Here is a 121896-nt window from a genome sequence, read left to right as displayed (position 1 = left end):
ATGTGGACCCTTTTTTGTCACCGTCGGAGTCTTTTTTGTCATTCTTGGACGTTTTTCTATAATTTCTCGACGCTTTTCTGTCACCTCCGAGCCCCGCTCGCCGCCCGCCCCCTCAGCGCCCCCTCGCTCACAGCGCCTCCTGCTGGTCGCGCGCGGCACCGCCCTGCTCGGCTCAGCCCGTGCGCGGCCGCGGAGCGCCGGGGATTGGCACCGCGCGCTGCCCGTAGCGCCTGTGGGCGCAGGCGCGGGGCGGCCGCGGAGCGCCGGGGCCGTGAGGGAGCGGGAGCCGTGAGGGGCCGGAGCCGGGATCCGTGCGGGTCTCGGCGGGCGGCGCCGGCGCCATGAAGTCCCGCTTCAGCACCGTCGACATCCGCGCGGTGCTCGCCGAGCTGCGGCAGAGGTACCGGCACTCCCCGCCCGGCTCCGGTGCGGCTCCGGGAGCGGGGCCCGGCCCGGTGGGACCTGATCCTCCTGCCCCGGGTCCCGGTCCCGCTCCTGTCCTGGTTCTCGTTCTGGTTCTGTCCTCGCTCCTCTTTCTGGCCGTGGTCCTCGTCCTGCCCCGGGTCCCGGTCCCTGTCCCGGTTCTGGTTTTGGTTCTGTCCCCTCTCCTCCTTCTGGCCGTGGTCCCGGTCCCGGCCGTAGTTTCAGGGCTGTGGGGGCTCTGCTGCTCCATCGTGTCCCGCTGTCACCGCTCTGTCCCTCAGCACAAACCCCCTCAGCCCCGCCGCCATCCCCTTCCACCCCTCCATGGCAGGGACACCTCCCGCTGTCCCAGGGTGCCCCAGTGCCCAGCCTGGCCTTGGGCACTGCCAGGGATCCAGGGGCAGCCACAGCTGCTCTGGCAATTCCAGCCCAGCCAGGAATTCCCAATTCCCAATCTCCCACCCATCCCTGCCCTCTGGCACTGGGAGCCATTCCCTGGCTCCTGTCCCTCCATCCCTTGTCCCCAGTCCCTCTGCAGCTCTCCTGGAGCCCCTTCAGGCCCTGCCAGGGGCTCTGAGCTCTGCCTGGAGCCTTCTCCTCTCCAGGGAACATTCCCAGTTTTCCCAGCTGGGAAACTCCTGACACATTCCTGGTGTCCATCCCCCTCTGAAGGGCGTCACTGGCACCCCAGGCCAGTTCAGTGCCCACACTGGCATTGCTGGTGCCCTGTGCTGGCCAGGAGCTCCACTCCCACCAGCTCATTTTACATCCACAAAGAGGAGCACGGGCAGGACCTGGCACCTTTCTCCACTTTATCCATTAATATAAATCTCTCAGTCTCATTTTCTCCCTCTCTTAATTGCCGTGTTTTAAGAGCAGTTTCTCCATCTCTCCGTGGTTGTTGCTTCCAACTCATTTCATTAATCTCCCTTTGCTGCCCTTTTGGTTACTCCTGGGTAATTTCTCATAACTTGGTAATTTATTATAACTTGGTAATTTACATAACTTGGTAACTTATCATAACTTGCCCTTCTGTGTACATGAATTCCCACTGGGATTTTTCCCAGCCAGCTGTGTTTTGGGTTCTCCAGAGCATTCCTTGTTTTCCTTTTGGCAGCTTGTTGGGCATGAGAGTGAACAACGTCTATGATGTGGATAACAAGACCTATCTCATCCGCCTGCAAAAGTAAGGGCTTTAAACGGCTTTATTTACAAATTCTTTAGGAATGCTGTGTGAAATCAGATTTTTTACATTGTCTGCTGTAATTTCTGACCTGTTTCCAGTGAAATTCTGCTGGGTTTTGGTAAAATGCAGGAATTTTTACCCAGAAAGTTCTTAGGGAATGGGAAAACCTTTGGTGGGTGGGTGGGTGTTGGGGTGGCTGCTCCTGAGCCTCGTGGGATCCCAGTGTGTTCTCATTTGGAGGGGGTGCTGTGGGTTTTGGGGTGCAGCTGTGGATTTTGGGGTGCAGCTGAGGATTTTGGGGTGCAGTTGAGGGATTTGGGGTGCAGTTGAGGGATTTGGGGTGCAGCTGAGGGTTTTGGGGTGCAGCTGAGGGATTTGGGGTGCAGCTGAGGGTTTTGGGGTGCAGCTGAGGGTTTTGGGGTGCAGCTGAGGATTTTGGGGTGCAGCTGAGGGATTTGGGGTGCAGATGTGGGTTTACAGGGTACCGCTGTGGGATTTGGGGTGCAGCTGAGGATTTTGGGGTGCAGCTGTGGGATTTGGCGTGCAGCTGAGGATTTTGGGGTGCAGCTGAGCATTTTTGGGTGCAGCTGAGGGATTTGGGGTGCAGCTGAGAATTTTGGGGTGCAGCTGAGGGATTTGGGGTGCAGCTGTGGGATTTGGGGTGCAGCTGAGGATTTTGGGGTGCAGCTGAGGGATTTTGGGGTGCAGCTGAGCATTTTGGGGTGCAGCTGAGGATTTTGGGGTGCAGCTGAGGGTTTTGGGGTGCAGCTGGGGATTTTGGGGTGCAGCTGAGGGATTTGGGGTGCAGCTGTGGGATCTGGGGTGCAGCTGAGGGTTTACAGGGTACCGCTGTGGGATTTTGGGGTGCAGCTGGCGATTTTGGGGTGCAGCTGGGGATTTTGGGGTGCAGCTGTGGGATTTGGGGTGCAGCTGAGGGATTTGGGGTGCAGCTGTGGGATTTTGGGGTGCAGCTGAGGGATTTGGGGTGCAGCTGTGGGATTTTGGGGTGCAGCTGCCCTGCTCTCCCCCAGGCCAGAGTGCAAGGCCACGCTGCTGCTGGAGTCGGGGATCCGCATCCACCTGACGGAGTTTGAGTGGCCCAAGAACGTGATGCCCTCCAGCTTTGCCATGAAGGTGAGCTCTGCAGGGTTTCATAAAGTGTCTGCACATCAGGAAGGAGGGGGCACCTTCTGTCCTTGGGGCAGGAAATTAGGGAAGGGTTTTCCCAGTGAATCCTGGTCCTGCAGGTGGCTGAGGACAAGGGGAGAGCAAACGTGGCCTTGGGGTCACGTCGCCGTGTTCAGTGCCTGGAGGAGTGAATATTTAAATTTGTTAAAACTTTTCATAAACTTTATTTATAGTTTTTTTTATAAACTTTATTTATAAATTCCTTCTGGAATGTTGCTCCAGTAAAGTCCTTGTTGTTCCAGTTGGATTGTGGGAATTTTTAGTTGCTGGATGCAGCTCTGGGGTTCAGGCCTTGCTCCAGGCTCCTAGGCTGGGCTCCTGCAGGTCACCCATGGGTGGATCCGTGGGGATCCAGCCTGGGATGCTCCCATGGATCTGTTTTACCTCTGGGTGCAGCCAGAAGTGACTCAGCAGAGATTCCCAGGGTGGCTTTCCACAGCACAGATGGATGCAGGGATAATCCCAATTCTCTTTACAAATAAACTCTTAGAATTTGAACCAGCTGCTCCCTTGAGCTAAACAAACAACATGGAAAAAATGTCTTAATGTTAAGAACTAGGCTCAATTATATTTATAATTATGAAAATGAAGGTGTTACCTTGGTGAGCACCAACATTTTCACTCTTGTGATATTTGAGTTCAGTGGGAAGTGGTTGGTGCCACAGGAGGGCTCTATAGCCAAGCCATTCCCAGGTGTTTTCAGATATTTCCCAGACATTTTCCCCACCCCTCTGATGCCTGGAGAGGCTGCCTGGAGCAGAGGCTGGGCAGAGTTCAAGGATGAAGGTGGGTGTTTATTGAAAGGCCTTCAAAGGGCACACCCTGGGTGTGCAGGAGTCCTGCAAGGCCACACCCAGGTGAGACAGCAATCAGAGTTTTTCAGACTGGTGAAAGTTGGGTCCATTTGCATATCAGGAGTTAATTGTTCAATTATAACTTCAGATAATGAAGTCACTCACTCCAGGTTTGCCCCCTGTCCTGGTGTAGGGCAAATTTGGGAGAGAACCTCCCAATAGGTTTCTGTAGAAAACAGATTCAATTGCAGATTCACAAAGCAGTGGTTCAGGAAAAATCTTCCTTGGAGAAAAGTGGAAAAAGCTGTTTATTTCACAGGCAAAGCATTCACCAGCACAAAAACAACAAAAAAGAACAATATTAAACAACAAAACCCCCTGATTAATTCACTGTTGGTTAATTCCATTCACATTACATTTTTCGGGCCCTGAGCCAGGGAGGCATCCCTGAGTTCCAGGCCTAGAGAGGGACTGTTTTACCTGCATAAAGCAGGGGGGAGCAGCAGCTGGCAGAGCTGAGGGTCCCCCGGGGGCAGCCGTGGTGTGGAATCCAGGGCAGCTCCATGTGAGCCTCCCCGCAGTGCCGGAAGCACCTGAGGACGCGGCGCCTGGTGAGCGTGCGGCAGCTGGGCGTGGATCGCATCGTGGACCTGCAGTTCGGCAGCGAGCAGGCTGCCTACCACCTCATCCTGGAGCTCTATGACAGGGTGAGCAGCCTGCTCGGGGCTCTGTGTGCTCAGCACTCTTCTGGTCTGCTTCCCAAGGTTGTTTGCTGTTGTCTGTCATGTTCTTTCCCTGGCCTGATGAGGTCTGTCCAGCAGGTCAGTAAGTGGCACGCTCCCCGCCTTCAGGGTGGTGTTGTCTTTTTATACAAAAACTACTGAAAACTACTACTTATTATACTAAAACTGCTACCTTTTCTACTAAAACTACTACTTTTTATTCTAAAAACTATGTTACTTTATTTACAATAATTTTCCAATACCATTCACCTATGTTAGACAGTCCGTCTCTACCCTAAACCAATCCAAAAGTGCCACCATCACCCAAAAGATGGAAGAAGGAGAAAGAAGGACAAGGCATGCCCAGATTTCTTCATCTTAGGACCCTGAGCCCCCATTCTAAAAACCCCAGAATTCTACTTTTCACCCTGTGACTAACTATCATTCTACTTAAGCTTTGGTGGCTTGTAAATCCTCATATGAGATTGGTCATTTTTTCCATGGCTCAAAATCCAAGGCACAGGAGTCTGGGTCTGGAGTCCTCCAGAGCAGCCAGAGCAATGTCCTGGCTTCTGACAGGCTGCCAGTGTCCCCTGGGGCAGGGACACCGTGCTGGCCTCACTCAGGGTCCCTGTGCTCCTTGTGCAGGGCAATGTTGTCCTCACTGACCACGAGTACCTGATCCTCAACATCCTGAGGTTCCGCACCGACGGCGCCGACGACGTGCGGTTTGCGGTGAGGGAGCGCTACCCGGTGGAGAGCGCCAAGGCTGCCGTGCCCCTGCCCACCCTGGACAGGTAATGCCCATTTCACAGCTCATATCTGGTGTATTTATTGTGGCCAGTGCCAAGGCTGCCGTGCCCCTGCCCACTTTGGACAGGTAATTCCAGCTTTGAAGCTCATAAATGATGTGTTTATTGTGGCCAGTGCCAAAGCTGCTGTGCCCCTGCCCACCTTGGAGAGACAATTCCAATTTCTGTTGGAATCTGAAATGCAGGGGACTCTCAGAACTTTGGGCCTGTGAGCCAAAGATCAGAATTAAACAGAGGATTTGATCTGAGACCTTGGGAAAGGCTCCCAAACTGAGCAGCCAGAAGTGAGAATGTGGATTTATAGTTTAAAGCAGAGACACAATGAGCTAAGGAAAGCAAAGTTTAGAGTTTAAGATATAGAAATAAAAGTAGTTCCAGAGGCAAACAAGGAGTTTAGAATGCAGCACTGTGGGTTTGTGTGCCGTAACATGAGTGGCTAAGAAAGCTCACACTGTAGCATGGGTCCATAAGATGAAATATTTAAAGATTGGGTTAAAAACATAAATATCCTTGTTGGTGGTGTTTTATTGGTCAATAACTCCTTAAAAGGTGTTGTAACTGAGGGTCTTGTGACCTTCTGAGCCATGCAGTGAAGATGTGAGCTGAACTCACCCTTCCTGTACAAGATAAGAAAATAAATCACACAAACTCTAAAATCTCAGAGGTCCCATCTCTAACTTATTCAAAACTCCTTCAGAAATCCCCGTGAATTTCAGAGCTCATAAATGATGTATTTATTGGGACAACCCCAGATTTGTCAGAGCTGTGAAAATCTTTGGGTATTTTATTCCAGGCCATTTTTAGTTTCATTTTTTTGAGGCTGGAAATGTTTTGTAACTTCTAAGCGATGCAATGTTGTTTTAAACCACGTTATTCTTTGGAATTGCAACTTTTTCTTTTCTCCTTGCTGCAGGTTAACTGAAATCATATCCAGTGCACCCAAAGGGGAGCAGCTGAAGAGGGTTCTCAACCCCCTCCTTCGTGAGTGGCCTTTGGCAGGAGGTGCAGTGGGGTCACTCAGGGCGTGCTCTGTCATGCTGGAAAGCTGGAATAACTGATCACAGAACCCTGCAGGGCTTTGGGTTGGAAGGAACCTTAAATCCATCTCCTTCCTTGGGCAGGGACACCTCCCAGCCCCCAGGCTGCCTGGGAAGCAGGGATTTGGTGATTGCCAGGCATCTGCCCCTGGTGCAGCAGTGATGGGCCCTGGCAGTGGCTCTGCTGGAGCTCTGCCTTGGGCCATTTTGCACCATCCTGCTACCAGATAGGAGCTGCAAGTGTAAAATCAGGTTTTCCTGAGCACAGAACCAAATTTGTCTTGTTTGAGATCATCAGAACAAAATTGGTTTTCCTCCTGACCTGCCAATGCTGCTGAAGCAGAGAATTTCCTGAGCCCAAGCTGAGAATTTCCAGCTCAAATCACACCTGAGCATGACTTTCTTCATCTCTTGATTCTCTTTTTCACCACCCTTTTCTCTCTCCTTCTCTACCCTGCTCTCTTAAATAATTTCTATATAATAATAGTAATATTACTGTACAATTGCTAATTGCTGTCCCCCAGTGATCCCAGCTGTGCTGTGCCATGCTGCAGTTTGGTGTTTCTGATCCTGTCCTGCAGGAAGCCTTGGCCTCACTGGTGTTACTGATGCAGTCACCAGGCACAGCTGCTCCTCTCTGAAATCCCCATCATTTTCCCTTTGTGGCAATTCTGGCTTTTTCTCACCCCCTTTTCCTCACCCACCCATCCATCCCTCCTGCCCCTTCCCTGAGTTTTGGCACTTCTGACTCTTCTCACACTCTTTTCTCCAGTTTTGTTGTGTTTTTTAATTTTTTTTAATGCAAATTGTGAATATTTTCTACAGATGATCCTACACTATTTCTTTTTTTTTTTTTTTTTTTTTTTTTACAGCTTATGGGGCCACTCTCATCGAGCACTGCCTTATAGAAGCTGGATTTTCTGGAGCTGTCAAAATAGATCAACAGCTGGAAAATAAAGGTGTAATATTTTAAAGGCTGGGCCACAAACATGGGGATTTTTATGTCTCTGTAGTGATTTTTTCCCAAAGAGATGAGTGAACCTGTGGATTTATTTTTTAATGTTTTTAGCTTGGGGACTATCCTTGTTTGCATTAAAACTCTTGATTTGTGCATAAATTGGAGATAAAATGTCAGATTGTTCCTGTAGTCTAAATAATTTTATACTGACACCACCTCACCATGGGGTGAGTTCTGGGTGTTTGACAAGAAGAATTAACATCCAAATCTTTATTTGTAACAAACATTGGGGATTTGATAAAGCAGCAGCTTTACATTTATTGGGAAATTAAAGATTTGGGTAATAAAATCAGAAAATATTTTCCTGCAGTCTTATTTTCCTCATGTGTTTTATATTTCCCATAAATCCAGAGGGTTTTTTCTTCCTACTGCATTATGGTGCAGTAAAAAAATAACTTCTCACAGCTTCTGGTTTATGCTTTACCTCTGCAGCTTTAATTTCATAAAGTGCTGATATTTGTGGGGTCTTTTTTCTCCTCCTGAAACTTGAATAATTATGTGCTAAAACCATCTAAATACATTTTTATATTAAAAATTTCCCAGATGTAAACTTAGACTCCTGATGAAAATGAGCAATAATTGCAGGGATGAAATATTTCTGCTGTTTTCTCTTCAGAAAACCTTGAAAAGGTTCTTTCAGCTCTAGAGAAAGCAGAGGAATACATGGCCCTCACTGACAACTTCAGTGGAAAGGTGGGTCTGGGTGGGCTATCAGGGATTTGGAATTGCAGAGTTAAACTGGCAGGCAGGGATTCCTCAGGAATTCCCAATTCCTGCTCCTCCCAGCTCTGGGTTTTATTCCTGGGTCTCAGGTGCTGATGTGGAATAAAAATTGCTTCTTTCCACAGGCTGGGCAGCAATTAAATAATGCACAGGCAGATTGTGTGAATCCTGGGAGATTTGCAGTTGGGATTTAATAGCTTCTGTAATAAATCCTGCACAGAAACTCTGCATTTATGGGATGGTCCTGAGGGCTGGGAGAAGTTCACTTCTTTTTCCAGAAGGAATTGGAGCCAAGCCAGTGGGTCAGGCACAATGTTCCCTGCTGGAATTATTTATTGATACCTAAACCTTTCCACAGACAAATGATATTTTTGTTTTCTTTCAGGGTTATGTTATCCAGAAAAAGGAGAAAAAGCCAAGCCTGGAACCAGACAAACCAGCAGAAGATATCTACACGTAAATATTTGAAGTATTTCTACTAGTGTGCATAACAGAAATTGGTTTTCAGGTGATAATATCAAATGTGTATTTTACAGATATGAGGAATTTCATCCTTTCTTGTTTTCTCAACATTCAAAATGTCCCTACTTGGAATTTGACTCATTCAATAAGGTACAGTGCTTTTGCTGATGCTGTACTTGAGTGCTTGAATTGACTGCTGCTAAAAGGAGTAATTAAAACATGGTGCAGGGGTTGTTAATGAAAGCAGAGACCTTGGAAGGGATGAATCATTTTATGGAGGAATGTTTGGTGAGAAAAAGCCAAAGCAGGGCTGGGGCTGCAGCTGGGCAGTGCTGACTGCTGGGCTCAGTCCTGCAGTGAGGGAGGTGAAGCTCCATCAGAGATCCCAAATGTTTGTTGTGCAGAGCTGGAGTCTGGGTTGTGTGTGGAGTCACAGTTCTGGCAGACAGCACATTTACACTTCTGCTCCTGCTCTGAAAGCCTCAGAGCTCTTGTTTGGTGTTTCCTTGGGCATTGTCCTTTCTGCTCCTCAGCTCATTAACATCTGGAGTTGATAATTGGCCTCTTGTTCTTGATCTTGAGCTCCAGATTTCCCACTCCACGCTCCTGCCCTGTTCCTGCCTCAGTTTCTGTCATTTCCTTCAGTGATCACAGAGCCCCAGAGTGGTTTGGGCTGGAGGGGGCTCAGAGCCCACCCAGTGCCACCCCAGCCATGGCAGGGACACCTCCACTGTCCCAGGTGCTCCAAGCCCAGTGTCCAGCCTGGGATCCAGGGGCAGCCACAGCTGCTCTGGCAATTCCCAATGTCCCACCCATCCCTGCCCTCTGGCACTGGGAGCCATTCCCTGCTCCTGTCCCTCTGTCCTTGTCCCTCTGATGATCTGAACAGCCCCAAACCTTCCTCACCTTGTGCTTTGGACCAGCAGGAGCAGTCTTTGGGCACTCTGGGTTTTTGTGTTTGTTTAAGTGACCCAGTGAAGCAGCAGGGATCCAGGACAGGTAGATCTGGCTTTGCAATCATTTAATCTGAACTAAATCAGCTTCTTTTCCATCATTTCTTAGCAAAGCAGGTGAGCCATTGCTTGGGCACTTTTTCCTTCTGTGTTTGCAGTGACACTCAGCCCTGAGTGTCCTGCTGGACTCCTCCCATGGGAAGGGGAATGGAGAAAGCTCCTGGAGGTTGTCTCAGCCTCTGTCAGCTCTTTTAGTGCTCTGCAGCCCCTCCTGTGCAGGGCCCCTCCTGTCCTGCCCTGAGCCAGGCCAGCCTGGGCATTCTCCAACCCGAGTCTCTCTCCTGCAGGCCACAGATGAGTTCTACTCCAAGCTGGAGGGGCAGAAGATTGATCTGAAGGCCTTGCAGCAGGTGAGTCCTGATCCACGTGGATGCTCCCACATCTCCAGAGGCTTCTCTTGCTTCTTCAGTGATTACCTGATGGCTTTTGGTAAAGGCATCAGATAATCACTGCCATAAATATATATACCTATAAATAATATATAATATACCTGTATAATATACCTGTATAATATACATATATAATATACCTATAAATATTTATAGGTATAAATATACCTATAAATATAAACATTTTTAATATAAATGTTTTTATTTATATTTTTGACATCTTGTACTTAAAAGGAAAAACAAGCATTGAAGAAACTTGAAAATGTCCGTAGGGACCACGAGCACAGACTGGAAGCTCTCCAGCAGGCTCAGGTAAGGCAGATTCTGGGTTTTAATTAAAAAGTGCATAATCACACCACCATGGGATGGTTTGGCTGGGAGGGAGCTTCAATCCCACCCAGCTCCAGGGGCAGGGACACCTTCCACCGGGGTCGGATCTTGTCCCGTGCCACCACTCCAACCCATCCTTGCATTTCTCCACCGCTGCTTCCATTTTCCAACACCTGCTGCTGAGCTGTGCTCGGCTGCACCGCTCCAAGCTGCTCCTTTCCCAAGGAAGCTGATAAGCTGAAGGGGGAGCTGATAGAGATGAACCTGGAGGTGGTGGACAGGGCCATCCAGGTGGTGCGCAGCGCCCTGGCCAACCAGATCGACTGGAGCGAGATCGGCGCCATCGTCAAGGAGGCCCAGGCCCAGGGCGACCCCGTGGCCTCGGCAATCAAAGAGTTAAAGCTGCAGACAAACCACATCACCATGCTGCTGAGGTGAGTGCCCTGCAGCAGGGCCGCAGAGATTTAAAAATACCCCAAAACAGGTTTTTTATACCCAGAAGTTTTGGTGTAAAAGCTGGGACGTGGCAGAGTTAATTTGTGAATTTTTGGTTACCTCGCTTTCAGAAGTGACAGTCTATTCTATAAACTTGTTTTCAGTCAGTTCCTTGGACTGGGAAAATTTGGCTCTTTATCTTCTGCTTTTGTTTTCTTTTTCCTCCCAAATTTGGCTGACTCCAGGACAAAAAAGGGTTGGCACACAAAGCTTCCTGTGTCTCTAATTGTGAATGGTTTAGAGGCTCCTTGGGCCATTTCTAAACCTTTGAGAGAGTTAAATTAAGAGCACATTGCACCAAGGATTAAAAATTAACCAGCTATCTTATCTCAATCTTATGATCTCACATGGTTTTAGGAACCCCTATGTGTTATCTGAAGAGGAAGAGGAGGAGGATGATGCTGATATAGAGAAGGAAGAAACAGAAGAACCAAAAGGAAAAAAGAAAAAGAATAAAACCAAACAGTTGAAGAAACCTCAGAAAAACAAACCCTTATTGATTGATGTTGATCTCAATTTGTCTGCCTATGCCAATGCCAAAAAGTAAGATTTTTCAGTAAAAAAAATCATTGTTTTTTGAAGCAGAAATTTCTCTGGGTGTGCAGTTGTTGGTGATAATATTGCAGGAGGAAGGATTTGAGATACCTTGTTAAAAATAAGAGTTAAAAATTGAAACAGCAGCTTCTCCTGAGCTCTGGGATGGGAATTCCCTGGTGCAGAGCAGCTGCTCTGTGGCTCACACTGAATTTTCCAGCTCTGCCCATGGAACAAAAGGCCTGGGATGAGGGGGCTGAGGGGGATGGGGATGAAGGAGTGGCTCTGCTGGGATTTCAGGACACACACTTGTGTTTCACAGGTACTATGATCACAAAAGACATGCAGCCAAGAAAACTCAGAAGACAGTGGAAGCTGCAGAAAAGGTATTTTTTTGTTCTCTTGGATTTTAGAAGATATTTAAAAGGAAAATCCCTCCCACTGCTCAGGGGGAAATCCTGAGCTGATCTGAGCAGCCCTAACAAAACATAAAAGGGAAAACCATCACCCAGAGTTGTTTTATGCTTGACATTGGGAGCTCATGGAGGATTGCAGATCCCTGATGGATCCTCCTTTTCCAGTAGCACTGGGAATGCTCAGAGCAGGTGGAGGCACTGACAGACCAGGACTGAGAGGGGAAAATCAGTGGAATCCTTCCATCCAAGAGCTGATCATTTCAGGGAGCAGCTCTCCAGGGTGCAGGTTTAAGAGCCTGCACTGTGATCGAGTCCAGGCCATTTCCTTCCAACTTTCCCAGTGTTCAGTGGGGAATTCTGGGATTCTTGCTGGGTGCTGATGGTGCTTTCTGTCCAAACAGGCTTTTAAATCAGCTGAGAAGAAGACAAAGCAAACCCTGAGGGAAGTTCAGACTGTCACCACCATCCAGAAGGCCAGAAAGGTCTATTGGCAAGTACAGCTCCACTGTCCTTCTGCCATGTGCCAGGATGGATCCTCCCTGGTTAGGAGTGCAGCTGTTTGGGATTTCTGAGCTCTGCACTTTGCGTGGAGTCTCCCTAAAGAGTCAGAGGATCCCAGAGTGGTTCCAGGGACAGCAGCACAGAGCAGCTGTGGCTGCCACCTCCCTGGCAGTGTCCCAGGCCAGGCTGGGTGGGGCTGGAGCAGCCTGGGACAGTGGAAGGGGTGCTCCAGGGGGGCTGGATCATCTTCAAGGTCCCTTCCAACCCAAACCCAAACCATTCTGGGCTTCTGTGCTTTAAAATGCAACAAACAAATGAAACAAAACCTCAAAGCTTTTAATTATTAAAATAAAAATAAACGGGAGGACTGTGCTTCTTGTTCCATCTCCAAATCTCCCTGCCAGGGATGCTGTAGTTGTCCCATGCCTTGTTTTTATGTCCCAGGCCTGTGGATGGGAGTAAAAATATTTCCAGTCTCATAAATTGCAGGTGCTGAGGTGGATATTCTGAGTTTGGTATCAAAACCCAGCTGTGCAATGTCCTGTTAGTTCCAGGTGTCACTGACGCTGTGGATCTGCTGCAATTTGGCAGGTTTGAGAAGTTCCTGTGGTTCATCAGCTCTGAGAATTACCTGGTGATTGCTGGCAGGGATCAGCAGCAGAACGAGCTGATCGTGAAGCGCTACCTCAAACCAGGTGAGCCCCGGGAGCCCGCGTGGGGCTTCTCCTCTTCCCCACCCCTGTGGTGTCCAGGAGTGACAGGGGAGGCTCCCTCTGCTTTGTCCTTCAGCTGGGCCTTGGATCCAAGGGAACTGTGGTGGTGGGAGTTCCTCTGGTGCCAGGGAGCGAGAGCAGCTTGGCTGGGCTCCCCTCGGGAGCAGAGGAGCTGATTCTCCCTGGACAGGGATGGGCTGAAAGGCTTCTGTGGGGTGGTGTTCCCAGAACTGGGAAATACAAAATTTACCATTTTTACATTCCTAAAACCATAAAGGAAAGGAGCTTTCAGATCTTCTGTGTGGGGGTGCTCACAGGGGTCCCAGCATGAGGGAAGAGATGAGAATCTTGACTCCGTGTTTCAGAAGGCTGATTTATTATTTTATGATCTATATTATATTAAAAGAAAATGATATACTAAAACTATACTAAAAGATAAAAGAAAGGATTCATCATAAGGCTTGAAAGGAATAGGAAAGGAATGATAATAAAATCTTGTGACTGACCAGAGAGTCTGAGCCAGCTGACTGTGATTGGCCATTAATTAGAAACAACCCCATGAGACCAATCCCAGATGCCCCTGTGGCATCCCACAGCAGCAGATGATCATTGTTTACATATTGTTCCTGAGGCCTCTCAGCTTCTCAGGAGAAAAATCCTGGCAAAAGGATTTTTCAGAAAATATCACGGCTACACTTCTGTGTGCCCAGCCTGCCCCTTGCAGCCAGAGCAGGCATTTCCCTGTGACATGAGGGGTTCCCTGGCTGAGGGGGGTGTGATCTGAGGGGGCTCTCTGTTCCCAGGGGACATCTACGTGCACGCGGATCTGCACGGAGCCACCAGCTGCGTCATCAAGAACCCCTCAGGTACCTGTGGAGCCCCGGGGACAGGAGCTGGCTGATCCCTGGGGTGGGATCAGTCCTGGCTGGGAGGCTGCAGGGCCGGCTCAGGGCAGCTGTGGGCGTTGCAGGGGAGCCCATCCCGCCGCGGACGCTGACGGAGGCGGGGACCATGGCCCTGTGCTACAGCGCCGCCTGGGACGCCCGCGTGGTCACCAGCGCCTGGTGGGTGTCCCACAGCCAGGTGAGCACTCGGGCACACAGCCCAGGGCTGCAGGGCACCCCAGGCACGGCTCCTGGCTGGGGGCACACTTCTGTGTGAGTGAGGCTGGGGACATCACACCAAAGGGGAGGTGCTTTTGCTCATGCCTCAGGTTCAGCTTTTCTATTTTTCACATTCTGTGCTGCTTTAGTGTGATGGTCTGGGCTCCATATCAGGGGATGGTTCTGATGAGGTGCAGTTCTGAGCTCTGTGCACAGAGCAGGGAGACAAAACAATTCCTGCTCCAGCTGGGCACCAAGGACAAATGACCCAAATCTCAGCCCAGGAGCACAAACCCCGTGGGCTGGAGAGAGAAAAACAAGCAGGGTGGGACTGCCTGGGCTAAAGCTGGAATGGGACAATGAACTGCAAGGTGCAAATGGAGCAGAACTGATCCCAGGGACAGAGCCCGTGCCCGGCCGTGCATTTTGGGGCCATTTTGGTTGATCTTGGGTGCAGCCCTGGCTGGGCTCTGGTGCTGCCCAAGGTGGATCCATGGAGGAGATGCTTTGAATAAATCCCTGCTTTATTCTGTGACTCCATCCAGCCTCTGCTCTAGGGCTGCCATCACAACCCTTCACATAATTTCTCCCTGAATGCTCCTGAGTAGATCCTGGGTTACTTCCTGAGTTGCTCACCCAGGACTCCTAAAACTCAGTGCTGGTGGATTGAAACATCCCTTAGGAAAACTCCCTGCTAAGGAGAGGAAGAGCCCCTTGGATATGGAGTCCTGCAGAGCTGTTCCAGGAGTTTATCCCCTTTGAGCCAGTGTTTCTCTTGGTGCTGTTGTCACCTCATGTCTGTCACAGAGATTTTTTACAGTTTCTTGTGGTTTTATTTTAGGTTTCTAAAACTGCCCCCACAGGAGAATATCTCACTACTGGCAGCTTCATGATCCGAGGTGAGGCCCAGGGCAGCAGTGGGATGTTGTTTTGTTTTCCCAAAGGTGCTGGGCTGTCCTGCAGGGGCAGCAGATCCCACTCTTCTCCCAGAGCTCTGTTGGGAATGGCTCATTCTGAGTATCAGGCAGCTGCAGCAGCAGTTTGAGCTGAGCCCTGGGCAGGAGTTCATTAACTCAGCTGCTTTTGAGCTCTCCTGTTCTCATCCCAGAGATAAAAAACCCTCAGTGTAGTTTTTTGGTAGCCTAAAGCCTCTAATAAAAATGAATTTTGGAAGTACATCCTGCAGCATGGCTGCTGAAGCTCCTCATGAGACTCTCCCTTTGTTTTTCAGGGAAGAAGAATTTCCTTCCACCTTCCTATCTGATGATGGGCTTCAGCTTCTTGTTTAAGGTACAGCTTTTCCCAAGCAGCTCCTGCTGGCTTTTGTAATTTGCTTTGAGCTGCAGGAGGTTCATTTTCTGCATCTTGCTTATCAGTGTATTCCCAATTACTTCTTTTCCCACTGGGAAAGATCCCATAAAGAGCTTCTTGCTGATAATGACTCTGGGCTGAGATGGAAATGGAAGCAGTTCTGCATTCCAGACAGACTCTGATTCCTGTCTCTGCCAGGGCTGCTCTGGACTGGCAATCTGAACATTCCCGTGTGCCACCCTGACTTGTGGGCTTGGCACACTTGGGTCTGCTTTCATTTTGCTGCCTTTTGATGGCAAGAAGTGTTAAAAGGGGAAGGAGGAGCTGAGGGAGGCGTTGTGTGAGCATTGCCAGCCGACCCAGAGCTCCTCATGTCCAGGTGGATGAGAGCTGTGTGTGGAGGCACCGCGAGGAGAGGAAGGTCAAGGCCCAGGAGGAGGAGCTGGACACGGTTTCCAGCAGTGCCAGTGAGCTGGTGGCTGAGGACGTGGAGCTCTTAGGTACTGGGGGGCTCTGGGGGCTGCTGGGGGTCCCTCAGATCCCTCAGGCTGAGGACGTGGAGCTCTTGGGTAGAGGGGGACACTGGGGGGTCCCTCAGGCTCGGGGGATTCAGTTTGGACAAAGGGGAATGGTCTCACACTGACACAGGGCAGGGATGGGTGGGATATTGGGAAGGAATTCTGGCTGTGAGGGTGGGCAGGCCCTGGCACAGGTGCCCAGAGCAGCTGTGGCTGCCCCTGGATCCCTGGCAGTGCCCAAGGCCAGGCTGGAGGGGGATTGGAGCACCCTGGGACAGTGGGAGGTGTGGGTGGCACTGGAAGGGCTTTAATGTCCCTTCCAAGCCAAGCCATCCTGGGATGAGGGATCAGTTTGGTGTTCTGTGTTTTCCTGCCCTGGGGGCCCCAGATGGAGGAGACAGCAGTGAGGAGGAAAAAGCTGAGGCTGAGACAGCTCCTGAGGGTGAGGAAGCTCCTGAGGGTGAGGAAGCTCCGGAGGATGTGGAAGCCACAGCTGAGAGCAGCCAGGGTGAGCAGGGAGGAGGGAACACTCCTGCTCCAGAGGCTGACTCCGAGGAGGAGGATGGAGACTCTGAGGAGGAACATCCAGAGCCCCAGAGGGAGGTGAAGGAGGAAGAGGTGAATTATCCAGACACCACCATTGACCTGTCACACCTTCAGCCCCAGAGGTGAGAGAAGCAGCAGCACCTGGGGGTCTCCCAAACACTGCCAGGACAAGGCTGGGATGTGTTGCCATCCCTTCCTTCCATGCTCAGCAGTGGGGATGCTGGGAAGCTGAGCCCTGAGCTGCCTGTGCTCTGCTCAGCCTGTGGGGTGGGCTCAGCTCCCTGCAGCCCCTGGGACTCCTTGGAGGGTGCAGGGAGCAGGGATTGGGTGGGTGCTCGTGGGAAGCTGCACCTTGGGGCTCCCGTGGTGCCCAGGCTGTGTTTGGTGCTTGTGTGTGTGAGAGAGGAGCTGGCAGAGAGTTCAGGTTGTTTTCTAAAGTGAATCCCAGTGTTCCTGCCTTTCCCAGCCAGCAAAGCTGGGGTTGCCAAGCTCTGAAAGCTGAAAGAGCCAGGCTGCTGAAGTCAGGGCTGTGTGTCCACAGTGAGCTGCCCTGCACCTGCTGATGAGCTCCCTTTGCATCTCCCCACAGATCCCTGCAGAAAATCATCCCCAGAGAGGAGGAGCCCAGCTTGGTAAGGTCCCAGCTGCTGTGGGTGGCCCAGAGCAGTGGGAGCTGCTGGGCAGGATCTGCCCTGAGCTGCCTTTGCCTCCCCAGGGTGACAGCAGGGCCCAGGGCCGCAGGCATCTCTCTGCCAAGGAGAGGAGGTGAGAGCCAGGGGCTGTTCCAGGGAATCCCAGCATGGTTGGCTTGGAAGGGACCTTAAATCACATCCCATCCCACCCCTGCCATGGACAGGGACACTTCCACCATCCCAGGCTGCCCCCAGCCCTGTCCAGCCTGGCCTTGGGCACTGCCAGGGATCAGGGGCAGCCACAGCTGCTCTGGGTCGATGCCTCTTCCCCATTCCCTCCCCATGTCCTGGGCACATCTGCACCCACTCCAGTCCCTGCCCATTGCCCATCCTGCATTTGCAGGGGAGCTGCTGCCTGGGAACAGTTTTACTGCTGGGCTGGAGAAGGTTTTCTGAGGAGGGGCTGTGTCCAGTTCCTCTGGGTCCCTGAGGCAGGGAAGGGCTGGGAATGCTCAGGAGAGCAGCAGCCTCTCCTCTCTCCTCACAACACACGAGGGTGTTGGGATTGTTCTCCTCAGGGAAATGAAGAAAAAGAAGCAGCAGAACAACCCTGAGAACCTGGAGCTGTCTGAGGAGAAGCAGAAGGAGGCAGAGACAGAGACCCAGCCTGTGGCTGCTCCCAACTGCCCCAAGGCAGCTCCAGCCCCCCAGCCCATCAAGAGGGGCCAGAAGGTGGGCATGGAAACAGGGACAGCACTGCCAGCTGTCCCAGACACCCATGGCTGCCACCCATGGTGGTGCTTTGAGGGGTCTCAGATGGTGCTGGGGGTTGGCACCAGTGCCTCGGTTACTGGTGACCTGCTCTGAAAGTTTGGGACACTGGGAAGGAAAGAGCATCTGTGCTTGCAGAACTCTGCTAAGATTTGTCCTTTCTGAAGGTGTTGGTGTTTCCTTCTGCAGAGTAAAATGAAGAAGATGAAGGAGAAGTACAGGGACCAGGACGAGGAGGACAGGGAGCTCATCATGAAGCTGCTGGGGGTGAGGGGGGAGCTCTGCCCTCCCCGGGGCGTGGGGGCTCTGTCACCAGCCCTGACCACCTGTGTCACCACAGTCTGCAGGCTCCAACAGGGAGGACAAAGGGAAAAAAGGGAAGAAGGGCAAGACAAAAGAAGAGGCAGCAAAGAAGCAACAGCAGAAACCCAAAGCCCAGCGTCGTGCAGCAGGAGGGGGCAAGGAGAGCCTGCCTGCAGGAATTGTGCTGCACGAGGCACAGGAGGCAGGCCTGGATGAGCTGCAGGAGGACAAGGTGAGGACTGGGATGGGAAATGGGATGGTGGAGCAGGGTGAGAAGGTGAGGAACAGGGTGAGAAGGTGAGGAACAGGGTGAGAAGGTGAGCAGCAGGAGAGGAAGGTGAGCAGAGTGAGAAGGTGAGCAGCAGGAGAGGGGAAGGTGAGCAGAGTGAGAAGGTGAGCAGCTCTCTCCTCTCCTCTCGTGCCCATGTGTCTGTCCTGGCTCTGTGTAGCTCTGACCAGGAGGCTGAGCAGCTCCCTCTGGATTCTGGGCACCGTGGGGAGCTCTGTGTCTGCTGCCACTGATCCCACTGAGTTCCCAGAGCAGCCCAGAGCCTGCAGCCATCCCTGTGCTCATCCTGTTGCCAGCACAGGCAGATCTGGGGCTCGGAGCAGTCCCGAGGCTCGGGTTCACCCAGCAGCTCGCCCTGAGCCGGGTGTGCCCCAGCTCCCTGCCCTGCTGCTGCTGGGATTTGTTATCTCTGAGCAAATCTCCTCGTCCCAGCCCTGCTGCTGCTGGGATTTGTTATCTCTGAGCAAATCTCCTCCTCCCAGCCCTGCTGCTGCTGGGATTTGCTATCTCTGAGCAAATCTCCTCCTCCCAGCTCGGCGTGTGCCAGGCAAATGAGAGGTTGGAAAGAAACTCCACCCTCCCTCCCACCCACGGCAGTGCTGCTCTCACCTGGGTTGTGAAACCAGCTCAGTTCTGTTTGCAGGGACTGTGGGGCTTTCTGGGGCTGCTGATGAAAGAATTTCTTGGGGACAGGGGAGGCAGGAGCTGCTCTGTGGTTTCTGCAGGCCTGACGTGTTCTCTGTTTGTGTGTGCAGGAGGAGCAGGAGCAGGAGCAGCCAGGACTGGAGGTAAAGGCTCAGTTCTGTAAGGGCTGAGGTGGGGCTGTGCTCCTGCTGGGACTGGGGCATGGGGGAACCCTCCAGACTGTTTGAACTCACTTTAATTGTGTTTTAAAAATTAATCTCATTAAAATGAACCTCCATGCCTGCCCTGCTCATCTCCACATCCCCCATAAACCCAGAGCTGGCTCCAGGGATGTTTGCCCTTGGTTTGTGCCTTGGTGGCTCTGGGCTGGAGAATCACACAGTGAACAGTGCAGGTCCTTCTTTAGTTTGAAGTTTATTTACATATCAAATTGCTTCAAACTTTTCTGTAATTACTTTTGTGTAATTACAGGCTGTGGGTGTTGCCCAGGGCTGGGAATAAGTGAATTCCTTTCAATTCCTCCATGGAGGAGGGTAACAGTGTGTGCTGGGGGAGCTTTGGGTGACCCTTGGCCCAAAACCAAGCTCCAGGCAAGGCTGTGATTTTAGTGATGGAGCAGATCAGTCACAAATGCTGGCTGGGGCATTCCCTGGCAGTTCCCTGCTCATGGAGCCATGGGATGGCTTGGTTTGGAAGGGCCCAGTGCAGCTCTCTGTGTCCCAGGAGAGCGAGGCCCTGCTGGACTCCCTGACGGGGCAGCCCCACCCCGAGGACATCCTGCTCTTTGCTGTCCCCATCTGTGCTCCCTACACAGCCATGACCAACTACAAGTGAGTGGGGCCCCTTCCCGGGAGGGCACGTGCTGGGTCCGTGTCCCTGACAGAGCCTTTCCCTCGGGCAGGTACAAGGTCAAGCTCACGCCGGGCACGCAGAAGAAGGGCAAAGGTACGGTGTGAGAGCCCCGAGTGCCCCTGTGCCCCCTGCTCAGGCTGGGTGCTGTCCAGGCTCCTTCACTCTTCCCTGGCTTTTTGCAGCTGCCAAGATTGCCCTGCACAATTTCATGCAGTCCAGAGAGGCCAGTGCCCGAGAGAAGGATCTGTTCCGCAGCGTCAAGGTGAGCCCGGCCTGAGGGGCCACAGGAGCCATTTGGGGGGAAATGCTGCCAAACTGGGGGGGCTGCTGGGGTTCAGCAGGGGCGTTTGTACTCCTGGGGGATGTCAGAGAGCCCTGCAGTGGTTTGGGGTGGAAAGGATCTTAAAAATCCATGGGCAGGGGCATTTCCCATTATCCCAGGCTGCTGCAGGCCCCGTCCAGCCTGGCCTTGGGCACTGCCCAGCTCCTGTGGGAAAGCTCTGCTGCCCGTGAGAAGCTGAGCCCCAGTGGGAGCCCTGGGCCTGGCTTCTGCACTGTGTCCTGTGTGACAACAGCAGCGGCTCCCAGGGACCCCTCTGGGTCTGGGAGTGGGAATTCTGCAGGAGCTGGCACTGGGAGCTGAGGTTGGAGATGTCCTGGTGCTCACCAGGGCCAAGGACAGGATCAGCCCAGAGCTCCACAAAGGTTTTCCTGCTGTGGTCACCTTCTCCTCTCCCCTGTTCCTCAGGACACAGATCTGTCCAGAAATATTCCTGGGAAGGTGAAAGTGTCTGCACCTCACCTCCAGAACATGAAGAGGAAATGATTCCATGCTGGGGGCTGGGACAGACAGACACAGACCCAGCGCCAGGACTGAATCCCTGCACCCAGGGCCTGCATTCCTGCTGCTTTAGCTGGACTCTGATACAAATTGCAGATAAATGTGGAATTAAATTGCTGGCATTTGGTCAGGAACGTCCTTCCCTGCTGCTGCTTCTCTGTTCAAGTGCTCATTCCCCTCTGCTGGGCAAAGGCTCTGGAATTCCAGGGCGTTCAATTCCGGCGCCTCCAGGAGGGCAATGCCAGGGGAGAAAGCTTCCTTGGGAAAGGTGGAATTGTGTTTCCCCCCAGACATTCCCTGGCTGTGGAGAGAGGAAGGTGCAGGCCCAGCTTCCCCCAGCCCAGCTGTGCCAGAACCCTGAGGAGGGGAGGAAGGAAAAACCCCGGGGATCTCTCAGGAATTACAGCACAGGAATTGTTCTACAAGTCAACGTTTTTAATTAGTTTTTGAAGACAGCTTAAAACTTGATTCCCCCCTTCCCCACAGCAGCACAGCCTGGCCCTGTCCCCCATGTCCCCTCTCCATGTCCCCGCAGCCAGGGGGACATCCAGGGGAGCTCCACAGGGCTGGGAACAGGCACAAACACTCCCAGTTACACTCGCAGGGCAGAATATCTGCTACCTAAGGTTCACAACTCAAGTTCCACAACATAAAAATTCAAAAAAAAAAAAAAACCCAAAAAAAAACCAAAACAAAACCAAACTACAGCCAAGCAGAAAGTAGTGGTGCTTTAACATCTCAAGGTTTACGACAGTTTATCGACCGACACTGGGACAACTTCCTGATCCTGCTCCTGACTTCCACATCCTGCTTCTCTGACCTTAAGCACCCGTGAAGCTGCGGGTGAACACGCCCACAGCCTCACTCCAGAGCCGTGCTGAGCATTCCCAGCTCTGCCCCCAAGGACATCCCCCCGCTCTCGGGGTGCACAGCCCCACACCCGGTCACAGCCGAGGCTCAGGCTCATCTCCTCTGGCATCAAATACATTTATTGGAACATCTCACACAAAAATAGGTTCTCTCTAGGCCATTCACATGCACGGGAGGGCGAGAAGCAACTACCTACACACAGAGGGTGGGGCACGGGCGTGCCGGGCTCAGGAGCCCGAGGTGTTGTTGCTGCCGAAGCGTTGGTTGACGCTGTGCAGCAGGTGCTTGGGCAGGCAGTGCCACGAGCTGGCCAACAGCTCCTTGAAGCAGATCACGGCCTCCAGACACAGCCTGCAACACAGGGACAGGCTGCACTGGAGCCCCAACACAACCCAGGCCCTGGCAGCAGGGACAGGCTGCACTGGAGCCCCAGCACAGGGCAGGGACAGGCTGCACTGCAGCCCCAGCACAGGCTCTGGCAGCAGGGACAGGCTGCACTGGAGCCCCAGCACAACCCAGGCCCTGGCAGCAGGGACAGGCTGCACTGGAGCCCAGCACAGGCTCTGGCAGCAGGGACAGGCTGTACTGGGAGCTGGAGCCACAGGTGCTGAAGGAGGGAATGCTCCATGCTCAGCCCTGGCTGCTGCTCTGGCAGTGTTTGGTAGAGGCACAAATGGTTTCCAGTATTTTAGGAACACAAATAGGTCAAATGGTAACCCTGCCCCACCTGTCTTAGAATCCCAAAATGGTTTGGGTTGGAAGGACCTTAGATCCCAACCCATTCCCCCCTTTTTGTATGGGCAGGGCAGGGACACCTTTCACCATCCCAGAGTGCTCCAAACCCTGTCCAGCCTGGCCTTGGGCACATCCAGGGATCCAGAGGCAGCCACAGCCAGTCCCCACCCTGCCAGTTCCAGGCTGAACTCCTGCTCTCTTACCTTACAAGAGATCGTGGCTGGAGGGAGAACACCAGGATTTCATTACTGTGAGCCTGGAGGGGGGCAGAGACAGAGAATTGGTTCTGTGGGATCTCAGCAGGAGCCAGAACAGGGAACATAACCAGGGAATCCCTGGGTTGGAAGGAGCTTAGAGCTCATCCCATTGCAGCCTGCCCTGGGCAGGGACACTGGGGGAAACCTTCAGGCCTCCCAGCCCTGAGGGACTTTGGGCATTTCCCATTTCCCCCTCAGGCTTTGTGTGTGCACCTTTGTGATCCCCACGAGATCAGCACTGCACATCCCACGGCAAGGGGAAGCTCAAAAGCAACTCACAGCTTTGGAATGGGCCAGCAGGTTGTTGGCACAGCCCCCAAAGATGATCACCTCGCCCTCCTCGCTGGCACAGGCCGTGTGCCACAGCCTGGAACAGAGAGCAGCACTCATCAACCCACACCCAGCTCTGGGGACAGCCTTCTCATCCCAGCCTGGCCACAGGGACACAACCAGGAAGCAGCAGAGCTTGAACTGCTTCACCTGGCTCAGGGCACTGCCCCGAGCAGAGGGAGGAAGACTCCTGTGCTTCCCACGCCACACTGCTGCATCCCAGGGGCTTCAAACTGCAGGTCACCAACTCCTGATTCCTCAGGATGAGCCTCTGGCAGGACCTTGGTGACACCAGCCCGTGCCTGGGTGGTGGCAGAGCAAGGACTCTGGTTCCAGTTATCTCTGCTGCTGGCACTCACAGCTCGGAGCCCTCTGCAGCCAGATCAAACCCTAAATCCCGAGATCAAACCCCAAATCCCAGAACCAAACCCCAAATCCTGAGATCAAACCCCAAATCCCAGAACCAAACCCCAAATCCCGAGATCAAACCCCAAATCCCAGAACCAAACCCCAAATCCTGAGATCAAACCCGAAATCCCAGAACCAAACCCTAAATTTCGAGATCAAACCCCAAATCCCAGAACCAAACCCCAAATCCTGAGATCAAACCCCAAATTCTGTGCTTCCTGCTGTTTCACAGGCTGCCTGCCCTGGAATTCTGGGAGCACCCAACCGCTGCCCAGCTCTGGGGAGGAGCCAGGCTCCCCTCTCTGGCAGCCCCCACCAGGTGCTTCCACACCCCTTCTGTCCCCATTTCCAGGGAATTGGCTGCCATACCTTGGTTTTTCAGAGTAGTTGTGCTCAAATTGTACCCACTCGTTCTTGCTGATACAATAAATCCAGGCATCACCTGAAAACAAGCAAAATCCCAGACAAAATCAGGATCCTGTCAGTTCTGGAAGCTGCTGCAAAATATAAACACTCTGGTGTAGCACATCCCATTTCTGTCCTTTGATAAATCAAATATTTTAGGAAAAACCTTATAAAACACTGGCTCCCATTTAACAACAGGTGTTTAATGTAAGAGAGATTTATGGGGGTGAAGGGGGAGAATTGTAAAGCTGTCACCAATTGCAATTTGCACTTTTAGACACATTTTTAGAGCAGATCAATTGCTGAAGTTGTGGTGTCTCCACACCCTCAGCAGCTCCTGCTGTGTGGAATGAGGAGTTGGAGGGATTTAGAAGGAATTCAAGGCAATCATTCCAGCTCCTGTGCAGAGCTGTTCCACCACCAAATCCCTCTGGAATGACTTACTCAGGGGCTGCTTGTTGGTGGTGAAGCCTCCAAAGAGGAAGAGGTGATCCGAGGAGATCGGCGTCAAGGAATGCCACGACCGGCCCACGGGGCAGATGCCTTGGGTGAGTCTGGAGTGCAAGAAAAACACCCAAACCACATCAGGGCCAGCAAAACCCCTCTCTCCCCTGCCCTGATTATTTCTCAGCTGTCTGCAGGACACTGCAGCGACCCAAGGACAATGTGAATTCCTTTAGACACGGGAATTTTAAGCAGATGACGTTGAGCACCCACATTTCGCTCCACTCCCACGTGTCCAGGTTCAGGCAGTAGAAGTCGTTCATCCTGGACTCCTGCAAGAGAGCAGAGCTGGCTCAGCCCCAGCCCGGCTCCCTCTGGGCCCAGCACACGGAGCAGGGCTGCCCTTACCCTGTATCTGCCTCCGAACACGAAGCCCCTGTTCCCCAGCGTGGCGCAGGCGTGGGCGGCGCGGGGCGACGGCGTCTTCCCCTGGGGACAGGGACAGGGACAGGGACAGCACAGGTCAGGTCAGCACCAGGGCACAGCTGAGCCCCAGCCCAACTCACACTCACGGCCAGCAGGATCACAGTGAAAAGCACAGCCAGTAAATCACCCTGTGTGCAGTTTGCTGACGGATGGAAGGTCAGGGAACTCATTAAAAATGGGGTTTTATTTCTTCCCTCTTCAAGTGTATAAATTCTGCTTTTAGCACAGGGTTCAGCCACAGAAGACAGGCTGTAAATGAGGCAGTGACATAATAAATCCTTCAACTCATAAATAATGAAAGTGTCCAAGGCCAGGTTGGACAGTCTGGAGCGAGCTGGGATAGAGGAAGGTGTCCCTGCCATGGCAGGGCTGGGACTGGATGAGATTGAAGGTCCCTTCCCACCCAAACCACTCTGGGATCCCATTAAACACCATTTCCATTTTCCTTGAGTTTCTGAACCACTTGAGACCTGCAGGAAGCAACCAGAGCAATTCTTTGGCAATCTGGAGCTCCTTGTCTCACATTTCACTTCCTCCAACCCTGTGGCAACCCCAGCCCATTTCCCTGTTCCTGCACACTCCCCATGTGTGTGTTTGCAATTAGCAGGGTTTAATTGTCTCCTGAGCACAGCTCAGCCCCCAGGGACAGGAACCCAGCATGCCCTGGCACTGAGGGTGACAGCAAACCCCACTGCCCTGCAGCTGCAGCAGCAACCAAAGCACGAGACAGGAAAAAATGGATGCAGACAGATCTAAAGAAAAAGCAAATTTCCTCTTTTTGCAGAGTGGATCTGTCTAAATGAATGGTTTAAATTCATTGAGACAGATCCACTGTCCAAATGAACACTCCTAAATACCAAGAACACTCCTAAATACCATTACTGAGCTGTGACTTAATTAAATGACAGCAAACCATTAATAATTACCGTGGTTATGGGCTGGCTCCAAGTGAAAGTCTCAAGGTCCAGAACATGCACGTGGTCGTTCCACCCTCTAGGAAGACCTGAATTCTTAAAAAAAAACATAAAGAAGCAACAAGTTTTTACAAGCAGTGCTGAAATATTAAAAGTTGAACATTAAGTTATGTTATATAAATTAGAAGTTGAATATTAAATTATTGAAGAAATGGCATCCAGGGTTACTTACCCAAAAAGAAGTTTCATCAAATTCAAATGTTCCACGTTGCTTCCCTTCGGGAAAATAGCCATAGCCTCCAAAAAATATCAGCCTAGAGGAAAATATGGAGCAAGAGCTGTGAGAAATCTTGTTATTGTAAATATAACTATAAATATAAATGCTGTGCTCAGAAAACCAGGGCAGCTCCTTTGTCTGCTGCCCCAGTGACCCTCCCAGCACACTGGATCCCTCTGGAGCAGTTCCCAGCCCGGGCTCCCAAGCTCTGCTCCACCTGCAGATCTCAGGATGTGCAGCCTGGGCACTGCCCTGTGGCCTCTGCCACGCTGCTCTCCTGCAGCTGAAGTGGGAATTACCCCCAGGTTTCACCTCTGGGCTTCAGGCTGTGTTAGGAACGGGCAGGGCTTTGCCAGAAATTCCTGCAGGATTATGGAGTGCCAGAGAACCTGCAGCAGCTCATTACCCACCCACAGCTGCAGCCTGCACAGATTCACATCTGCCCTGATGCTATCAGTGAGCTCATGAGCAGCTCACTCCCCACATCAAGGAGCTGGAAAAGCAGCACTGAGGGCAATGCCACAGAACCACGGAGCACCCCCAGCTGGGGGGACACACAAGGGGCTCCCACATCTCCTGAGGCTCTGCAGCAAATCCCACAGCAAATCTCCTGAGTGGGAGCTCTCTAATGGAGTGGCCAAGGCAGCACAAGGGTTAAACTCCAAAATCCCAGAATGGTTTGGGTGAAGGGACCCTAAATCCCACCCAGTGCCACCCCTGCCATGGCAGGGACACCTCCCACTGTCCCAGGGTGCCCCAGTGCCCAGCCTGGCCTCGGGCACTGCCAGGGATCCAGGGGCAGCCACAGCTGCTCTGGCAATCCCAGCCCAGCCAGGAATTCCCAATTCCCAATCTCCCACCCATCCCTGCCCTCTGGCAGTGGGAGCCATTCCCTGGCTCCTGTCCCTCCATCCCTTGTCCCCAGTCCCTCTGCAGCTCTCCTGGAGCCCCTTCAGGCCCTGCCAGGGGCTCTGAGCTCTCCCTGGAGCCTTCTCCTCTCCAGGGAACATTCCCAGCCAGCCCCATGGTGAGGAGGAGGAGGAGGGAGAAGCCAAGAAGGAGCCTCTCCTCTCTGGGGTCTCACCTGTTCTTGTGCACCCACACCCCCAGCTTGTCCTTGGACGAGGGGGGCACCCCCTGGCACTCCACTCTCACCCACTGCAGCACTTTGTCCGTGGATCTGGCATTTAACATGTAGAACTGGGAAAAGAAAGAGATTTTTTAAACTCACTTCATCAGCTTAAAACTTGAGTCCACTATTAAAATGGCAACTTTAAATCAACATGTGTTGGTATAAAAATAGTAATAAATGAAAAGTTCTCTTCCTAGCTGAAATGCAGAGCACTGAAAACATTTGCAACAAAAGATGGACTCACAAATCACAAAGTCCTGACCTTTTTCAGACTCAAACACCTTTTCCAGCACTAACAGGGTTCTGGGCACTGAGCTTCAGCATCCAAAAGCTGCTGTGGGATCCAGTGAAGGTGTGTACAGAGCACAATTGTCTTACAGCCAAAAAATGGTTCAGAAGTTTTCCAAGTGGCATTTTTACAGTTCCACCCCTTCTCTGCATTTATATAATTGTACAGGAAGAGAACCAGCTGCTACACTTACACACAAAACTGAAATGAAAGAATGCCATGGCAGGAAGGGAAGAAATCAACCTTACAATGAGGTTTGTTTCAAACTGTCTGCACAAACTCCTTCCAACTCCTTCTAGTTTATATTTACATAGGAAATTCATGATCTTATATTTAAATATATAAACTACATATTTACATAGACCAAAACTATTTAATTGAAGCCACATTGCCACACTATCAGAAAATATCATTAATTCATTCTGTTGAAGGGGTGGGGATGGGTCAGTGATCCTGGAGGACTTTTCCAACCTCAATGATTTTGGGATTCTGGGATTACCACAGACTGCAGGGACCAGAACCACTTCAAGCCACCCCAGATCAGTTCCAGATCAGTTCCTGATATTATTCAGGCAACTCTGGCACCTCCCATCTTTTAAAATGAGCAAACTCAGAGGCAGGGACACCATCCAACTGCTGAGGGAATTGCACAAGGGCAGAAGTGGTGCCAGCTCAGGGTGTTCCTGCAGTGCTGTGAAGCTTCCAGGGCACAACCCCATGGGAAAGGATGATCTTTTATTACATTATTGTTTATTATTCCATAATGGAGGCAGTGCTGACCTTGTTGGTGTTGCCGCGGGCGTGGTGCCCCCCGAAGAGGTAAAGCACTCTGTCCACACACACGGCACAGCTGCCAGACATGGAGGGGGGAACATCTCCCTCAGTCTTGCTCTTCTTCCTGCAAAAGCAGCCTGGGATCTTTCCCTGCTCCCAGCCAGCAGGGATGGGTGGGCTCATCTGCAGGGTTTGATCCCCCACAGTTCCCTGGGGACATTCAAGCCTGTTCTTCCCACCTTTCCAGATGTAACAATTCACAAAATGACTCTGTTGTGATGGAGGGGTGGGGAAGAGGCACTTTAGTTAATCCACGGGTTTTTAGGGGGGAGGAATCCCATCTGCCCAGCTCAGGAGTTTGGAATGCTCAGAATCCTCAGGCAGGGAGGATTCCCCTGTGTAAACTGCAGCTTTGCACTCTGCTCCTGCACTTTTCCTGTTTGTAAACACCATCACCACAGAGAGGAGCCTGCAGCCCGTGCCCCAGGCTGGGCCTGCCCCAGGGAGGGCTGGAGCACACCTGGAATCCCAACTCCTGCACAGCCAGCACCGAGCAGCTCCTTTGGCTGCATCCGCCTTGAAAAACAACTCCTGGCAAGGACAAGAGCTCAGCAGGGATTCCCTGACCACCCCTGGCATCAGGAGTGGCACAAACACAAATTCCAGCTGCTCTGTCCTGTCCCAGGAACCCCAAAATTCCTCACACTGGTGGGCACACACTCTCATCCAGGCTGCCTGCCCCAGCTGCCTCTCCTACTTCATCCTGGAAAAACATTCTGGATCCTTTCACAGGAAGAAAAACCCCAAACCTGAAATATTTGACCCACTTTTGCAACAGTTTGATAGGTGGGAACAAAGAGATCAGGGAATTCTCTCCCTGCTCAGTCCCTTTCCACACCAATTCAAGGATTTATCAGATTTTTCCCCAAATGAATGATTTACTGTACCATCTTCCAGTTTCCATGTTGTAGATCCAGATTTCATCCCTCGGCAGGTAGAAGTCATAAAAGCCCCGGACCTGGGCATTCTGCAGAAGGAGAAGCAGGGACAGAAGGGTTTGAGACAGGAATTTCAGACTCCTGGGAATGTCTGCACCCCCTCTGGGAGCTGATCCCAGCACAGATCCCAGCAGGAGCAGCGCTGTGCTTCCCACACTCCTGTGCCTCCCACCTGCACAATCAGCCCAATTTAGCACCTGCTGGGGACAATCAGCTCCCAGCAGAGCCAGACAGGGCTACATGAAGTTAAACTTTTGTTTTAGAGCCTGAGCCAGGGAGCAGAAATGAGCCAAGAGCTCCTTTTCCCTTCCCCACCCCTCCCTGACAGGAGTTTATTTACTGAGTTCACTCTGTCACTGAAATGATTCTGTGGTGCTGCAGCACACGCACCCGCCAGTGTGACAACAACAAACCTGGCATCCTCACCACCCCAACAAAATTATTACCACCCAAAATTACAAATTACAAAACCTAATTACAAATTACCCCCCAAAAATACAGTTGTGCAAATAAATCACCACTCCCAGGGTGCACAGCTCCAATCAGACAACGCTCCCTCCATCACCTTTTGCCAAAGGCAAACGACACCCCAAAAATCCGTGTTACCTGCCAAGCTTTCACACCTGTGATTTATCCCAGCATTGCAAAACAGCCCTGAGGGCCGAGTTACAAATGTGCTCACTGGAGCTGCTGGGCTCTGGGGGAGGAGTAATCCCCAGAGTCCTGGATGGATGGATGGATGGATGGATGGATGGATGGATGGATGGATGGATGATGGATGGATGGATGGATGGATGGATGGATGGATGGATGGATGGATGGATGGATGATGGATGGATGGATGGATGATGGATGGATGGATGATGGATGGATGGATGATGGATGGATGGATGGATGATGGATGGATGGATGATGGATGATGGATGGATGGATGGATGATGGATGGATGGATGGATGATGGATGGATGGATGGATGATGGATGGATGATGGATGGATGGATGATGGATGGATGGATGATGGATGATGGATGGATGGATGATGGATGGATGATGGATGGATGATGGATGGATGGATGGATGGATGGATGATGGATGGATGGATGGATGGATGGATGGATGGATGGATGATGGATGGATGGATGGATGGATGGATGATGGATGGATGGATGGATGGATGATGGATGGATGGATGGATGGATGATGGATGATGGATGGATGGATGATGGATGGATGGATGATGGATGGATGGATGGATGGATGGATGGATGATGGATGGATGGATGATGGATGGATGGATGGATGATGGATGATGGATGGATGGATGGATGGATGATGGATGATGGATGGATGGATGGATGGATGGATGGATGGATGGATGGATGGATGGATGGATGGATGGATGATGGATGATGGATGGATGGATGGATGATGGATGGATGGATGGATGATGGATGTATGGATGGATGGATGGATGGATGGATGATGGATGGATGATGGATGGATGATGGATGGATGGATGGATGATGGATGGATGGATGGATGGATGATGGATGGATGGATGGATGGATGGATGGATGGATGGATGGATGGATGATGGATGGGTGGATGGATGATGGATGTATGGATGGATGGATGATGGATGGATGGATGTATGGATGGATGGATGATGGATGGATGGATGCATGGATGGATGGATGGATGGATGATGGATGGATGAATGGATGATGGATGTATGGATGATGGATGGATGAATGGATGATGGATGTATGGATGGATGGATGATGGATGGATGGATGCATGGATGGATGCATGGATGGATGGATCTATGGATGCATGGATGGATGCATGGATGGATGGATCTATGGATGCATGGATGGATGCATGGATGGATGGATGGATGCATGGATGGATGCATGGATGGATGGATGGCACACAGTTCCCAGCCTGGGCAGCTGTACCTTGTATCCTCCCCAGACGTACATGCAGCGCCCGTCGGTGACGGCCACGTGCCCGCTGCGCTCGGCGGGGCTGTCGTTCTCCAGCTGCTCAAAGCCCTCCTCGGCCGGCGCCGGCAGCTCCTCGTCCGCCGGCAGCTCCTCGTTCTCATCGGCCATCCTGGACTGCTGCGGGCACAGGGACAGCAATTCCCGCCGCGGGATCAGCCAGGGCCGGCGCAGACCCCCGGCAATCCCACCCCACGCATCCCGAACCCTCCTCAGGGCTCTGCCCCTTCCCTGTGCCAGCACCCTCTTGGAACAGTGGAACCTTTCCCTGAGATCCTGACACAGTGTGGGGCTTGGAAAAGCCAGGATGAGCTGGAGCCAAAAATATTCCAGGTAGGGATTCCTCACTGGTGCACGGTTTGTAATGGTTACAGTTGCCAACATGGCTCAAAGTGTCCGTTTTTAAAAATATGTAAAATCTTATCTATAAATACTTTGATTGGTTTGCCCAGAGAAGCTGTGGCTGCCCCTGGATCCCTGGAAGTGTCCAAGGCCAGCTTGGAGCAGCCTGGGACAGTGGAAGGTGTCCCTGCCCATGGACAAGATGAGCATTAAGGTCCCTTCCAACCCACACCATGTCAAAAAACCCCACGATGTCAGAAAAACCAATCCAAAGAGGAATAAATTTGACAGATTTGCCCACAATAGCAACAAATCCTGGAGCTTTTCAGTGTCTTCCCAAAGGACAATGTCCCACAGAAGCAACGTTCCTGCTCCAAACCCCAGACTGAGCTGGCAAAACACAGACCCAAAGCCCAGGGAAGCCAAAGAGCCCAAATTTGTGCACCCAAATCCAGGGAAAAGGACCTCAGTGGGACACTCACACCCTGCACTCCAGGCTGGATACTCTGCTGTTCCCACACACCGCTCCTGAGGGGTTTTTGCTGTTTAATTTTAATCACTCCCGCCACAGAGACGCTGCACCACCTCCGGGGGGTTATCTGTGAGCTTTAATTGCGATTTCTAATTTAGATTAGCAAGCCCTGCCCACAGCCCCGTGAAACCTGCCTGCTTCGAGCTAGCGGTGTCTTCACCGCCTCGGAGAAATAACAGCGATATCATATTTATCTATAATAGGTATGCACAATATTCTGTTATTCATTTTGCCCCTCAGACACGCTGGGCCGCGTCCCTTCAGCCATTTCCCCCTCAGCTCCCCGCAGCCCCGCGGCTCTGCCCGCCCCCCTCACACACCACAGCCGGGGGCTCCTCACGACACCTTCTCCTGTCGCGACATGCCTGAGCGCAGGGCGGGCCCGGCGGGCTCCTCACGACACGCTCAACTGTCGCGACATCGCGGCCGCCCGAGCGCCGCCCGCCGCCGTTACCGGCCCGGCCCGAGCCCGCCCCGCGTCCCTCAGAGCCCCCCGAGCCCCCCGCGGCCCCGGGCCCGTCCCGCTCCTACCGCGGCCCCGCCGCTGCCGCTCCGCCGGCCCGGCCTCCCTCCCTCCCTCAGCCGCGGCCGCGCCGCAACATCCGCCGGGCGGGCGGCACCTTCCGGCGGCAGCGCGCAGGCTCCGGCACCCCGAACCCGGAGCGGGCACCGGCACCCCGGCATTAACGCTGCCAGTGCCTGAGGTGCCCCACAATTAACACTGGGAGCATCTGAAATACCCCCCGAACCCGGACCGGGGCACCGGCACCCCGGCATTAACGCTGCGAGTGTCTGAACTGCCCCAAAATTAACACTGCGAGTGTCTGAGGTGCCCCCAAATTCACCCTGAGGGCACCGGGCACCTCAGAATTAACACTGCGAGTGTCTGGGGTGCCCCCAAATTAACACTGGGAGCGTCTGAACCACCCCAAAATTAACACTGGAGCACCTGGGCATGCCAAAATTCACCCCAAGGGAACCTGAACCGCCCCAAAATTAACACTGGGAGCATCTGACATACCCCAGAATTCACCCTGGGGGCATCTAGACACCCCAAAATTAATGCTGGGAGCACATGAACCACCTCTAAATTCACCCTGAGGGCACTGGGCACCCCAAAATGAACACCCGGAGCTTCTGAACCGCCCCGACATTAACGCTGGGAGCATCTGAACTGCCCCACAATTCACCCTGAGGGCACCGGCACCCCCCAATTCACCCCAGGGGCACAAGGGCACCTCAAAGTTAACACTGGAGCACCTGGGCACGCCAAAATTCACCCTGGGGGCATCTGAACCACCCAAAAATCACCCTGAGGGCACCTGAACTGCCCCAAAAGTTAACACTGGGATCATCTGAAATACCCCAGAATTCACCCTGAGGGCACCTGAACCACCCCAAATAACACTGGGGCACCTGGCCACTCCAAAAATCACCTTGGGGGCATCCAAACGACCCCAAAATTAACACCAGGAGCATCTGAACAACTCCAAAATTAACACTGGAGCACCCAGGACCCCCTAAATTCACCCTGGTAGCACCTGAACCACCCCAAAAATCACCCTGAGAGCATCTGAATAACCCCAAGATTAACCCTGGGGGCTCCTGAACTATCCCAAATTAACACTGAGGGCACCTGAATAACCCCAAAGTTAACATCACAGCACCCAAACCATCCCAAATTTACACTGGGGACATCTGAACCTCCCAAAATCAACACTGGGAGCAAAAGAACCATGAGGGCACCTGAACAACACCAAAAATTTACCTTGGGCCATCAGAAGCACCCCAAAATTAAACTCAGGGGCACTTGAACCTTGTAAATTCACACTGGGGCTGCTTGAACCCAACAAAATTCCCACTGGGGGCATCTGAAACCCCCAAATTAACCATGGGGGGCACCTCAGCCCTCCCAGAGTTAACCCTGAGGGCACTTGAAGCCAACAAAATGAACCTGGAGGCACCTGGGCCTCTGCAAATTAACCCTGGAGGCAGCTGAATCAACCAAGTCAATCCCAAACCCCCAAAATCAGACCCTGGGGGCACCTGAGCCCCCCAAAATCAAACCTTGGGGCTCAGGGGGGCATCTGAACCCCTCCTAAAAATGAGGGGCAGGGAGTTCAGCACATAAAATGAGGCTGTTAAAATAACAAATCACAAAAATTCCTTTTTGAAACAAATTTGCTCCTCCCAAAGCTCTTTTCCCCAAATAATTAATTTTTACAGACTTTAAAACCATCAAAAACATGTCCAAATGCCTCTTGCTTCAACTCTCTATAAAATTTTAATGACTGTGCTCCTGTTAAGTAAATATTTGAAACAGAAAAATAACCAGTACTACATTTGCTTTTTTTTTTAAACAATAAATAAACAACTTTGTTGTTGTTGTTTTTTTAACAAGAATGAAATATAAACTTTGCACATCCAAAATACAATATACAACTTATTTCCAAAAGGATTTCCTGATGACAGAAACAGTAAAACCAGGTGATGAACTGAAGTTTTCTGATAGAGACCAGGTGGTGTTGCAGCTTTTTCTTCCAAGTTCCACAATTCCCAGATGGATTTTCCTATTTGGAGTGTGAGGTGTGAGGCTCCAGGGTTGGATTTTGGTCAGAGCCTGGTGGAACCAACACCTGGGGGTGGTAAATTTGTTACCTTTAAGATTGAAAAAGTGTGAACATCCCCAAGACACCGAGGTGAATTTATCTTTTTGGGGGTAAGGCCAAGGAGGGTTTTTAAATTCCAACCATATTTTATCCAGCTGAAATGGATCCTTCCAAAAGAACAAAATGTCCCCTTCCAAAAGAACAAAAGCTTGTGAGGGCTGTGTGGCCAAAACCACGAGGGCAGAGGTGAACAATTATTTAGAAATGAAGTTGGATCAGTTTTCCATAACACCGGAAACGAGAGGTTCCCAAGAAAAGGATTTGTTGTCAAAGTTCCCTCAGGAATCCAGCAGAGCTCTGGACAAGCCCTGGAGGTGTCCCACAGCTGCCTGCCCTGCCTCATGTGCTCTGCAGCTGGCTTTGTCTCTCAGTCTCAGCTTTCCTCTCCTGCCTGTGGGTCATGGCTGCCCAAAATGTGATTTTTTTCAGCACTTCCTGCACAAGTTTGGGTGGCAAACAGGGAATTTGCTTCTCCAAGAGAGCTGCGTTCTTCCCAATGCAGTCCAGACAAAGCCTGAGGAAGGGAAATAGAAAAAAAAAAAAGAAAAATTGAAGTAAATTATTTATATTCTACAAATGACACCTGGCAAAAGCTGATGTGCATTAATTACAGGTGTTAATTACAGGTGCAGGAATTACACAGCACCAGTGATTCAGCTGCTGTGCAGCACCACACACTGAAGGGCTCAGGTATTTCCTGAGGAGGAAATTGGGAATTTCACCCCATTTCTGCAGGGGCAGTTGCTGAAACAACACCTGGGGTGGTGGGAGGTGTCCTGCCCATGGAACACGAGGGGATTTCAGCCCAGCCTAAACCAGTCTGGGATTCTGTAACTCCAACTCACCTGAGCAGGGAATAAGGCTGAGTCTGAAATATCAACAAGTCACTGCAGTGACCCTGAGCAAGAGAAGAAAAGAACCATGAGAATGGCAAACAACTTACCCACATTAATGTCACATTTACTATCACATGATTTAGAAATATCCTCCTTGACCACGATTTATAAGGAACCTGAATTACAAATTCCTTTTTATTCTGTCAGTCAAGAAAGCCTCAGGTGGGGATTCCTCAGTAGTGTGTAAATTATAATTAATTTATAATCTGTGGTGTGTAAATTATAATAATTTCCTCAGTGGTGTGTAATTTGGAATGGTTTCAGTTACCAATTTGAGCAAAGCTTTAGAGCCAAACTCAATCTGATTTGGGATTTTTAAAAAATATTAATTAAAATCAATCAATTAATATATTTATATACTGAAGTTTTCCTATAGAGACCAGGTGATGTTGCAGCTTTTTCTTCCTAGTTCAATTAATTTTCTTCAATTAATATATTAATTAATATATAATATTTATTTCTTTATTTGCCCAGAGGTTTTGGACTCCCCATCTGTGGCAGTGTCCAAGGCCAGGCTGGATGATGCTTGCAGCAGCCTGGGATATTGGGAGCTGTCCCTGCCCAGGCAGGGGTGGATTAAATGGACTTTAAAGCCCCTCCCAACTGAAACCACTCCATAATTTGGTATTAATTATAATTATCCCAGTGATGGGATTTGTTGCTCAGGTTACTGACCGTGTCCATGAAGAGCAGATCATCCTTGCTGCCCCCAAACACCATCACTTCTCCCTCCTGCCCCAGGCAGGCTGTGTGCCACAACCTGCAACCAAACACACACAGTCAGTGCCCAAGGAACAAGGGCTTGGGGTTAGCAGCAAGGCAAAACCATTATTTCAGAGGTAAAAAATAACACCTTAAAATTTATTACTTGTTTGTTTAATAATATAAAGTAAGAGAGCAGTGTAACTCCCCAGCAGACCAATATATTTTGTCATTATTTGACTTTTCTGTATTCTGGGCATATCAACTTTGTCTTATTTATCACCACAGTGGAAAATTTTTTGGCAACTCTACAAACCAAGCTTTTGCCAAGCTTTTCCTTTTGCAATTTTCCACTTTCTTTGGTTCAGCAGTACAATTTTCTCGTGGCTTTCAGCCTGGGGGGTGCTCAGTGCTGACACTTGGATCTCCAGTTCTCCTGTTCCAGTCTTGCCCTTCCCCCAGAGAGTCTGGGATCACTTGCTGTGAGTCAGGAACTTCCAGCACACCAAGGGAGTTTGATCATAAAAACCCCACAAAAGCAAATCCTGACTTTAGAACTTGCAGAAAGATCCTGCCCCTTCAGCAGCCACCCCTGGTGGGGAGTTTATTTTTATTTTTCATGATTAGATTTTTCTGCTCTATCACCAGTGCTGATGGACTTTAAAGCCACTGAAGCAAAATCAAACACACCACCAAAGTTTCATGCAAAAATCAACGTTCCCACTTTCTCTCATCAGTCCTTAGCAGGTTCCTCACCTTTTCCCTTCCTCATACCTGTGCCAGATCTGTCTCTGCCTGCTCTGCATTAGGGAAATCTGGGCTTGGTCACGGAGAACACGGGGAAGCCTTTCCTGCCTGGGCTCTGCTGACATCCTAGCTCGAAACCTGAGGCTTTTCCTACTGCCTGAGAGCTCCTGGCCTCCCATGGGCTGCTCTAACTTATCACCTAAACATTCTAACAAAGCACGTTATTCAATCACACAGGGCTGCAGCACAACAGCATCACATGGCAATGACAACATGGGGACCCAGGGGTTGAACACTGGGGGCTCACTGAACCCAGCATGCAGAACTGGAACCCGTGGATGGAGGGAGAACAGGATTTTCTACAGTTATGGAATGAAAATATGGGGAATCCAAAGGTTAAACACTGGGGGCTCACTGAACCCAGCATGCAGAACTGGAACCCGTGGATGGAGGGAGGAACAGGATTTTCTACAGTTATGGAATGAAAATATGGGGAATCCAAAGGTTAAACAGTGGGGGCTCACTGAACCCAGCATGCAGAACTGGAACCCATGGATGGAGGGAGAAACAGGATTTTCTACAGTTATGGAATGAAAACATTGGGAACCCAGGGGTTAAACATTGTGGGCTCTATCCAACCCAGCATGCAGAACTGGAACCCGTGGATGGAGGGAGAACAGGATTTTCTACAGTTATGGAATGAAAATATGGGGAATCCAAAGGTTAAACACTGGGGGCTCACTGAACCCAGCATGCAGAACTGGAACCCATGGGTGGAGGGAGAACAGGATTTTCTACAGTTATGGAATGAAAACATTGGGAACCCAGGGGTTAAACATTGTGGGCTCTATCCAACCCAGCATGCAAAACTAAAATTCATGGCTGGAGGGAGAACAGGATTTTCTACAATTTTGGGAATGAAAACATTGGGAATCCAGGAATTAAGATTTGTATTTTATTTCAACCCAGCATGCAAAACTGAAATTGATGGACAGAGGGAGGAACAGGATTTTCTACAGTGATGGGAATAATAATATGGGGAATCCACAGGTTAAACATTTGGGGCTCTATTCAACCCAGCATGCAAAACTGAAATCAATGGACAGGGAAAAACAGGATTTTCTACCAACTTTGGGAATGAAAACATGGGGAATCCAGGAGTTAAAATTTGTATTTTATTTCAACCCAGCATGCAAAACGTTGGCTGAATAAAACTAATTGACAGGAAAAGGAATAGTGTTTTCTACCAGTTATGGGAATGAAAATAGGAGGAATCCAGGGGTTACAGTTTGTTTTCTATTCAACCCAGCATGCAAAACTAAAATTGATAGAGGGAGGAATAGTATTTTCTACCAATCATGGGAATGAAAACATTGGGAATCCAGGGCTTAAATACATGGTTCTGGAGTTCAACCCAATGCAAAACTAAAACTGATGGACAGAGGGAGGAACAGGATTTTCTACCAATCATGGGAATGAAAACATTGGGAATCTAGGAGTTAAAATTTGTATTTTATTTTAACCCAGCATGCAAAACTAAAATTGATGGACAGAGGGAGAACAGTATTTTCTACCAATTCAGGATCACCTGAGAAGGCAATTCTTTAGAAGTTGCTAAAAGTGGAGGTTGAAGGAAATTATTCTGTACAGAATTTAGGGAGGGAATCAGAGTTGCAGGAACATCAGGAAAAGACACTAATAAATTTCATTACAAAGTAAGAGAAATAAATAAAAGAACTACATACAGATGTATTACTCTGCATTTGAAGAGCAGCTGAACTGATTTAAAACTTTTCCAGCTGCAGAAAATACAAAGTTATGGAACAAATAGCTCACACTTAAGCTTCTGGTGTGGTTCCTTTTATCCCTGGACACATCCCAGTGTCACCTGCTGCAGGTGGCCCTGCCTTGGGGGATCTCCAGAGGTCCCTTCCCACCCTAACAATTCTGGGAATGGAAAAATCTGTGGTTTCCTGGAAAAACCCATGGTTTCCTGGGAAAATCCATGGTTTCCTGGGAAAACCTGTGGTTTCCTGGAAAAACTCATGGCTTCCTGGAAAAATCTGTGGTTTCCTGAGAAAATCCATGGTGTCCTGGAAAAACCCATAGTTTCCTGGGAAAATCTGTGGTTTCCTGGAAAAACCCATGGTTTCCTGGGAAAATCCATGGTTTCCTGGAAAAATCCGTGGTTTCCTGGAAAAATCCATGGTTTCCTGGAAAAATCCATGGTTTCCTGGAAAAATCCATGGTTTCCTGGAAAAATCCATGGTTTCCTGGAAAAATCTGTGGTTTCCTGGAAAAATCCATGGTTTCCTGAGAAAATCTGTGGTTTCCTGGGAAAACCCATGGTTTCCTGGGAAAATCTGTGGTGTCCTGGGAAAATCTGTGGTGTCCTGGGAAAATCCATGGTTTCATGGGGAAATCTCTGGTGTCCTGGGAAAATCCATGGTTTCCTGGGAAAATCTGGGCTTGGAAGAGTTTTTAGGGTAAAAAGCAGGAAAGTTGGTTTAGCTGTGGCTGTTGTGTTTCAGAGACAGCCCAGAAAAGGATAAAACAGGAAGAAAATTAATTTATTATTTCAGTAACAAGGCAGGGAGGAGCAGAGCAGAACTGGACATTTTTGTATCAGAAAAAAAATTGATATATTATGATATAAATATTGTAATTAAAAATACATTGTGCTAGATATTATGATATAAAATTGTGCTGGGAGTTCCTGGGTGAATGCAGGGAATGAATTCAATGAAAATCTGAATATTTACTATCCAGAGCAAATCAGTTCAATAGTTTTTTAACTTAGAAACACAGATCATGATTCAAACACTGGGTTCACACTCAATTTTGCTTTTGAACAATGAAAGAGGAATCAAGTTTTCCATGGTCTCTCCTCCCCTGTTTCTAATAATTTAGAAATATTAATGAGCTTGTATTGTTCTCCTTGGTTATTTATTCCTTCAAATTTTATGGTTTGATTATAGAACAGTAATTTGGTTACAGAGCACCAGGTCAGTTGGACACCCAGATCCTTCACCCAAAAAAAAGAAATCTTTTCATATAAAAAAGTATCAAATACAGAAATTAAAAATGAGGTATGAAGGCAAAAAAAGGTGTTAAAGCAAACTGCATTAATATTCTAAAATATTCTTTAAAAATACAGTTCAGGAATTTAAAACCTGGTTCATTTTGAAAAAGGATTCAATTCCAGCACACAAATTTCTGTTCCTGTACCTGGGCCTGCTCTTGGGCAGATGGGTGAGCTGCTTCCATCCATTTGTTGCAATGCTGTGGATCCAACCATCACCTGCAATGAGAGAATTATTATAATAATAATTATTATAAAGCTCATTAATGGGTTTTGGGATAAAAAATTGGCTTTTTGTTCACACAAGCAGCTCCAAGAGCATCTTTATTTAGGTAGCAGGAACATCAGCACTTTATGAAGCTGCATCCTTCACTCTTTGTGATTTAATGTTGTCCCAGAACCCTCCCTGCACTGAAATCTGGAATTAAAACACACCTAACCCTTTTATTTTGAGTCAATTGAGGAAATAATTTCCTCCCAGTGGGTTTGGCTGTGAAATCACTATTTATCTTCAAACGATTTTTGCCAATTTCAGTTTGTTTCATGGAAACAAGCTGCCTTTTCTACAAAAGCGACTCCTGCCAGCCACCCCAGCCCGTCTGTGTGATCTGAAATGCACAAGAGAATCAGAATTCCATTTTTACTGTCCATTACTCACTCAGAGGAACATTGTCAGAGCTTAGCCCCCCAAAAAGGAAAAGCCTGTCCTCCCCTATGGGGGTCAGCGTGTGCCAGGAGCGGTCCCTGGGCTTCTCTCCACTGATGTTAATCCTGGGGAAACACAGAAACAAACCCCAAATCTGCAGTCAGCGCTGAAATTGTTTCATGGTTTCATTTAAATTCATTTGGCAGGAAATTTCAGTTTGTCCTAGAGCCACCTTGGGTGTTTCCCAGTGCAAAGAGAGATTAAATACAGAAATAATTCCATGTACATGCAGGAAGAGTTAACTGAGATCAAAGGGATGAATCCTGAGGGGCTCCAGGCTCTCCACTCCGAGGGAAAGGATTTTAAATGACACCAGGATTTGTGGTTTTACCTCTGATCCAAAAGCTACCACCTCTCCAAGCTGGGCTCACCCAGACTGTGAAATAAATATCAGCAAAGGGGGGATTCCTAAGTACAGAACAGATGGAGGTTTGTGATTGATAAAATTCATTTGAAATCTATTTCAGCTGAGCTGTATTGAAATTGATTTTATTTTAGTTGGGTTTGCTTGAGAATGTGAACAGCAAAGATCCTGAGATCCCAAAATCCAGTTAATCAGAGATAATTAAACAGGGATTGCACAAGTGCCCTGCTCAATCTGGCACTCAAGGCCAAGCTGCAATTTTGTTTGAATCCAAGTGAAGAAAATAAACTTTTAAAATTGGCCAAGGGACAGCCTGGACTTTGATGGCTAAAAAAAAAAAAATCAAACAGATACTGATAATGGATAAAATTTCAATTTTCATGCACAAGAAATGATCTCAGTACCAGAAATAACCAATTACTGAATGACTTTAGTAGAGCTCAAGGCAGGGAAGGCAACTTGTGGGCAGTGCAGCTGAAATGAATTTTGCAATCTGCTGCTGGATGCTAATCCTGGGTTAGCAATTCCTTCAGAAAGCTGGGCAGAGCTGAGGAAGCAGAAAAACCTCCCCTGTTTAGTAAATAAAATCATTATTTATTAATAAATAATTATGAGATCCTTTTGTGATCAGAGTAATAAATAATAATGAATAAATACAAACACTTTATCTCCTGTGAGGTGCCAACAGCAGCAAACACTGAAAACTCTTTTTTTCCACCAATATCTTAATTTTTTTTCTTTTTTCAGTCTTAAATCTTTTTTTTCAGCCTCTCAAGGACTCTTTGCAGAGGTGCTGCAAGAGCTGAACAGAAGATTCCTAAATTACAGTGATCCAATACATAAATATATAAATAGAAATATTTATATGCAAATTTACAGTTGTTCAATATGTGAGTATATAAATATAAATATTTATATATAAATTTACAGTGATCCAATATAGAAATATATAAATAGAAATATTGATATATAAATTTACAGTGTCCAATATATAAGTATATAAATAGAAATATTGATATATAAATTTACAGTGATCCAATATATAAGTATATAAATAGAAATATTTATATATAAATTTACAATGGTCCAATATGTGAGTATAGAAATACAAATATTTATACATAAATTTACAGTGACCCAATATATAAGCATAGAGGGTTTTATATTTTTAATATATAAATTCACAGTGATCCAATATATAAATAGAAATGTTTATATATAAATTTACAGTGGTTCAATATGTGAGTATATAAATATAAATATTTTATATAAATTTACAGTGATCCAATATATAAATATATAAATAGAAATGTTTATATATAAATTTACAGTGGTTCAATATGTGAGCATATAAATATTTATATATAAATTTACAGTGATCCAATATATAAGCATATAAGTATTTCTATTTTTAATATATAAATTTACAGTGATCCAATATATAAATATGTAAATAGAAATATTGATATATAAATTTACAGTGGTCCAATATGTAAATATATAAATACAAATATTTATATATAAATTTACAGTGATCCAATATATAGAAATGTTTTTATATAAATTTACAGTGGTCCAATATGTAAGTATATAAATATAAATATTTTATATAAATCTACAGTAATCCAATATATAAGCATATAAGTATTTATATTTTTAATATATAAATTTACTGTGATCCAATATATAAATATATATTTTTTAATATATATACTATACTAAATAATGGATAAATCTTCTGAGCTTTTCTTGGATCACAGTATGGAAATAACTTGAATTTTGGAAAAATCTTCATTTTTTAAGGATTTCATGGCCTTTTATGGAAGAGACCTTTCCCAATTTGTGCTGTAACTCCAGCCATCAAACCCAGCATTACAAAAGCCCCAAAAGCTGGAATTCCACCTGGAGGAATGGAGGCAGGCTGCAAACGAGGGCTTAAATCCCTCCCTGCTGGGCGGCAGGAGAAGCTCAGTCTCCACCATCAAAATTCAATTCCATGGAAATCAGAGCCCAGCAGCTGAGGAGTCCCCAGACCCTCATTCTCCTCTTGGAAAAGCTGCAGGAACAGCTCTGGAGCTATTTAACAATATGTTTCCATCTTCTACATTCAGTTTGAAGGGTTACAAAAGCAAACTTACCTTCCAGACCAAGTCCAAGTGTCTAAATTCAGGCAGTGCAAATCATTCATTCTGGTTTGCTAAAACAAAGAAATAAAATCCCACTCGGGTTATTTTAGGCAAACAATAAACCAAATATTTCAGTGAGGCCTTCCTGGGACAGAATATTCCAAGCACCAATAGTTTGAAGAAATCTGTACCCACTTGCCTTAACATAAATCTGAATTATGAGGCAGATGAAAAGCTTTTCTCCTCACAAAAACCATGCAACACTCAGGAAAGTGCCTGGCAGAAATATTTCCAGTCATGCAACAGCACTACGGGGCCAATTTTAGCTTCTAAAAGTGAAGAATTTGTGGGACTTTATCCAGTTCCTGCAAATGTTTTTAATTTCCATCCACAGAACTCCTGGCAGGGCAGTGCAGAAGGTGTTTGACTCTCCTTGGCTCTGTGAGCAGAAGTTTGGATCCTCCTGTCTGGTCACTACTCCTTGGAGTATCCTGGTAGTGCTGTACTCTGGCTATTCCCAGAAATGTCCATCATTTGTGCTTTTCCCTCTTTTCCTTTCACCAAGTGACCACCAGCAAGGTTTATTGAGGACCCTTTAGCATTTGCCATTAAAATCAAATGGGAAATCTTCCCTCCTGCTCATCTGCCTGGGGTTGGAGATGGAGAAGGTGATAAAAGGATTTCTCTGCCTGCCTGGGAGCTGGGATTCCCCTGGGAGCTACAAACACCAGCTGGGAAGTAGGGAAATGGTTCTTGCCTTACCTTCCAACTCCTTTTCTCCCTGGGCAGTCCATAGATCTATTAGAAAAAGGATTTTTCTCCAGGTGCAGATCCTCTGAGGCAGAGCCAGGCTGACAGCAGGGCTGGTACCCAGCAGGGAGCTGAGGGAGCCCAGAGCTGCCCAGCACAGCTCTGGGAGATCTCTCAGGGATTTCAGGAATGCCACAACTCCTCTGCCAAGCACTGCCAACCCTGCTGGGCTGGGAGGGGAATGGGGAGCAGCACTTTGGGGAGGGACACAGCATAAACACAGCAGATTGTGAGGGTTTGGGGCATTGCCTAAAAACAACCTAAAAACAACCTAAACACAACCAAGTGTGGTCCAGCTGCCAGATCTGTCTTCCATGACTCCTCTCTCCACTTCCCTACTCCTTCCTTTGAAATCATGAGGGGTCAAATCATCCAAGCTGAAAGCAAAATGCAGTTGGGATCTTCTGGGGACAAACCCAACTTCCTGGCCTCTACAACTGGGAATAATCATGTTGGAGTAATCCAATTTGATATAAAGGATATCTACCAGAGAGTTGCTGCTATGGTGAAAATTAAGGTTTCAAGAGGATCCTGTTCAAGACCTCCTTGCTGACTTTCCTTTCCTGGGCATTAGGCAGAAGATGGAGAAATTCTCTTTCCTGCTCCCTGGGACATCAGAAAACCTTTGCATTCTCATGGTTCAACAGCTGGGCAGATGCAGAATTACAGCAAGCTCATTTGGGATCCAAAACAGCACCAAGTGTCCAAGACTGAGACTTTAACAAACAAAGCCCCTTCCTGCCCCAGCCCTCTCTGGGAAGCTGGAGCACAGAGTTTTACAGGAGCATCACTTGCACAGCTCCTCATGGATTTATCCTTCCTGCTCTAATTCATCATCCTCTGCCAATCCTAAAATGATTTTTAATTGGTTTAAGAGCACCAAGGCTCCTGAGAGGGCTGGAATTTCCCTGGAGCTCCAAGGGCTCCTGACACTCTGCTTATCTCTGCAAGTTGATTTCTGTGAGCTCAGTGCAGGTCAGCACCAAGAGAGGCTTTAAGGTTGCCCTTATTGCCAGGAATTCTGCAAGAGAGGCTTTAAGGGTGCCCTTATTGCCAGGAATTCTGCAAGAGAGGCTTTAAGGGTGCCCTTATTGCCAGGATTTCTGCAAGAGAGGCTTTAAGGGTGCCCTTATTGCCAGGAATTCTGCAGCTCTCCCTCCTGGATTTCCAAGCAAAAGCTACTCCAGCTCCAAGCTTTGCCAAGAGAAGGACTGCAGCTCCATGGATGCTCTGAGCTTGGCTGACAGCAAATACAAACATGCTGACATTAAGGCACCAGATGTGTGAAGAGCTGCTGCAAAGACTTTGGTTTATTTACCTCATTCTCAACATGAAACTTTTCCACTTCAATCAAACAAAAGACTCACATCAACTTCTGGACTAACTCTCCTTCCTTCCCACTTTCTCCCATTTCTGTTTTTCCAGGGGCTTACCTGAAGGAACTGAGTCCACATAACACTTCTGAGCCTGTTTTCAAATGATTCCTGGTACAACTGATTCTCATCATCATCATCACCATCATCATCATCATCTTCTTTTACCAGTTCTAGCTCCAAGTTTGGAAAAAGGTGCCCTTTCCTCCCAGAAAGATGAATAGGAGAAGCCTCATGACACTTCCTGGCCCTTTCTGGTTCCTTGCAGAGCCTTTTCCCTGGGAAGATTTGTATTATGGTGAACTAGAAGGAGAAGGAGGAGCAGAGCAACCCCATGTTTGCTCCTCAATTTCTGGAGAAAAGCAAAACTTCATCCTTTGGGCAGGAATTATTCCTGGGGTCAGGAAATTGAGTGGTTTCCTGCTGTCTTTAGCTTTTTCTTTTCATGACTTACATGAATTCCTCAAGCCCCACTGAATGTTCCCTCACCTTTTTTATGTTTCCTTCCATTTATTTCTAGGACAGGAAAATGGATCAATAATGAGAATTACACTTGCTGCTCTCCTACAGAATTACACACAGCTTTCCACAATTTCTCTCTTCTCTGACACGGCTTCCCAAGTGCTTTCACTGAAATTTAGCAAGATTTTAAGGAAGCTGAAGAAAAAAAAAAACCTTTTAAGATCAGAATGCTGCAGTCAAACAGAAGCCTGAGGGTAAATGCTGTGAGGGCAGTGCAGGATGAGAGGTGAGCTGCAGCTAAATGAGAATTGCAGTGGCAGAGGCTGCAGGGGAGCCCAGCTGGGGCTGGAGAGCAGCTCAGGGGTGCAGCAAGGCCGGGGTGGGCACAGAGCCCTGGGCATGAGCTCTGTGTGCTCAGGAGGAGCTGCCAGGGCAGCACAAACCACCCCAGGCACCTTTACACCCCCACATTTGGGGATTTTCCTCCCAGCTCCCTGAGGGAGGAGCAGGACTGGGCTGTGAACAGCTGTGAGCACACAGCACAGGGCTCACATAACTCTGATTTTTCACTCTCCTCCAATCTCTTGATTTCCTTCAGTTATCTGCAAACCCACTTTGGCCAAAGCTCTGGGAGGTGCTGAGTGCAGCTCTCTCAGGCTTGAGGAACAATTTCAGGGATCCTGAATCAAAGGTCACATCATGGCAGGAACAAACAGGATCCATTTCAATTCTTTGCTTTTCTGTTTGCTCTGGAAAGGCACTTAAATAAAAACTTCCTGCAGGTGGGAAGTGGCTGGACACGGTGTGGTCACTCTGAGCAGCAGGAGTGCAAGGAGTGCAGATTAGAAAGGAATGTTCCAGCAGGAAAATCAGGGAATGGGGAACAAAGGGCAGTTTTACACTGCCCTGTTTGCCAGGGTTTGGGAATACAGGGCTGAGGCTGTGGCAGCTTTCCAAGGTGGAGCTGGAATATGTTCATTCCCAAACTAATTCCTTCTCTTTTTTAGGGCACAACTACGGGAACACAGCACTGGGGGCTCTCAGAAGCTTCTTCACTGTCAATTTTGGAGATAGAAAACATCCAGGCTCATCCTCTAGCTGAGTAGGATTAAAGGATCTAAATCAGCTGTAGTGAAAAGAGCTGAAAACTTCCATTAAAATAAAACACAAGAGTGCACAGTCACTGAAACTGGGAGGTTTTAACTTGCCTTACAGGATCTGTTTCTCACATCAGTGCTTCAGCAGAGAGGAACTGAGCAGAAAATCTCCTTTAATTAGCACTGGAGAAATTCCAAGTGCTGCTGAGAGGTTTGAGTATCTCCCTGCTTTAATCAGGGGGGTGGTGCCTGTGGCTTGTTTCAGTTAGAAAGTGTCAGGGAGAGTAAAAATTACACAGCCACATCCAAGCCTAAATTATTTATGCACAGATTGCATCCTTTTGTCCATGACCTCTTCCAGACATCTCTATGTCAGTCACTTATGTGCAAAAACTGGCAAAATTCAATTAGAAAGCCAACTCAAATCTGTTATTTACCACACAATCATCTGTGGTTTACCTTTTCTGGGACAATCATTAATATTATAGACTGAAATATTCTTCTTTTTGTAGAGGGTGATGACAAGCAGCATCCTGCATACAGAGCCCTGAACACCCAGGTTAGGCCAAAAGCATTTGGGATTTTTTTTTCTTACTACAAAATGACAAGAAAAAAAGAAAAAAAACAAAAACTTCCAAAAGAATAAGATGACTGCTAAGAAAATATTGAATTACCAGCACTCGTCCTCCAAAGATGTAACCTTTGTTTCCCAGCACAGCACATGTGTGAGCTGCTCGAGGCTGAGGTGGATCTCCACCCTGAAAGAACCAAAATAATCCTTCAGAACACCACAAAACCTCCTGGACAGTTTTATTTGCTGATCTACAAACCATCAGGAAAACCTCTGGAAATCACATCTTAAAATTTGACGTTATATCCACGTGCCAAAAAGTCCTCCCTGTGTAAATCAGAACTGAAGGTGGCAAAACTGAAGGTGGCTTTTACTTTGCAATGGGAATTTCACATTTTGCATTTGGTTTTAGAGGGATTTTAGAACATCCCAAAGATCATAAAAAGCTGCCAGACACTCTTTAAAAGATACAACTTCTGCTGAGTTCTTATATAAACTCAGCTGGGTTTTATGAACTTTGGGGAATATTTTCATCTCAATGAGGCAGAGCTCTGCTGTGAGAGGTTTTCCATGGGGATTGTACAGGGATTCAGATTTGCAGATTTCCCTCTGCTGGGAAAACTGGGAATGTTCCCTGGAGAGGAGAAGGCTCCAGGGAGAGCTCAGAGCCCCTGGCAGGGCCTGAAGGGGCTCCAGGAGAGCTGCAGAGGGACTGGGGACAAGGGATGGAGGGACAGGAGCCAGGGAATGGCTCCCAGTGCCAGAGGGCAGGGATGGGTGGGACATTGGGAATTCCCAGATTTCCTGGGCTGCCCCTGGCAGTGCCCAAGGCCAGGCTGGACACTGGGGCACCCTGGGACAGTGGGAGGTGTCCCCAATTTCTAGAGCACAATCATGATTTAAAACTCAGTAAAATCCAAATTGAGACTAAAAACCACTCACTCGAATTGTTGGCTGAGACCAAGTCTGTGTGGTTGTATCAAAAACATGAACATCATTGTGCCATCCCCAGAATATCTGTCCTTCCTAAAAAAAAAAAAAAAGGAGAAATTTAAAAAAATATATATTTTATTTTAAATATATGTATTTTATTTTAAATATATATATTTTATGTTAAAATCTTGCTGCTTATTGAAGGATACAAACCTGGAAGGGATCTGTCCAAACAGAAATTACACTAAAACAGGCAATTTGATGGAAATGTGTGGTGATATTTTAAGGATGCTGCAGCAGCTCAGATCCACCTGAGGGCCAGCAGCACCCAGGGATGTTCAGGCTGTGACACCTCAAAATTGGCCTTGGGCCCCAACATCAGACACTGCAGCAAATTTCACCTGCTAAATTTCATTGTAACACACTGAGAAATTGTAAAAAACCAATCCTTGGGTAGCAGTCTTTAATATTTGATGTCAGGAGATTTCTGTCAATGCTCTGCTCAGTCATCTTTGTATTAATTTTAAGAAATTACTGTAGGAAAGTTGATAATCCAGGCATCTTTCTGGAAAATAAACTCAATAAATTAACTCAGAGTATTTGTCAGCTAGACTTGGGAAGCTATAAATTCCCTGACGTTACTCCAAAGAAGTAAACTATAAAAATTATTACATTTAATTATACAATTTATTTAAATTTTCTGTGATTTTCAGCTTTAAAATATGCCTTCAGATTAAAATCCAGCATTTAATTCACTGCACTCCAAGGCCAGCACTGGCAGTTTGGAATATGTGGAACAACCACCCCTCCCAACGTGCAGCATCTGGAATTTCAAACCTCAATTTCAAATTTCAATCGGAATTTCAAACCTAAAAAAGATTCCAAATTTGCATTTCTGCTGATGCTATAAATAAAAGAAAAATCAGATTTTCATGCTCATCAGGGATGATAAAAATGATTTTTTTTTAATCAGAAATGAGTGGGAATGGGGGAAAGCTCTTACCCAAAAGGCATCGTGGACATCGAAGCAGTCACTGAGCTCGTTGTGCCTCCTGCAGCCATAACCTCCAAAATAAATCAGCCTGAAACATCAAAACCAGCTCAATCTTTTGGAAACAAGATTAAAATGATGAATATTTTGGGTTATGCTGCACTGGCAGAGATACCAGCAATGAGAATATTTTGTGTTGCAGCTGAAGGTGCAAACCCAAACAAGGGGAAGGGCACAGCCCTCAGCAAACCCGACTGAAAGCACACCAGGAAATGACTGCAGACACCTCAAAGTCTCTGCTCCTTTCTCCAAAAGTTCATTTCCAGTGCTGTTCTCAGGCAAAAATGGAAATAAAACCCAGGACAGTGAAATGCCTCCTCTCCTAGTGAAGTTCCTGTGCTCCTGCTGCATTTTTTATTTTCTGTGTCCAATTTTTGGCAAGAAATGTTCCCCAGGTTTGTCCCACAGGACACAAACAGTTTTTTTTTTGGCTTAAAATTAAATTTTTCAACCAAGCACTACAGAAGGATCCTCACACAGCTCCCAGCCCAATATTCCACCCAGTAAAGGGCCACTCATAAATAATCTTTATTTACATCAAAAGGTTCCACTCTATTATCTGAAGCAGGTGATTTTCTCAGCATGCAGGTGACACAATGCTTTGAATAAATGCATTTAATTTTGAATAATCTTGTGTTAAAGCTAGGGAGTTGTTCAAATATCTGTACTTCCCTAGCTCTGCAGTTAAATTAGAATTACTAAACCAAGATCTGGCACCCAGGGGCATTGCACAGTTATACAAAACCTCTTTAGATGTGGAGTCCAGAAAGAAATAAATCATTTCCATCTGATAATGTGCACTATAAATCACATTCTGACCTGTCTGTAACACATTTAATAATAAATCACTGACAGGGCACCTGCTTGTGATCACTTCTGCCTCATTATCCAGACATTTCCCACAACAAACAGAAAGTCTGGAGTATTTCTGTTTTCTAAACACTCTCAGTCACTTTTCCAACACAAATGTCCAGGCTGACTCAGCCTTGCAAGATAAAGATAATCCCTGAAATGCCTCTGCTGTTAAAATCCTTGGAAATCCACTGAATGGATTTATTGCAGGGAAATGGAATGCTTCAAATAATGAATATTGCAGAGAAAGTAATTTTATACTGTTTTTTAATATACTTTTAAATATACTTTTTAAATAATTATATACCTTTTTAATGTGTTAAAATCATCTAATAGATGCATGATTGCTTTCTAAAGTGTAAAACATTCCACAAATTTGCCCTAAATCTCCCAGCCCTCTCCTAAAATGGGGTTTTATTTACCATTCGTTCAGCTCACCATTTATTTACCATTGGCTCATGTGAGGAAACTCTGCTACAAAGTTATTACAAAATCTCCCAGCAAGTCAAGCTAAAAATCAGAGTTTCCTCCACCCCAACCCTGAGTTCTCTTCACTTTTTAACCCTTTCTCTCTACAATTAAGACAAATCACATATTTTTAATATTTTCAGTATTTTTGTACCTGTTTTTGTACACCCAGCAGGAGAGTTTGTCCCGAGGTGTGGGAGGTTGACCTTTAAAATTTGTGATTTTTTTCCACCTGTAGGTTCCGGTTTTTGTTCTCAAATTGACATAATAGAGCTTGAAAGGAAAGAAAAATGACAATGTTTTCAGAAAAACCACAAATCAGCACCAGAAAAAACAACCCACCACCCCCAGAAGGCTGGAAATAAAAGAGGAACTGGCAGTGGGTTTAAAATGGGAAATACACCACAAAAATAAAGTGGAGAATTGGCAGAAAGTTTCAGCAGAGGCTCCATTTCACTGATTTTCTAGTCAGACTAGAAAATTTCTAACTTTATTTCTATTCAATGATTAAACAACTCATTTAATCTATTTTCTTAATTGTTTTCAGTTACAAGGAAAGCTGGTAGCTCTATTTTAACCTTAATTATTACCTGATTATTTAAAGCAGTGAATTGCTATCAAAGAGCAAAAAGAGATTTTCAGAGATTAGTCCCAATTTAGGTTGTCAGAATATTTTTAAAAAACCAATTGGGAAAGCAGTGGCATAAATATAGAAGGTTTCAATAAATAAAAATTTCTCTTTAATTCAAATAAAAAGACACCAGATGAGCAGTATTAGTACTTATAAAAATACAATGTTATGGAAAAAAAGAATACAATACCCTATTGCTGTATCCTCTGTCATCAAATCCCCCAAAAATGTACAGCTTGCCATTGATACTGGCCCCACAGCTGCCTGACATGGAGGTGGGTAACTCCCCTTCCATCAGGTGCATTGTCCTGCAATTTAAAAAAAAATACATTAAACCCCTTCCAAGCTGGCAAAATGGAACAATCCCAAAGAGATTTATTCAGAATTTTTAGATTTCAAGGTGAAAATCCAGTTTGGGCCATAGGTAGGAGCTGCAGGTGAAGTTGGACTCCTGTGGTGGAAGAGAAATCCCAGGCGGATGTTGGGTGTCTCTAAAGTTTTTTGATTTTTTGGAGGTGAAATTCACATTAGGAAAGCTTCAGTAGAGCTGAAACATTAATTATTCAGAATGTGCAAACATTATTAACTCCAGGAACTCCTGAAATGAGAATCTGGCAGTGCTGGCATGTCAGAAATGGAAAACTGAGGAGAGCTCAGGCAGGCCAGGAGATCCTGGTTAAACAGAACCTGGAAAATTCTGTTTAAGCCTGATCCCTCTGCTGATCCCTGGGAGCACAGAAAGGAAAAGCAAGGAGTGTGAAAGGCTTTGGGCAGCCCTTCCCACAAAAAGGGACAGCAAACTGGGGTCATGGGGGAAAGAAATGGGGGAAAAGGGGCAAGAGAGAAAAAGGGGAAAAAATGGGGCAAGGGAGAGAAAGGGGGAAAATGGGGCAAGGGAGAGAAAGGGGAAAAAAATGGCACAAGAGAGAAAAAGCGGGAAAATGGGGCAAGGGAGAGAAAGGGGAAAATGGGATGAGAGAGAGAAAGGGGAAAAATGGGGCAAGAGAGAAAAAGGGGAAAAATGGGGCAAGAGAATGGAGGGAAATGGGAGGAGAGGAAAGGGGAGAAAAGAAGGGAAGGGAGAAAAGGAGAAGGGGAAGGGAAGGAAAAAGGAAAGGAAAAAGGAAAGGAAAAAGGAAAGGAAAGGAAAGGAAAAAGGAAAGGAAAAAGGAAAGGAAAAAGGAAAGGAAAAAGGAAAGGAAAGGAAAGGAAAGGAAAAAGGAAAGGAAAGGAAAGGAAAGGAAAGGAAAGGAAAGGAAAGGAAAGGAAAGGAAAGGAAAGGAAAGGAAAGGAAAGGAAAGGAAAGGAAAGGAAAGGAAAGGAAAGGAAAGGAAAGGAAAGGAAAGGAAAGGAAAGGAAAGGAAAGGAAAGGAAAGGAAAAAGGAAAAAGGAAAAAGGAAAAGGAAAAAGGAAAAGGAAAATGGAAGACAAAAAAGGGGGAAGAGGGAAACAAAAAAGGCGGGGTGGGGAAAGAAAGTGGAGGGAAAGAGAAAAATGGCAGGAATAGAAGTGGAAGGAAAAAGGGCAAGTTCTGAGTTATTTTTGGGAGGAAAAAAGAAAGTGGAAGGAAAGAGAAAAAGGGGAAGTTATTGTTTGAGTTGCAATGCACATGGAATTAATACCAAAATAATAAACACATAACTGTAAGTGGATCAAGAGCTCAAGCAGCCAGTGTTGAACTGTTCTAACATAAAAGTGAATGTAACAAACCTCAGCCAGAACAAACTGCCAGGTAAAGGCAGCTGTGCTAACAGAGCCTGCAGCCACCCTGCCCTTGCACACAATAATTAATTCACCTTCAGCAGGGTTTGTTTCCTGGGGTTCATTTGCCAGTCCAGCTCTGTCCCTCATGCTGACATTAAACACCTGCTGTTTAACATGCCCAAAGTCCCTGAAGGCTTTTCCTGCAGATCTGTGACAAAAATCAGCTTTAGGTGATAATTTAATATAAATGTGCCACTCACCAGAGCCCGCTGTCCATGTCATAGATCCAGAGCTCATCACTGGGCAGATAAACTTCATTTTCTTCAATGGACTGAAAGGGGAACATTGAAATGTTCAGTCAGTTCTGCTTTTTGTGGTTTTACATGAAATGCCAAGCCAGGTTACTGAGCAACACTGAATGATCTCAAGGAAACCAGAACTCACACCCCAGTGTTACTGCTCTGATCAGAAATTAATTTATTTTAAAATAAACAACTCATTCCTCCTCAGGACTGCTCAATAAAGGCACAGATTGAACAACTTCACATTTTGCCAAGAAAAGATGTGTAACAACATCAACCAGATCTGAAACTCCTGAATTAAAACTCATTTAGGTACTTTTGATCAGGAACTGTTTCCATTGGCATTATGGACAAATAAAAAATAGAACATAAACAGTGGAATGAAAACTCAAAAAGTTACTTGCAGCAGTAACTTGAAAGACCAAGGTGTCAAATATAAAGAAGAAAATGAATTCTTCTGTGGAAAAAAAAGATTTATGAAGAGCCCCGAACAGAGGTCATTAAGAAAGGAAAATAATTTGGGAAATAATGATGAGGGAAAAACAACAAACAGGAGAGGAAGCCCCCAAAAAATGCAGTGAGTAACAAGTACAGCATTAATTACTGCCTTGGCACCAGGAAGAAATGAAAGCCTGGCAGTGAGTAAGCAGCCAGAGTCAGTACACAAATAAAAACTGGCTCAAAACAAAACAAACGTGAGCAAGTTAAACACAAAACTGCAATTTAATTAGTGCCAATCCAGTTACTGCTATTGATGACCTGCCTTCACGTGATGCTTTGTTATGAATTTCTCACTGTGGAAGGTGCCAGGCAGGCAGGTTCATGCTATTTGTGGTGATTTATTCTGCAGGCAGCCCTGCTCGGCTGTCACACACCCTGGCAGGCTCTGCACGGGGCTCAAGCTGTCTCTGTTTAACCCGGAGGTGTCCCAGGCCGAGCACCTGCTCCTGAAGCAGCTCTGAGCAAACACCCCATGCCAAAAATAAACTTGGCTGGGCAGGAGTCCAGCAGCAACACGTGCAAGATGATTTATCTGTGCAAAGGGCTGCCTACAGAGCAACAACCTTCATAACACTTTCAACAGATAAATACGGAAAATTACTAAGAACCCTTGCAAAGTTTATCTGCTGAAGTTCATATACACTGTTTTGAATGTGCCACGAACCCACAATTTTTTATTAGAAAACTTTTAAAAACGTTGTGCTCAGTAGTTCAACCTCTATTTTAAAGACCAGAGCATAAAAACAACTAAAGATTACCAGCGATTATGGGGATATTTATTTCTACAGAGTATTGTGGAGTTGAAATCCAGGAGTTTCTCACTAGAGTTCTTGGCTTGAGTACAGAAAGACAAGTTTTGAACACTTTAAAGTTACCTTAGACCATAAGAAATATATAGAGAATATTTTATATAGAATAGATATATAAAGGATTATAGAACATATATACATAGAATATGAAGTATTCTGCACATATATATTCTATATATATAGAATATGAACTATCTTTATAGAAATAACAGTTTGCACCTGCTCAAGACCAGGAATTACACCAAGCACAGGTATTTGCAATTTTATGGCCAATGTGCACAGACAGACAAGATGAACAGAAACAGAAAAATAACAGGTAAAACGAAGTGGATGTATTTGATGTAGTTGGGTTGTATTCATAGAGTTAAAAGACACAAGGATTTACTTATGACAGAAGCATAAGCTTCTTTTTATGAAAAAAAAAATAAATTAAATTGTGGGTGGGTTTCAGCCTGCCACCAGTTTGTTTTGGAGGTGACAGCAGCGCTTTCTACGGGAGGAAAACGCGCTGTAAGCACCGCACAACAACTACCAAACAAAAAACACAGGGACTCAGCAGCGAGAACACGAATGACACCCTGGAAAAGCTGAGCCACAAATTACAGCGTCAAGGTTTGAAGGGAGACGCGCTGAGGAGCGAAGGACGGGCGGCTTGGAAGGAGCGAACCGGCTCCACCAGCCCTGCCCCACACGGGCGAGCGGGGCAGGAGGAGGGCGCTGATCGCGCGGGGAAAGGCTGGAGGGACGAGGCGACCGGAGCGGCACCGCCGTCCCCTCAGAGCCGGCACCGCCGTGCCCTCAGAGCCGTCCCTTCAGCGTCTCCCGCCCGTCCCCTCAGCGCCGTCCCCGCCGTCCCCTCAGCGCCTCCCGCCGCCATTCGAACGGCGCGCGGCCGCCGCAGCCAATCAGCGCCCGCGCCACAGCCCCGGGCACCCGCCGTGGGCTGAGGGCCGCCGGGGGGACCCCCCTGCCCTGCCCGGGGCTGCTCCGCTCCCCGCGCCCCGAGCCCGCTCCCGCCGCTCCTCGCCGGCTCCCCTGCCCGCCTTACCACGTATCCTCCCCACACGTAGAGAAAGTTGCCGTCCACCACGGCGCAGTGGCCGCTGCGCTCCTCGGCCACGCAGAACTGATCCGCGGGGTCCGCCGCCATCTTGGGGGGGAGGAAGAGGAGGAGGAGGAGGGAGGAGGAGGAAGCGGCTCGGCCGCCTCAGGGCTCGCGTCCCGCCACCGCCTCCTCCGGGTGAAGCTGCGGCTCCGCCGCCGGTCGCTCCCCTGGGGCGGACGGGAAGCGAGGAGGGTCCAAAGTGTGGGGCGGCACCCGGCGCGCGTCGGGGTGGGAGCGGACGGGGCGAGCGCGCTGCCCGCGGTGCCGGGCGGCGATGCCGGGCAGCAGTGCCGGACCGAGGCGTGAGGCGGAATAACCCGTGCGGGAGGATGTGAATAATGCGGGAGGATGTGAATAATGGGCGCGAGAGGAAGAAAGAAGCTTCGGGGATAGGAGAGCTAAACGCAAACCACAAGGCGAGAAGGGAGGGAGGAGCTGGGTCCCAAAGCGGGACGGCGTTTAAGGCTCCGGGCAAGGGCACGGGGTGATGGACAAGGGAGAATGGCTTCACGCTGCCAGAGGGCAGGGATGGGTGGGAGACTGCGAAGGAATTCCTGCCTGGGAGGGTGGGGAGGGGCTGGGCTGGAATTCCCAGAGCAGCTGTGGCTGCCCCTGGATCCCTGGCAGTGCCCAAGGCCAGGCTGGACACTGGGACACCCTGGGACAGTGGAAGGTGTCCCTGCCATGGCAGGGGTGGAATGAAATCGACTTAAATGTCCATTTCAACCCAAACCATTCCGTGTTCCTGTGGATTCTGTGATAAGGCAAGCACAGCAGGACTCCCTGTCTCTCTGAAGGTGAGACAAGCCAGAAGCAGCAGCTATGAAATAGTACCTGATAGTAATTAAACAGCTGGACAGTTCCAGTTCTTACTCTGTTTTATCGACAACTGACCCCGTTCCAGCTGAACTCTGTGTCCGGCTGAATGAATGGAATTCAAAATAAAACAGGTACAGCTCTTCAGAAATAGGAGAGTAGAACGTGGGAGAAATGTGCACTTTAGCATCCTATGAAAGGGCACCAGAAAATAATTGTCAGGATTTTCTTGTGACGGTAGGACACACTTCCTCTGTTGGATCTAGGGGGGGAAATGTTAATTATACATTTTATATACATTGATAAATATATATTATATTTATATAATAATATATATATAAATGTTGATGATACATAATATATACATTGATAAACTGGTAATATTAATCACAGACTCTCCTGAACTGGAAGGGACCCCCAGGGATCATCCAGGGCCTGGCACAGCTCCAGGTATTCTCTCAGTGGTGACACAGAGATCAGGACCTGTCCTGAGCTCAAAATGAGGCAAGGGACTGTTGGTGCATTAGGATGGTGGTTAAAATGCAGGAGCCAGCATTGGGAAGAGGTGAAAAAGCCATGGGAAGCAGACAAACTCTATCCACAGAACTCTAGGTCAGGTAGAGCTGCCATGTGCTCTCTCAGGAGATGGGATTTTGCCAGTGGAGCAGTGACAGACATGGAAATGAGCTGTTTGTCAGCGTAACAAAACAATTCCGTGGATCCAGGCAGATCCACGCTGGCTGATCTGGAGCTCTGGGCTCTCTCCAGTCCCTCTCCAGCTGCTGTGATGTCCAGCAAAGCCACAGGAGGTGACAGAAACAAAGATCTGGGCCCGGCTTGCAGAGCTGCAGATGGCTCAGTGGAACACAAGGCTGCAGCTCACACTGGAATACTTTTATATCTCTGGTGGGAGGCTCCAGGCAAGCCAAGAGAGCCCCCAAATGCAGCAGGATGCTGTAGGAGTGTGCTTTGCATTCCCTGGTTGGTCACAGCTTCAGAGGAAACTATTTTTGGACAAGGGGCACGTCCCTTCTCCAGGTGCACCTTCCTTCATGTGGCGAGACAGGAGCTGAATGGCAGCATCAGGTTTTCTTAGAAGGAGAATAAGCAGTAATTTTAGCAAATGAAGGTACTTATGTAAGAATTTGGCTTATAATGTGCACCTAGCTGCATGCCTGTGACAAAAAATGAATCATATTTCCTGCCAAAATAGCTGAGACCTGTCAGATGGCAGCTTTGTCTGAAGAGAGCAGCAGCAGCTTCACCCATGAGCTCACTCCCCGACGAGGAGCAATTATAAATGATGCAGTTGAGAATGAAAATAGCTGACATTTTCTGTCTGTCTGTAAATCCCTGCAGTCTTTTGATCAAACTCTTTCAAGAGTTGCTTTGTGAGCCTTCTGTGGAATCAGAGCTGTACTTTGAGAGATGGGCATGAGTGTTTGAATGAAGTATCAGGTGTTTTCCATCTGGAGAGAAGGCAGCTGCTCCACAATCCTGGAACTGTGGCGGTCCTTGGATTCCTGGCAGTGTCCAAGGCCAGGCTGGATGAGGCTTGGAGCAACCTGGGACAGTGGGAAGTGTTCCTGCCATGGCAGGGGTGGAATGAGATGAGTTTTAAGGTCTCTTCTCATCCAAACCATTCTGGGATGCTGTGATTATATAAAAACAGCCCTGGAGAGCATCCTGTGCTCGCAGGACCAATTCACAGTCAGATGTGTTTGATAGATGTTTTGTGCCAAGAAAATCTGAAGTGAGAGACTCTGGAGAACTGGAGATGCAGAGGAGCCTGTGCTGGGCCTGCAGGGAAAGAGGAGGGAGAAATATTGTGAGCTACAAAGGAACAAAGTGACAGTATGGATAATTGTATTGGGTAACTTGTGTCTGTCACAGCAAGTGTTTTATGGAATCGGGGAATTGTTGAGGTAGGAAAAGCCCTCTATAGATGTGGAGTCTGCCAAGGCCACCACTGCCCCATGTCCCCATATCCCACATCCACATGATGTTTAAATCTTTCCAAGGATGGGGACTCCACCACCACCCTGAAAGCCTGTGCCAGGGCTGGACAAACCTTTCCGTGGGGAAATTCCTGCTGTGCCCACCCTGAGCTGCCCCGGCCCAGCCTGAGGCCGTTCCCTCTGCTCCTGTCCCTGTTCCCTGGAGCAGAGCCCGACCCCCTGGCTGTGCCCTCCTGGCAGGAGCTGTGCAGAGCCACAAGGGCCCCTGAGCCTCCTTTGCTCCAGGTGAGCCCTGCCCAGCTCCTCAGGGATTCTGCAGCCCCTGCCCAGCTCCCTCAGGGATTCTGCAGCCCCTGCCCAGCTCCTCAGGGATTCTGCAGCCCCTGCCCAACTCCTCAGGGATTCTGCAGCCCCTGCCCAGCTCCCTCAGGGATTCTGCAGCCCCTGCCCAGCTCCCTCAGGGATTCTGCAGCCCCTGCCCAGCTCCTCAGGGATTCTGCAGCCCCTGCCCAGCTCCCTCAGGGATTCTGCAGCCCCTGCCCAGCTCCTCAGGGATTCTGCAGCCACTGCCAGGGACAATCCCTGCCCCAAGCCGGGTCTGGCACCGGCGCTGGTCCCACCCGGGCTGAGCGGGGCCGTGCCCGGCTCCTCCCGCGGCGGGGCCGGCCCGGCCTGAGGGGGCGGCCCGGCCGCGTTTGGCGCCATCGCCGCCATGGAGCCCGAGCGGCTGCGGCGCCGCCTGAGCTCCGCGTTCCGGCTGCGGGGGCTCGTCCTGCGCCCGTGAGTAGCGCCGGGCCCGACCCTGCTGCGGTCCCGGACCCTGGTCCGGTCCTAGATCTTGCTCCGGCCCCGCAGGGATCGGCCCCGCGCGGGCTCGGGCCCGGGGAGCGCCGGTGCGGGATGGGGATGGGGCCGGGGCCGCTCCGCGTCCCCCGCAGTCGGGGCTGCCTTTCCCCGCTTTTCCTCCTTCCCCCGCATAGAGGCCTCTGAGGGCTCCTCCAAAGCCGCTTTAGCCGCTCCTGCTGCTGCGGGCCCCTTCCTTCCGTCCGTCCGTCCATCCATCCCCCTCATGACCCTGGGTGCCACCAAAGGCTGCCCATGGTCTCCCCTTGCAGCCCTCCCTGATGCTGGTGCCGGGTGTTTGGTTGAGTGTTTTTGTCAGCCTCTGACTCTGACAACCCTGGGATCTGAGTTCCACTTGCCGGTCTTGTGCTCAGCACTCTGTGCTAGAGGAAGGAATGGCATTTCCAAAGACAGGAATGGTGTATTTCCAATATAATGGGATATGTTATTTAGAGATGCCAAGGTCAATGAGAAGGGATTCCTGCTTGCAATGGAAGGTGTCATGATTAAAAGAGATTTGGTCTCCCATCGCTCTTATTTTCCCTTTCTTTCTTGTGTTTGTTAATATCAATAAAATTCCCTCTCTGTCATGGTTGGGATGTGGTTATTTTGGACAGTGCCCTGATACTTTCATTAGAGAGGAGCACAAGTCCAGAACTCCTGACTCCACACTTCCCCGAGCTGAGACACTTTGAAGGTCAGGCTGATCACCAAAATGCCACTTGGGCTGGCCAGCAGGTGACATTACTAAGAAATTTGTTATTTTTGATGTGGGACTCTTGACTAAGGTTGAGGGAAGAACCTGATTTCTAAATCTTGTGTTATTGAGAATTAAAATAACTCCAATTTCAAATATATTGTTAAACTGGAGCAGGTCCTGTGGGGGCTGTAGAGGTGGTCCTGGGCTGGAGGCTGTGGGGAAGCAGGACAAGCTGGAAGCTCTGCTCTGGTGACATCCCAGCTTCAGGGCTGCGCCCGGATTTGGAGTCCAAAATGAGGGATGTGGAGCTGCTGGAATGATCCAGAGAAACCCATGGAGCTGCTCCAGGGAGCCCCTCTGTTCTGGAGCCAGGCTGGAGAGCTGGGGGTGCTCCCCTGGAGAGGAGAAGGCTCCAGGGAGAGCTCAGAGCCCCTGGCAGGGCCTGAAGGGGCTCCAGGAGAGCTGCAGAGGGACTGGGGACAAGGGATGGAGGGACAGGAGCCAGGGAATGGCTCCCAGTGCCAGAGGGCAGGGATGGGTGGGAGATTGGGAATTGGGAATTCCTGGCTGGGCTGGGATTGCCAGAGCAGCTGTGGCTGCCCCTGGATCCCTGGCAGTGCCCAAGGCCAGGCTGGGCACTGGGGCACCCTGGGACAGTGGGAGGTGTCCCTGCCATGGCAGGGGTGGCACTGGGTGGGATTTAAGATCCTTTCCAGCCCAAACCATTCCATGATTAGAAGGTCAGAGAACCTGGCATGGGGAGGATGTGAAGGATTTGGGTTGATTTAGCCTCAGGAAGGGAAGATTCATGAGGAGCTAATCCCAGTCTTCCTAAAAGTGAGAAGTGTTCTCAAGGATGCACAGTGGCAGGGCAAGAGACATTTAATTCTTCATTGAAATTTAATTCAACTTTGACATTGATGGAGTAGAGAATGCTGGAATCTCCCCCACTGGAAGCTCTCAAGGCTTGGCTCCACGGGGCCCTGGGCACCATAACCCAAACCCTGCTTTCAGGGGAAGGTTGGACCACAGGGTCTCCAGAATTCCCTTCCAACATGAAATTTTTTGTGTGAGGCTGAGGTTCTCCACATCTTTTCCCTGATATTTTCAATCCCAATGATGTTTTTCTTTGACTTAAACCAACGTGGTATTATACAGAGCTAATTATTTCTGATTATTTCTGCTTTTTAACCACAAGCCACGTGGTGCTGATGTGCACACCTGCCAAAATCAGCACAGTTTGTGTCAACTATTGAACATTGATTGCTTTTTGTGCTTTCTCCTCTGGGATTAGGGATGCCCTCAAGTATCTCACTGAAGCTTTCCAGTCTACCAGTGAGGGAGAACTTGATGAAATAATTGAAAATGTCATCGATGCAGTTGAAAAACAGCCTTGTAAGTAAACAATTTCTTTTTCTTGAGCCAATTTTCCTGGCATTTCTGATGTCACCAAGACAAAGACAGTGACTGGCAGCAGAGGCACTGAGGTGTCTTTGTGATATAAAGGGTTGATTGAGATAAATGCATTTTTTTGCCTTTTATTTTGGTTGAACACTGAGATTTGCAACAATGTGACAATTACTAAAAGTTTGTTTGGACATCTTTGTACCTGAAACTGCAATTTAAAATATTAAATTTTTTAAGTTTTTTTACACATTGGAGGGATGGGACACAGGGAATGGCTTCCCACTGCCAGAGGGCAGGAATGGATGGGAGATTTTGAAGGAATATTTTGAATGAATATTTTGAAAGAATAATTTGAAGGAATATTTTGATGGAATATTTTGAAGGAATTTTTTAATGGAATATTTTGTAGGAATTCTTACCTATGAGTGTGGGGAGGCCTTCAAACTCATTTAAGTTATCAGTATAAATTAATGAAAACAACAATATGCCTGTCTCTAGAACTGTGTTGGAATAATTCAGGCAGCAATCCTTGTGATAATGTTCTGGAACCAAATTAACCTGCAGAATGTGAGAGCTCAGCTCTAACACATTTGTGATATATTTGGAAGCTTTGCATAAACTATAATTGTCTTGCTCTGCATGTTTGGGGTATTTTTTCCCCAGTGGAATGTGTCCCTTTGGTGGCAATATTAAGTGATCCATCTGTGTGCCATTACATGAATTATTTGTGTGTGTTCCTGTGAGGAGACTCAGCCATTGAATGTGAGATGTTGGAGACTCACTCCCTTCCTTGCTGCAGGTTTAACCCTTGGGGTTTTTCTTTGCAGTGTCATCCAACATGATTGAGCAGCCCCTGGTGGAAGCAGCAGTCCAGGAATGCAGCCGTGCCCCGGATGAGGCCATGTAGGTGACATTCCAAATGTTCTGGGCACTGCTGGGAGTGCTGGCATTTCCTTGTTCCTCCTGGGGACAGGAGTGCCAGGCACTGTCTGCAGGCATTGCTCTCTTGTGCTTTTGCCTTTGCTCCAGTGATGCCTCAGGGTTTAACTTTTGTATTTTCACATTCTGTGCTGCTTTAGTGTGTGGGTCTGAGCTTCATATGAGGGGGATGGTGAGCTCTGTGCACAGAGCAGGGAGAGAAAAACTCAGCCCTGGCACCCAGTGCCACATCCAGGTTTTGTTAAACACACCCAGGGATGGGGACTGCACCACCTCCCCAGGCAGCCATTCCAGAACTTTATCAGCATTTCTGTAAAAAACTTCTTCTTAATATCCAACCTGAATTTCCCTTCAGACAGGGAGCCCCAGGAGACTCTAAGGGAGCTGGGAAGGGGCTGCAGAATCCCTGAGGAGCTGGGCTGGGGCTGCAGAATCCCTGAGGGAGCTGGGCAGGGGCTGCAGAATCCCTGAGGAGCTGGGCAGGGGCTGCAGAATCCCTGAGGAGCTGGGCAGGGGCTGCAGAATCCCTGAGGAGCTGGGCAGGGGCTGCAGAATCCCTGAGGAGCCGGGCAGGGGCTGCAGAATCCCTGAGGAGCTGGGCAGGGCTCACCTGGAGCAAAGGAGGCTCAGGGGCCCTTGTGGCTCTGCACAGCTCCTGCCAGGAGGGCACAGCCCCAAGGGGGGTCGGGCTCTGCTCCAGGGAACAGGGACAGGAGCAGAGGGAACGGCCTCAGGCTGGGCCAGGGCAGGTTTGGATTGGAATTTGGGAACATTTCTTCATGGAAAAGTTGCCCAGGGTAGTGATGGAGTTGATGCCTCAGGTTCAGCTTTTCTATTTTTCACATTCTGTGCTGCTTTAGTGTGAGGGTCTGGGCTCCATATCAGGGGATGGTTCTGATGAGGTGCAGTTCTGAGCTCTGTGCACAGAGCAGGGAGACAAAACAATTCCTGCTCCAGCTGGGCACCAAGGACAAATGACCCAAATCTCAGCCCAGGAGCACAAACCCCGTGGGCTGGAGAGAGAAAAACAAGCAGGGTGGGACTGCCTGGGCTAAAGCTGGAATGGGACAATGAACTGCAAGGTGCAAATGGAGCAGAACTGATCCCAGGGACAGAGCCCGTGCCCGGCCGTGCATTTTGGGGCCATTTTGGTTGATCTTGGGTGCAGCCCTGGCTGGGCTCTGGTGCTGCCCCAGGTGGATCCATGGAGGAGATGCTTTGGATAAATCCCTGCTTTATTCTGGAGCTCCATCCAGCCTCTGCTCTGGGGCAGCCTGCTCAAGGCATCACCAGGTTGCTCCTCGGAGCCTTTGTTCTCATGGCTGGGCCTCCAGGGGCCCTGAACAGAACCTGGAATTCTGGAATTCAGCTCCTGGGGTTGTACTGGGTGTGCTGCAGGTGGAATATTAACCAACACTTCTGGCCATGCTGTATTTGCTTTGCTCTAGATGAAAGTTATCTCAAGTTGCTGCTTTGTTCCTTTCTTTTCTGAAAGCACTTAGGAGAAGTTTTCCTCTGGGGTGCCTGCTCCTGCTTTTTTGTTTAGTTTTTTGAAGCCCTGATTGATTTCCCTTCTGTGATAACAAAGTGTGGAGCAATTACTGGAGTTTCTGAGAACATTTTGATGCTGATGGATGTGTTTCCTTTCGTGTTCACATCATTGATGCAGAGCATGAAAAGAGATGGTTTGCTGGGCATGTCAATTAGATCCTGTCATCCCCTAGCCTCTCAGGATGGAGAAAATTTGGGTTTAGCTTTGCTCCTTGCCTTTGGAATCTTTATGATGCAGATGGTGTGAGGGTGACTCTTCTTTGTAGTGCTTTTTTAGACTCAATGTAGGTTTTTTTCTGCTCCAGAAGTGAAGAGAAATCCATTTGTACAGATTCTCAGTGCAGAGTCCTGAAGGGAAAAGCTCTACAGCTCTACAGATCACAGGGACAAGTCTTTTTCATTATTTAACTAAAAGTTGAAGAAGAAAATAGACTAAGAAATAGAAAATAAAATAGAAAGAGAAGTGGTGATGATATTGAACATATTTGTCAGTTTGTTTCACCACTTCATGGAATCACAGAATGGTTTTGCATGGAAGGTAACATGCAGTTAATCTGTCCCTGTTCTTATTTCAGAGAAAATGTTTTCAACATTATTGGAGCCTTTGACATCCCACGTTTTATTTATAATTCAGAAAGAAAGAAGTTCCTGCCGTAAGTCTGCAATATTTTAAATTTCAAGCACTTTCTGTTTTAAGAACAAAACCTCTATAGGATAAGTCTGGTTTTAATCTTTCCCTCTTGGCTCTGTTCAGCTGAAGCCTGAGTGAGAAAAGCAATAAATGTTTAAGACCATAAACCAAGTTTATTCCACCTAATGAATAAAAAAGACAGTAAGGCTAAGGTCATACATCACCAAAGGTAGTTTGGGGTTATTTTTTTTCTCACATCGGGTTGTTTAAATTTATTTTTTTAATAAATTTGATCTGTCTGTTGCCTGTATTTATTTCTTAGTCTGTATCTTGCAGCTCTCTGAAGCCCTGGGGGGTTTCTAAGGAGAGCTCCAAACAGTAACAAAGAAAAATTAGGAGCAGCTGGTGAGAAACTGCAGGAATAATGCTTTTGTTCACAACTGCTTAAAGGCATAACTGCTTTTTTTAAAATGGATTTCTGCAGAGGTCTCTTTGGGTGGAAGGATAAATCTCAAGGCCTGTGAGTTAGAGGGGAATGAAATGGATGCAGAAATGCAGAAACTCAGGATCCTGAGCAGGAATGTGCCCAAATCAGGGTGCAGCTTTTGCAGCCTCCCAGGCCTTTCAGATCAATAACTCCTCTTGCTGTGGGAATATCCCTGTGTGACCCTGGGCTTGTGCTGGTTCCCTGCAGCCTGTCCATGACTGACCTGCCCAGGCCGAGTTTGTTTGGGACTGCCCGGGACAAGGCGGAGCTGTTCCGGGAGCGCTACTCCATCCTGCAGCAGGTCAGAGCCAGGGAGGGACCTGCTCCTTCCAGACACACCCTGATCCTTCCAGACACTCACCCTGCCCTCCTGCTCCTTCCAGACACACCCTGCTCCTCCCAGAAACACCCTGCTCCTTCCAGAAACACACCCTGCCCTCCTGCTCCTTCCAGAAACACCCTGCTCCTTCCAGACACACACTCTGCCCTCCTGCTCCTTCCAGAAACACCCTGATCCTTCCAGAAACACCCTGATCCTTCCAGAAACACACCCTGACCTCCCTGCTCCTCCTAGACACACCCTGCTCCTTCCAGAAACATCCTGCTCCTTCCAGAAACACCCTGCTCCTTCCAGAAACACACCCTGCTCCTTCCAGACACACCCTGCTCCTTCCAGAAACACACCCTGCCCTCCTGCTCCTTCCAGAAACACCCTGATCCTTCCAGAAACACACCCTGACCTCCCTGCTCCTTCCAGACACACCCTGATCCTTCCAGACACACCCTGCTCCTTCCAGACACACACCCTGCCCTCCTGCTCCTTCCAGACACACCCTGCTCCTTCCAGACACACCCTGCTCCTTCCAGACACACACCCTGCCCTCCTGCTCCTTCCAGAAACACCCTGATCCTTCCAGAAACACACCCTGACCTCCCTGCTCCTTCCAGACACACCCTGCTCCTCCCAGAAACACCCTGCTCCTTCCAGACACACCCTGCTCCTCCCAGAAACACCCTGCCCTCCTGCTCCTTCCAGACACACCCTGATCCTTCCAGAAACACACCCTGACCTCCCTGCTCCTTCCAGACACACCCTGCTCCTTCCAGACACACCCTGATCCTTCCAGAAACACACCCTGCCCTCCTGCTCCTTCCAGACACACCCTGCTCCTTCCAGACACACACCCTGACCTCCCTGCTCCTTCCAGAAACACCCTGATCCTTCCAGAAACACACCCTGCCCTCCTGCTCCTTCCAGACACACCCTGATCCTTCCAGACACACACCCTGCCCTCCTGCTCCTTCCAGAAACACCCTGATCCTTCCAGAAACACCCTGCTCCTTCCAGACACACACCCTGACCTCCCTGCTCCTCCCAGACACACCCTGCTCCTCCCAGAAACACCCTGCTCCTTCCAGACACACACCCTGACCTCCCTGCTCCTCCCAGAAACATGCTGATCCTTCCAGAAACACCCTGCTCCTTCCAGACACACCCTGCTCCTTCCAGAAACACACCCTGCCCTCCTGCTCCTTCCAGACACACCCTGCTCCTTCCAGACACACACCCTGCCCTCCTGCTCCTTCCAGAAACACCCTGATCCTTCCAGACACACACCCTGCTCCTTCCAGACACACACCCTGCTCCTTCCAGACACACACCCTGATCCTTCCAGAAACACACCCTGCCCTCCCTGCTCCTCCCAGACACACCCTGCTCCCCCTTCTTCCAGACACACACCCTGCTCTCCCCTCATAAGCCCTCTGCCTCCCAGCTTGTCACTAAGAACTTCCTTAGCAGCCTCACAGATGCTTTCATGACACTTTCTTTAGGCTTATTTTATTGCCTCGTGCATTTTTTAGGCTTAGTTTTATGATCTGGTGTTATTGATCATCTGTTTCTTGGAAGTAAATTCTTGTCAAAAGAATTATTAAAAGTTGTTGGATGGAGTAAGAACTTTCTGAAGTTCTTACTTTCTTCTTTCTGAAGAACTTTCTGTTTTGCATAGTGCTTGTAGCAAACTGGCTTTTTGGCAGTGCTCATTTCTTTTTAAACTGAATCACTTCAATTTTGGTTTGTGCAGAGGACTCACAGACATGAGCTGTTCACTCCTTCACCAGTGGATGCTCATCCTGATGATAGCAAGAACAAATTCCAGGTAAGAAGTTGGGAGTTTTAATCCAAATAATGACAGCAGTTCTTTATGCTAGCAGCCACTATTGGGAATCTGCTCCTAAGGCACATTCAGAAATCAGGCTCTGATTTTGGTGATGAGCCTGGATCCTCTGGCTCAGCTGGGTGTTCATGCACAGCCATGTCCTCTGTGGGGCTTTGGGGGAAAAAGCAACCAAGGGAGTTTGAGTTTGGAGGGTTTGATTTGACTCTGATTGGATTCTTTGCCTTTGACCCCAGCTGAAGACAGTGGAGACTCTCTTGGGCAGTCCAGCTAAGGTGGGAGAAGTGATTGTGCTGGGGATGATCACTCAGCTCAAGGAGGTGAGTTCCTTTTTGCTGTGGGGTCTCTGATCACTGCTCATTGTGCTGGGGATGATCACTCAGCTCAAGGAGGTGAGTTCCTTTTTGCTGTGGGGTCTCTGATCACTGCTCATTGTGCTGGGGATGATCACTCAGCTCAAGGAGGTGAGTTCCTTTATGCCGTGGGGTCTCTGATCACAGCTCACTCAGGGCTGTAATGCATTAAAAATGAGAAAACTGAAATATCTCACACTGACTCATTCTGAGAGACTTTTCCACAAGCATTCAGTGCCAGTGTGTGTGGAAATGTCTTTATTTGTCTTCCCACTATAAAATTTTTATGTCAGCAACCAGAAGCAGTGAGGATTTTTTGGCTTGTCCCTTTGAGAGGCTCGAGCTTCCCGTGGCTGAGTTTGGAGTTGCCAGTGCCCTGCTTTGTGATTTTAGGGAGGGGAACACCAGCAATCCCAACTGCAGCAGCTCCCAGGGAAGCTGCTGAGATACATTTCCAATAAATTACATTATTTTCATTTCTTTCCATCTTAAAACATTAAACCAACCAAATGATTTCTAAATGCTGACTGATAGATGTTTCTGATTGAAGTTTTTGTGTGTCTGGTATATTTTGCTTTATTAATGAATCCTGTTTTGTAGGGGAAGTTTTTCCTAGAAGACCCCACAGGAGTGGTGCAGCTAGACCTCAGTAAAGCAATATCCTTTTGTTGGGATGGAATTTCCTGTAGAGCTGCAGGATCTGAAATGGAGCAGCAAATCAATGCTGACCATTCAGAATTCCATCTTGGGAGCTGCAGCTCTTTCTCCTTCGTTTGCAATTCCTTGTCCTGCCTTTCCCTTGGACATTGGACTTTCCCTCCCCATGGAAGCAGAGCCTGCTCCAGTTCCTGGGCTCTCTCTGGACTGACCTGCTCAGGTGCCAGGGAATTCCCAGGCTCTCCAGGCAGCCTGTGACCTTTCAATGCTGTCCAAATCCATTAGCAAAATTTTGGTTCAAAAACTTACTTTAAGAAAAATACATTCCTTAACCTTGCTGCACCAGTTCCACAGTGGGTTATACACTGAATCCTCCTTTGTTCTGGCAGAAGGTAAAGCAGACTGGGTTTATGTTTTAGCTTGTAATAAATTATTCTGCTCAAGCTGTGGCTGAGCAGAGAAGTCTCATTTTGGTGACCATCACTGAGATTTTTGGCCTTCAGCTTTTTGCTGTGACTCTGGAGGCAGAGAGGAGGAATTTGGGGGTTTTGGGGAATGTGAGCAGCTTTGAGGATTGGCCCCAGCGTGCTTGGAGAAGTTATGAGTGGATTAGGAAGACAGCCTGGAATAACCAGAGGAATGATTTAATGATCTGAAAATACTGCTCTGTGCTGGCAAAGCTTTTTAATGAGGCTTCTCATTAGGATGATGTAAGAGCTTGCAGTTTTGGAGCCTTGTTTTAGCAAAAAAAAAAAAAAAAAAAAAAAAAAAAAAAAAAAAAAAGAGGCTATTTCTGTCTGTGGAATGTTCCTCTGTGCAAGATCCAGGATCTCAGTCTGTTTTCTGGGGTGTTTTATGCTTGTAGGAAGAAGCTGGGAGCAGAAATGAGAGTGGGGATAAATAAATAAATAAATCACCAAGTTCCTTCTGTTCTCAACAGTGGGGTTTGAGACAAGGAGGAGCACTGGGATGGGGCCAGCAAAATCAGGCAATCCTTGTGTGCTTCAGGGGTTGTTCTGTGGCTGTGCAGCAGATCCACTCCCAGGAATAGCTGGGGTTTAGAAACAAAGTTGATTTCCTTCTCAGCCCTTTTTCCACCCAACTCATTCCCTGCTCTGGTTCTGCTGCCACCAGAGAGGGATTGATGGAGGCTGGGGCTAGCAGTGCAGCACGGCTGCCAGCTCTGACTAATGTCTGGGACACGATGCTCTTAGAAAAACTCAAGGGTTCTTTTGCTGTTTTGCTCTTCCAAAACCTCCTAGGCTGGTATGAAGATGAAGTTTTCCATGTGAACGCTTTTGGATTTCCGCCCACTGAGCCTTCTGCTACCACGAGGTACAAAAGTGGCTTTTGGCAGCCTCACTTCATGTTTTCCCTGGGCTTTCTAAGTAAGATCATTGTTATTTTGTAATTTCTCTGACATTCAAGTCTGTTATTCTTCCTCCTCCCCAAATGCTTTAAAATAAATCCCATTTTAAGGAAGCAGTTCTGGGCTTGGAGGCACTGCAGGGTTGGCAGAAAAACCCTTCCAAAAGCCTTTGGGTTGTGCTTATTAATGGAAATTGGGATGTAAACCCTTCTCAATGGCCAAGCCAGGCAGCTGTTCCATGGGAATCATAAATTCCTTGCTGCTGAGAGAGTGGATCCCTGGGACAGTGGGAGTGGAATGGATCCCATCCCACTGGAATGGGATGAGCTCTAAAGTGCCTTTGAACCCAGACCATGCTGGGATCCTGACTGGGGCATTTCAATGCTGCAGAGCCTTCTATGGGAACATCAACTTCTTTGGAGGCCCTTCCTCAACATCAGTGAAGGCTTCTGCCAAGCTGAAGCAGCTGGAGCAGGAGAATGAGGATGCCATGTTTGTGTTTGTGTCTGATGTGTGGCTGGACCAGGCAGAGGTGCTGGAAAAGCTTCACATGATGTTTTCAGGTAGGTGAGAGTTGCTTCCACTCTAAACCTTGTTTGCCTGATTTGTTTCCATAAATTCTCAGTACAAATAGGGTTTTGACCAGGAGCCATTTTCTGGGCTGTGATAGGAATGTTTCCCTTGCTCCTGAAAGTTCTTCCTGGGCTTAACCTGAAGATTAATTCCTTAGTTCAGGGAGATGAGCATTGCTGCCCACTGCCAGATGGGAGATTGGGAATTGGGAATTCTGGCTGGGAGGGTGGAGAGGGACTGGGATGGAATTCCCAGAGCAGCCCCTGGATCCCTGGCAGTGCCCAAGGCCAGGCTGGATGGGCTTGGAGCAGCCTGGGACAGTGGGAGGTGTCCCTGTCATGGCAGGGGTGGGATGGGATGGGATTTAAGGTTCCTTCCAGCCCAACTCACTGCAGGATTCTGGTATCAGTAATGGGGACAGCACTGGATAAAACATTTATGCAATATAAAGGAGCATTTCTGAATTGCTCCTTGAGTTTGGGAACAGCCTGTCCCTCCTGCCTGGGGCACAGTGGAAGTGTGAGTTTAAAACCAGCCCAGAATTCAGGGTGGGAGGCTGCTGCTCACCAGAAGGGAGCTGGACACAAATGAGCAGAGTCGTGCAGGAGTTACAAACCAGTTCAGTGTCTGGATCAGAGCTGGGCACGCCGGGCTCGAGGCAGGCCTGCAGGTGCTGAGGGCAGGAAGGGACTTTGCTCCCTGAGCTTTGTGTGCTGGGCTCCCCTGGCAGGGATGCTCACCTTGCATTTGCTATTCTGAGACTTTCACAGGCCAGTAATAACCTTAGTTATCAACTCAACGAGCAGCTGTGGGGGAGAGCAAGGGAAAATATTGATGAGCCATTTCTCTGGGCTAAGCAATTCTGTTCTATTTACCAGCCCTTTGAAAAGCAGTGAAGTAAATCCAAGTGTGATTCTGTGTGTCAGGAAAATGGAGAGGAACTTGGGTGTGAGATGAATGCCTGAGTAGCTGTTTCTATTTTTATTTCAGGGATGGGAATCAGGTTTCCTTTTCCCCCCCCTTTGCTTTGAAGCAGTTAATGGGTGAGGTTGTGAGCACTCATCAGATCCTCAAGCTGCTCAGGCAATTCCAGTTACTGTTGCTTTGTAATGCCAGAGGGGGAATTGGATGTTGGGAGAGCCCTTAAATTGGGATGATCAGGGAGGTTAATAGCAGCCCAGTGCTGCCTGTTTGCTGTTTTCTTCTTGAAGGCAATAATGCATTTAAAAATGGCATTATTTATAATAATTGCACTTGGTGTGATTCTGTGGCTGGGGCAGGAGTTGGATGCACACAAACACTGCTGGAGCTCAGCCTGGAAATGCCACAGGGCTCCCTCAAAGTGACATTTGTGCACTGCCATCCCCTTTCTGAGCTGAAAACAGCCTGGATCAAGAAAATCAGTCAGGTGTATTAACAGCAGCAGAGCCTGAAGTGCTGTTTGAGTTCCTGCTTTTCCTGGGTTGGGCTGGGTGCTGGAAGAGGATGGGCACAGATGGGTACAGGTACTCACAGATCCTCTCTTCTCCCAGGTTATTCCTCTGCACCTCCCACCTGCTTTTTCTTCTGTGGAAATTTTTCATCTGCACCATATGGCAAAAATCAAATCCAGTCCCTGAAAGGTGAGGTCCTTGCAAACAGCCAGACACGTGCACTGAATTAAAATCATGCTGACAAACAAATGAAGAGAGCAGAAAAGAAACCCTTTCAGCAGAGAGGGATCCACCCAAGGTGTGTTTATTTGTGTATTTCTAACCAGGTGTTGTGCCCTGCTTTTCCCAGGTTCTTTGAAGGCTCTGGCAGATATTATATGTGAATATCCCAGCATCCACCAAAGGTACAGAGCAAGGGGAAATCTGTTTATTTTGTGAAGCCTTTAATTGCTTGCAGAAGCTGAGAGTTACCCTATTTTCTGTGTCTTGTGAGGCAGCTGTGATCAGATAAAAAGCTGCTTTTGTAACAGGCCTGCAGCTTTGTTTGGGAGCAGGGTGAGCTTGATTTTATCTAAAATAGCTTAGGCATGGAAAGTGCTAATGAGGGAGCCAAGGTCTCCCCCTGGGATACTTCCCTGGCTCCTGCTCTCTGAATTCAGAACATCAGACCCAGTTTTTAGATCAGTTTATACAAAAGTGGTTTGTTAAACTTTTATTTTTTCTGTTTTTTTTGTTTTTTTTGCAGTAGCCGATTTGTGTTTGTCCCTGGTCCTGAAGATCCTGGGCCTGGTTCCATTTTACCAAGGTCAGTTTGCTTCCCTTCCTGACATCTTGGAATTTTGAGTGAAATTTGAGTTAAAGATGGTAAGAGTCTTTGTTGATACCTCTTATTTTTTATTTATTTTAGACCTCCCCTGGCTGAAAATATCACTCAGGAATTCAGACAGCTGGTGCCATTTTCAGTTTTCACCACAAATCCCTGCAGGTAACCATGTAACTGCTAATTTTATAAAATAAATTATGTGCAAATATAAGTTTCAAAGCATGTAAATTTTGAGGAAAATTTGCCTTAAATTTTTCAAATTAATAGAACTCTTCACTTTCATGAATTGTAACTAGTTTTAAATGCACTAAAACATAAAAAATCAGTGAAGAAAGGATGTAGTGCTAAGAAAATGATATTGAATATAAAATTCCTGCTGAAAAGCATCATAAGGGAAAGTATTCTTTTCATTCAGTTGTCTGTATTAGAGGGAGATCAACTTTCTAATGCATCTCCCTCATTGTCAGGTTAACCTGAATTAATTTCCCTGCTGTTTTCACTCAGGGTTCAGTACTGCACCCAGGAAATCATTATTTTCCGGGAAGATTTGGTCAACAAAATGTGCAGGAACTGTGTTCGCTTCCCAAGCAGCACCATGGACATTCCCAACCATGTGAGTGAGTTAATTCACCAATTTTTGCCAAGATTTTTGATTTTATTGATCAGCAGGGCTGGATTTGGGGGCTCTGATGCTCATTTTTGTGCCACATTGCGTGAGTAACCCAGAGGGGTTGTGAGAAGGATTTATACATTGAGAATTCTTATTTTTCTTGACATTTTGACAGCAAAATAACTCAAACCATGATAGTTTAAGGTGGGATTGAGTGATTCTATCACACTGGAGCTGCCCTTGAGCACAGAACTTCAGAGCAGCAGCCAAACCTCAATGTCCTGCCAAGAAACACTGATTCCTAAATTTGAATGGAAATTACAGTTTTTTTTAAAGATTTGATTGGTTACCCAGTACCATTTGCAGTAGAGCAGCAAATTCCTCTAAAATTCATCTGCTTCTTTTGTCTCCTCAGCTGAAATTGAAATTCTGCTTCTCACCCATCAGTGAGCTCTGGGTTGTGGTTGCACTTAATGAATCCACAGCAGGAGCTGAGGGGATTGACTGAAATAATGGGGTGAGAACCATCCAGGTAGTCCTGGCTGATTGCAGTGGTGGATGGAGTCAGGTTTTATTTATTTTACAGGAGTTTCTGTGTTTGTTTGCCTCAGAAAGGTGTTTTAGCTCAGTGTTTCTGTGAACATCCCATGGACACTGAGCTACCTTGGTTTTGGGGGCACATTTCAATTCCTGACTCTTCCCTGTCCTCATCCAAGGGAAGGAAATGTGGAATTGCAGCACTTTCTGCAGGTTGTTTTTTGCACACTCCACTTTTCCTCTGCCTTTTTGGCCTATTTTAATTCAGCCATCAGTGGGAAAAAAAAAATCAAGAGAGAAGGAAATTTTGTCCCAAAGAAAGGAAAATCATCTGGGAATCAAAGGATTTCTTCAGTTCAGGGAAAAGACTTTTTAAGTGTGGTTAACTGGAAAGCAGTAAGGAAAATAAAAGCCAAAAAATGAGAGTTGTGGCAGTGTTGGTGCTTTCTGGGCTGGAGGAACAGGTAAGGGATTCTCCTGGAGAGTCTGATTGATGAGATAATTGTGACATCTTCAAATGCTGGCCTTTAAAAAGGCCTTTGTGTATTAAAACCTCCACAACTGAAGAAAGGAAGGAGCAGCTCACTGCTTTCCTCTAGAAATCATTAATAATCAGCAGGAATGAGATACAAAAAAACCCCAAACATTTCCAGTTTTAAAAAGGTTCTTTATTAACCCACACTGACACATGCAGGGGTGAACTGAGCTTGCAGCAAATGCTTCAAACCAAGATTTGGGGGCTTTTATTTGCAGTTTGTGAAGAGCATTTTATCCCAGGGGTAATGCTCGAAACCAAGTGTTTGTGGAGGTTTTGTTTATTTTTTTAAATATTTGTTTGGTTGGTTGGGTTTTTTTGTTTTTTGGTTGCAGTTTGTGAAGACCATTTTATCCCAGGTGTAATGCTTAAAACCAGGTGTTTGTGGATTTGTTTATTTTGTTGCAGTTTGTAAAGACTTTTTTTATCCCGGGGTAATGCTTAAACCCAAGTGTTTGTGGGTTTTGTTTTTCTTGTGGTTATTTTTTCGTGGGTTTTTTTTTTAATTTTTGTTTTTGGCTTTTTTTTTTTTTGTTGCAGTTTGTTAAGACCATTTTATCCCTGGTGTAATGCTCAAAACCAAGTGTTTGTGGAGTTTTTTGTTGCAGTTTGTAAAAACCATTTTATCCCAGGTGTAATGCTTAAAACCAAATGTTTGTTTGTTTGGGGTTTTGAGTTTTTTTTGTTTTTGTTTTTTTTTGTTTTTTTTCTATTTGTTTTTTTAATGTAATTTTTGTTTGTTTTTGTTTTTGGTGGTTTTTTTGTTGCAGTTTGTGAAGACCATTTTATCCCAGGTGTAATGCTTGAAACCAAATGTTTGTGGGGGTTTTTCTTGCAGTTTATGAAGATCATTTTATCCCAGGTGTAACGCTCAAAACCAAATGTTTGTGGGTTTGGGTTTTTTTTTTTTTTTTGGTTGCAGTTTGTGAAGAACCAAATGTGTGTGGGGGTTTTTTGTTGCAGTTTATGAAGACCACTTTATCCCGGGGTAATGCTTAAAACCAAGTGTTTATGTGTTTGTTTTTTTTTATTTTTTAAATTTTTTAAAAATGTTTTTATTTTTGTTGGGGTTTTTTTTGTTGCAGTTTGTGAGGACCATTTTATCCCAGGGGATAAATGCCTCATATATTTCTAACCAAGTGTTTGTGGTTTGTTTTTGCCGTTGCATTTTGTGAAGACCATTTCATCCCAGGTGTAATGCTCAAAACCAAATGTTTGTGGGGTTTTTTGTTGCAGTTTGTGAAGACCATTTTATCCCAGGTATAATGCTTATAACCAAATGTTTGTGGTTTGTTTTTGCTGTTGCAGTTTGTGAAGACTATTTTATCCCAGGCATAATGCTTATAACCAAATGTTTGTTTTTTGTTGCAGTTTGTGAAGACCATTTTATCCCAGGTATAATACTTATAACCAAATGTTTGTGGGTTTGTTTTTTTGTTTGCAGTTTGTGAAGACCATTTTGTCCCAGGTATAATACTTATAACCAAATGTTTGTGGGTTTGTTTTCTGGTTGCAGTTTGTGAAGACCATTTTATCCCAGGTATAATGCTTATAACCAAATGTTTGTGGGTTTGTTTTTGCTGTTGCAGTTTGTGAAGACCATTTTATCCCAGGTATAATTCTTATAACCAAATGTTTGTGGGGTTTTTTTGTTGCAGTTTGTGAAGACCATTTTATCCCAGGCATAATGCTTATAACCAAATGTTTGTGGGTTTGTTTTTGCTGTTGCAGTTTGTGAAGACCATTTTATCCCAGGCATAATGCTTATAAGCAAATATTTGTTTTTTGTTGCAGTTTGTGAAGACCATTCTGTCGCAGGCCCACCTGAGCCCGCTGCCCCTGTACGTCAGCCCCGTGTTCTGGGCCTACGATTACTCCCTGAGGGTTTATCCCCTGCCAGACGTGCTGGTCACAGCTGACAAACACGACCCCTTCAGTGTCACCAGCAGCGAGTGCCTCTGCATCAACCCCGTGAGCACCTCCCCTCCCTCCCTCCTCACCCCTGCACTGCCATTTTCCTCTCAGAAATGGGATTTTTCCCCCCCTTTTTCCTTCACAGGGCTCGTTTCCCAGAAGTGGATTTTGCTTCAAGGTGTTCTACCCCTCCAACAAGACAGTTGAAGACAGGTAAATATTTATTTCTTATGTGTTGAGTTTCTGATTATCATAAAAATAAGATAAAAACCACATAAAAATTGTAATATTTTAATATTTCAGCACCTTAACTTACACTTCATACTTAGGCAGTGCAACAAATCCAAATGCCCAGAACTGGAGCAATAAATGTAGAAATTACAAATGGAAAGCACAATTCAAAAGTAAAAGGAGATGATTGCACTGACTGATTTTCAGTGATAGAGAACTAACTGGAGAGCAGATTTGTTTCTGGGGATGATGGTTGTTACATAAATTAATTAAATTTGGGAAAAGGTTTTACTTCATTTTGTGATAATTATCATGCCCAGAAGCCACTTTCAGGCTTTGATTTCATATATTTTTAAATCTGCACTTGTTCATTCCACTGACTGGAGAAAAGCTAGCTGTAACACCAAAAAAGTGTTAACGTGTATTAATATTTCAGCAGCTTAACTTAAACTTCATACTTAGGCAGTGTAACAAAATCAAATGCCCAGCACTAAAGCAATAAATGTAGAAATTACAAATATCAGTGATGGGAAGCACAATTCAAAAGTGAAAGGAGATGATTGCACTGACTGATTTTCAGTGATAGAGAACTAACTGGGAAGGAGATTTGTTTCTGGGGATGATGGTTGTTACATAACTTAATTACATTTAGGAAATTTTTTTGCTTCATTTTGTGATAATCATCAAGCCCAGAAGCCACTTTCAGGCTTTGATTTCACATATTTTCAAATCTGCACTTTTTAATTCCACTGACTGGAGAAAAGCTAGCTGCAACACCAAAAAAGTGTTAAATGTATCAAAGGGCTTAAAATGGATGAAAATTTACCTGTTTGAAATAATGATGGTATAACCCATGAGGAAAAGCATAAATTTATCTTCTCCTTGTTGGAGAAACCTTCCCAGGGAATTAATAATGGGTCAGCCCATTTAACTTCTACTTTAATATTAAAATATCACACCGTGAGATACTTCAGGTCTTTAAATAGTTGCAAACATTATCAAGTGTTTCCTAGATAAAGAAATAGGAGAACATTATGAACTATTTTTAAAATAAACCTTCTAAATACTGTTTTTCTTTGGTATTTTCAGCAAGCTTCAAGGACTTTGAATTTCTGTGGCACTGAAAAAAGGCAGTGAACCCATGGGAAGCCAGCTGTATTTTTTTTTACATGCCTTAGTTTTGTGATGTATCATGAACTTTTTATAAAAAATGTCAAAGTCAAAACCGATTTGTTTTGTACACAAATAAACTTTTACAGGAAAAGGCACTGGTGTCAGTTTAGATAAATTGTAAAGTCAGAGTGAAAAATAATTGGCAAAGCTTAAAAAAAGGTTAAATGGAGGAACAAGCTGTATCAAACAGGAAAGGAGCATTAAAAAAATAATTAAAGATAAGGAGAACTTGGATAGCTGGTTATCTGCAAGGAGCCTGGAAATGGGGGTGGGATTTTTCTTTGTCTGGGAAATGCCCAGGAAAGATCTGGGAGGTGTTTTATGACAGCAGCAGCCATTTGAGGATGGTGTTATGCAGGCAGAACAAGGAGTGGTAAAAGCAAGGACAGGATCCATTAGAGCTTCTGGAGAAGGCTGGGAGGAGGAAATCTTGGTGGGGGAAAGAGGGATAAGAGAGAAACTGAGCCAAAAGCTGCTCCAGGTGTTTGTGGGCATGGAGAGCAGAGGGGCCACCCCAAAGTGCCCACCCAGGAGTGCCACAGAGGGGACCCCTGGCACAGGAGCTGTGCCACAGCCCTGCCTGCTGTGCTGGCACTGCCCAGGGCAGGGTTATAAATACATATCATAATACTGGCTTTTCAAAAATACTAAAAAAACTGGATTCTATATGTATAATGTAAAAGTAACTTTGCTATACAGTTTTTATTCTGCTATTAACTAAACTTACACACAGTAGTGAAACAGCTGATTTAGTTATGCTTGTGATAATTGAACTGCCTACTTAGCTGGGATACCACCCGGTGGATGTGTGATGGAGGACCCCTACTTCTGCTATCAGCACCTGTCTGTAAAAATTACAGACCAAAATATCGACTGAGGTGATGATAAGAATGCACTAAAACCACAGCAAAAAATGTGCATGCTCTGAAAAGGTGGAGCTGATGCTGAACAGTTCTTAGAGCACATAAACTAGTTTGGGGAAAAGTTTAAATATGCATAATGATGAATATGCAGTAGGCTGATGCAATAGAAAAGGTATATAGTAAAAGTATAATAGTAAAGGGTTTCTCCAAAATACCAGGAGTGCTCTTGGCTGAATGCCCAGCACCCAGCTGTTACCTTTGCTTTATTTTTGTATCCTACCGTCCTTTATGAAACTTTTAAACTTTACCAGGAAAGTGAACCTGGTTTTTCACAGCAGGAAGGAGGAGGGACAGGGGGATATGGGCTCTGAGGGCAGCTGGGCCTGCTGAGGATTAAAACTGCACTGTGAGGGGATGGCAGTGGAGCTCTGAGCTCCACATGGGGAGGGAACATAGACTTGGCAGAAGGATGAGGAGATGAGGGTGGGAAAGCAGCCCCGCTGATGCTGGCTGGAAGCCACTGAAGGGAGGGGAAAGGCGAGGCCGGGGCGGCGAGGCGGGGCGAGGCCCTCGGCCCTGAGGGACCGCCCGCCATGCTCTTTGCCGTCTCCATAGCAACCGCCGCGCCGGCGCCGCCATCTTGTTTACCGTCACCACAGCAACGGCCGCCATCTTGATCGGCGTCCCCACAGCACCGGGCCGAGCCGAGCCGTGCCGGGGCCATGGCGAGCTCAGGGCGGCTGCACGACCTGAACCTCAGCGCCGAGGAGGCGGAGCGGCTCCGGCGCGCCTTCCGCGACGAGCAGTTCCGCGCTCTGTTCGCGGAGTTCGCGGCCGAGCTCACCGACCCTGAGCAGCGGCGGCTGTACGAGGAGGAGGTGGCGGCGCTGGAGCGGGAGCGCGGCGTGGAGGTGCGCTTCGTGCACCCGACGCCGGGCTTCGTGCTGAGGACGAGCCAGGAGGGCTCCCGCCGCTGCTACATCAATGTCTGCAGCAACCCGCTGATGGGGGAGCCGCGGGCCCGCGCCGAGCGCGGCGGGCAGCGCTGGGAGCTGCCCTACAGCCTGGCCCCGGGCCGCGAGGAGCTGCGCCCCGCCGGCCGCCGCCGCCTCGTGTACGACGTGGTGTTCCACCCCGCGGCGCTGCGCCTGGCCGCCCGCAGCGCCCGCTTCCGCCGCCTGCTCCGCGACACGGCGCTGGAGGCCGTGGAGAGCCAGTGCGGGGTGCGGCTGGACCGCAACAACGCCGCCATCCTGCGAGGGGTCTCATACAAGGGCATCCCGCAGGCGCCCGTCATCCGCTCCCCGCTGCCCGGCGGCGCCCCGAAGCCGCCCGACGACGGCGAGTCCCCGCTGCCGCCCTTTCCCTTCCCGCCCGCCGCTCCCCCGCCGCCCGCCGCCAGAGCCTCCTCGCCCGCCGCGCCCCCGCCGCCCTCCGGCCCCACCACGCCGCGCTGGAGCATCCGGCACCGCTCCTACGTGGACCTGCAGGACTACCGGCACAGCCGCGACTCGGCGCCCAGCCCGGTGCCGCGGGAGCTGGTGGTGACGGTGGAGCTGCCGCTGCTGCGCTCCGCCGAGCAGGCGGAGCTGGAGATCCGCGGGCGGGAGCTGCGCCTGGACTCGCGCTGTCCCGCCTACCGCCTGCGCCTCCGCCTCCCCTACGACGTGGACGAGAGCGGCGGCCGGGCCGCCTTCAACCGGGCCCAGCGGCAGCTGCAGGTCACGCTGCCCGTGGTGCTGCCGCCCGGCCCTAGGGAACCGCCGGGCCCGGCCGGGGAACGGCTGGAGGGGGCCGAGGGGCCGGCGGAGGCAGAGGCAGAGGCAGGGCGGGCAGAGGCGGGCGGCGGAGCGGCTCCTCCCCCGGAACTCGGGCCTGGCGGCGCGGCCCGCGGCACGTGTGGCGGCGGGGAGCCCGGTGATCCGCTCACCGAGCCCCCGGCTGACCCTGACCCACGTTGTGATCCTCCCGCTGGTCCGTCTGCCGAGCCCCTCGCTGAACCGGCCCTAGAACTACTCTGTGATTCCCTCACTGAACCCTCGGGTGAACCTCCCGTTGATCCAACCTCTGAACCCTTTGCTGACTCCCCTGCTGAACCCCCCGCTGAACCCGCCACTGATCCAACCTCTGCACCCGCTCCTGAACCAGCTACTGATCCAACCTCTGAACCTGCTCCTGATCCAACCTCTGAACCCCCGCTGAACCTGCCCCTGATCCAGCCTCTGAACCTCCAGTTGAACCTGCTACAGATCCAGCCTCTGAACCTACTACTCATCCAACCTCTGAACACCCCGCTGAACCTGCCACCGACCCAACCTCTGAACCCCCCGCCGGTCCAAGCACTGACCCCTGCTCTGATCCCTTCACCGCCGCTGATCTCCCCTCAGAATCCCCCACCGAGTCCCCGGCCCTGCCCTGCCCCGGTGCCGCTTCCCCCGTGGCCATCCCCGCTCCATCCATGCCCACCGGGGACACCGCTCCGCCGACCCCCGAGGGCCCCCCCGTTGACACGGCCACATGCCCTCCGTTCCGCGCCCGGCAGGACGAGGCGTCCCTCACGCTGCTGCTGCTGGTGCCCGGCATCGAGCCGCAGAGCCTCCGCGGGCATGTGGGCACGCACCACTACAGCCTCCGCTTCCGCACCGAGCGCGCTGCCTTCGCCCTGTTCCTGCGCTTCCCTCGCTCCGCAGCGCTGCTGAGCCCCGAGAGCAGCGTCAGCGTCTCTGCCCACAACGCCGTGGTGGGGCTGGCCAAGGCCCCCGGCAGCACCGGGCTCTGGGACGGCTTCAGCTTCGGCCCCGAGCCCTCCGCCCTGCAGGTAACGCTGCTGGCACGCCTGGGTGTCACCTGTGTTATAAATGAGGTGCTTGAGTAGGCCAATATTCAAGGAGCAATCAATTTATTAATAATTATGAGCAATAACCTCATAATATATATAATATATATTTTATATAATTATTATAATAAGTATGAGCAATAGAGCGCTGGGTACAGTGCAGTCCCTCCAACTGCACCCCAATAGTTGAGGCTCACAGGTATTTATAGGGGTACTCATAGGCTTTCTCAGCAGTTTCTAGTCCCAATTTTTACTCATCAGCAGTTTTTATTCCAAATTTTTATGTCACAATTCTATACACTGTTGTGATTTAGTCGTCTTCAGGATGTGCCTCCCGATAGGAGTATCCCCATATGGTGGGATCTCGCTTCCATAACAGAGGATTAACCCTTAAAAGCAACAGCCTGTTGCATATTCATACAGCTCATCCATGATGCATAAATTCCATTCAAACCCAGGGTTCTGGCTGGGCAGTGTCAGCTTCTTCCTCTGAATCCTGACAGCGCCTTCGAGGCAGGAAGAAGTTCATTTCTCCTGATAATGGAGCAATAAATTCTCTTCCTCTGAAAGATTCGGGTGTTCTGTGGCTGCTATCTCACTGCCAGTCCTTTCTTTAGAAAAAGTATCCTACATAGCACAGTTTCTATTTTAACATTTTGTTATAACCTAAAACTATATTTAACACACTACTCAAGAGAATTAACACAGCATCACTTTCTAACACCACACACATAATATTCATTTGAATATTTGCGAAAAGCCAGGTATAAAACACGCATTTTTCACATTCCTGACACGAGGCACAGCTCGGTATTTCCACCTGCCCAGTGCTGGCTGTGGCTGCTGTTTGAGTGCTGGCTCAGGGAGGTGCGAGGGGCAGCTCGGGGCTGCTGTTTCCTCCCTCCCAGAGCTGCTCCCGGGTGTCGGTGCCTGACCTGATTTGTGCGAGCCTCGTACGAGGTCACACCGTGGAGCTGACACCATCACCCTTGGAATTGGAATGACTTCTGCCTCACATACACATTTTTGTCTAAGGGAAATTCTGGTGATGAATGAAAACAGTGCCCGTGTCCTCCATGTCCTTAGTGCTCACTTTGAAAGCCCTTTAAACTGCTCGTGCAGCCTGTTCACACAAAGAAAGCTCCTTATGATCCACCAGGCTTACACACACCATCATGAAGTCTAGGGGTGTCCCTGTGTCTGTGTTTTGGGACAGAATTCCCATTTACAGCCACAGGAACTCCCAGCAGTTCAACCAGAGCAGAGCAGCCAGCAGCAGCTGTGAACTGTCCTGCTTTGCTGGGGCAAATCTTCACCTCTGTGTCTGAATGTGACTCTAATTTAGTATTTTCTGATTTTATGGGTTGTTGGGCAGTGGTGCTCCCGTGGTGGGACACTGCATCCAGTGTCCCCAGAGGGATGCCCACCTTGTGACACTGTTTGTCCAGAGCCACTCACAGGAGTTCTGTGCAGAGCCACGTTCCTCTGTGAGCTCAGACTTGCAGACAGTTTCTCATGAGCAGGGATTAAAGCTGCCCAGCTCTTGTGCAACCTTCTAGCCATGGGATTTGGGGTTTGGCTGGAGTTGAGAGCAATAAAATGCTCTGCAGCCTGGGTCACGTGCAGTGGATTGCACGTCCAGGAAGCTGGCAGGCTTCAGGCACATCCACAGGGATGGACTTGGCTTGGAGCAGCTCCATTGCTCCATCCCTCCAACTAGAAATGGCTTGTGCATGGTTTGGAGAGATATTTATCCAATTAGTGTTTGTGCAGCTGAAACCACGTCGAGTTTGCCATTTAGCAGCCCCACACCTTTCACAGCAGCAATTCCTGTGAAGGAGGAGCTGATCATATCGGGGAAGTCTCAGAAATGATGAATTTATGGAGAGCCACCCACGCTGAGCTGTTTGCAAAGCATTTCCTCTGCTGTTACCCGAGCAGGAGCCTGCAAGTCTGTGCAAGTGGGGCCACAGAACACTCAGTGCTGCTGTTCGCTGCTGAGATTGGCACTGCCTGCTGCTGCCACGTCAAAAAAGCCACTGTGTAAACTCCTGCCTGCTCTCTGTGCAGGTGCTGAGGCTGCCCAGGGCACTGGGGGAGTCCCCATCCCTGGGAATGCTCAGAAAACCTGTGGATGTGGCACTTGGGAACATGGGTTAGTGGTGAACATGGTGGAGGCTGCAAGTTTGGGATATGGATTTGTTATTGCAATTGGAGGAACATTTTGTGATTGAAAGGTTTTAAAAGGCCACCCAGTAATGAGAGTTTTGGCTTTGTGAGTTACAAAAACCCTTTGAATGTGGTGATTTTATTATATATTGCAAAATGTTTTGGGTGGAGTAGGAGAAAGAGGTTGGGCATTACTCATCAGCTTCCTGGCCATTCATTCACTGCAGACTCCAGGAGATTCTCCTGGCCTCCAGTGCTGCTGGACACTGCAAATTGAAGCAGGAGAAATAAACTGAAGTCATTTGTCCTGTTTGCTTTTTTCCAAATCTCTGCTATTTCCCCAAAGTGCCTGAGAGCTGCTCAGAGTGAAGGGAGAAAAATGAATATTTAATTAGAGCCACTATTACTTGCTGCCTTCTGGCCATTAACCATTTGTTCCTGGTCGCTTTTCTCCTACTTGTGTTGATTCCCTCAATTTGTCTGATGCCACCTTGGGGGTTTTCCTGCCTCGAGTCTCATTCTATAAATCAGAGCTGTGGTTCTTGCACTGAGACCTGTAAAAGGAGCCACATCAGTCACTGCAGAGAGCAGAGCAGGGCCTGAAGGGGGCTTGGGGCTGAGGCCAGCAGGAATCTCATCGTGGAGCAGGAATCTTTTATCCTAGAGTAGGAATTTCATCCTGGAGCAGGAGTCTTATCGTGGAGCAGGAGTCTTATCCTGGAGCAGGAGTCTTATCATGGAGCAGGAATCTTATCCTGGAGCAGGAATTTTATCCTGGAGCAGGAATCTTATCCTGGAGCAGGAATTTCATCCTGGAGCAGGAATTTATCCTGTGCCTCCCAATGTGCCTGTTGGCCATCTCCTCTCTCCCAGCAGCGTTGCCAGAGGATGGTGCATGGAATGGTTTGGGCTGGGAGGGATCTTAAAGCTCAACCAGTGCCACAGGCAGGGACACTTATCTCTATCCCAGACTGCTCCAAGTTCTCTTTTGAACAGCTCTGGAATTCCTGCTCTGCTCCATTCTGGGAGGTTGATGGAGCCTGGGGTTCCCGTGGTGTTCCATGGAGCAGGTTCCTCCCTGGGTTATTCAGAGGCTGCCCCTCCATGCCATGGTGGTTGTTCAGTGCCTGCCCACATCATTCCCATTAAATTCCAGTTCCACCTTGGAAGCTGGTCTGACCCATGTGCTGGTGGAAGAATGACTTGGGCTCATCCATGCTTGAACAGAACTTCAGGAGCTGCTGTTCCTTCTGCAGTCAGCAGTGCTGAGTCCCTGTGCTGGGACAGGATCTGTTTGGAGCTCAGTTTCCATAGGTGCTGAGCCCTTGGAATTCCCACCCAGCAAGTGCCTCTGTCCAGGAGATCTCTGCAGTGCCCTGCTCCTCCCTGGACTCCCACTGTGAGCAGTGAAAATTCACTCCTTGGCCAAAGCAGAATGTCCACTCTGCAGCTGGACTCGGTGATCTCAGAGATCTTTTCCATCCTCCTGGTTCTATGACTGGTTATGGTGACCAGAAATCCTGTAAAAATCAAGATTCCATAACTTTGAGCGTTGTGAGCTTAGGGTTACACATTTCAGGGGTTTGAAATTCACCTTTTGTCACTGCAGCAGAGACCTCAGGGCTGATCCGTCTCCAGGCCCTGTTTTTCCAGGGAATCATTTCCTAACCTGAGGAAGCTGCCTGATTTCCCCAGTGCCAAAATCTCTGCTTTTTGCCTCAAAATTCCTGCCATGGGCTGTGCTCTCCCCATTGCTCTTCACTGCAATTCACCCTCCATAACCTTCTACACCTTGTGCTTAAATCCTGGGAATTCAGGCAGGGAAACTCCTGGGAAATCAGAGAATTCCCTTTCATTTCCAGACAACACAGCCTGGGGAGAAAATGACGAAGGAGAAGGGTTGGGAGTTAAATAACCATTAATACAATTTGTAAGCCTGCCAGGCAGGGATTCTGAGAACATGTCCTGGTTTCTGGTACTGCTGGAGCTGTGCAATTATGGAAATTGTGCCTTTGGAAAGCACTTGGAATGTCTGGGAATGTGTGGCCTGCTGGGGTTAAATGCTGGATTCCTAACAGAAATAAAAAGCAGTTTTGTGGAGCTGCTCAGACCTGGGGGCTCAGTTCTTGGAGCTGTGAAACACAACTGGCAGGGAATGAATTCTGCAGTTTTGGGGTCGTGTCTGCTCATTTCCATGGGATTGGAAAGAGCCTGGTTCCTGCAGGAACTCCCACTGCTCCCCACCCTTCCTGCCCTGCTCGGGGGCCTGCAGTGGGGTTGTGCAGAGGATGTGTGCTCATTGCTCTGCCCATTCCCCCTGGGTGCCCCGTGCTGGGCAGGGAACTGCAGCCAGCCCATCCCTTTCCTAAAGCCCTGTCAGATCTGGTGGAGAATATTCAGATTTAACTCACACAAACCCCCCCGGGGCTCCAGAGAACAGCAGGAGCAGAGGAAAACAGAGGAAATATTTCCTCTGCTTTCCTATGCATTGCTCTGGGTGTTTTTAGTGGTGTTTTTTTGTTTTTTTTTTTTTTTTTTTTTTTTTTTTTTTTTTTTTTTTTACATTTAGAGGCTGAAAAAGATTATATTGAACATTCCTGAGGAGTTCATGGTTGGAGCTGGCCCTGAGCTAGGCTGTGTGTGAGGGATCCAAATGGGAATTGCTCAGAGATAGGGAAGTTTTGTTTGACTTTTCTGGGAGTGCTGAGGCCTCCATGCAGGATGTTCTACATGGGTGTGATTTTTCTGCTTGGCACAGCCACCAGTGCCTTGGGAAGGAGACCCTTTGGAGGCTCCTGGTGCTTTTTCCTTCAGAAAGCAGATGGGAAAAATAATGTGGAGCTGTTGGAGCCAGTCCAGAGAGGCCACGGAGCTGCTCCAAGGGCTGGAGCCAGGCTGGAGAGCTGGGAATGTTCCCTGGAGAGGAGAAGGCTCCAGGGAGAGCTCAGAGCCCCTGGCAGGGCCTGAAGGGGCTCCAGGAGAGCTGCAGAGGGACTGGGGACAAGGGATGGAGGGACAGGAGCCAGGGAATGGCTCCCAGTGCCAGAGGGCAGGGATGGGTGGGAGATTGGGAACTGGGAATTCCTGGCTGGGCTGGGATTGCCAGAGCAGCTGTGGCTGCCCCTGGATCCCCAGGTTGGACATTGGAGCTTGGAGCCCCCTGGGACAGTGGGAGGTGTCCCAGGGGGGCACTGGGTGGGGTTTATGGTCCCTTCCACCCAAACCATTCTGGGATTTTGGGATAAGTGCCCCTACAAGAGGCCCAGGCCTGGTAGGGTGATCTGGGCTGATCCAGCCTGGCCTTGGGCACTGCCAGGGATCAGGGGCAGCCACAGCTGCTCTGGGCACCTGTGCCAGGGCCTGCCCACCCTCCCAGCCAGGAATTCCCAGTTCCCAATATCCCATTTCCCTACATTTCCCTCCATCACTTGTGTGGAGCTGGAGGTGCCAAAGTTCTGTTGCCCTTGGCACTGGGACCATGTGGAAAAGGCCAAGGGCTGGAAGTGTCCCCATGGACTGGAAATGTCCCCAAGGGCTGGAAGTGTCCCCTTGGGCCAAGCTGGGCTGTCCTTTTGTCCTCTCTGAGCTCAGAGTTTGGGCTCTCGTGGATGAAAGCGTTCCTTGGTTGTTGATTCAGCCAATCATGAAGCCTTGAGGGCCGTGTTGGGATGTGCCAGACGTGGATGTTTAAACCTTTCCCACCTTCCATGGAGAAATCCATCCTGGAGAGATGCTTTGCTCTCATTTCCAGGCTATTTGGAGTTATAATTTTCCATTTCCAAGCTCCTATAAAGACTTATTGTAATAGTCAGGGGTTACTTCTAAGAAGATGCTGCTGCAAACTGGGGCTGTTGAATGTAATCCTCCAAGAGTTTATTTTTGGTTCAGTTAATTCTGTGCTCAGCATTTCGAGACTCTTTGCAAGTTTTTTGGGAGGTCAGAGAAGGACAAAGAAGGAGAACACAACAAACTTATTATTTCACATTTTTCAAAGTAATCCCTTTCCCAAGCTACATTAAGGACCATAATTAGTTTGCTTCTGCTATAAAACAAACTAATTTCTGAATAGTCTTTAATTGTTAGCTGCATTTGGGAATACCATGACTACACAAAACAGTTATGTCAGGAAATGTTGTTAACCTGCTGATGAACTCATCAGAGCTTCCTTGGAGCAGGTTCATCTTTGCAGTCATGAGCACCTCAGAAAAGTTTTTGTTTCAGTACCAAAACTTTGAGGTTCAAACTCTCAGCTCTCAGAGCTGGTTCGTGCTGGGATCCCACAAATGCAGAGCTCAGGAAATCCAGGTCCTTTCCCATACTGGCATCAGTTGTTGGGTTTGGATGAGAGAAGCTGTGGCTGCCCCATCCCTGGAAGTGCCCAAGGCCAGCTTGGATGGGGTTTGGAGCAGCCTGGGACAGTGCAAGGGTTGGAACTGGATGGGATTTAAATCCCCTCCCAACCCAACCCATTCTGAGATTCCCTGATCCTCTCATTACAGTAACCACCAAAATAATTTAAGCCTGAAATCTGTGCTGCTTCTCAAACTTGCAGGCTGTGTGGGAGGTAACTCTGGATGGAAAGTGTCTCCAGTGTGAGAAATGGAAGCAGAGTGAGCCCATCTGAGAGCTGGGGGCAAGGGGAGCTCCCCGTGCTGGGAGACACAGGGACGGCTTTGAATGATGAATGTTCCAGAAACCAAAGCCATCCTGCTAAGGTTTATGTTAATTTGCTCTCAGTTTAGTCACAGGGAAGAATGAATGTGTACCAAACAGCAGATGACAGCGTGTGCAGGGAAAAACAAATTAAATTCAAAGTTGCTAAGAGAGCATCATAAATACCAGAAAATAAACGGCTTCAATTGAAGAATTATTTTACAGGGTCATTGAAATCAGCTGCAGATGGTTGTCCTCTGTTTGCTCTGGCTTGGGAGGCAGAGCAGGCTTTAGAATAAATTCCTGGATCATTTTTTCCCAAGGTCTGTGCTCTGATAACATCTGCAGCAATAGAAATGCCTCGGTGAATGCAAAGTCTGAGTTCCAGTGCCTGGTGGAGCAGGCTAATGAGAATCACCTTCCTGACAACAAACACACCCCAGGGCCTGATTTATGGCAGCCATGGGGTAGGGATGGGATAAAATGGCAAATACTGCTGGGAATTCAGTGCTGGGCTGGGGGAAACTTGGTAAAATTGGATAAAATGGTAAATAGTGCTGGGAATTCAGTGCTGGGCTGGGGGAAACTTGGTAAAATCAGTTTGTGCAGTGAGTCTGAATTAACGGGGCAACAGCACAAGGGGTTCCTTTTTATCCTCATTTGAAGCACTGATTAATCACGGAATTATGAAATCATTATGGAATCACAGGGATCATCCAGGGCAGCTCCTGGCCCTGCCCAGACCCCCAAAATCCCACCCTGGGCATCCCTGGCAGCTCCTGCAGCTCTGGGGCTGTGCCCATTCCCTGGGCAGCCTGGGCAGTGCCAGCACCCTCTGGAATAGTGGAACCTCTCCTGATAATAGAACTCCCATTCAGTTTTTGTTTTTTAACTAGATTTTCTGTGAAGAAAACAAATTATTTTGCTTTAATCAGGAAGAAATTCTGCAGAAATATTCAGGGCGTTTGCTGCCAAATTGCAAAGTCCTGATTGCTCTGAGGAGATGAGGGTGTCCCTCACACAGCCACGGGTGCCAGAGACAGATTCAGAGGGAAAAGAGATTATTTTCCTCATTTTATGGAGGAAAAGTAGGATGGGACTTGGTGCAGCCTGGTCTAGTGGAAGGCAATGAAAGCTCCTGAAATATCCCATGGCAGGGGTAGGAATGAGAGGAGCTGTGAGGCTCCCTCCAACCAAACCGTGCTGTGATTCCCTGACTTCCATTTTTCTGCTGGGAGAAGAATTTGATTTTTCCAGGGCAGAGCTGGGATGGAGTTCAGGAGCCCGTGGGATTCTGGTGCTGCCCAGATTTTGTGTCTGCAGCCCCTGCCCTGCTCTGTGCTCTGTGCTCTGAGCCCTTCCCTGGCCACAGCCTGGAGCGCTGGCAGATCCCTCTCTGCAGGCAGCAGAGGATGCAGCACCAGGGAATGAGAATTTTTAGGCTTTGCATGCAGAAATGCAGAGGCAGGGATGTTCTGAGAGGGTTTCCAGGCAGGGCAGCTCTGCTGCTGCACTTTAATCTCTTCCCAAACCATCCCAGCATCCAGTGCTGGCTCCTTGCCTGGATTGTAATCTTGCTGGATAGAAATGAATCCAGTGCTCTGCCTTGGAAAACCAACAGTTCGTGTGTTATGACTTTCCATATTGTGGTTTCTAATTTAACTAGTGGAAAAAATAGGACTCTGGCTGATTCTTCCAGTCCTGGTTTGGTTTTTTTTTTCAAGATAACAGTTAAATTTTGTACCTCAGACACAATGTGACATCTGGCTGTGCATAAGGCTCCATCCACAGGGGGCCAAAAATGTGCAGAATTGCCTTTTTGCCTCTTGGTCTGCAAGATGTCAGCGATAATTGAATTTAACTTTCATTGGACTGACAGGAAGGTTGAACCAGACCGAGAAATTTAAAAGTGTGACTTCATGTGGAAGGTTTGCAACTTGTCCCTGTTATTTCCAATTAAATAAGGAAGGTAATTCCCAGAACCTAAGCTGCTCCTCCAGGTCAGACCATTTTATTTTGTCTGTCCTTCCCCTTGCCTGCACAGCTGATGTGTGAATAACACAAGGACAGGGAAGCTCTGCAGTTCCTATCCAACAGCCCCTCCAGGATATATTTGAGCACCTTTAATTACCTGTGACTGATTTCAATCTCTGAACCTGTAGCAACACGTTTGAGGTTGTTTATGAAGGGCCTGGAAACACACCCCAGGCTGTGTCTCTGCCTGTGGATACCTCTCCTTCTTTATTTGGTTGGGTTTTTTCCACCTGGCTTGTCTGCAGGGAGATCAGAGCCGGCTCAGTGCTGGGTGTGAAATGGATCCAGCCCTGAGTGCTCCAGATCTGATCTGGGAGTGAGGATCCTGCCGTGCCTCTCCAAGGAGGGTTTGTGTGTTTGTGCTCTCCTGCAGGCAGCCAGGACACAAACCCTCACCACTCTGACACCTTGCTGCTGCTCACACACGAGAGGAAGGTGGAACCAGCCTGGGACAAAGCATTTCTCAGAGAGAGTCTGCATCTCTGTGTTAGTCACCCATCCAGAGAGAGAAATAATATTTCCTTTATATTTGATACTGTGCAGATTTGTGCTTTCAAGCAAAATCAGCAAAGCACTGGTTTTAATTAATTTCACCTCATTCTTTGAATGTCTGGCTCAGAATTTCTCTGTCAAGACTTGAGTGTGCTGTGAAACTTGGGAATTGCTGTCCTGGCTTTCTTTGCAGGGAGTTTTTAGCCCAAATACCCCTGAAATTTAGCACAGAAGGAACATAACCTGCTGTTTTCTCTCTTTTTCTTTAGGAGAGATTGTTTGTCAGTGAGGAGAACGTTGATGGATTTCTAGGCCCTGCTTTGTGCCCTTCCCCTTGCTCCCAATCAGCCCTGGAAAGGCAGCCATTAATTGAAGTGCTGGATGTTACTGAGGACAGAATTCAAATCAGGGTGGAGGTAAGGACCCAGGAGCAGCACAGGCTGATTTATGTTCCTCTGCAAGATCCTATCTAATCCCACTGAGACAGCTTGGTTCCTGTTTTGTTCTGGGGCAGCAGGGGAAGCCCAGGACTGGGGTTGTTTGCAAGTGTAAATGTCAGTTTTCAGAAGTAAAACTTGTGTTCATGCCATTTCATGTCACCAAAGGATTGAAACCTCCTCTGTTTCATTTGGAAGGTGCAGAACTGTGATCCAGACATTTAAAAAGTGATTTTTCCTTGCAGGAATAGCTCACCCACTCAGCCTTGTACAGGTAGAGAAATCCTGGAGGGTTTGTCTGGGAAGAATTCTGCCTCATCTTTATTCAGTCCATGTGTTGGAATACTTGGTGGGTTCCTGTTGTGTAGATAATTAAACATGAGGCTATTAATCTTAAACACTGGTCTCAAATTCAATCCTTGTAGTCTGAGGCCTCATTCAGGCTCTCCCTCCTCTGCCTAGAACAAGCCAGGCTGTTTCTGGGATTAAATTGTCCTCCCTTGGCAAAATGGATGGGCAGATAAGAAATCCAAATGTTCATTTCGTGAGGAGGAAAATGTGAGGCAAACCCCCCACGTTCACTGGGATTTCTGGGTAGGCACTGCATCCAAAATTCAGATGAAACTCTTCCTAAAGGGAGGGTGAAAAGCAGGAAGAAGCAGGTCCCTGCTGTGGCCATGGACTGGGGTTAATGTGTAACTGGGTTATTGGGAGGCAAGTTCAGAGGAAGCTCATGACCTCTGGAACTGGGCTGGAGCCTGAGCAGCTTCCCAAAGATACTGGATCCAGCTCAGCTTTCACAGCTGCTCTGGGCTGGACACAAAAAATGAAATTCTAAATGTTGGAGAGCAGATGAGTCCCTTTGGGACCCCTTAAATCATCCCATTCCTGCTCCTGTGTGGGGCCAGGAGTGGAGTTTGTGGGAAATAGAGTAAAGGTAAGGAGGCTTTTAGAAAGTTGTGAAAGCAGGTTTTAAAAATAGAAAGAGGAGAAATTTAGAGTTAGTTGTAAAGTTTGAGAGTAGAAAAGTTACAATAGTGTAGTAAGTAAGGATATGAAATAATAGTTTGAGTTTTAGATTTGGTTAAGGTAGATTTTAAGATTGTAGAAAAATATGTTTAGTATGTTGTTGGCTAGAAAGTTTTTAAAATGTTCTGTAACAGAAAAATTTTTACTACTAACAAGATGTAAACTATTAACATCTTTCAGTTATCTCAGCCATATCATAGGACTAATAGCACAATAAAACTCAAAGCCCACATCCCAGCAGTCCCATCCCATTGATACAAACCCCAACACAGAGCTGGTGATTCCTGAGGGTCCTGTGGGAGAACTGTCCAGTTTGGAAAGGACTCCCTGGTGTTTCCCAAATTTCCTGTGGTTTGGGGGTGTGAGAAAGGGACTCTGTCTCTGCATCCATGAACCAGCTGCTCTTGGATGGATCCTGACCCTGACTCTCCACTGACAGGACCTGTGAATTCCCAGCAGTTTTTGCCAAAACTCCCAGGGATGGGGAAGTGGTTGGACAGCACCTCTCCCAGTTCCTCCTCTCCTGAGGCAAACTGCAATTCCCAGATTTGCCCCACAGGCCAGGAATTTCCCTCATTGCAAGGCTCCAACCTTGCAGCCAGAGTTGAGATCCCCTGGCTGATTCTGTGGCCGCTGGGATTTGGGGATCTGGGGATTTGGGATCAGGCTGGGTGTGGGGAGTGGGAAGCAGGAAACCCTGGGGAACAGAATAACCTCCCTGCCCCTCATTCCCACACACAGAGCAGGAAAACCTCAGCACTCGCTCGCTGGGCTTCTGGAAGGAGAATCATGGAGTCACAGCCTGATTTGGAACCTTAAGGATCATCTGCTTCCAAAGGGACACTTTCCACTATCCCAGTGGAGCTGAGCTGTTGGAGAAACAAATCTGTCCTGTCTTTATGTGCACAGTTTGTTCCAGCTATGAAATAATTCATTTATTTCCTTGACAGCCACAGGAACGTGATGGACAAGGGACTCTTGGCAGCTCAGAGGGAGCCCTGGCCGGACAGACCGACAGCAACTCCCCCGAAACAAAGGCAGAAACAAAGTGTCCTGCGGCCGAGGGAGGTGCTGCGGGCCCCGGAGCGGGAACAATGGGAACAGCAGCCGGCTGTGCTTCACCCCATTGTTCGCAGCCCGAACCTCCTGCCTCCAGCTCAGCCGTTCCCGGCGCATCCGCGGGAACCCAGCCCGATTTAGAAAGTGCTGCTGCAGCAGGAGGCACGGCCACAGCCCCGGGAACAGCAGCAGGAGAGCTGCAGGGGGCTGGGGATGGGGCTGGGGATGGGGCTGGGGCTGGGGATGGGGATGGGGATGGGGCAGGGTGCCCCATCCTGAGGGAGGTGAACCCCGAGGACGGCAGCGAGCGCATCCTGCGCGATCACCGCACGCACTGCCCTGTGCAGTTCCACAGCTCCCTGCTCTACGAGCTGGATTGATTTCATTGTTTTAGCATTTCCTTCCTTGTTTGATGCTTGTTCTGACTCCCATGGGGATGGAGATTGGGCAGGGTCCCCCATTCTGAAGGAGGTGAACCCTCAGGACGGCAGCGAGCGCATCCTCCACGACAAATCATTTTTGTCACTGCCCCCTGCACTTCCACAGCTCCCTGCTCTATCAGCTGGATTATTTTAATTGTTTTAGCATTTCCTTCTCTTGTTTGATGCTTGTTCTGACTTCCATGTACTGGTGGGTGACATGAAGGCCCTGGGTTCCCACTGAAACTGTTGCAACACCAAAACTTCCCATTGTTAACAGTTTATCAATTCCCCAATCTGTTGCAATAATTTTACTTGTAAGAAAAGTTGCAGTTGGAGGTGAGCTCCTGGAAAAAAAATGTATCTTTATTGTTTACATAAATTTTTTATTCTCTTCCCACGTTTCACGGATTATTTGTATATATCCTCAGCCTAATGGCTCCCTCGGGAATTGAGCAGTAGTCATCATTTTCCAAACCTTTCATTTTGTGATAACTGCAGGATTAGACTCACAGTGATTCTTAGCAATCAAATGAAATTTCTAATTGCTCGGAGAAGTTCTAATTAGTCTCCTAGAAATAATCAACATTTATACCCTGTATTCCATCCTAGTGCTGTGCTTCAGATCTGCAGCACCCAGATATCCCCCAGCTGAACAAATTCCATTGCACAAGAACATCCTCTGGTGCATGTCTGCTCTGAAGTATTTACAACTGCTGAAATGGATTCTCTTTAGCCAGATTAGATTTATTTTTCTCAGTTTCCCTCGAGTGTCAGCGTTTCTCACCTCCCTAAAGCAGAATAACCAGGAGAACACATCTAATAATAAACTTCCTGTTCCCCTTCTCGCTGCTGCTGAACCAACTTGTGTTTTTGTTTGAGAGGTGCTTTAGAGGAGAGTTAATTTTGCCTCTGTCACATTTCACTTTGTGTGCGCGGTTTCAGAGTTCAGCAGGAGCCACAGCTGCCCACAACACGTGCCCTGCCCTCCCTGGTGGCACGTCCTGCTGGAGCCTTGCTGGGCTCAGCTGAACCCTCTCAGCTTTTTGGGAGAGGGTGAGGCACCAGCACAGCTCCAGCACCAGCCTGACCCACTGGAGCAGAACACAGAGCAGTTACCTTGCAAAATTGTGGTTAAATAACCCCTGGACAAAGAAAAAAGCAGCATTTTCTTTCTCTGACATATTTCTGTGTTCCACAAAAGCTGCTGAGGTGCTTCTGCCACAGCTGAGTTCACAGGAGTGGCGCCGAAGCTGCTGGAGCATTCACAGATGGCTCCGTGGCCCCAGCTCAGCCCCTTCCCACCACACTGCAGCAGTTCTCGTTTTTCACACAGATAATTTGAAACAACTTTAAAAATCCAAACAAAAGAGGTGTTGTCCACCAATTTGCTACTCTTTTCTGCCTCAATTAATGAGTATCATTAAAAACTTAATGAAGTTAAATGCACACTGCTGGAAGGAGTGATGGCACGTGTCCAGCCCCTGGGATTAAGGAAGAGAAACTCCCCCCTCCTTCCCACCCTGGCTTTTCAGGAACACGAGGTGACATCATCTTTTTGCTGACAATCAACAACTTCTCTAGGCTTACAAAACAACGGCATTTTTTATTTCGGCAGAACTAAAAAAATCATATATTTATCTACATCGTAGTAAAAACAATGAGATTTATTTTCATTTCATATCCTTCATATATTCATCGACACGGCGCAACCGAACCGGGACTCGGGGATCGGGCGTGAGATGACCCCGGGTGGGACCCCAGGCACCACCAGAGATTTGAAGCACCAAAAAAGATGCACTTAAAAGTGTTCTCCTCCTCCTCCTCCCTCCTCCTCCTCCTCCCAGCAAACACAGCAGCAGGTCACTTTTTGCGTAGGGGCTGCAGCACGTCACCCGTTTCCAAAACGTGGTTGCCAAACATGAGAGATTACTATTTTGGGACACCTTTAACAAGAATGTTTATTCATATTAAAGCAGAAACCAACTCATAAATGCTGTTTATACACGTGTGTGCCTGGAAAGGACACAATGGGACAAGTCAAGGAGAAAAGGCGCTGCGAGGAGGATCCTCACTGGAGTCTGCGGTAGCTCTTACAGAGTTCGTGGTCCCTGATGTCTCCCCACCCTCCGTTCTTGACGTGAGGGGACAGGGGAGCCATGGAGTACCTTTTACTGACACTCATCGCCTCGGGAAACAGGTACTGTTGGTTGCTGTTCAAGAGAGAGTCGATTTTGGCACTCTGGGTGGACGGTCTGCAGGATTTCTTGTGGTGCATGCCACAGTCCCCCGTGTGAAAAATCCTGGGGATTTCGGGAACCAGCACTTTCCAGAACTTTGGAAGACAAGAGACAGTCAAGTGCTGCAGAGTCCAGTCCCAGTTGTAGTCATCGTAGGTGCAGAAGGCGTCCGTGCACTCGATGAGCTTCTGGTAGGTGTCTCTGCCGAAGGCCATGCCCATGTTGTGCTCCGTGGACTTCCACGTCTTCATCTCCACCTTGTCGGCGCGGCCGGCGAAGCCGCCCCGCACGGGGCTGTAGGTGCCCAGCGACACGAGCTGGCACTCGGGGCACTCGCGCTGGCGCAGCGCCCAGAGCCGCTTGAGGACGTGGTAGAAGTCGGGCGCCAGGTAATGATCCTCCTCCAGGAACAGCACGGGCCCCGCGTGCTCCCGCAGCGCCCGCACGCGCTCCCACACGAAGTGCAGCTTCCACCACCAGTGGTGCTTGGTCTGCGCGAAGCGCGCCTCGCGGTAGTGCCCGAACGAGTCCGGGAACTCGGCGTTGATGCAGCCCAGCCGCAGCGCCGCCGCCTTGCCCACGTCGCGGGGGCAGTCGCGGGGGTCGTGGCCCGGGAACTCGCGCGGGTACAGCTGGATGCTGAACGGGAAGAACACCTGCAGCACCGGGCAGAAGTCCACGCGGGCCGCCAGCCGGTTCAGCTCCTCGGCCCACAGGTCGTGGCTCAGCACCAGCAGCACGTTCTCCACGCCCGGCGCCCGCCGCAGCGACTCGAGCAGCAGCCGCAGGTGCTCGGCGCGGTCGTGCACCTGCACCACGAGCACCACGTCGGGCCGCGCCGGGAAGCGCCCGGCGTTCCGCACCGGCTGGTCGAAGTTCAGGCGGTACACGAGCGAGCGGTAACTCAGCGTCGCGTTCTCGGACAGCTCCTCCGCCGTCACGGCGACCGACGCGTTGGCGGCGGGGCGGCGCGGTACCGCCGGCGGGGGCTCGCTGACCCGCGGCGGCTCCCCGGTGCTACCGGGACCGCCCCGCTGCTGCTGCTGCTGCTGCTGCTGCAGCTGCTGCTGCCGCCGCCGCCCGCCGCCGCCGGTACCCCAGAGCGCCAGGGCGCAGAGCGCCAGCGCCAGCGCCAGCAGCAGCACCTTGCGCTTGTAGACGCGCAGCCGCATCGTCCCGGCGGCGGCGGCCCCGCTCCGCCGCTCCCGCCGCCGCCGCCGCCGCTCCCGCTCCCAGCGCGCGCGCGCCGCCGCCGCCCCGCGCGCACACGTCGCCGCTCCCCATTGGCCGCCGCTGCGGCGACCGCCGCCTCGCCATTGGTGGGAGGAGCCGTCAATCAACTCCTCAGCGCTTCCGCCGCGCAGGGGGGGCCGCGCAGCCGCCGCAGCCGCACCGCGCTCTGATTGGGCGGCGCCGAGAGGAGGCGGGGCCGAGGCATGAGGGGAGGGCGGGAAGGGGCAGCGGAATCCTTCGGGATTGGGGAAAAAAAAGGGAAAATAACTCAGAAAATGCAGGGAAAACACACGGAAATCAGCCGGGAGCCGCGGGAGTAACATAAAAAATAAGGGAATACTAGAGTTGAAAAACTCCACGTTAAAAAGCATTCTGTAATGACAAGAAGAAGGTGAGAAATCACTCTAGAAATGCAAGAATAAGGTAAAATCAGTGTAGGGCTGAAATAATAGGATAAAATAACTCTAAGATTGAGAGAAAAAAACCCTGAGATTTACAGAATAAAATAATTCTAGATTTGAAGGATTAGTGCTATGAACCATTCTTGAATGGTAAGAATTAAAAAATTCAGATTAATTAATTCTAGAATCGCAAGTTTAGAATGACTCCAGTGTTCAACACTAATGTAAGAGTAAAATAATTCTAGAATTGCAGAACAAGGTAAGGAAACCATCCCAGATCCCTGCAGGGATGGGCACTCCATCAGTGCCCTGTGCCAAACCCCTTTCCATGGAGAAATTTTCCCAAAATCCAAACTAAACCTCCCCCAGCTGGCACTCAGTGTGCTCCAAGCCATCACACCTTCCAGGGAATGGGATTCCTAAAAACTTCTCCAAATAAAATAATTCTAGATTTGAAATTTTAGGATTGTGAATCCATTCTTGAATGGTAAGAATTAAAAAATTGAGATTAATTAATTCTAGACACAAGTGTTTGTTCCCTGCTGTTCCCATCTCCCAGTCATGGAGCAGCTGACAAGACAGGAAATAAAAGAATTGTTGGATGTGCTCAACATTTTGATGTCTTCCTGGAACAGACTGGATGAAAACCCCTCAGATAAAACACAATCCACACGTGCATGGAAGGCTTTCAAAATTTAATCAGTCAACACAGTGAAACAAATTCCAGAATGGTTAAAACAGGAGGATTAAGAAACAAAGTTTCAGGCATGTATTTAGAAAAAAGACATTTCTGGTATCACAAAGAGAGAAACCCCAAAAACAAACATTTGCTCTGGTAAAAACCCAGCAATGCTGGTCCCTGCTCCGAGTGGGAATGTTGTAACAGAACCTTTCAAAAAAAGAAGCACCTGGGATTCCACAACTGCTCTGGATGGGATTTCTCCTCCACTGGCAGGAGGGGAGTGCAGTGCTGGCCTGGCAGAGCTCACATGGGGAAATCTGGGATAAACTCAAATTCCCTTTGTCCTTCCAAGAAGGAAGCACCTACCCACAAAGCCAGAAACCCCGAGCACGCAGGAGAAGGGAAATACATTCCAAGGGAGGCTCTCTCCAGCTCAACACTGCTTGGTGCTACAGGCAGAGGAGATTCCAGAGCGGGAGGAGATCAGGCCAGGCCACGTCAGGCCGTGTCCCCTCCCTCTCAGAGGGGGAGGAGGTCAGGATGTGTCCCCTCCCTTCCAGAGAAGGAGAAGAGCCAGGCCAGGCCAGGCCAGGCTGTGTCCCCTCCCTCCCAGAGGGGCAGAAGAGCCAGGCCAGGCCAGGCCAGGCTGTGTCCCCTCCCTCCCAGAGGGATTTGTCTCCAGAGGGGGAGAAGGTCAGGCCGTGTCCCCTGCCTCCCAGGGGGACAAAAGCAAGGCCGGGCCAGGCTGTGTCCCCTCTCTCTCCAAGGAGGAGAAGAGCCAGACCAGGCCACGTCCCCTTGCTCCCTCCCAGAGGGATCTGTCCCCGTAGGGAGCTCCGGTGACACCGCAGGTGACACCTCCAGGCTCCCCCGTGCCCCGCAGCCCCTCCTGGCCAACGCCAGCCCGTCGTGGCCGTGTCAGCCGTGGCTCTGGAGGTGCCTGTCCAGGAACTGGGAGTAGCAGTGCAGGGAGCAGAAGTAGCAGAGCACGGGCGCGTCGGTGCCGCCCATGTTGTCCACGAGCACCACGGTGTGCGCCACGTGGTGCAGGTTCATGGTCACCGTGATCTGGATGAAGCTGCTCAGGCAGGCGCTCCCGCAGCGACACGTCTTGGCCACCTCCAGGTCCTTGCACAGGTGGGAAGGGAGCAGGTGGCAGCCATAAGGGATCCTGTGGGGCGGGGAGAGACAGGGTGAGATGGGCACACAGGGGGCTGTGTCACCCAAAGGCAGGCACAGACACCTGGCACACAGGGAGCTGTGTCACCCAAAGGCAGGCACAGACACAGGCACCTGGCACACAGGGGGCTGTGTCACCCAAAGGCAGGGACAGACACCTGGCACAGAGGGGGCTGTGTCACCCAAAGGCAGGGACAGACACAGGCACACAGGGAGCTGTGTCACCCAAGGGCAGGGACAGACACAGGCACCTGGCACACAGGGGGCTGTGTCACCCAAAGGCAGGGACAGACACAGGCACAGAGGGGGCTGTGTCACCCAAAGGCAGGCACAGGCACAGACACCTGGCACAGAGGGAGCTGTGTCACCCAAAGGGAGGCACAGACACAGGCACACAGGGAGCTGTGTCACCCAAAGGCAGGCACAGACACCTGGCACAGAGGGGGCTGTGTCACCCAAAGGCAGGCACAGACACAGGCACCTGGCACAGAGGGGGCTGTGTCACCCAAAGGCAGGCACAGACACAGGCACCTGGCACAGAGGGAGCTGTGTCACCCAAAGGCAGGCACAGACACAGGCACCTGCCATTCCCAGGACACACAATGCCTTCAGTTCCAGCCTTCATGTTTTCCAGACTCTGCACTGCATTGGTGAGAGCATATATATATATATTTATTTATATATATTTATATAAAATATATTTTTATATCTATATAAATACATAAATATATGCAAATATATATATTATATATATGCATATATCTATATATACACATAAATACGTGTATATACACACACATATATATTTATATATATGTATTTATATACATATATAAAAAATAAATATATATATGTATGTAGTTATTAATTGTTGAGGCATTGTGAGGTCCTCAGGACAAGGTGAGAGATGAGAATTGACTCCAAGTTCTCAGAAGGCTGATATAATATAATATAATATAATATAATATAATATAATATAATATAATATAATATAATATAATATAATATAATATAATATAATATAATATAATATAATATAATATAATATAATATAATATATCTGTTATGTTATATTACGTTATATTACATTATAATATATTACAATATATTATGTTATGTTATATTGTGTTATATTGTGCTATACTGTATTATATTATGTTTTATATTTGTATTGTATATTATATTATGTATTATATTTGTATTACGTTATATTATGTTTTATTGTTACATTATGTTATACTATATTATACTACGTTATATTATGTTATATTGTGTTTTATGATATGAAAATGGTATACCAAAACTATACTAAAGAAAGAAAAAGGAGGCATCAGAAGCTAGACAAGAATGATAATAAAAACCCTATGACTGACCAGAGTCCTGACACAGCTGGACTGGGATTGGTCATTAATTAAAAACAGTTCACACTGAACCAATCAAAGATGCACCTGTTGGTGAGCAACCTCCAAACCATATTCTAAGCAATCAGATAATTATTGTTTGCATTTCTTTTCTGAGGCTTCTCAGCTTCTCAGAAGAAAAATCCTGGCAAAGGGATTTTTCATAAAATGTCAGTAACATACACACACACAGATGTAACTCTGAACTTCACATAAGGTGTGAGCAGTTCTCCTCACAGCTCAGGCACACAGAACAATCCTTTCCTCTCCTCAGCCCCACAGAACAATCCTTTCCCTCTCCTCAGCCCCACAGAACAATCCTTTCCCTCTCCTCAGTCACTCTCAATCCTTTCCTCTCCTCAGCCCCACAGAACAATCCTCTCCTCTCCTCAGCCCCACAGAACAATCCTCTCCTCTCCTCAGCCCCACAGAACAATCCTCTCCTCTCCTCAGCCCCACAGAACAATCCTCTCCTCTCCTCAGCCCCACAGAACAATCCTTTCCTCTCCTCAGCCCCACAGAACAATCCTTTCCCTCTCCTCAGTCACTCTCAATCCTTTTCCAGCCCCAGGACCAAGGGCACTGCTGCAGCTTTGGCCCCAAAAAGTGTAAAACCAGGGAATTGAGGAGAGCAGCCTGGGAGGGTGGGACTGCAAAACCTGGAGCTGTGATTGGGCAAATTTTAATCCCAAGATGGAAATGGACCAAAACTTATAAAGGTGTGAAAACTTGTGACTCAGGGTCCATCCTGGGTGCAGCCCAGGCTGGGCTCTGGTGCTGCCCAAGGTGGATCCTGTGAAGACCTTTTAATAAATCCCTGCTTTATTCATTAACTCTGTCCAGCCTCTGTTCCAGGGAGCCTCTCCAGGCATCACACAGACATGGAAAACCAGAGATTTGGGACCGAAATGCCACTTCCTGAGATTTCAGGAATGAAATTTCCAATTTGAGGACTGAAATGCCCCTTCCCAAGGCAGCCCTAAGGCCATGAACTCCAGGAGACACCAAGAGGGAGCTCCCAGCAATCCTGGCAGCCTGGGCCACAGCCAGCTAGGGAATTAGAGAGATTAGGAGTAATGAGAATTAGAGAATTAAAGGAAGATTAAGAATAATGAGACAATTGGGCACATTCTGTTCTTCCCTCACACTCTGTGCCTCACCCTGGCCTGACACATCACCCACCATGTACTCCTCCCCCTCACACCGAGGAGCAGCAGTGTTAAACACAGCTCAGAGAAAGCAGGAGATAACCGAGCCTTCTGCAGTCCTGCAGGCAGGGAATGAAAAGCTCTCCTGCTGCACAGCTCTCTCCATCCCTCGTGCCAGCAATGACATCCAGAGTTGGGAAGGGGAATTGCTCCTTTGGCAGTCACAGAGCAGCAGTGTGGAGCCCGGGGTACACAGTCAGTCATTCCCTGAGCAATTCCCTCGGGGTGCTCAAGTGTGGGGCCCAGCAGTGCCCAGCTGGCACCCCAAACTCAGCACAGATCCCCTGACTCACATCCTGCCTCCACCTACACATCCCCAGATCTTTCCACACAGCTAAGATTCCTCTGGGTTTTCTTTTCCACCACCTTAATTTTCTAGGAAAAGCACAATCAAGAACTCTGGTACTTTCCCAGAATGAAGACTGATTGTTCCCAACATTATTTTTGCACTTTCTCCTTCTGTTCCATCCCTTTCTCAAGGTTTTTACAGTAACTGAAATCTGACCAGTGCTGAGAGATTTCTAGAGGTAGAAAAATGCCTTAATATTTCCATCAAACCTGCTGCAATTTATATAGAGTTGGGAAAGGAGACACGTGGGGGTCAATTATAAAATCAGCAGTGATTTGGCCCAGAACATGTGGTGGCTCAGCTCCCTTCAGGGTGTGCCTGTGGATGCCTCTGGTGCAAATTTCTGCACAATTACCCTGGGTTTATGGGCACTGCCCACCCTCAAGGCAGGAATGGGCACAGGGTGCAGATCGGGGACACTTCCAGCCTCTCTCCCCCTTTCTGTGCCAAATTTCTGTCCTTGTGCTCCCTTCCCACCCAGAGCAGGGTGGGAGCAGCAGCTGCTGGCACCTGGAGGCTCCTGGGACACGAGAGATCAGGGGTGGGGAGAGAGGAGGGAGCTGATAACAAACAGCAGCCTGGGAGGGTGGGATTCACTTGGTGAAATCAAATTTTTTAAATTACCTCAGAGCTGGGCTCTCTGAATAAGTCAGAACACCTTCACTCCAACACCAAGGGAAATGAGGAGCTTAAGGAAAACTTATGGCAGGGGAAAGCCTGCAGAAAAAGTGGCTCAGGGCTGTAGAATTGATTCTCTTTTCCCAAAGTTGGCCAAAAATATTCTGTTCATCCCCCTTTGCTGGATGAAAACACTTCAATCTCTGCCTTTCCTTAAATGCTTCCAAATGCACCAATTATCCTGATGACTTGACAAGGGGAATTCAAAGGAATTTTAATGTTATGAAGTTAATAGGTGAGAAAGCATGTAGAGGGATAGAATATAAGTAAATAAAGGTAGTATAGAAAGTAATCTTACCCCCTAAAGAGGGTTAATTATTAAATATTAGGAGCAGGTGTGATGTAAACAGGCCATGGCTGTAGGCAATAAGAAGAGTGTTATAAAAGAGTGGATTGGTTGGCTGAGGGGACTGGAGTCAGCTGGGCACTGTGAGGACGAGGAAGAGTCAGTGCTAGAGGAGCTGCCTACAGGAAACATCAAGGAGGTGCAGAACTCTGCCACTATGGAACCCTTGCAGTGTATTGACAATAGAACTCTTGCACTGTAATGCCAACCAAAGCAGGCACTGAGGGCAGAGGAGGGAACCAGGTGGGGGAGGCAGGCGTGAGGGAGCTGTGCCAGCTGCGCCTCCCTGCCCTTACCTGTGATTGACCGTGGCCCTGGCGGCACACTCCAGCAGAGTCAGGGGGATCTTCAGCTGGATGTTGGGCACCAGCGGGTTGGGCTGCTCAAAGGGGTTCCCAAAGAGGTCCAGGTTCTCCAGGGAGAGGTTCCTGAAGTCCCAGGGCAGGAAGGGCAGCTTGTTGCGCGCGGCCGACAGCACGCGCAGGCGGCTCAGCTGCCCGATGCGGCAGGGCAGGCGCAGCAGGGCGTTGTCGTCCAGCCGCAGCTGCACCAGGCCCCGCAGCTGGCAGAACTCCAGCGGCAGCGCCTGGATCTGGTTCTGGCTCAGGTCCAGCAGCTGCAGGGATTTCTGCAGGCCTGAGCTGCACAGGGCCCCGCTGAAGGCCTCCAGGTGGTTGTCGTGCAGGTCGAGCTCCTGCAGGAAGGCCAGGTCCCCCAGCGTGGCCGGCAGCTGCTTGATGTGGTTGTGGCTCAGGTCCAGCTTGCGCAGCCGCCGCAGGCTCAGCACCCGGCTGTCGATCCTGGCCAGCTTGCAGTACGAGGTCTGCAGGTGCTCCAGGGAGAAGGGGAAGCTCTTGGTGAGGGGATAATCCCTCCTGGAAGTGATGATCATTTTGGTTTTGGGCTTCTCCACGTCGGAGTTCTTGGCTGGGACCAGAGGTGAGAGAGGGAGGACACCGCTGTCGTTGCCTTGGTGAGCCAGTCTCACGGCTGAAAGGAAAGTCTTTAAATTGATCACATTTGCCTGCAGGGGAACACAAGGCTGGAGTTAAAAGTTCATTATCCTGGTTGTTAACACTCTCCGAGCTGTTCCGTGGGTGTCACTCAGCGGGGCAGTGGGATGGGAGGGGGAACAGCTCTGTTATGAACAGTCCTGGTCTGACTGTGCTGCAGCACCCGGGGAAGGAACAAAGCACCAAATCCACAGCTGGAAATGAAGTACAGAAAAACCCCCCAATGCACTGGGAGATCCCAGAAATCCACCAGGATAAAGGACTGTTACAAACACACGTGGGGAAATCAGAGCTCTAAACCCTGAGGCAATAATTCCTGGAAGTTTCTAGGAAAGAAAGGAGGGAAGCTGGGGTGGAATTCAGCAAAAGGAAGGTGAAGCTTCAAGGCAGGTGAAGTGGCCACACACAGCTCCGGCTGTGCCAGCAGCAGGCAAGAGGCAAATCCTTTGCAATGACTAAATAATGCTTCAGTTGGGATACAACAGTTTGGCAGCAGAATCCCAGGACAGCCTGGGTTGGAAGGGATCCTAAATCCCATCCTCTTCAACCCCCTGCCATGGCAGGGACACCTCCAAACCCATCCAGCCTGGCCTTGGGCACTGCCAGGGCTCCAGGGGCAGCCACAGCTGCTCTGGCAATTCCAGCACAGCCCCTCCCCACCCTCTTAGGGAACAATTCCCAATATCCCATCCCATATTCCCTCTGGCAGTGGGGAGCCATCGAAGGCTCCCACCAACTCTCAATATCAGAGTATCAAGTGATTTTTATTTTAAATAAAGACCCAGAAAGCTCTGATGCATCTGTTGCACTGATTTCATTCACTTCTAGGGACATTTGTGACCAAATCTTTCTCTTCTGGATCTTCCAGCAAGTCTCTGCTCGAGCTGATGTGCAGCTGACAGGCACTGACCTGAAAAGTGAATTCTAAAACAAAATCCACATTGCAACCAGAGAGGGAAAGAAAAGAACCAACTTGGAGTTCTGAGAGCCCAGAGGTTGTCCTTGTGCTCCCAGCTGCCACCTGCCCAAGCCCAGGGACACATTTTGCACCTCCGAGACAATTTTGCTCCTAAATGTCTTTGTTGAGGCCAAACCTGAGAGGGTTCAGAACTGGAGTACACAATGTGCTGCAAGCACCCAGTACAAGAAAACAAAAACATTTGAGATAATCCTGGATGGAAATGTGGGAGAAATAAAGACATTAAAGGTCAAACTGAACTGCACGTGTAAACTAAAATGATAATTTTCCTTAGGCATTCCAAGCACAGCTCCTGCTGTGCCACCTTCCAGCGGTGGGGAGGATGCACAACAAACACCTCTGTACCCAAGGTCATCCAGAGAAGCTGGGGCTGCCCCTGCATCCCTGGGAATGCCCCAGGCCAGGCTGGATGGGGCTTGGAGCAGCCTGGGACAGTGGAAAGGGGGGGGTGGGATGGGGTTTGAGGTCCCTTCTGTCCCAAACCAGCCCGGGACTCTGAGACCACCAGCCCTCATTACCTCAGCCAGTCTAACACACACATTTAGCTACAGAATTTCCCCTCATTCCAGGCTGATTTGCAGCATTTCCAAGATCACTAAAAGGGGAATTACGCCCAAAAGGTCCTCCAGATCTGTAAGAACCGAGTGAAATCAGTATTGCACAGCAGAATGAAGTGACAGGCAGGATTTCTTTGCTCTTAAGCACAAAGCTCAATTCCCTCCACAAGCCCTCCCTAGGGGCCATGTGACATCTCCAAACCTCGTGTTGAGAAACCCTGAAAAAAAAAGAAAAAAAAAAAAAGAAAAAAGAAGAAAACAAATAATTACTTGGGAGAGCTCAGGATGAAATTTCCTGCCCCAAGCCCAAAGTCTCAGCCACACAGACAATGCTGGAAAAGGAGTTTAAATTGTGTTGGTGCCTCCCAAGTGTGAGAGCTCTGAGGAAATCGGAGCTGAGGTGGAGCCAGGGGAGCAGGCTCAGACCTGCTGAAGGGGAACAAGCCCCAGGAAACAGCCAGGAGTTGTTATTTCTGCTCTGCACTGATGCTTCCCAGCCCCACTCCTGAGCTGGCTCAGGGCAGCAAATCCAGAGCCTGGCACAGCACAAGCAGGGGGATTTCCCAAAAGCAATATTCCAGTCTGTGGAAATCTCTTCTCCACCAAGTTTTTGTTCATCTTTGAGAGTTAAGGAGCTTTTCTGTAATGAAGCAATAAAAATCTGGCAGAAAACTATGGAAAAGGGATGAAACATCTTAAATTTGGGTTCTGGAGTTGCTTAAGAGGAACCTGTAATATTCTGAGATAAACTTTTTGATTTCTCACTCTTCAGCAGAAAAATTCAGAGTAAAGGAAGCAGAAGTTCTTCTGAATCTAATACAAAAGCCTTAATTTTTCCAAAATACAGAGTACACTGGCTTCTAACAGGAAAAAAAATCACTGGGTTTGGTGTCCTCCCTTCCTATTTAACCTTTAACAGGTTAGTAAAATTTAAGGCTGCTTTCCTCAGATTCAGGTGTCAGAAAGGAAAAAGGATTTTATAAACCACCAATCAACATGATTTGCTTTTATTTACACACTCTGACTTGAAAGCTTTAGGTAAGAACTCAGAGGTTTAAAAAGCCTGTCTTACTTTTCTCTCCTATAGAGCTACAAAAGATTCCTGCAACAGGCACAGAAGAAAAGGACACGAGAATTTCATGATAATACGTGGTTTTTTTGGGTGACTTCAGTGCTGTTAAAACCCCTACAAATCCTCTGGGAACTGTGAATAAATACAGAGGTATTTGAAATAAGGGGAGAGGGTGCCTGTGCCCTGCTCTGTGTGCGGGTGAGCACAATGATAGTTTTGTCCACGAAAACAGCAGGATTCTCATTTTTTTTTCCATGGGAAAAACTGTAGGGAACAACAATTTCATGGGAGTTAAATTGAGCTGAGGAGACACAGGATTTAAGGCCAAACACCAACATTGCATCCAAGAGCTGAAAAAAGCTTTTTCTAAAGAAGCTGTGAAGCAAAGCATGAGAATGAACTTCAGGAGAGTTAGAACAGAACCCAGAAAAAAGGGAATGGCTGCCAGTGCCAGAGGGCAGGGATGGGTGGGAGATTGGGAATTGGGAATTCCTGGCTGGGCTGGAATTGCCAGAGCAGCTGTGGCTGCCCCTGGATCCCTGGCAGTGCCCAGGCCAGGCTGGGCACTGGGGTTGGAGCAGCCTGGGACAGCGCAGGTGTCCCAAGGGTGGCACTGGGTGGGATTTGAGTTCCCTTCCCGCCCCGCCGCGGGGGTCAGAGCCCGGTGAGCCGCGGCCCTGGCGCCGGTCCCGTTCCCGGTGCCGGTCCCACCTTGCTGAGGCACAGATCCACCGCGGGCTCCCGCAGCCGCACCGTGGCCTTTCCCTCCTCCACGAAGCGCGTGAAGAGCCGCTCCACGTTCTGCTGCACCTGCGGGCACAGCGGGCTCAGCGGCCGCCCCGGGGCACCCCCGCCGCGTCCCGGCCCCCGCCGCCGTCCCCACCTTGTAGCGAGCCCCGCCGCGGTCCCGCGCCGTGCACACCATGAGGTAAATCCCGGCACCGGCGGCGCCGGGAGGGCGCCCGAGCGACAGCAGCGCCCGCGCGGCGCGGCCGCGGCCCCGCAGCCCGCAGGTGGGCAGGAGCCGGCTGAGCACCTCCACCTCGCACTGCAGCCGCATCCCGGCCCGGCCCCGGTACCGGCACCGGCCCCGGCCCGCGCACGGCGGGCGGCGCCGCCGGGGGCCTCCCGCGCTGAGCGCGCACGGGCGCCCGCTGCGCTGCCTGCCCGCCGCGGTGCCGGCCCGCCGCTGCCCGGTGCCGCCCGCTGAGGGGCGCGGGGCCGCCCGGCGAGCGGGATCGCGGGGCGGGAAGGGAGGGCGGCGGCTCCGGAGGTACCGGCGGCAGCGGCCGCAACGGCAGCGGCGGGCAGCCCCAGCGCGGGCCCTCAGCGCGGCGCCGTCCGCGCGGGGCCGGCCGCGGGCACCTCCTGCTGGAGGCGGCCGGTGCGGCTTGGCGGGACAGGGAGAGAGAGGCGGCGGGGGCGGCGGGCGTGAGGGGACAGAGCACAGTGTGAGGGGACACGGGGTGTGAGGGGACAGAGAGTGTGAGGGGACACGGGGTGTGAGGGGACAGAGAGTGTGAGAGGACATGGGGTGTGAGAGGACACGGGGTGTGAGGGGACATGGGATGTGAGAAGACACGCACGCGAAGGGACAGAAGGTGTAAGGGGACACAATGTGTGAGGGGACATAGATGACCTGAGAGGATGTGGGAGTGAGCAGACATGGGCGTGCGAGAGGACAGAGTGTGAGGGGACATTCAGGATACGAGGGGATGCTGAGGGAGTGAATGGGCATGGGGGTGTGAAGATCGCGGGGTTGTGAATGGACATGGAGGAGCTGAGAGGACATGGGGGTTTGAGGGGATGTGGGGGATGAGGGGACATGAAGGGTGTGAAGGGACACGGAAGGGTCAGGGAACATGGAGAGTTGAGGGAGGACACAGAGGAGCTGAAGGTGTTGCTGAATCTTAGGGACTCTAAACATGAGCAACGAGTGAGGTTTAGAAAGGAGACGTTTATTCTGTGCAGGGTGCACGGTGAAAATTGTCCACAAATCAAGCGTGCCAGGGAATAAAAAGCAAAATTATTTATACACTAAAGTTTACATAAATCCGCCCAACCAATCCCCAGTTCCTGCCTACCTTAATACACAATCATGGCCAAGCATGACATAAAATATAAAGTTTTCCATAAAACATCAAGTAAAGCATAAAACACGTGGTGACGTGTTGGCATTGAAAAGAGGGTTTAGAGGGGAGAATGGTGTGAGGAGGAAGAGGGAGCAGAGGAAGGGCCAGGGAATTCTGTGTAAAGACATGGAGGGGACAGGTGTGAGGGAGGGGACATGGAGGGGATGAGGGGATGGTGGGTCTGAGGGGACATGGGAGGTGAGGGGACACAGGAAATGAGGACACACAAAGGAGTTGAGGGCACACGTGAGAGGTGAGGACACACAGAGGAGGTGAGGGGACATGGGAAGCTGAGGCGACAGGAGTTGAGGGCAAGCGGGTGTGACAGCAGCACCTGAGGTTTGGTAAGCGACAGGAAGGCTTAGGTCAAGCTTGGCGTCGGCGCCATGAGGCTGCTTTGAGGACATGAAGGGGCATTGGGAGAAAAAACAACCAATCTCGGGGAGGCGTTTGCTGAATGTTTATGCAGATGTATTATTAGAAAGCAGGATCGGTGTTTGAGATTTGCTCGGCGCAGTGAATTGTGTAGTTGAGTGGTGTGGTGTTGTTGCGTTTTTTGTTCAGTAGGAGGCAGTGTGTTGCGTTTGTGTGTTTTGGGGCGAAGAGGGGTGTTTGGGGTTTTTGTTGGCTATTTCGGGTGTGTTATTTATTATTTAGTAGTGTGTGGCAAAAGGTGTGAACCCCCGTTTCACTATCTTGCCCAAGGCCTGCTGGTGTGGCTATTCACAGATGCGGTCCATTCCGCTGACCGCCACGGGAGCTTCACCGCTCCATCTCTGACACCTCGGCCGGCTGCCTCGTCATCAGTCAGGTGCCCTACGCCCGGGTCACCACATAGATACCGACTTTAGGGATGGGACGCCCACTCCAGCGCCCCACATAGCACACACGTCAGCCCCGAACCAGGGACTCAAGCAATCCGTCAGGGTTCAGCCTCCCCCATAGCTAGGATTACAGGCGCGCGCCACTACGCCCGGCGCTCGCGGGCTCCTCCGTTAGCGATACAAACTTCAGCACCTCTGACGTCACTGAATGGGCCGAGCTGCCCCGTCCCCGGCGTGACGTCACGGAGGGGAGCGGGCCCACCCACAGCTCCGGCGGCGCAGGGCGGGAAGCGGGAGGCGCGCGGTGCACGCCGGGAGGCGCCGTGAGGGGTATAAGGGCGGGCGGCCGCCGCCATCTTTCTCTCGGCACCGCGCAGCCATGGGCCACCAGCAGCTCTACTGGAGCCACCCCAGGAAGTTCGGGCAGGGCTCTCGCTCTTGGTCAGTGCCGCCCCTTGCGCCCCTAGGGTCGTAGCTGCCGTCTCACCGCCCTGCCTCGCTCCTCTTTCCCCTCACATTCCCCGCCCTCACGCGCCTCTCTCTGTTCCCTCACAGCCGCGTGTGCTCCAACCGCCACGGCCTCATCCGCAAGTACGGGCTCAACATGTGCCGGCAGTGCTTCCGCCAGTACGCCAAGGACATCGGCTTCATCAAGGTGAGCCCCGCGGCTGCGGGAAGGGGCTCGGGGGTGCCGGATCCCGCTGACTCCCTTCGTGTCTCTCGCTCTCTTGCAGCTGGACTGAGCGCCGGGAGGATGAGGCGACAGCCAGGAGCTTCGGGGGCGTCCCAGGGCCTCCCTGACACATCTGCCGCGTCTCGGCTCAATCTTATTTAATAAATGGTCTCCTAACCCAGCTGATCCGTGCGTGTTTCCTTCTGTGCAGGTTTTGGCGGCGCTGGGGGCTCTTTGTACAGGGCTGCTCCTGGAGTAGGGGGGGCTGCCCTGCTCTGCTCGGCTTCCCACCCTTCCACTATCCCGGGCTGCCCCAAGCCCTGACCAGCCTGGGGCGCTTGCAGGGATCTGGGGCAGCCACGGCTGCTGTGGAGGGAGTGAGGTAAAGACACACTAAGTGCCACGGGTCTGGAATTCCAAGTTCTTTGGGATTCCGAGTGTCTGGGTGTTTTTCTGCTATGCAGTGGCACTGCTGTGAGGGGACTGAGCAGGTAAATGCTCTGCTCACACCTGGGCTCCTAAGTGCTGCTCCTTCCCAGCTGAGTGCTCTGCAGATCCTTTGGGAGTGCCCAGAGCCTTTGTTCTGTCCCCCTGGCTATGGCAATGAGATGAGGTGTGAGGAGGAGTGGGGGCAAACTCAGGTGTGCCCATAGCAGAAGCTGAAGGGCTGTGGGATTATCACAGAATTTGGGATGGTTTGGGCTGGAAGGGGCCTTAAAGCCCATTCCAGTCCCCTGCCCTGGGCAGGAACACAGGGCACTGGATGGTGAGGAAGCAGCTCCTTCTGTGTTGGCACAGGGGTGAGGACTTGGCATCATCTGGGAGCCCTGGGGAGGGGTTGGCTTTCCTCACCAAGAAGTGGTTGGGGCTCTGTTTTTGAGTGAGAAATGGTTAAATCCTGGTTCTTACCTGAAAATGCTTCAGTGTGAAGGTTCTACACTAAAAAATAAAAATATTCAGTTGCTCTGGTGGTAGTTTTGGGCGTTCCCCTCTGCCCAGTTTTTGTTGATGTATGGAGGGAGGGGAGTCCTGTGGGATGTGCTCGTTTGGCTTCAGTGTGGTTCTGAAAAAAACCCAAAACCCTCATTGTGTTTTTAACCAAAATACTGAATTTCTCGGGGGGTTTTAACGAAGACGTCAAATTTCAGGGGAACACAAAATCAGTGAGGGTGCAGACTGTGACGGGAGGGTCTGTGCAGCTCCCACTGCTCTGTCCAGCTCCTCCTGCTGCCTCTCAGAGGTGCCCGAGGCGCTTCCCAGGGGGAAATCCGAGTTTTTCCCTACATGATGCACACAGGAGGATGCTCCATGCTGGGCACCACTGAGCGCCTTGGAAGTGGCAGCAGGATTGGGGTTTTTTGGGTTCTAAGACCTGTTCAAGCCTGGCAGGGAGGGAGTTGTGGATATTTGTCCCTTTTTCCTGAGCAAAGCTCCTTCCTGATGGCAAAAGGGATTTGGGATAATTTTCCCTGTGCTGCCCTGAGGAAATGGGCCCCAAATTTCTGCCAGAACGTTTTTCTCATTATGGAAAACAAGAATAAAGCAAATGGTCGGGGATGGTAATTGCAAGGCAAATCCCTATTGAAACCAAAGCTAAAATATGTTTTTCAATTACCTTGTAACCATCCCAATACCTCTGTTGGCACCTAATTTTGTAGAATTACAAAATGCCAATTGCCTTTTCCCTGGTGTGTTGCTCCCAGCTTTTCAGCCTGAGGAGAAAGTGGTGCAGCACAAGCTGTAATTCCCTTTTACCTCATTGCTGCCTGAACCAGGTATTTATTGCCCAATATGCAACGAAGATGAGGTGCCAAAAGCTTGAATTTCCCGAGCTCAGTGTGAAAATTGCGTGTTGTTTCTGGTGGCTCCAGTCCCTGGAGGTTCATGGATGTGAAGCTGATTTGGATGCAAAGTGATTTATAGAGAGCTGCTGATTCCCCCACAGAACAGGTGAAATCAAAATCCACTTCAAGGATTTTGTATTAATAATAAACAACTAATAAATGGTTTCCTGTAGGGAAAAAAAATGTCCTGCTTGGAGCCAAGGAAAAGATAGTGATGCTTTGGGAGAGAGGAGTTTCCAAGTGCTGGAATTGAGTTTGTACGGGATTTGCACTGCTGAAACCCCACTGAATTGCATTGGATTGCGCACCAGATAAAATCTGCGCTTGTCACAGGCTCTGGGGGGAATTTCAGAGGTTTTGGGGAAAACTTTGGCTTCTGAGCTCATCCCGAGGCTGGAAAAGCTGAGGAAAGCAGTCCCACTCCTGCTGGGAATCCTCTTGGAGATCTTGGGGCTCTTTCCCTTCTCCCAGGTGGATCCCGAACTCCTGGAGCAGGAATTCCCCAGCTGTGAGCTCGGGATGAGCTTTCAGCCTGATCCTCCCTGTCTGCCATTCCTGAATTCCTGCGGGGATCCAGCTCCACCCGGGGTGGTTTGGAGGCTGCAGGTCGTGCTTGGGGTGGTGCTGATTGTAGGGCTTGGGGTGATGATGATTTTAGGGCTGTCCAGCATTCCAGAGCCACGCTGAGGGGAAGGGACAAGCCCAACCATGGAAAGGAAGAAACCCCCAGAGGGTGGAAGCAGGGCCAGGCAGCCTGAGAAGATACAGGAAATTTATCCAAGCACACAGGAATTGGAAGGATAAAGCCCTGAGGGAATTAAATGTGGCCATCAAGGGTGAAAAAAATGCTTCTAAAGTACCAAAATCCCAGAATCACTGGGTTGGGAGAGACCTTCAGGATCATGGTGTCCAACCCAGCCCCAACAGCCCAAGTCAGCCCCGGCACCCAGTGGCACATCCAGGCTTTGTTAAACACACCCAGGGATGGGAACTCCACCACCTCCCTGGGCAGCCATTCCAGAACTTTGTCACCCTTTCTGGAAAAACCTTTTCCTGCTATCCAGCCTGTATTTCCCTTGGCACAGCTCAGGCTGTGTGCTCTGGTTCTGTCAGTGCCTGCAGAAAGAGCCCCAGCTGAGCACAGGCACCTTTCAGGAGCTGTGCAGAGTGATGGGGGCACCCCTGAGCCTCCTTTTCTCCAGGCTGAGCACCCCCAGCTCCCTCAGGGCTTCCTCACAGGGTTTGTGTTCCCTCTCCAGCCCCGTTGTCCCCTCTGGATGTGCTCAGTGTCCCAAGGTCCTTCCCAAACTGAGGGGCCAGAGCTGGGCACAGCACCCGAGGTGTGACCTCAGCACTGGGTCCTGTCCTGGAGGAGAGCAAGGGCTGGAGCCAGACTGGAGAGCTGGGAATGCTCCCCTGGAGAGGAGGAGGCTCCAGGGAGAGCTCAGAGCCCCTGGCAGGGCCTGAAGGGGCTCCAGGAGAGCTGCAGAGGGACTGGGGCCAGGGAATGGCTCCCAGTGCCAGAGGGCAGTGCGGCATTCCCGCTCCAGGAACCGCAGCTAGATGGCACCGTCAGCCTGCGATTCCTTCTCCTTGCTGCGTCCCTGAATCCCAGCGTGCAGGAATCTGTCCCATGGATTCCCTGCCCTTGTTTCCTTTGAAAAATCCCAGTATTTTGTGTCCTTGCTGCTGGACAGAAGGACTGGGGCAGAGCCGAGCTCTCCTTGCTCCTGCTTGAGTCTGTGTCAGACTGGAAGCAAAATTCCAGTTGCTTTCCTTTCCCTCCCTTTTCCTTTCCCCTTTCCTTTCCCCTTTCCTTTCCCCTTTCCTTTCCCCTTTCCTTTCCCCTTTCCTTTCCCCTTTCCTTTCCCCTTTCCTTTCCCCTTTCCTTTCCCCTTTCCTTTCCCCTTTCCTTTCCCCTTTCCTTTCCCCTTTCCTTTCCCTCCCTTTTTCTTTCCCCTTTCCTTTCCCCTTTCCTTTCCCCTTTCCTTTCCCCTTTCCTTTCCCCTTTCCTTTCCCCTTTCCTTTCCCCTTTCCTTTCCCCTTTCCTTTCCCCTTTCCTTTCCCCTTTCCTTTCCCCTTTCCTTTCCCCTTTCCTTTCCCCTTTCCTTTCCCCTTTCCTTTCCCCTTTCCTTTCCCCTTTCCTTTCCCCTTTCCTTTCCCCTTTCCTTTCCCCTTTCCTTTCCCCTTTCCTTTCCCCTTTCCTTTCCCCTTTCCTTTCCCCTTTCCTTTCCCCTTTCCTTTCCCCTTTCCTTTCCCCTTTCCTTTCCCCTTTCCTTTCCCCTTTCCTTTCCCCTTTCCTTCCCTCATGCTCTGCTCCTGCACATTCTGTCATTTTGGGGAAAAAGTTTAAAATCCCACCCAAAGGAGGCAGGTGCTCTTTATCCCTGCTCAGATTATCCCTGATTTCCTCCTTCTTCTTCACCAGCCCCTGCTGAGCTCTCCTCATCCTCACTGGGACCATGAATATTCCTGACCCGGGGCCTTTTATCCATAAATTCATTTTAGGAGAGTCAAACTCTCTTGGGGACATTTGGGTGTCACTTTGTAGGGCCAAAAGCTGTGCTGAGCTTGAGGGAAGCATCTCCTGCATCCAGCACCAGAGACTTGGAAAAATCCCATGGATTTGGGGTAACTCCCATGGATTTGGGGTGACTCCCATGGATTTGGGTAAATCCCATGGATTCCTCCCTGCTGATTCCCAGCACCAGGCTGGAACTGCAGTGATGCTCACATATCCAAAATTCCCACTTTATATAATCTGATTTATTCCTTTAGCACAGTTCTCTGCTAAACTTTCCCCATCCCAGCGCTGGGTTTGGCACCTGCTGAGCAGAAGAATTTTCCAGGAAAAATTTCCCCATGGAAAAGGTGCTCAGGCCTTGGAATTGGCTGCCCAGGAAGGTTTGGAATCCCCATCCCTGGAGGTGCCCAAGGAATTCCTGGATGTGACACTCAGAGCTCTGGGCTGGGGACAAGGTGGGGATCGGGCACAGCTGGGACTGGATGACCCCAAAGATTTTTTTCCAACTCGATGATTCCATGATCCTGCTCCAAGTTTTTAACAATCTGGTGGGATAAACAGCCAGGAAAATCCAGGCAGATGGGATCAGGCTGAAGTGCTTCTAAATAAAACATCCCCAAGGGCTGGCAGGAGGCACCAGTGGCTCCAATTCACGCCTCTTGTTGGGAGTGTGTTCCTTGCAGACAATGTTTATTTATGGCATGGAAACATCTATTTCCATCCAAACATTTCCATAACTGAATATTTATGCCAACAGCCACTGAATGCTCCTTGACTAAAGTGAAAAAGTATTTATTCAGTTAGAAATGTTTACTTGTTTAGTGGTAAAACTGCTTTAAACAAACTTAAAAATCAAATTGGTGGCTTCCCCTTTTGCAGGATTCCCGTGGTTTTCCAGGCCTCAGCATTGGATAATGGTGGAATTATCATTCCAGCTCGAGGAGCCTCTGTGTATTTATATCTTTAATCTCAGAGAAAGCTGGTTTGGGTGGGATAATGGGAAGGAATTCCTGGCTGGGAGGGTGGGGAGGGGCTGGAATGGAATTCCCAGAGCAGCTGTGGCCGCCCCTGGATCCTTGGAAGTGTCCAAGGCCAGTTGGAGCAGCCTGGGACAGTGAGGTGTCCCTGCCATGGCAGGGGTGGATTAAATGGGATTTACGGTCCCTTCCAACCCAGCCCATTCTGGGATGAGCAGGCAGTGCTGGAGTCCCCATCCCTGGAGGGATTTAAGTCCCTGTGGATGTGGCACCTGGGGACACGGAGCAGGGTGGCCTTTGTCACAGACATCTTCTATGAAAAATCCTTTCCTTAGGATTTTTCCTCCTGAGAGGCTGAGAGACCTCAGGAACAGAATGTAAACAATGGTTATCTGCTGCTGTGGGATGCAACAGGTGCATCTGGGATTGGCCTCATGTGGTTGTTTCTGATTAATGGCCAATCACACTCAGCTGGCTTGGACAGAGTCTGAGACACAAGCCTTTGTCATCATTCTTTCTTTTTCTATTCCTTGCTAGCCTTCTGATGAAATCCTTTCTTCTATTCTTTTAGCATAGTTTTAATATAATATATATCATAAAATAATAAATCAGCCTTCTGAAACATGGAGTCAGATCTTCATCTCTTCCCTCATCCTGTGACCCCTGTGAACACCAGCACAGGCCTTGGCACTGCTGGGGATGGTTGGACCCCATCTTAGTTTCCCCCTGCCCTGGGCAGCTTTTCCATGGATAAAAGCCATCCTTTCCATGGATAAAAGTTCCCAAAATCCACCCTGAGCTGCCCTGGCCCACCCTGAGGCCGTTCCCTCTGCTCCTGTCCCTGTTCTCTGGAAACAGAGCTCAAATTCTCCTGGCTGTCCCCTCCTGTTGGGATCTCACTCAGAGCAGCTCCAGCTTCATCCCACAGCCCTGCTCAGCTGCTCCCTCTGGGTTTCTCCAGCACTGGGATCAGGAAAGTTTAGCAGAGGACTGTGCTACAGGAATAAATCAAATTATAAACTGGGAATTTGGGATGTATGGGATTGGGATATCTCGTTTTCTTGCAGCGTGAGATTGGAAGAGGTTTCTCAGCCTCTCAAAGTTGATATTTTTGGGAATGAAGGGCCCTTGGTGCTCTCCTGGTAGCTCCTGCTTGTGCTGGTGAATGAATCCAGCTCCAGATGCACTGCTGGGGTTTGCAGGTGAGCTCTGTGAGGGGAAATCCACGCCAAAACCTGCATTTCTTGGATTTCATCCCATAAAAAGCTGGAATCCTGCCCCTGCTTAAAGCTTCCTGCTTTGCAGAGGGGATTTTGCTTGTCCAGCAGCATCTCCTTGCTCCTCTCCATCCTCTTCCTCTTGTAGTGGCTCTGCAGAGCTGGGATTCCCTTGGGAAATGAGAAGATTTCAGCTGGGATCTCACCTGTGCTGCAGGCATCCCCCCCTAAACAAGCACCTGGTATCCTCTCACACCTGCAGAACCTTCTGATGGATTAATTACATTTTGCTCAGGATTATTTATTTAAATTTTTTTAGCGTTTTTTTTTTTGGTGGGTTTTTTTTTGTGTGTGTGTTTTTTTTTTTTTTCTTTTTTTTTTGTTTAACTGATTTTTTCTTGGAGCTCTGAGAGCACAAAGGATATTTTACTGAGTGCGTGCAGGCATCACTCATCACAGCTTTGAGGGTGGTAAACACCATCCAAACCCCAGAAAAGAAATTCTCCGTGGCTTGGGAGAGCAGAAATCCCTCTGGAATTCTGTCCTGAGTTTATGGCTCTGTGTCTGGAGCACCAGGAGCTGTAAAACTGCTGTGATTCCTCGGGTTTGACACAAAATCCGTGCCCAGCTCTGTCATCCCCCTGCTGGAATTGTGCTCCTGATGGATTTTGGGTGGATTTCTGGGTTTTTGGGGTTGTTTGTGTTGGATTTAAGTGGTTGGAATGGGGAGGGGCTGGCACAGAATTCCCCATCCCTAAAACTGTCCAAGGCCAGCTTGGAGCAGCCTGGGATAGGGGAGGTGTCCCTGCCATGGCAAAGGTGGGATGAAATTGGATTTAAAGGGATTTAAAATCCCCTCCAGCCCCAGCCAGTCTGGAATTCCCTGATTCCATTCTGCCCCAGAGCTCCTTGCTGCCCCCACACCTGCCCTGATGTGCATTTGGAATTCAATATTTATAAATTTCCAATTTATCTCTTTGCAACTGAGGGGAAAAAAACCACATTTTTAAGGGATTATTTTTAAGGGATTTTTTTTGTTTGCAGTGGGGTTGTCCCAAAATGACTGGCACAAAAGTAGTGGGAAGGGTGGTGAAAAGGAGGGAGTGATGCCTCCCTTCCCAAAGGGCCTGCCCAGAGTGTGAATATCCACACAAAACACACCAAAAAATTCCCTTTTCTGGCTGAGAACTGATCAAAGTCTGGCTGAAAACTCAGTTTTTGGGGTGAGGAGTGAAGAGCTGGCAACCAAACTTTGAACCTGTGATTACAGAGCAGCAGGTTTAGCTCATCCCTGCCCGTGCCAGGTTTGCAAAGAGACTTCAAAGAGATGGTGGGAGACTCCCAGCTTGGAGATTTTGGGGGGCTGCGGGTCCCAAAGCCCCACAGAGCATCTGCAGCGTGGCCAAACTGGGATCCCCTTTCCCCAAACCCCAACCTGGGGGGGGGGAACCCAAAATCTAAACCCCAAATCTCTTCCAGAAAAGGGAATAAAACCCCCCCAAAATTAAAAGAACCACAATTCCCTGGGTATTTTTCCCATCCCCACCCATAATTTCCTGGCTGATTTCTCCCCCAGGGCTGAGTGGATGGGCTGGGAATGGGATGGGAAGGACTCTGAGCATCAAGAAGGGATTAAAGGGGCTGGTTTGGGGCTCTGGAATGGGATTTTGAGGGCGTGAACAGTCAGTTCACTGAGGGAACTTTTATCAGATAAATAGGTGAGCACACATCCAGGTGTGTGTTTTTCCTCCTAACCACATTCCAAGGATGGGCAAAATCTCAGGAAATGAACCCTGAGGTGACTTTCTTTGCTCCCAGCCTGGACAGAGCTGTCCAAAGTGTCCCACCATCATCAGATAACTTAAATTCCTTTACAATAAATCCGAATTCCAGGGTATTTTTGGGCTTTGATGAGTGGATTTTCCTCTCTGCAGAGGCAGAGCAAACCCAGTAAATAAAAGTCCGTGGCAGCAGGAGCTGGATGGCTGCAACTGGAAAGGTCTTGGAGCGTCTGGAGGGAAGGGAATGGATTGATTTATGATTTTAACAAGCCTGGCTGGGCAGGGAGTCGTGCCTAGATGGTTTTAAAGGCAGGAGGAGATATTAATCAAAATTAAAGCTGCTCTAAGCCGCTCTCTGAGCCACTGGGCTGGGTCCTGCCTAATTAATTCCAGGCCTAAAGCAGGACCAGGGAAAGGACAGGCTGGAGGGAGGGGCTGGGGCTGGGCAGAGGCTGGAACAAGGGGGTGATGAGGAATAAATTGCTGGGATCACTCGGGGGGATAAATGACTGGGATCACTGTGCTCCCCTGCCCTGGGATCAGTGGGATGATGGATGGGGACATGGCACGGGGAGCATCAGTGACATTTCTGGAGCTGCAGCTGCAATCCTGCCCTGCCAGAGGTCAGCTGGGCTTGGACTGGGAAATGCAGCTCTGGAAAATTCACAGAATTCACAGAATAATCACAGGGTTGGGAGAGACCTTTGAGATCACAGAGTCTAACCCAGCCCCAACAGCTCAGCTCAGCCCTGGCACCCAGTGCCACATCCAGGCTTTGTTAAACACACCCAGGGATGGGGACTGCACCACCTCTCCGGGCAATTCCAGACAATTCCAGAACTTTATCACTCTTTCTGTGAAAAACCATGAAAAAATTATGGTTTTGGGCACAAGTCTGGCTTTTCAGCCTGGATTGAGCTGTAAAAACCCTGCTGCCTCACCTCATTCCTCATTCCTCCTTCCCCATTCCTCCTTCCTCCTTCCTCATTCCGGATTTGTCATTCTGAGGGAAAGCTCCCTAAAAAGGCTGAGCAGGAGGTGCTGAAGGGGTTTCCCCCACCTGGGTGAGATCACAGAGCAGTTTTCTTTGGAAAAGGCTCCAAGATCATGGAGTCCAAGCTGTGGGTGATCCCACCTTGGTTTTCAGGACATGGGGGGATCTCTGGGTGTTCCTGGGAGGGACACTCACAGAGCAGCGAGGCCAAACCCACCTCCCATGGCCTGGGCTCAGGATGGTGCAGGAATTCCAGGAGGTTTTTATTCAAATCTCCACCTCTTTCCTTATGGAATCCATATTTTCCATATGGAAAATGTGAGAAGAGGCTGAGGGAGCTGGGCAGGGGCTGCAGAATCCCTGAGGGAGCTGGGCAGGGGCTGCAGAATCCCTGAGGAGCTGGGCAGGGGCTGCAGAATCCCTGAGGAGCTGGGCAGGGGCTGCAGAATCCCTGAGGAGCTGGGCAGGGGCTGCAGAATCCCTGAGGAGCTGGGCAGGGGCTGCAGAATCCCTGAGGAGCTGGAAGGGGCTGCAGAATCCCTGAGGAGCTGGGCAGGGGCTGCAGAATCCCTGAGGAGCTGGGCAGGGGCTGCAGAATCCCTGAGGGAGCTGGGCAGGGGCTGCAGAATCCCTGAGGAGCTGGGCAGGGGCTGCAGAATCCCTGAGGAGCTGGGCAGGGGCTGCAGAATCCCTGAGGAGCTGGGCAGGGCTCACCTGGAGCAAAGGAGGCTCAGGGATCTCTTGTGGCTCTGCACAGCTCCTGCCAGGAGGGGACACTTGGCTGAGCAGAGCACGGGGACCTTTAAAGGACATTCCTGTGCTGTGGCATTTTCAGGGGCCCACATGGCAGGAAGGAAATGATGGATCTGACTCCATGTTCTCAGAAGGTTAATTTATTATTTTATGATCTGTATTATATTAAAGAATACTGTACTAAACTATACAAAATACAGAAAGGGTTCTTACAGAAGGCTAAAAAGATAATAATGAAAAACTTGTGACTCTCTCCAGAGCCTTGACGCAGCTGGCTAACACACCCTTGGCATCCTTGGTTATCCAGTAAGGCTGGCTCAGCAATTCTTTTCTTCTATATCAAAATTTGCTTCAATTTCTATTCCTTCTTTAGATTCTACATTCAAAAATCTTCCTGCCAAGCACAGATATCTGTCACACTTTCTTGTCAAACCTTCCTCCTTCCCAACACCCTCCCAGTGTCCCAGGTGGCTCCAAGCCCCATTCCCTGCTCTCCTGTGTGTAAAACCCCAGCTTTTCCTGCTTGTGAGGTTTATCCATCCCTCTCCAGCTGCTCCAGAGAGCAGCAGGAACACCTGGATGAGCCCAGCCCACAGTTCTGCCACAGGAAGGGTTTAAATGCTGATTTCCCTTCTTGTAGGACCAGCTGCTTTTCTCTCCTTATTTCAGCATTTCCTTGGATTGCAGCCATTTCATCCAAACTCCCTCTTGCTGCTGCTGGAGCAGGAATATCCAACAATTTGCTGGGAAATAGCTCTGCCCTGGAAAGTTCCAGCTCAGCAGACAGGTGGGGAATTGTTGGGATTGTTCAGGGCTGGTTTTGATGCTTTGGCACCGTTTCAATGGATTTAATTCACCCACCACAGCAGAAAGAGAGTTTGTTCCTTTATTTCTCTCTTTTAAAATCCAATATTTAAATGCCCTTTTCTCCCCAGACACGAATTTACTCACAAAATGCTTGTTCTGTTCCCAGAATTTAAAACATTTTATTGGAAGGATCTGCAGAGTGAGGGATGGATGCTACATCCAGGGATGGGAAGGGTGGTGGGAATAAATCAGGATGTCATGGCTTGGCATGAATAATGTGGAGTGAAGGGTGGAGAAAGTGTGGCTGGGGCTGGGATAAAGTCAATTTTCTCCCCAAAGCTGGTGTGAGGATCTCAGTTTGTAGGAAAGGGGGGATGACAGGGTGTCCTCACACATGGACACTGTGAGGAGTTTTTATCTTCTTTTTGCCAGGGATTAAATGTACAGCATGGTATTTCTTATTTGGACTTAGATGTTTATTAGTTTTTATCTATGTTACAGTCTCACAAACCCTGAGTTCCACAGCACTTCATTTCAATAAACTAAAAAACTGAGCTGAATTTCTTTCTACAAGGCTTTTAAAGGATAAGCTGTCCAATTA

General features: G+C 49.1%; 8 protein-coding genes across 11 annotated transcripts; 4 read left to right on the top strand and 4 right to left on the bottom strand.

The window, feature by feature from the left end:
* Positions 1-288: 288 nt before the first annotated feature.
* NEMF (nuclear export mediator factor) lies at positions 289-20701 on the top strand. The gene is made up of 33 exons (XM_063159590.1): positions 289-400; positions 1541-1609; positions 2641-2743; positions 4173-4298; positions 4962-5110; positions 6039-6106; positions 7035-7121; positions 7797-7873; positions 8289-8359; positions 8440-8515; positions 9666-9728; positions 10002-10079; positions 10323-10531; positions 10950-11135; positions 11449-11512; positions 11944-12032; positions 12635-12738; positions 13560-13622; positions 13727-13839; positions 14701-14758; positions 15091-15149; positions 15550-15670; positions 16077-16356; positions 16824-16866; positions 16950-16999; positions 17445-17598; positions 17827-17904; positions 17978-18172; positions 18985-19017; positions 19598-19704; positions 19776-19819; positions 19909-19988; positions 20475-20701. The coding sequence occupies exons 1-33, from the start codon at positions 342-344 to the stop codon at positions 20550-20552; spliced, it is 3234 nt and encodes a 1077-aa protein (XP_063015660.1). The 5' UTR covers positions 289-341; the 3' UTR covers positions 20553-20701.
* A 280-nt stretch (positions 20702-20981) lies between these two features.
* LOC134419981 (kelch domain-containing protein 2-like) lies at positions 20982-31009 on the bottom strand. The gene is made up of 13 exons (XM_063159591.1): positions 30845-31009; positions 28836-28915; positions 27895-28012; positions 26778-26893; positions 25649-25730; positions 25429-25512; positions 24425-24505; positions 24290-24348; positions 24017-24126; positions 23537-23609; positions 22709-22796; positions 22376-22428; positions 20982-21788 (listed from the first exon to the last, which is right to left on the bottom strand). Exons 1-13 carry the CDS (start codon positions 30998-31000, stop codon positions 21665-21667), a joined length of 1224 nt encoding a protein of 407 aa, XP_063015661.1. The 5' UTR covers positions 31001-31009; the 3' UTR covers positions 20982-21664.
* A 3015-nt stretch (positions 31010-34024) lies between these two features.
* Positions 34025-55897, bottom strand: KLHDC1 (kelch domain containing 1). Of its 2 annotated transcripts, XM_063159588.1 has the most exons (14): positions 55668-55897; positions 53268-53338; positions 51494-51611; positions 50827-50945; positions 49305-49383; positions 48311-48394; positions 47472-47555; positions 45299-45541; positions 43068-43126; positions 40518-40630; positions 40006-40078; positions 36004-36088; positions 35278-35330; positions 34025-34946 (listed from the first exon to the last, which is right to left on the bottom strand). In XM_063159588.1, exons 1-14 carry the CDS (start codon positions 55767-55769, stop codon positions 34772-34774), a joined length of 1458 nt encoding a protein of 485 aa, XP_063015658.1. In that variant the 5' UTR covers positions 55770-55897; the 3' UTR covers positions 34025-34771. The 2 variants fall into 2 exon arrangements, with proteins under 2 accessions (XP_063015658.1, XP_063015659.1); XM_063159589.1 differs by lacking the exon at positions 45299-45541 and having other exon boundaries at positions 55668-55892.
* Positions 55898-59198: 3301 nt separating this feature from the next.
* POLE2 (DNA polymerase epsilon 2, accessory subunit) lies at positions 59199-77536 on the top strand. 3 transcript variants are annotated; one of them, XM_063159583.1, is made up of 20 exons: positions 59199-59278; positions 61336-61436; positions 62276-62351; positions 64514-64591; positions 65264-65357; positions 67141-67215; positions 67470-67553; positions 68187-68243; positions 68587-68635; positions 69506-69578; positions 70003-70175; positions 71718-71807; positions 71968-72022; positions 72364-72423; positions 72526-72603; positions 72946-73054; positions 75495-75518; positions 75918-76094; positions 76183-76250; positions 77358-77536. In XM_063159583.1, the coding sequence occupies exons 1-20, from the start codon at positions 59211-59213 to the stop codon at positions 77374-77376; spliced, it is 1608 nt and encodes a 535-aa protein (XP_063015653.1). In that variant the 5' UTR covers positions 59199-59210; the 3' UTR covers positions 77377-77536. The 3 variants fall into 3 exon arrangements, with proteins under 3 accessions (XP_063015653.1, XP_063015654.1, XP_063015655.1); XM_063159584.1 differs by lacking the exon at positions 75495-75518; XM_063159585.1 differs by lacking the exons at positions 75495-75518; positions 75918-76094; positions 76183-76250; positions 77358-77536 and adding an exon at positions 74459-74787.
* Positions 77537-78821: 1285 nt separating this feature from the next.
* On the top strand, positions 78822-93829 carry DNAAF2 (dynein axonemal assembly factor 2). The gene is made up of 4 exons (XM_063159587.1): positions 78822-80435; positions 80495-81122; positions 90758-90904; positions 92905-93829. The coding sequence occupies exons 1-4, from the start codon at positions 79027-79029 to the stop codon at positions 93391-93393; spliced, it is 2673 nt and encodes an 890-aa protein (XP_063015657.1). The 5' UTR covers positions 78822-79026; the 3' UTR covers positions 93394-93829.
* A 1189-nt stretch (positions 93830-95018) lies between these two features.
* MGAT2 (alpha-1,6-mannosyl-glycoprotein 2-beta-N-acetylglucosaminyltransferase) lies at positions 95019-96855 on the bottom strand. Its single transcript, XM_063159586.1, has one exon. It carries the CDS (start codon positions 96842-96844, stop codon positions 95504-95506), a length of 1341 nt encoding a protein of 446 aa, XP_063015656.1. The 5' UTR covers positions 96845-96855; the 3' UTR covers positions 95019-95503.
* A 1129-nt stretch (positions 96856-97984) lies between these two features.
* LRR1 (leucine rich repeat protein 1) lies at positions 97985-107829 on the bottom strand. Its single transcript, XM_063159582.1, has 4 exons — positions 107653-107829; positions 107481-107579; positions 103445-104172; positions 97985-99159 (listed from the first exon to the last, which is right to left on the bottom strand). The coding sequence occupies exons 1-4, from the start codon at positions 107827-107829 to the stop codon at positions 98907-98909; spliced, it is 1257 nt and encodes a 418-aa protein (XP_063015652.1). The 3' UTR covers positions 97985-98906.
* A 2175-nt stretch (positions 107830-110004) lies between these two features.
* On the top strand, positions 110005-110579 carry RPS29 (ribosomal protein S29). Its single transcript, XM_063159367.1, has 3 exons — positions 110005-110166; positions 110281-110380; positions 110460-110579. The coding sequence occupies exons 1-3, from the start codon at positions 110105-110107 to the stop codon at positions 110466-110468; spliced, it is 171 nt and encodes a 56-aa protein (XP_063015437.1). The 5' UTR covers positions 110005-110104; the 3' UTR covers positions 110469-110579.
* The last annotated feature ends 11317 nt before the right edge of the window (positions 110580-121896 follow it).

The sequence above is a fragment of the Melospiza melodia genome, chromosome 6, assembly GCF_035770615.1.
Source record: "Melospiza melodia melodia isolate bMelMel2 chromosome 6, bMelMel2.pri, whole genome shotgun sequence".
Taxonomy (NCBI): domain Eukaryota; kingdom Metazoa; phylum Chordata; class Aves; order Passeriformes; family Passerellidae; genus Melospiza; species Melospiza melodia.
Note: the sequence above shows the minus strand (reverse complement) of the source record. Positions and strands in the feature narration are given on the sequence as shown.

Coding starts and splice junctions, on each gene's coding strand:
- LOC134419981 (XM_063159591.1), bottom strand. CDS start 31,000: ATGGCCGATGAGAACGAGGAGCTGCCGGCGGACGAGGAGCTGCCGGCG. Junction 24,127..24,289: donor ACGTGGGAGTGGAGCGAAAT/GTGGGTGCTCAA, acceptor CTTGCACTCCAG/ACTCACCCAAGGCATCTGCC. Junction 23,610..24,016: donor CACCAACAAGCAGCCCCTGA/GTAAGTCATTCC, acceptor GCTTGTTTTCAG/GTGATGCCTGGATTTATTGT.
- DNAAF2 (XM_063159587.1), top strand. CDS start 79,027: ATGGCGAGCTCAGGGCGGCTGCACGACCTGAACCTCAGCGCCGAGGAG. Junction 81,123..90,757: donor CCGAGCCCTCCGCCCTGCAG/GTAACGCTGCTG, acceptor CTTTTTCTTTAG/GAGAGATTGTTTGTCAGTGA. Junction 90,905..92,904: donor GAATTCAAATCAGGGTGGAG/GTAAGGACCCAG, acceptor TTTCCTTGACAG/CCACAGGAACGTGATGGACA.
- NEMF (XM_063159590.1), top strand. CDS start 342: ATGAAGTCCCGCTTCAGCACCGTCGACATCCGCGCGGTGCTCGCCGAG. Junction 1,610..2,640: donor TATCTCATCCGCCTGCAAAA/GTAAGGGCTTTA, acceptor GCTCTCCCCCAG/GCCAGAGTGCAAGGCCACGC. Junction 8,516..9,665: donor AATTTGACTCATTCAATAAG/GTACAGTGCTTT, acceptor TCTCTCCTGCAG/GCCACAGATGAGTTCTACTC.
- KLHDC1 (XM_063159588.1), bottom strand. CDS start 55,769: ATGGCGGCGGACCCCGCGGATCAGTTCTGCGTGGCCGAGGAGCGCAGC. Junction 48,395..49,304: donor ATGTCCACGATGCCTTTTGG/GTAAGAGCTTTC, acceptor TTTTTTTTTTAG/GAAGGACAGATATTCTGGGG. Junction 45,542..47,471: donor TCTTTGGAGGACGAGTGCTG/GTAATTCAATAT, acceptor TTCTCCTTCTAG/TTCACCATAATACAAATCTT.
- LRR1 (XM_063159582.1), bottom strand. CDS start 107,829: ATGCGGCTGCAGTGCGAGGTGGAGGTGCTCAGCCGGCTCCTGCCCACC. Junction 104,173..107,480: donor TGGATCTGTGCCTCAGCAAG/GTGGGACCGGCA, acceptor GTTCCCCTGCAG/GCAAATGTGATCAATTTAAA. Junction 99,160..103,444: donor AGGGCCACGGTCAATCACAG/GTAAGGGCAGGG, acceptor CCCGCCCCACAG/GATCCCTTATGGCTGCCACC.
- MGAT2 (XM_063159586.1), bottom strand. CDS start 96,844: ATGCGGCTGCGCGTCTACAAGCGCAAGGTGCTGCTGCTGGCGCTGGCG.
- POLE2 (XM_063159583.1), top strand. CDS start 59,211: ATGGAGCCCGAGCGGCTGCGGCGCCGCCTGAGCTCCGCGTTCCGGCTG. Junction 62,352..64,513: donor CGTGCCCCGGATGAGGCCAT/GTAGGTGACATT, acceptor TTCTTATTTCAG/AGAAAATGTTTTCAACATTA. Junction 72,604..72,945: donor TTCACCACAAATCCCTGCAG/GTAACCATGTAA, acceptor GTTTTCACTCAG/GGTTCAGTACTGCACCCAGG.
- RPS29 (XM_063159367.1), top strand. CDS start 110,105: ATGGGCCACCAGCAGCTCTACTGGAGCCACCCCAGGAAGTTCGGGCAG. Junction 110,167..110,280: donor GGGCAGGGCTCTCGCTCTTG/GTCAGTGCCGCC, acceptor GTTCCCTCACAG/CCGCGTGTGCTCCAACCGCC.